This window comes from Odocoileus virginianus, chromosome 1 (genome assembly GCF_023699985.2).
Source record: "Odocoileus virginianus isolate 20LAN1187 ecotype Illinois chromosome 1, Ovbor_1.2, whole genome shotgun sequence".
Classification (NCBI taxonomy): domain Eukaryota; kingdom Metazoa; phylum Chordata; class Mammalia; order Artiodactyla; family Cervidae; genus Odocoileus; species Odocoileus virginianus.
The window spans coordinates 65,505,265-65,649,443 of NC_069674.1; the positions used below are offsets into that span (position 1 = coordinate 65,505,265).

Consider the following 144,179-nt stretch of genomic DNA (forward strand, 5'->3'; position numbering starts at 1 on the left):
TTTACATATTTTTTTTGTCTGTGATTAAGGCAGAGTATTGAGAGAAGAATCCAAAATTTAAAAATATGTGAGAGAAAGAGATTCCACTTATAGAAATGGGAATAAAAGTAAGAAATTATTCTTACTTGTTTTATTTCTCTCACGGGAATGCTGCTACTGCTGCTAAGTTGCTTCAGTCGTGTCCGACTCCGTGTGACCCCATAGGCAGCAGCCCACCAGGCTCCCCCATCCCTGGGATTCTCCAGGGAAGAACACTGGAGTGGGTTGCCATGTCCTTCTGCAATGCATGAAAGTGAAATGTGAAAGTGAAGTCACCCAGTCATGTCCGACTCTTAGCAACCCCATGGACTGCAGCATACCAGGCTCCTCCGTCCATGGGATTTTCCAGGCAAGAGTGCTGGAGTGGAGAAAATAGTGTGTCTTGATAACACGGACAGAACACATGCTTAAAAGAATAGGATGAACAGTGCAAAATAAATGGAGAGATACTGTAAGAGAACAATTAAACATGATGATTAAATTAAGTGAAAACGTTATTATGGACCCCAACAAGTGTAACTTCCGTGGAGTGCTGAGAGTGGGAGCCATAATTCAACTGACAAAATGTGATTTCTTGATAAACTTGTCTAAACTGGTCTCTTTTCCTTTATTAATCTGAACTTCTGAGAGTAAAATGTCACTCTTAAAGAATTCAGTTCAAGGGAATGTATCTTGTTTTGGGAAGGGCAGTAAAAGAACAGATAGGACAGAAGAGGTTGTACTTATAAGAAAGACAGTGGATGATTGAGGGAGTGTGTAGGCTCAAGGTCTGAGTGGTTGGTTGACATGTGATATAAGGGAGAACTTAGACCAGAGGAAAGAAGTTTAAAAATTTTTTTAAATGGACTGGTGGAAAAAATGTTTTTAGATAGGGTAGAAAGTTCAAGATGAAAACAAACACACAAAGAAGTAAGTAAACAATCCACTGAAAATGTTAAGCATAATGTCAGTAGAAGGTAACGTTGAGATGTGTGAGAATAAGCAACAGGGAAACTGAAAGTTGGATTGTGAATTTTTTTTTTTTTTTTTTTTGGATTGTGAATTTAATGGCAGGGAAGTTATAGTTTAGATTTATGAGAGTCATTGAATGGAATGGAAGGGGAAACTTCCATTAGCTAACAAGAGTGAAGATAGGAAGTACCCAGGTCTTACGAAATCATGCCTCAAAGTGTGATTTCATCAATTTGCAGAGTAGTGTGGCTCAGCCCCTGCGACGAGTAGGAGAAAAGGTCGGTTATTCCTTGTCTTTTATCCAGAGGTCAGGGAACATGCATACTGGGTATAGCAGGAGGATAGAGTGTAAGTAAACGGAGGTGCTGGTGAGAAGGTAGAGAGCAGACCAAGCCTGAGGTTTGGAGCAGGTAGTCACGTTGCTGGTATGAGGGCATATACGCTTGAGAGAGGGGAGATGAGGAACTAAGGAGGGAGGTCTGTGGGGTAGAGGCGAGGAGATCTTTGGAGAAGTGGAAGGTCAGGAGGTTGTGGTGAGGGTCTGGAATATTGGAATCTATGTTTCTGAGGCCTAAACACATTCTTGAGGCCAAAATGGAACCAGACTCATCTTTGGGCTGAAGGACTGAAGATGAAGACCCAAAGGATTACTTCTATCACATATAACTATCTCTTCATCAGTGCCCCAGATCAGCACTAGGGTAAAAAGCAGCACAGTGGTTATTAATTCACAATTTTTCTGACTCCCGCCCCTTTTATCTTATTATTTAAGGGAAATCTGGTTAAAAGCAGCTATCTCTGGGAGCCTAGGGTGAGCTGACTATGCAGAAAAATGGGAAAGCTAATCTATTAGACAGGCCCTCAATTACCATGCAAACATATGTGATGATGAGCAACCACTGGTGGAGATATTTGCAAGGTGGGAATATTGTACCACAGGAAATATCATATTATATACTTGCTTCAGTATATTTTAACAAAATGCTGTGTGATGGAATAATCTGATACTAGGTGCAGTGTTTAAAGATACGTCAAAGAGAGGATGACTTAGCTTAGAGGTTTTGAAGCCCTATGGAAAAAATGGAAATCTTGGGCTATTCTAATTAGCTACTGTGGATAACCACTGTATTTCCCAATCTGCCAAGTATGCAAATTGTGGAATATTCATGAAAAGGTCTTTGGGAAGTGGCAACAAGAAAACAGATAAATGATTTTTTTTCTAGAGCGGACTATTAGAAATTACCTTGGTTTTCCATTGTAGCCTTAAATATTATTACCTACATCTCTCCCAGAAGCTAGAGTACACTGTACCTGGTTTCTGTTTTGGTTACATGTCTGTTATCTTTGAAACCTTTGTGAACTTTTTTCAACCCTAAAAGCATGTGACGTTTGGATCCCAAAAGAGTAGGAGTTTTGGTAGTGTTCTTTTATTCTTGGATCACTTTATATCATTAGGATTTTCTAGGCTCTTCCTTCAGGATTGGTGCTCTAAACTTAGGGTAAAATAAGGTGAAAGTTTAACTGAAACAAGATCCATTGCCAGTTTAAGTGACTTTTTAACATATCTTGAACTGGGCTGGTGAAGTTCAATAATAGCATCATAAACACATCATTTTCTTTGCTGGCTTAGAGTGTTTATGTACTCTATGGGTCTAAGTAAGCTTTTAAAAAAGTCAACCCTTATACTTAAATTTTCTATCCTATTGGCAAAGTTTAGCTGATTTGGACCTAAAATATGCTTTCTGATAGAATGAGGCATCCTCCAAATTATTGACACCAAACTCTGTCACTCAAATCAATGGTGTGTACTTTTAGAGAAATGATACTATGTGACCAGTCAGATGTAAATGTTTAATAATTCAGAAACATGAGAGCACAGCTTGCTTTGATTTATTCTACAACTTTCCAGCTCTAACAAGACCTCAGGCAACTATGTAATAGAAGTTCTAGCCAAATTAAATATTTGTGTGTTTTTTTTTTAAGAATAAGGGAAAATAAAGATTGAAATTTAAAAAGTTAGGTTGAAATCCTTGTCAGCATCTTAACCATCTCAGGATCACAGAATGATGGAAAGACAACCAGTAGAATGGTAACAAGATGAACCCAAACCAACAGAGTGGTAACAGGAATTGACTGGAATGCTGGGGATGAACTTTTAGAACTCTTGTCTGCATATGTTAGTTAACTCCACACACAATAAATTACTTTATTTTAATTTTTCTGACTCCAGAATTCTAGTCTTACTCAGTTTATTTTTTCTAGTTGTCAAAGGACACCTTCGTTTTATATTCTGTACCACACCGTGAAGTCACTTAGGCTAAGTCTGAATACCTCTCTGCCCATTCAGTTCCCACAACCAAAGATAACTTGATAATACAGTTCCCATTCAAAGAAGGGAGGACATTCAATGAAAGAAGCTATAAAATGTACATTTCCCCAGTTTTGAAACTCAGGTGTCTTGCTTGTAAAATCCCATGGGCAATTCATCCATTGAGATAGAGCTGTTGGGCATAGCAAGCACTAAGGCAGAAATGTTTGTTTCTGAAGGAAAGTCCTCTCCTCAGACTAATTCAGAAAGGGAGGGAGAGCTCTAATGTTTCTCTGTGGTTTTGTTCTGCTTTACTGCACTTTGTAATAAGCACTCTGGCCAAAAGACTGAGTTCTGATGAAGTGGCACAAAACTGCGTGTCATCCCACAGCCTCAGAAAGGAGGTCTCTCTGTTTTTATTTGAAGCATACCATAACATGGGATCCCATCACAGTCTTTGAGAACTGAAATATAACAACACACAACTGATATTTGGATTGCCTCTAAACCACAAGAGAATAGCCACAATTCCAGCAACTTTCCTTCTAAGCTCTAGCCAAGTGTTCTAAAAGCTGTATCCTGGAATTATAATGGGGCGGTGGGGGCGGGGGCGCTTGGAGGGGTGGTTTTAGAAGACAGTGACTGATTAGTTCTAATGCAATATGGGGTAATAGAAAGTGACTTAGATAGGAATTTTAGCTTTTTTTTTCCTCCTCTCACCCAAGTAACTAACTCTTCAATTGAGGCCAAATCACTTGGAGCCCTTCATTTAACAGATGAGAGGATTAATGTTGAATGCAATGAGCTTCCTTATATGTAAATAAAAATACCAGAAGCTGAATCTCATGACCTGTAGGCCTTTCTATAATTCTAAACTTTTCTTTTTTGCTTTGGAATGGATTCCATCATCGATGTAAAAAATATTACTTACTTAATACCCTCTACTTTAAAGATAAATAGGCTTTCAGGAAATCATGTTTTTTAATTAATAGAGAAATTAATTGATAATGTACTAATTTAAAAAATGCTTTCCTGGCTAATTACCTCTAGGACTGATTGACAAGAAAGCATATGCAATTCTACCTCTTGGAAGATTTTAGACACTAAAATACAGGCACTTTACTGGGATAGTGTAAATCAAATCCCTAACTAGCTATGGTAACAATGCAATAGGACTCAGAAATTAGGTAATGGCTGTTATTTGTTGCCATTGATGTTCACTAGAACACCCTTCCCACTCCCATAGAGGGCCAGAGCAGGCATGGCAGGTTTAGAGGAATCAGAACCAAACCCAGGGAAGGCTGCTTACAGAATAGTGGAAGTCAGGCCATTGTGAAGCAATAAAAGATGATGCATAGTTTATTTCACCTTTGTCTGGGTTATTTGTGAACTTCTCTCTTCTCTGGTTGGTTGAGAGTTGACTGCATATCTTTAATACTATATGACCAGAACCTAATGGACAATTTTTCAGTGTCATTTCTGATGTGATCATGTCATAATCCTCAAATCCGTCTTCAACATTCTCTTCATGTTTATTCTTCACCTCAAATCTCTACTTAAAGATATAGAAAAGATTAAAAATAACATTGGTATACAGTAGAATTAAAAGGCACATTTTTTACTGAATTGGAAACTTTGGCTATCATTTGTTATTCACTTGCATGCACCGCTAGCATAATAATGACACCAGTCATTTTCTAACAAGAAAGTATTTGGAGGATCCATTCTCTTGACATGAGCTGCTGAGTATGCATCACACAGTTGGTCCACATCCAAGTGTCTGAAACCAAAATGTTCTGCTCTAATCCTACAGAGTGATCTAATCCATGCAGAGTAATTCTCTGAGTGTAGAAAGATTTCCAGGGATTTACATTGTAGCTTGCTTTTGCAACAGGGTTAGGTGTTATCATGCATGCTCAGTTGTTCAGTCGTGTCCGACTCTTTGCGACCCCATGGACTATATAACCTGTCAGGCTCATGTGTCCTTGGCATTCTCCAGGCAAGAGTACTGGAGTTATCATAAAGGAATGTTATTCTTCATTGAATAAAAATGGAGATGGCCATTGAGTCAGAAATGGAGAGGAAGTTCTTTCCCATTAGAGATTGGTTAAGGAAGATGGGAGGGAGGAGGGGTAATTCTGAGCAATTACTTGGCTGAGAATGAAAATCCTTCCAAATTCAACTACTCTGGGGATTAAGCATGGATCTAGTAAAAATGGCTTTAAGTTCAGTTCAGTTCCGTCATTCAGTCGTGTCCAACTCTTTGCAACCCCATGAACTGCAGCACACCAGGCCTCCCTGTCCATCACCAACTCCTGGAGTCCACCCAAACCCACATCCATCGAGTCAGTGATGCTGTCCAACCATCTCATCCTCTTGTCCCCTTCTCCTCCTGCCCTCAATCTTTCCCAGCATCAGGGTCTTTTCCAATGAGTCAGCTCTTCTCATCAGGTGGCCAAAGTATTGGAGTTTCAGCTTCAACATCAGTCCCTCCAATGAACACCCAGGACTGATCTCCTTTAGGATAGACTGTTTGGATCTCCTTGCAGTCCAAGAGACTCTCAAGAGTCTTCTCCAACACCACAGTTCAAAAGCATCAATTCTTCAGCACTCAGCCTTCTTTATAGTCCAACTCTCATATCCATACAAGCCTACTGGAAAAACCGTAGCCTTGACTAGACGGACCTTTGTTGGTAAAGTAATGTCTCTGTTTTTTAATATGCTGTCTAAGTTGGTCATAACTTTGCTTCCAAGGAGCAAGCGTCTTTTAATTTCATGGCAGAAATCACCATCTTTAAATGTAGGTCAAATACTCTCTTGAAAGTGAAAGCCATTCAGTCGTGTCTGACTCTTTGTGACCCCTTGGAATATAAAGTCCATGGAATTCTGCACGCCAGAATACTGGAGTCGGTAGCCTTTCCCCTCTCCAGGGGATCTTCCCAACCCAGGGATCAAACCCAGGTCTCCCACATTGCAAGCACATTCTTTTCCAGTTAGACCAGTTTTGTGAGGGGTTCACGCTTGCATAGAATTATCACAGTTGACAGTGACACTAAGGAGAGATTCCTTCTTCCTGTGGAGAAACTGCTGACAGATAAATGATGAATGGGGGCAGTGCTTGTAGGTCTCCAAGATTCTTTGCAGTGGTCACCAGTCACAGTATTGGCCTGGGGCTCAGTGTGCAGCAGCGACCCTACCTGGGTGACTGTGTTCCCTGCGTTTCAACAGCGACACCGTGTGGCAGCAACTGTGAAAAAGAAAGGCCTTCACCACTGAGGAAGCAGGTTTTCTGGTTCTCTGTGGATGGACTAGGCAGTCCTGGGAGTTTAGAGGTTCTCAGAGGAAGGAGATTCTTCAAAGAGAAGGGCGAGGATGACTACAATCTGTATTAACCAAGCCACTGTCTGAGAGGGAACCAGTACTTCCCTCCTGGTCACAGTGGAGAAGTAGGAGATGCGCTCATCTACTGTCTCCAGGCCGGAGTTATCTTCTCACTCAACAGGGTCAGCTTGAGGGCTCAGAAAGATTTGATAAGAGCTGGCAAAGCAAACCAAACTACATCTCAAGCCAATCACCGAATAATCTTTCTGCAGCAAGAGCCTTATTAGAGTAGATGGTAAAATCTTGGACTTTGCCTTCAACGCCACTAGAGTTAAATAAACCCAGTCATGCCACTTACTGTCTATGACTTCAGGAATCAACTCTGGGTCTTGCTTTTCTTATCTTTGTATAATAGGAGGGAAACAGCACACCTCATAGAATGATTTTGAGAATTTAACGCATGAATCTGCAGAAAGTGTTTAATCCACTGGTAGACCAGGTCAACTGACATTTGCTGGGCATTATTTCTTTTATAATCTTTTTATACTATCTTGCTGCTTATCTTGCTCTAAGACTCCTTTATTTCATTAATTCAAGAATTCATTCTATAATACAGAAACCAGGTCCTGATTCCTGTTGTGTTTCTTCTCTTTTAACTTTACATCTATGTTTCTAAAATACATTTCAGTGTTAAATTATATTTTTCCAACTGAAGCAAAAAATACAGCTTTATAATGTGGAATTCTGTAATCTTAAACATTAACCAGTAATAGAAAATTTTGAAAACATGATGAGCCAATCAAAACACATGTGAGCCAGAGTCAGACCCTCTGTTTCCAACCTCTCTGTCGCCATCCTGGGTAGATACAATTTAAGATGTGTGCCACCTAGTGGTACAAATTACAATTAAGTAATAATAGACTGCTTTACATGCTATTTTAGTTGATGATTGTAATACTAAAGTATAAAAGGTGATTGGTATCTTTTAATCATTTCCTATATAATTATTCATAAATACTAGTGGGATCAGTTAGTTTGAGAAAGCTAAGCAGTGATCCCATACTCTTCTCTCATTATCATAGCAAAAATGGCTACAGAAGAATTGCTCCAATAATGTAGCTATAACATCACTTCCATTCCATCCTGCAGTTTCCGGGGATTCTGTTCTCATAAACTCTGGATCATCTGCTGTCTGAATTCACTCTTCCAAACCTATGTCTTAGTTTTTACCTTGTCTAGAATGAGTATAAGGTGGAAGTGAGGAGTAAACAAAGAAGTATGGGTTAATGATGTGTAATAAAAAATCAGATTATCTGCCATCTTTGTCCAGTTCCTTCTCTGTATTTTCTGAATACCTATTCAAGCTTCTGAGATTGACTTTTCCTGCAAAATCATGATGTCCTGATTTATTGTTGTATCTTATTTATTTGCACATCTGTTAGGCCCATGATTATGACCTTTCAATAGAACAGAAATTGGCAAACTATGGCCTGTTGGTCAAATATAGCATGCCAACTGTTTCTGTGAATAAAGTTTTCTTACAGTGTATGTATGTGTATTTGTTTACATATTGTCTGTGATAGCTTTCTTGCTGCAATGACAGAATTCAGTAGCTGTGACATATGACCCCAAATATATATTTTCTGGCCCTTTACAGAAAGATTTTGCTGAAAGTGAAAGTCACTTAGTTGTGTTCAAGTCTTTATGACCCCTTGAACTATACAGTCCATGGGATTCTCCAGGCCAGAATACTGGAGTGGAGAGCCTTTCCCTTCAATACTGGAGTGGAGAGCCTTTCCCTTCAATACTGGAGTGGAGAGCCTTTCCGTTCTGCAGGGGATCTTCCTAACCCAGGGATCGAACCCAGGTCTCCTGCATTGCAGGTGGATTCTTCATCGGCTGAGCCACAAGAGAAACCCAAGAATACTGGAGCGGGTAGCCTATCCCTTTTCCAGCAAATCTTCCCAACCCAGGAATCGAACTGGAGTCTCCTGCATTGCAGGTGGATTCTTTACCAACTGAGCTCTTAGGGAAGCCCTGACCACTGCAATAAAACATTTTTCAGATTATGGCATGTGTAGGAAATATTTTACTCTCCATTGGCTTGTAATCTTTCTGTATGCTTATGTTTTAAGTATGTCTTTTTTAAACAGAGTATTGCTGCATTTTATTTAAACCAAGCTTAATTTTTAATTTACTCTCAGATTCAGTTAAACTGATGCATTCATCATCCATTTTTGCCATCCTATCTTGTGATTTTTGTTTATCCTGTTTTTTTCCCATACTCCATTTTCCCCCTCCATTCAGACTTTTAGTAGATTGAGTTTTATTTAAAAATCCTATTGCTCCAATAATATTTTGAAAGTTTTGTGTTCTCATTCTTTTCTTTAAATAGTCTTAAATTTTAAAAAACACACATTACTTTGAAAAGTCCAGTTTATGTTTATTCCTCACCTGAAATGTACAAATTCTTAAAATACTTAAATATCATATTTCCTCAGCTCTGATGTTTCCCTCTTTAGTTCTAACTTATATGCATCAAATAAGTTTTAAATAACAATTATAATATTTTATGTAATAAATTCTCATTTGTTTGTACCCTGATGTTTCATTTGTCAGTTCCTTTAGCTATCACTGTTTCTTGCTTTGTAGTTCTTCCTTTAGATTGCATTTCATTTTCTGGAAGCACACCTTTTTAAAGATGTTTCAGTGAAGGTCTACTATATAAAAAAATTGGGGTTCCCACAAGGGAAGAAGACAAAGGATGGATCAGTCTGGGGAGAAATGACAAATTTGTAAAATATTAAACTCTCCAGTCCATTAACATGGTCTTCTCTTAATTTGGGCTTCCCAGGTGGTCCTAGTGGTAAAGAACCTGCTTGCCAATTCAGGAGATGTAAAAGATGCAGGTTTAATCCCTGGGTTGGGAAGATCCCCTGGAGGAGGGCATGGCAAGGCAACCCATTCCAGTATTCTTGCCTGGAGAATCCCATGATCAGAGGAGCCTGGCAGGCTACAGTCCACAGGGTCACACAGAATCAGACATGATTGAAGCAGCTTAGCATTCATGCATTCTTAATATATTTATGTCTTATCTGTTTTCTCTAAATAATGTTTTTCTCTGTAGAGATATTGCACATCACTCATTATTTTTAGACATTTGATATTTTAAATTATGTTTTAAATTGTATGTTTTCAAAAACTTCATCTTCTATTTGTTGGTATATGGCAACAGTTTTTTAGTTTTTTGTTTTTTTAAAGGGGATGGGACATAAGCACATTTGATATTTAAAACAAAAGTTTGTTGACCATAGAGAAGAGCATTAGAAGAAGATCATGCTTGGGGAACAAGACAATTTAGTAGGCTTATGCATAGTGCATGTGCTATTGCTTAAAATTGTGGCTATGGCAAAAAAAAAAGTAGATATAAAATAGTCTTGTATGTATTCTGAGATAAAGGAAAGAACTAATGATTACTTTGACATCTGGAGGCATTATAGTATTGTTCACAAAGGTAGAGAAAGAAAGAGTGGGGCTTCTATGAAGAAAGCCAAGCCTAAAGCTGAACTCCTTCTGTCAGATACAGAACCATGGATATATCAATATTTAAGAGAGAGCCAGATAAGTCTGAGTCGAAGACTAAGGGATAGGATAAAGTAGTAAGAAGAAATCTAAAAAGAAAAATAAAAGCCAAGTGAGTAAAGATCAGAGGCAAATGTTGCAGAAATCTAGTTACAGAAGAGTTGAAAAACTTAAAAAACCTTTTGAGTTATAGCCAAGAAGTCATCATGACCTGAGAGAACAATTCTAGTGTCTTAGAAAGGAAAACCTTTCTAAAGACGGTGATTTTTAGTCTCCTCTGCAACCCACTGTGAACAATGCCTTCAAAGAACTTTTTTGTGAAAGGGCAAAGAAAGATGGAATAAAAACAGAGGGGAAGAGTCGCAAGTTATTTTGAACAAGTGAGAAGTAGTAAGCATCCAGAAAAGATAGCATATCACATTGGTTCTTAAAATTTATCATGCTATAAGTATTGTCGAAGACATTCAGATAAGGAAGCCTCCTGAGTTGTGCCTTACAGAGCTACTGATTAGGGCAGGTTTGAGTGGATCTGTGTTTACCAAGTTCTCCAGGTGAATGTAAGGTAGATATTACAAAGACCACCGTTTAGAAATACTGCAGTAAGCAAGAGAAAATAAGCAAGGATAAAACTGAGAAAACCTGATCCACAGAGGTAGGGAGGGTTTGGGGTCTAGAGAATAGGTGGTAGAATGAGTATTATAAAGGAAGAATACACTTACCCTACTCTGATAGGAGGGAAAGAGCTCTAGGTGCACATACATTTGTAGTAATTACACAAAAATGAATGAGTTTTATTCTAAGGTTTCTTTTATTCTCTTTAAAATAAGCAGCAAAATAATTTACTAAAAATAAGGGGAAATACTAAAGAGTAGAGAACTGAGGAAATAATTTTTAAATGGATGTTTTTAGGGAATGTAGAACAGGTAGATGGTCATGAGCACAACAGTGTTTCTGTGTAGCTAAGAACCAGGTAAAATGAGATACTATTAATCTGAAGTGACAATGACCTATGAAGCAGTGATTTTCCTCCCTCTCCTCCAGCAGTCTTTTTGTGCTGGTTATTGGATGTCTCTAAAGTTAGAGTTTTTGTTACAGTTGTAGGAGAAAAGGGGGATAAGTTAATTATAGTGTGTGTGTGTGTGTGTGTGTGTGTGTGCATGCTCAGTTGTATCTGACTCTTTGCGACCCTATGAACGGTAGGTAGCCTGCAAGTCTCCTCTGTTCATGGAATTTTCCAGGCCAGAATGCTAGAGTGGGTTGCCATTTCCTACTCTAGGGGATCTTCCAGACCCAGGATTTGAACCTGCATCTCTTGCGTCTCCTGCATTGGCAGGTGGATTCTTTACCATTGCACCACCTGGGAAGCCAAGTTAATTATGCCAGTTGTCAACTTATTGTCTCTCAACTCCAAATCCACCCTTCTTTCCCTGCTTTGCAGTACTGGATATGGACCTTGTAAACATTTCTCCTAGCCAGTTGACACAATATTAAGACTTGTCAGTAGAGAGTGCTGGAGGGACACTATAAGAGGAGAGGACTTCTTTTCCTTGTGGTGGTGCTTTTCTTCTTGATTCTGTGGTGCATCTGCCAGAGGCTGGCTTCCTTGTTGGGAAGCTGTGCTGGAGAATAGTGATGTGAACCTCAGCGGGTGGCTTCCTGGCAGGTCTAGTCAGTGCTGATGCAGGCATGCTTTTCCTAGTCTGTTCCTTTCTTGAGTGTTCTCCCACAACCTGCTGCCCCTTATATCCACTTATTCCTTAGCATTCTCTTTACTTCTCTTTGTGTTTTATCCCATTACTCATTAGTAGTTCTTTTACCAAGTCCAAGCTTAGTCTGCTTGCTACACAACAGGCCATTTAACCAAGAGATGAGGTGTTGAGGCAAGGAATACAACTTTATTTGGAAAGCTGGCTGACCAAGAAGATGACAGACTGATGTCTCAAAATAACCTTCTTGTCTGGATGCCAGATTCTTTTATGGGACAGAGAGGGGGAGGAGTTGAGGAAGAATTAAGAGGGTAAAGAGTTTATTATCTTGCAGATCTCTTGGAATAGCCAACCTCAGGGGATGTAGGTTCAATCCCTGGTGAGGGAACTAAGATCCCATGTGCCTCAGAGCAACTAAGCCTGCATGCCACAACTACTGAGCCCACACACCACAACTAGGAAGTCCATCTGCCACAGTGAAGATCCTGTGTGCTGCAACTAAGACCCGAGGCAGCCAAATAAATAAATACATATTTTAGAAAATAATAAAAGAAGATCATTACCTTTAAAAAAAGAATTTGATGATAGGAGTCCCACACTAGTAACAAATATGCTACTTCTCATTTCATTTTGTGAACATGCATTGGAAGAGTTAAAGGAAAAGCTCATCAATAATTATAGTGACTTTGTGGTTATTTCTAGTGGCATAACTGGACAACTATACCTCTGAACATTTTAGTCAACAATATTCTAAGTCTCATTAAAAAGTAATGTGAATCTTTATTGTTTGAAAACCTTCCATCAACTTTCTGATAAGCTTTTTAATGCCAGCACCAAAACTTAAAGAGCACATGTCAGGAACTTGGAAGAAAAGCCTGGAGATAGGAGTGGAGCACTCTTTTAAATACCTGATGTGACTGCATCTCCTGATGCCCCCAAAGTAGTATCATGGGGGAACACTTGGGCATCAACACCTCTGATTCAGAAAAATTGAACTCTGGGAAGAAATTTTAAGACCATTACGCCCCTAATATTTTACTAACTTTTTCTTTTAATAAGAGCATGATAGTTATATAGTAAAAATCTAGGCCTAAATATGTCTAAAAGAGCTCTTTGAATGACTATAAAATAAAGACATAAGGTGATTCAATTGGAAGTTTTTTCCTTCTGATGATATATAAAACAGTGATAATTTTACAATTGATAATATTATAAATGTGGTTCATAAAATTTGCCACATAAAGTGGCAACTTAAAAAAGTATGAAGTGCTTTTTCTTCCAAGTGCTATAGACTTGGAAGCTATTAACACATGTTACTAAACATCAGTTAACTTGCAATCTTTGGAAAGAATCAGGTATTATTTTCCTGAGTGCTTAGTGATAAATTCTGGAGAAGGAAATGGCAGCCCACTCCAGTATTCTTGACTGGAGAACCCCATGGACAGAGGAGCCTGGTGCACTGCTGTCCATGGGGTCATACAGAGTCAGACATGACTGAAGTGACTTAGCATGCATGCATGCATTGGAGAAGGAAATGGCATCCCACTCCAGTATTCTTGCCTGGAGAATCCCAGGGGCAGAGGAGCCTGGTGGGCTGCCATCTATGGGGTCACACAGAGTAGTTGGGCACGACTGAAGCGATGCAGCAGCAGCAGTGATAAATTCCTCTATTTTCAACCTCTCATTTCTTCAAGCATGTGAGTTCCACATACATAGTCTTATAAACAGAGCAGCTAGACTGAGACTATAGTGTTGAAAGATTAAAAAAATTCTATAATTCACATTGTTGGTTGACTATTCTGGAATTTCTGGTAAATGTGTCATCCTTCTATGCAATAACCTCTATTAAATTCTGCCATGTATCTCATTCCTTGAGTAGGGAGTTTGGACTGAGAAGAGAGAGAGAGTCTCTTGCAGACTGTGCCAGAATAGGATTAAGTCAGTTTATAGTAATGTAGCTCTCCACTTTAAAGTGGCAAGAAGAAAGATTTCAGTAATGCTTACTGGATATCTGATATAATGAATACCTGTATTTGCAGTGCTAGAGAGGTTGTGTAGAAGACCAGTTCCTTTGGACCCAGCAGTATGGCTGTCATAGAACAGATCAGGGCATAACAGTTTTGGTTTTCTATAGTTCTAAACCAATGTTTCATTCTTCTGTCCTTGCTTATTTTACCCTCATTAGGTTCACCCAGAGTTTAAATTTATTCCCCACCCAAAAACCCACAGGAATCAAGCAAATGTGTTTTGATGGATTTCTGTAGTTTCCTTTCAGACCCAGATGTTGGACAGCAGCCATCTTAGTAAAAACACTTGCTAGATGAGGCAGGTTAAAAAGGAAAGGAAATCTGAAAAAGAAATCAGTTGGGAAAAGATATCTTCAGCATATCCCTAAGTAAGAAATCTAGTTAGTTACCTCAAAGATTTGAAGTCTGTAATCCCTGGAAATAGCTTGGGCTTTCACTCACTAAGGCCAACCTGGCTACAGCCAATGCTGAGTGCCCAATTGACCAGTTTGATAAAGAACTACCAGTTAGTTTCCTTGGGTTGCCATAACATATTATCACAAACTGCTTGGCTTAAAAACAGTAGAAGTGTATCCTTTTACAGTTATTAAGGCCAGAAGTTTGAAATAAATGTGTTAGCAAGGGTCATATTCCCTCTCAAGACTCTAGGGTAGAATTCTAGCTTGCTCTTTTAGCTTCTGGAGGCTGCAGGCACTCCTTGGCTGCTAGCAGCTTCAATCTCTGCTGCTTTCTTCACATGACATTCTTCTCTCTGTGTGTCCGAGTCCTCTTCTAGTAAAGACATTCATCATTAGATTTAGAGCCCACTGTTATCAGCCTTCACTTAATTACATCTGCAAAGACTTTTTTTCCCAAATAAGGTCATATTCATGGGTTCTCGGGGTTAAGGTTTAGACACATAATTTTAGGGGCTAGCACGAAAGATGGTGAGTTATCTTTTATAACTCGTAAAAGAATACTTTCTAACTGATTTAGTGTTCACTAAAATTTCACATATTTGGAATTTTGAGAAACATAGAGTGAGGTGTAGTTTTGCAGTCAAACTGCTATGTAGCTATAGGGGAAGAAAAGAATAAAGATCATGGTTTCCACGCCATACTTTTGTTGGAAAACACTTTGGTTATATCCTACTGAGGCAAAACAAAAACAAAAAAAACTTGTGTGGTAGATTATTTGCAAAGTTGGCTATCAGTGATTACTCCCATCCCTTAAAAAGTCTCTTTTTCTTCCCCTTGAGACTCACTTTGATCAGCCAGATGTGGTTGAAATTATTTTATATGACTCACGGAAATAGGCCTTAGGTTTTTGCAGCATCCATTTTTACCCTCTTAGATATCAGCTGTCTTGTAAGAAAAAGTCAAATATACTGTAAAAGAAAGAAGCCATGTTGACAGAAAGAGGTGCTGGAAGAAGAGAGATTACAAACATAAAAAAGGGTAAGATGGTTAACCCATGCCCTTCTAACCACCCTAGTTAACCCATGCCCTTCTAACCACCCTAGTTGGAATCACATGGGTTATACTCCAGCTAAGCTACTGTTGTCAGAATTACATGGAGCCAAGAGGAGCTATCACTGCCAAGCTCTGCTCATGTTGAAGAATTATAATCAAATAAATTATTGTTTTTAACTCACAAAGCTTTTTGAGGAGGGTTCTTTGTTATGCAGCAATAGATAATTGAAATGGCTTGTTTTAAATTTAAACAATCAATACAAATATAGTTCTTAATGAAACTTGTATTTCTTAGTGAGGGTATAGAGAAAAAGAAAATTTCTGTTATTGTAAGAAAATTCATTCTGCTTTTTATTGTTAATAATTTTTCTGTAAGTATGAAAATATATACCTTCTGATTTTCTAGTCATTTCTATCAAAGTTGTTTTGCCATGAGCTGAAATGATAAGATTTGAAAGGGTTAGAAAATAACTTGATGGGAAGGAGGAAACAGGGAGGTTGTTATTATTTATTTCTACCTTTTTACTTTTGCTAGGAATGGCTAAGAGACTGTAAATGTGTTGCAGATAAAGAAGTACATGAAAATAAAAGTTGTAATGACATTGAACCTAGTTTGGAACATTGAATTTCAATCCAAGAATTTTTGACTAAGGAGTAAAGACATATTTTCACAATATGTTAGAAAAATTGAATCTTTCACCATCTTTTATCTTTCAATTAATGTCTTCCCACTACCCACCAATTAATCTATTTACATCAGACTGCTCTAAATATCTGTGTCAAGAAATGTAGGTGAGAGTACCTAGTGGGAGGCTGTCTCTGTGATTAAATGTGAAGATGGACACTAGAGATACAATGGCAGTAAAGAACCAATGGACTACACCTTCTTGCTCATTTTTTCATTAAAATGGGTTTCCCATTGCTTGCAGGCATCATGAGCAGCAAACCTTGATGGTAATGGAGAATAGCAATGGAGGCTGCAGTTGCTAGTAAGCCAGTTCAGGAACCAGCTATAAAGGCTAGTTTTGATCTTATTGAATTTAACGTGGCATCTAAATATTAGCAAATGATTATGGAAGGAAAAAGGCAAAAGATATATGTATATAGATCGAGGTTTGTTTTGTTTTTAGTGAGCTTCCCTGGTGGTTCAGATGGTAAAGAATCTTCCTGCAATGCAGAAGACGTGGGTTCGATCCCTGGGTCAGGAGGATCCCTTGGAGAAGGGAATGGCAACCCACTCCAGTATTCTTGCCTAGGAAATCCCGTGGACAGAGGAGCTGATGGGCTGTGATCCTCAGTGTCACAAAGAGTAAGGCATACCTGAGCAACTAACACCTACTTACTTACTTCTGTTTAATATAGCAGGGTGGTTTAGAAAATGAGATCTGGGAATTCCTTGGCAGTCCAGTGATTAGGACTTGGCTCTTTCACTGTCAAGGGTCCAGGTTCAGTGCCTGGTCGGGGAACTAATATTTCACAGCTGAGCAGCACAGCCAAAAGAGAGAAAGAGGAAAAATGAGATCTGAAAGGTAAACAGGTTTTAATTGGCTCTAATATTTAGTAAGTGTGAGAAATTAAAAGAGTTAGTATTTGTTATTTCAATCAGCTTTCTTCCACTTTATTTGCCATGAAGTGATGGAACCAGGGGAAGAAGGGGAAAAGGTGGAAACAGTGATAGACTTTCTCTTCCTGGGCTCCAGAATCACTGAGGATTGTGCCTGCAGCTATGAAATTAGAAGACACTTGCTTCTTGGAAGGAAAGCTATGACAAACCTAGGTAGTGTGTTAAAAAGCAGAGACATCACTTTGCCAACAAATGTCAATGTAATCAAAGCTGTGGTCTTTCCATTAGTCATGTATGGATGTGAGAGCTGGATCATAAAGAAAACTGAGCACTGAAGAATTGATGCTTTGGAATTGTGGTGCTGGAGAAGACTTTTGAGAGTCCCTTGGACAGCACAGAGATCAAATTAGTCAATCCTAAAGGAAATCAACCCTGAATACTCATTGGAAGGACTGATGCTAAAGCTGAACCTCTGATACTTTGGCCACCCGATGCAAAGAGCTGACTCACTGGAAAAGACCCGACTCATTGGAAAAGACCCTAATGCTGGGAAAGATTGAAGGCCAAAGGAGAAAAGGGTGGCAGAAGATGAAATGGTTGAATAGCGTTATTGAGTCAATGGACATGAACTTGGACAAACTCCAGGAGATAGTGAGGGACAGGGAGTCCTGGCATGCTGTAGTACATGGGCTCACAAAGAGTAGGACACAATTTAGTGGCTGAACAACAACAACACAGCTTTCTCATCTGTACAATGGAGATAATAAAGGCACTTATTCTCTAAGGTTGTCATGATTAAACAAACTCTTATTTATATACATATATATATATGGAATTTATAATAGCATCTGGCACATAATACCTGCTATATAAATGCTAACAGCTAATTATGTGCCAGTTACCTTGCTGATTTTCATTGTGCCCTTCTTTCTTAGTAACAAAAACCTTCAATTGTTAGGGATGGCACCGTTCTCAGCTGAAAGAAAAACTACATTTCCATGTCTCCCTAATTGATGTGGCTGGCAAATGATTTGTAAATGTAAGTTTTTAGATATAGTTTATGAGAGTTCTTTGAAAGGGCTGATTTGGCTAGTTGGAATGCTTTTTCTTCTCTTTTCCTCCTTCTCCTTTCATAGAATAAAGTCATCATGACTGGAGCTACAGGAACCCTCATGGATCCTGAGGGAAAGAGCAGTAGAGAAGAGCCCTTGATTCTGATATATTTGAGTTACTGAATCATGCCAGAAAACATTGCAAACCTTGTTAGATTTCTCATCACACATACACAAAAATAAATAAACATAAGCCTTTGTGTGTTTAAGCCACTGTGAACAGATCTTCATTATTGTCTAGCATAATTGTTAATTGATAATATTCTATTATTGTTGTGAATGCAATTCCCAATTAAGAAACAGTTGCTATAAGAGAAAGAAAATAAATAGATTGAAAGGCACTTTATAATGAATGCCAAAAAAGGACAATATTTCCAAAGGAGAGACTTGTCTTAAAAAACTTAGTAGTGCCCTAGGGTAACAATGAAGAAAATAACTAAAAAAATACACAAAAAGAGAAGTGAGAGATCAAAAAAATAAACTAAGAAAAAGATCTAATGTAAAATAAGGCACCATTGGAGGATTTGATCACAAAAAGATATAAGACATATAGATCATAAATAGCAAAATAACAGTCCTTCTTTGTCTATAATCACTTTGAATGCAAATAGATTAAACTCACCAATTAAAAGACAGAGATTGAAAGAATAAATTAAAAGTAATTTTTGTGGATGAAGATCCAAAATGTACTGTCTACAGAGATTCACTTTAGATCCAATGACATAAGTAAGTTGAAAATTAAAAGGTGTAAAAATATATCTCATACAAATAGTACCCAAAAGAAAGCTATGGTATGCTAATAACAGGGGAAAGGACTTCAAATAAAAATTGTTACAAGAGATAAAGGTATCATCAATTGACTAAAAGTTCATTTCATCAAAAAGACATAAAATTATATATGCCCCAAACAATAAGGTCTCAAAATACATAAAGAAAAAATGTGATTATTGAAGGGAGAAACAGTTCTACAATATTAATTGGAGACTCCTTACCTCATTTCCAATAATGGATAGAAATGTACAATTACCAAAACTGACTCAATAAGAAAGAAATAAAAATCTGGAAAGGCTAATATCAAGCAAACAGATTAAAGGAGTAATCAAAACTTCGCAACAAAGAAAAGCCCAGGATTAGCTGGTTTCACTGGTGACTTCTACCAAACATTTAAAGAATTAACACCTTCTCAGAATTAAATCCTTCTCAAACTCTTCCAAAATATAGAAGAGAAAGAATACCTCCTAACTTGTTCTATGAGGCCAAAATTATTCTAAAACTAAACTCAAAGATATTACAAAAAAGAAAGTACAAAGTACCAATGATCCTTATGAATATAGATGTCAAAATCAAACATAGATTCCAAATTACTATACTAACAGATTGAATTCAACAGCATGTTGAAAGAAACCGTAGCCAAAGGGGGACTTACTTATTCCAGGAATGCAAAGGCATACCAATATAAGGAAATCAGTGTAATATATATCTACATTAATACAACAAAGAGGAAAAACTAGATGATCATTTCACTTGATGCAGAAAAAGTATTTGACACAATTCAACACCTTTTCATGATTAAAAAAAAACACAGAGAACTAGGAGTAAAAAGGAAATTCTTCATTGCAATAAAGAGCACTTACGAAAAACCCACAGCTGACATCATATTTTATGGTGAAAGACTGAAAATTTTCTCCTAAGATCAAGAACAAGAAAAGAATGCCTACTTTCACCATTGCTATTCACGATTGTACATGGAGTTCTAGCCAGGAAAATTGGGCAAGAAAAGAAATAAAAGTCATCCAAATTGGAAAGGAAGCAGTAAAACTATATTTGCAAGTGACAAGACACGCACAAAATACTAGAGCTGATTAAAGAATTCAGTAAAATTGCAGTCTAAAGGATCAACATAAAAATCAGTTTTATTTCTATAAGCTACAAGTGAAAAATCTGAAAAGGAAATTAAGAAAACAATTCTATTTACAATGGCATTGAAGAGAATAAATTCTTAGGAATAAATTTAACCAAGGAGGTGAAAGTCTTGTACACTGAAAACTACAACATTGCCGAAGGAAATTGAAAACACAAAGGAACTATATCCTTTGTTCATTTACCGGAAGACTTAATATTGGTAAGATGGCAATAATATGCAAAGCCACCTATAAAGTCAATGCAAATATCAAAATTCCAATGGTGTTCTTTTGCAGAAATGGCAAAGCCCAAACTCAGATTCATATGTAATTTCAAGGAGCCCTCAATAACCAAGACATTATTGAAAAAGAAGGGGTTATATTTCATAATTTCAAAACTTGCTACAAAGCTTCAGTAATGAAGACAGTGTGGTACTGGCAGAGTGCGTGCTCTCTTGTGTCTGACTCTTTGTGACCCCATGGACTGTAACCTTCCAGGCTCCTCTGTCCGTGGGATTCTCCAGGCAAGAATACTGGAGTGGGTTGCCTTTTCCTCCTCCAGGGGATCTTTCTGACTCAGGGATTGAACTGACATCTCCTGTGGCTTCTGCATTGGCAGATGAATTCTTTACCACTGAGCCACCTGTGAGGGCCATGGTACTGGCATAAATATGGACACATAGACGAGTGGAATAGAATTGAGAATCCATAAAATAACCCAAACATCGTGATAAATAATCTAATATTTAAGAGATAAATGTAAGTGGTAAAACTCTTAAGAGAAAACTTAGGGGTAAATCCTCATTCCAAACCTTGCATTTGCCAATGTAGTCTTACAAATGACACCAAGAGCATAAACAACAGAATTTAAAAATAAATAAATTGGATCTTATCAAAATTAAAAGCTTTTTGCATTGAAGAACAACATTAAGGAAGTGAAAAGACAAGAATGGGAGGAAATATTAAAAATTGTATATCTGATGAGAGTCTAGTATCCAGAGTATATAAGAACTCATACCTCAAAAACAAAAAGATAAACAACCCAATTTAAGATATGCAAATCATCTGAAATGCATTTCTTCAGGAAAAAATACACAAATGGCCAACGAGCACATAAAAAGGTGTTCAGAATTATTAGTCATTAGGGAAAAACAGATCAAAATCACAATAAAATACCTCTTCAGACCCACTAGACTGGCAATAATTTTTTAAAAGGAGAATAAATGTTGACAAGGAGGTGGGAAAAATTGGAACCCTTGTACATTGTTGGTAGAAATGTAAAAGGGTACAATCACTGTAGAAAGCAGCTTTGCAGTTCTTGAAAAAGTTAAATGTAGAATTGGTATATAATTTCACAATTTCTTTCCTAGGTATATATCCCCTCAAATTGAGAATTGTGCTCAAACAAATACTTGTATGTGAATATTCATAGCAGCACTATTCACAATATTCCCCAAATAGAAACAACCCAGGTATCTAGCAATTGACGAATGGGTAAGCAAATTGTGGTGTATACATGCAATAGAATATGTGGTTCAGTTCGGTTCATTTGGTAAGTAGTGTCAGACTCTTTGCAACCCTGTGGACTATAGCCCATCGGGCTCCTCTGTCTATGGGTTTCTCCAGGCAAGACTATTGGAGTAAGTTGCCATTTTATTCTCCAAGGGATCTTCCCAACCCAGAAATTGAATTCGCTCTCCTGCATTGGCTGTCGGATTCTTTACCACTGAGCCACCAGGGAAGCCCACAATAGAATATTATTCTGTAAATACCCATGAAAAAGGAATGAAGTATAGATAGTGTGGATGAAACTCAAAAACATTAAGCTAAGTGACAGAAGCCAGACACAAAAGTTAATTACATATTGTATGTAATTACATATTATAATTATAAAAGTTAATTACATATTATAATCACATATTATATGATTTCATTTATATGAAAATATCCAGAATAGTTAATCCATAGAGACATATAGCTGACTGATAGTTGCTAGGGGCTAGAGGAGGGGATTTGGCAATAAGGAGTTAATGATCTGAGCCACAGTCAGCTCCCAGTCTTGTTTTTGCTGACTGTATAGAGCTTCTCCATCTTTGGCTGCAAAGAATATAATCACTTTGATTTCAGTGTTGACCATCTGGTGATGTCCATGTGTAAAATCTTCTCTTGTGTTGTTGGAAGAGGGTGTTTGCTATGACCAGTGCATTCTTTTGGCAAAACTCTATTAACCTTTGCCCTGCTTCATTCCATACTCCAAGGCTAAATTTGCCTGTTACTCCAGGTGTTTATTGACTTCCTACTTTTGCATTCCAGTCCCCTATAATGGAAAGGACATCTTTTTTGGGTGTTAGTTCTGAAATGTCTTGTAGGTCTTCTTAGAACCATTCAACTTCAGCTTCTTCAGCATTACTGGTTGGGGCATAGGCTTGGATTACCGTGATATTGAATGGTTTGCCTTGGAAACAAACAGAGATCATTGTGTCATTTTTGAGATTGCATCCAAGTACTGCATTTCAAACTCTTTTGTTGACCATGATGGCTACTCCATTCTTCTAAGGCATTCCTGCACACAGTAGTTAGATATAATGGTCATCTGAGTTAAATTCACCCATTCCAATCCATTTTAGTTCGCTGATTCCTAGAATGTCGACATTCACTCTTGCCATCTCCTGTTTGACCAGGTTCCTATAGGAACCTAACTTTCCAGGTTCCTATGAAATATTGCTCTTTACAGCATTGGACCTTGCTTCTATCACCGTCACATCCACAACTGGGTATTGTTTTTGCTTTGGCTCCATCCCTTCATTCTTTCTGAAGTTATTTCTCCACTGATCTCCAGTAGCATATTGGGCACCCACCGACCTGGGGAGTTCCTCTTTCAGTATCCTATCATTTTGCCTTCTCATACTGTTCATGGGGTTCTCAAGGCAAGAATACTGAAGTGGTTTGCCATTCCCTTCTCCAGTGGACCACATTCTGTCAGACCTCTCCACCATGACCTGCCCGTCTTGGGTGGCCCCACACGGCATGGCTTAGTTTCACTGAGTTAGACACGACTGTGGTCCTGTGATCAGATTGTCTGGTTTCCTGTGATTATGGTTTCAGTGTGTCTGCCCTCTGATGCCCTCTCGCAACACCTACCGTCTTACTTGGGTTTCTCTTACCTCAGACGTGGGGTATCTCTTCACGGCTGCTCCAGCAAAGCGCAGCCGCTGCTCCTTACCTTGGACGAGGGGTGTCTTCTCACGGCCGCCCCTCCTGACCTTGAACATGGAGTAGCTTGTCTCAGCGCTCCTGTGCCCAGCAACAGCCGCTCCTTGGAGGTGGGGTTGCTCCTCTCAGCCGCCACCCCTGACCTCTGGCGTGGGGTAGCTCCACTCGGCTGTTGCCCCTGACCTCGGGCGTGTGGTAGCTCCTCTTGGCCACTGCCCCTAAACTGAAGAAAGTAGGGAAAACCACTAGACCATTCAGATATGACCTAAATGAAATCCCTTATGACTATACAGTGGAAGTGAGAAATAGGTTTAAGGGACTAGATCTGATAGACAGAGAGCCTGATGAACTATGGACAGAGGTTCGTGACATTGTATAGGAGACAGGGATCAAGACCATCCCCATGGAAAAGAAATGCAAAAGGGCAAAATGGTTGTCTGAGGAGGCCTTACAAATAGCTGTGAAAAGAAGAGAAGTGAAAAGTAAAGGAGAAAAGGGAAGATATTCCCAATTGAATGCAGAGTTCCAAAGAATAGCCAGAAATAAGAAAGCCTTCCTCAGCGATCAATGCAAAGAAATAGAGGAAAACAATAGAATGGGAAAGACTAGAGATCTCTTCAAGAAAATTAGAGATAGCAAGGGAAAATTTCCTGTAAAGATAGGCTCAATAAAGAAAAGAAATGGTATGGACCTAACAGAAGCAGAAGATATTAAGAAGAGGTGGCAAGAAAACACAGAAGAACTGTACAAAAAAAGATCTTCATGGCCCAGATAATTACGATGGGGTCATCACTCACCTAGAGCCAGACATCCTGGAATGTGAGGTCAAGTGGGCCTTAGAAAACATCACTACGAACAAAGCTGGTGGAGGTGATGGATTTCCAGTTGAGCTATTTCAAATCCTGAAAGATGATGCTGTTAAAGTGCTGCACTCAATATGTCAGCAAATTTGGAAAACTCAGCAGTGGCCACAGGACTGGAAAAGGTCTGTTTTCATTCCAGTCCCTAAGAAAGGCAATCCCAAAGAATGCTCAAACTACCGCACAATTGCACTCATCTCACACACTAGTAAAGTAATGCTCAAAATTCTCCAAGCCAGGCTTCAGCAATACGTAAACCGTGAACTTCCAGATGTTCAAGCTGGTCTTAGAAAAGGCAGAGGAACCAGAGATCAAATTGCCAACATCCGCTGGATCATCAAAAAAGCAAGAGAGTTTCAGAAAAACATCTATTTCTGCTTTATTGACTACACCAAAGCCTTTGACTGTGTGGATCACAGTAAACTGTGGAAAATTCTGAAAAAGATGGGATACCAGACCACCTGACCTGCCTCTTGAGAAACCTGTATGCCCGTCAGGAAGCAACAGTTAGAACTGGACATGGACCAACAGACTGGTTCCAAATAGAAAAAGGAGTACGTCAAGGCTGTATATTGTCACCCTGCTTATTTAACTTCTATGCAGAGTACATCATGAGAAACGCTGGGCTGGAAGAAGCACAAGCTGGAATCAAGATTGCTGGGAGAAATATCAATAACCTCAGATATGCAGATGACACCACCCTTATGGCAGAAAGCGAAGAGGAACTCAAGAGCCTCTTGATGAAAGTGAAAGAGGAGAGTGAAAAAGTTGGCTTAAAGCTCAACATTCAGAAAACTAAGATCATGGTACCCGGGCCCATCAGTTCACGGCAAATAGATGTGGAAACAATGGAAACAGTGAGAGACTTTATTTTCGGGGGCTCCAAAATCACTGCAGATGGTGACTGCAGCCATGAAATTAAAAGACGCTTACTCCTTGAAAGGAAAGTTATGACCAACCTAGATAGCATATTAAAAAGCAGAGACATTACTTTGCCAACAAAGGTCCATCTGGTCAAGGCTATGGTTTTTCCAGTAGTCATGTATGAATGTGAGAGTTGGACTGTGAAGAAAACTGAGTGCCGAAAAATTGATGCTTTTGAACTGTGGTGTTGGAGAAGACTCTTGAGAGTCCCTTGGACTGCAAGGAGATCCAACCAGTCCATCCTCAAGGAGATCAGTCCTGGGTGTCCATTGGAAGGACTGATGTTGAAGCTGAAACTCCAGTACTTTGGCCACCTGATGTGAAGAGCTGACTCATTGGAAAAGACCCTGATGCTGGGAGGGATTGGGGGCAGGAGGAGAAGTGGATGACAGAGGATGAGATGGTTGGATGGCATTACTGACTTGATGGGCATGAGTTTGCGTAAACTCCGGGAGTTGGTGATAGACAGAGAAGCCTGGTGTGCTGTGATTCATGGGGTCACAAAGAGTCGGACACGACTGGGCGACTGAACTGAACTGAACTGAAGGGAGGGGAAAGGTGTGAGTGACTGTTTAACAAGTATGGAGTTTTCTTTTGGGGTGATAAAAATATATTCACATGGATAGAGGTAGTGGTTGAACAACACTAACTATACTAAATGACGCTGGGGACTTCCTAGGTGGCTCAGTGGTAAAGATTTGCCTGCCAACGCAGGTGATACAAGAGGCATAGGTTTGATCCCTGGATTGAGAGGATCCCCCAGAGTGGAAAATGGCAACCCACTGCAGTATTTTTGCCTGGGAAATCCAATGGACAGAGGAGCCTGGTGGGCTACAGTCTGTGCACGTGTGCCTGCTAAGTTACTTGAGTCATGTCTGACTCTTTGCAACTCTGTGGACTGTATGTAGCCCACCAGGCTCCTCTGTCCATGGATTCTCCAGGCAGATTCTTTGCAACTCTATGGACTGTATGTAGCCTGCCAGGCTCCTCTGTCCATGGATTCTCCAGGCATGAATACTGGAGTGGATTGCCATTTCCTCCTCCAGGGGATCTTCCTGACCCAAGGATTGAACCCACATCTCTTAAGTCTCCTGCACTGGCAAGTGGGTTCTTTACCACTAGTGCCATCTGGGAAGCCCAAGCCTATGGAGTTGGACATGACTGAGCAACTGAGCATGCACACACTCAGATGACATTGCATTGCACATTTTTAAATGGTTAATTTTAAAATCTGAATTTCACCTCAATTTTAAAACCAAATAAATAATTTTTGTGATTAGAGGTAGAGCCACCAGGGAAGCCCTAAGAATATCAATGAGGGGCCTGCAAAAATAATAAATTCAAGCAGCAGGAATGACCTCATTTAAAACTGTATAGTAATGATTTCATCTTTGTTGCCCATTCTAATATGCTATTAGATTACTATAATATGTTATTAGATACATATAAATAATGCTTGCCTTGAACTGAGGGGGAATGAGTGAAAAGGAGATAGAATCAGGAGATTCTTTTCTAAAACCAGACAAGAACCCCAAGCTTTTCCCAAGACACTTCTACAAGCACAAACCTACAATATGTACTGAAACAAGCACATTTGATCTCATATTGACAATCCACATGTATTATCTTTTTTCGACTCCAAAGTTATCACCCAAATTGTTATGATTTTCATTGCTTGTAGTTCATTCTCTAACATACTAGTTAAATAGTGTAAGTATTTAGAAGAAGTATGTGTACTTCTTCATACGTACAGAAGCATATCAAAAAACTTAATTTTTTATGTGGGAAGTTGCCTTGATGCAGTGGTAATGTCCAAGTTATACTTTACCGTCAGGCTACTCCAGAGTCTCATAGGCTAAATTAAAATGCTTGAATCATTCAGTTTACTAAACTAATTTAAAATACACAAAAAGAGAAAAAAGTAGTAAGTTACCACATTAGGTATAATTGTAAGCAGAGCAGAAGTACCACACTACCTAGATCCTCATTTAAGAAATGTTTATATGGCTTGCCTCTCCCTTTGCTTCATTAGCAGTCCTTGTCAATCTTGGAATTATGAGGATCTGAATAAAGATTAAACAAAGGGATTAAGTAGATGGAAGATGCCCCGATTAAACAGTGATAATTCACATCATTAACTAATGGCCTTACTTCTCTAATACAGGATCTGGTACCATCCAAATTCTCTGGCAAGTAATATGCAGAGTCTTCAGAGTGTCCCAGATGCACTCACAATCAGCCTACTGATTGTACTGTACTGATTGTACTGATTTGTACTGTACTCTACTTGTATTTCAGGAATAGAATATCCATACCTTCCAGGTGGCTCCAGTGGTTAAAGAACCCACCTGCCAATGCAGGAGACATAGGAGACGTGGTTTCAATCTAGTATTTTCAGTATTCTTGCCTGGAAAATCCCATGGACAGAGAAGCCTGGTAGGCTACAATCCATAGGGTCACAAAGAGTTGGACATGACTGAAGCAACTTAGCATGCTAGAAGATACATGAGACAACTAAAACTTATTTCCTATTGTCATTTAGAGTTTATTTTGAATTTTCTTCCTTCATCTCAGAGAGTATTTCTGAGATTTGAATTCAATATGGGAGCTATGTTTCAGTGATTCTAAATGATTAGAAAATTGTAGTGTTCTTGAGTCTGCCCTATGGGATCACTTTCATTATTCTTGAAGTGTCCTTTAAGAATCTTTTAAGGCACTGTGGTCCTGCTTCAATGGGTTTTTTGTGGTCCTACCCCACATAGTCATCAGGAGCAATCATATACACATGTTGGTCTCTGACTCAAGCCAAGATGCCCCAAACCCACACGTATATCACTCATTTGTTATTTCAAATCTTTTAAACAAGTTTGAATTACAGGTACCATCACAGTGGAAAAACTTGAGATTCCACAGAGGTGAAGCAGCTTACTCAAAGGTAACAGTCCCTTCCTTGGCCTGTCACACTTAGTTGCTCTTAGGCCTTGTCATAAGTGTATGTGACTGTTCATATGCTTATATTGTCTTATGACGACTAAGGATAAGAGAGGATTTGTCATTATCAACATCAAAGCTAGATGACAGTTGGGAAATAAGTTAACACTGCTTGTTAACTGTAGGTGTTGGGGCTTTTACTGAGGTGTAATTATACACTTCTTATTTCTTTATGCTGATGACACCAGGACAAGTTGTTATTAGGTTAGTGAGTGAAAACTATACAGATAATCAATCCAATATTGGTCTCATGGATTCTCCTCCATGTCTTCTATGAACCTTGGCAATAAAGGAAATGGAAATTATTTCAAGGCCTTATAAATATTTCATTTTCTGTCCTGTCATTCCAAATTACAGTCTGGTGATTGGAATGTTATACTCAAAGACCATGTCTCTGACTAACAGAAATCTTAGGGTTACAGGAGGAACCCTAAACAGCAGCCCCTTCATGAAAATTTAGCCACTTGAATCTGGTATTTTGGAAGCTGAAAGCTTATCTACTTCCTTTAAGGAAAAATTTGGAACAAGAGGCAATATTTAAGCAGATCCCTGGAACTCAAAGTCAATGGCATATTTCAAAACAATCAAATTTAATATGGTTTGAGGTTTTGCAATAAAATCTCATATGATCCTAAGCAAGAATGAAACTCCCTTTCCAGAGCCCAGGAAAAAAACTTAAACTGACGATACTAAAAAATAGGTTAAACCAAACCAAAGGAAACAGACGGTAGAATAGGAGGCTCTGCCAACACAGGGTGGACTGGAACAGATAGTCACATACATTATCATTTTCCAAAACATCCTCTCTCCTGGAAGCCAGTGTTACCACTTGGCCTGCCAAAGGCCATGTGACCAGCCATTAATAACAAACTCAGATCAACCATATCCTATGAAATGCTTAACCCTTTAATCTTATAACAGTACTGTTTTGAAGATGCATTGGTGTATTTCTGTGTTGAAGGGATTTGAAGATTTGAGATATCCCAAAAGAAGATGCCTAATGGGACATTTTTCTCTCAGAAGTTACTTAGTGTGTTCCTTTACTAAGGATTGCAAAGGATGACAGTTAAAATTGTGCCTAACATTTTAATCCAATCACAACAATTTATAGGAAATTTGTGTTTGCCCCTAGCAACCACCATTCAACTCTATGATTTTGACTATTCTAGGTATCTCATGTGGGTGAAATCAAATAGTATTTGTCTTCTTGTGACTGGTTTATTTCACTGAGCATAATGTCCTCAGGGTTCATCTATGTTGTAGTATGTGCCAGAATTTCCTTCCTTTTTAAAGTTGAATAATACTCTATTGTGGGCATATATGACATGTTGTCTTTATAGTCATCTCTGTGCAGATACTTGTTTTGCTTTCTTGTTTTAGCTGTTACGAATAATGGTGCTATATACATGGTAGTTTGGATATCTCTTCAATACCACACTTTCAGTTGTTTTGGATATATGCCCAGAAGTGAAATCGTTAGATGTAATAGTAATTCTAGGGCTTCCTCAGTGGCTCCGTGGTAGAAGAATCAGCCTACAGTGCAGGAGATGCAGCAGAAGCTGCAGGTTCGATCTGTAGTTGAGGAAGATCCCCGGAGAGGAAAATGGCACCCCACTCCAATATTCTTGCCTGGAAAATCCCATGGACAGAGGAGCCTGGTGGGCTACAGTCCACGGGGTCAGAAAGAGTCAGACATGACTTAGTGACTAAACAGCAACAATTACAATAGTAATTCTAACTTTAATTTTTTAAAGAAGCACCATATTCTTTTTCACAGCAGCTATGCAGTTTTGTGCATGGGTTCCAGTTTTTCCACATTCTTGCCAACATCAGTTGTTTTCTCTTTTTTGATAGTAACCATCTTAATGGGTGGGAGATGGTATCACACTATGGTTACAATTTACATTTCCCTAGTTATTAGTGACATTGAGCATCTTTTCATAAATACTTGAAAATAGACTTGGCCATGATGTACAGTTATTTTAATATAATGCTGAATTAAGTTTCCTAATATTTTGTTGAAGATTTTTTTTGTTTCCAATAAAATTTTATTTCAATTTTGTTGACTAGGAAGGGACATATTTGCATAGTATTCACTGTTCAGACAAGTTTCAATATGGTTGATTTTGTCTCTGTATTGAGTAGAAATAATTTAAAAAACACCTTCCTTCACTTACACATGGAATCTAAAAAGCAAAACAAATGAACAAATATAATAAAACAGAAACAGACTCAGGGAAACAGAGAAAAATCTAGTGGTTCCCAGAGAGAAGGGGAGTGGGAAGATGCATGAAATAGGTAAAGGGGATTAAGAAGTACAAAGTACCAGTTATAAAATAAATACATCACAAGGATGTAAATACAGCACAGGGAATATATTCAGTAATTTTGTCAAGTATTTTTGCATCAATAATCACATTTATTGTTATGTAGTTTTCTTATAGCATCTCTGACTGGCTTTGGTATTGGGGTAATGCTGGTCTCACATGTATAGAACAGACTTGTGGACTCTGGGAGAAGGCGAGGGTGGGATGTTTCAAGAGAACAGCATTGAAACATGTATATTATCTAGGGTGAAACAGATCACCAGCCCAGGTTGGGTGCCTGAGACAAGTGCTCGGGCCTGGTGCACTGGGAAGACCCAGAGAGATCGGGTGGAGAGGGAGGTGGGAGGGGGAACCGGGATGGGGAATACATGTAAATCCATGGCTAATTCATTTCAATGTATGACAAAAACTACTGTAATGATGTAAAGTAATTAGCCTCCAACTAATAAAAATAAATGGAAAAAAAAAAAAAAAAAAAAAAAAAAAAGAAGTGTTCCATACTCTTTAAGTTTCTTGGAAAAGTATAAGAAGGATTGGTGTTAGTTCTTTTAAATGGTATAATTCATCAGTGAAATCATCAGTTCCAATGCTTTTCTTCACTGGAAGGATTTTTGATTACTGATTCATCTCCTCACTACTTATAAGCTTATTCAGATTCTTTATTTCTTAGAGATTCAGTCTTGATAGGATTTATGTTTCTTAGAAAATGTCCAATTCATTCTAGATTATATAATTTGCTAGTGCTCAATTGCTATTTTTAATTAATTTTTTATTGGAATATTGTTGTTTTACAATATTCTGTTAGTTTCTACTGTACAGCAAAGTGAATCAGCTATACACACACACACACACACACACACATATATATATATATACACACACACATGCCCACTTTTTTGGATTTCCTTTCCATTTAGGTCTTATTGTGGTTCAGCCACTCAGTAGTGTCCAACTCTTTGTGATCCTATGGACTGCAGCATGCCAGGATTCCCTGTCCTTCACTGTCTCCTGGAGTTTGCTCAAACTCATGTCCATTGCTTCGATGATGCCTTCCAACCATCTCATCCTCTGTCACCCCTTCTCCTTGTGCATTCAATCTTTGCCAGAATCAGAGTCTTTTCCAGTGAGGTGGCCCTTTGCATCAGGTGGCCAAAGTATTGGAGCTTCAGCTTCAGCATCAGTCCTTCCAATGCACATTCAGGGTTGATTTCCTTTAGGGGTGACTGGTTGGATCTCCTTGCAGTCGAAGGGACTCTCAAGAGTCTTCTCCAACACTTCAGTTTGAAAGCATCAATTCTTTGGTGCTCAGCCTTCTTTATGGTCAAACTCTCACATCCATACCTGACTAGTGGAAAAACCATAGCTTTGACTAGATGGACCTTTATTGGCAAAATGATGTCTCTGCTTCTTAATACGCTGTCTAGTTTGTCATAGCTTTTCTTCCAAGGAGCAAACATCTTTTAATTCCATGTCTGCAATCACCATCTGCAGTGATTTTGGAGCCCTAGAAAATTCCCCATCTATTTGCCATGAAGTGATGGGGCCAGATGCCATTATCTTCGTTTTTTGAATGTTGAGTTTTAAGGCAGCTTTCTCACTCTCCTCTTTAACCTTCATCAAGAAGCTCTTTAGTTCCTCTTTGCTTTCTGCCATTAGGTTGGTGTCATCTGCATATCTGAGATTATTGATATTTCTCCCAGCAATATTGATTCCAGCTTGAGCTTCTTCCAGCCCAACATTTCTCATGATGTACTCTGCATAGAAGTTAAATAAGCAGGGTGATAATATACAGCCTTGACATACTTCTTTCCCAATTTTGAACCAGTTTGTTGTTCCATGTCCAGTTCTAACTGTTGCTTCTTGATCTCCATACAGGTTTCTCAGGAGGCAGGTAAGGGGGTCTGGTATTTCCATCTCTTTAAGAATTTTCCACAGTTTGTTGTCATCCACACAAAAGCTTTAGTATAGTCAGTGAAGCAGAAGTAGATATTCTCTGAAATTCCCTTACTTTTTCTATGGCCTGGCAGATGTTGGCAATTTGATCTCTGGTTCCTCTGCCTTTTCTAAATCCAGGTTGAACATCTGGAAGTTCTCTGTTCACATACTGTTGAAGCCTAGCTTGAAGGATTTTGAGTATCACCTTGTCCCAGTTTCATTTCTGATTTTAGTACCTTGAGTTTTCTTTTTTTTTTCTTCCATAGTCAGTCTAACTGAAGTTTGACAATTTGGTTGATCTTTCTGAAGGTCATTGATTTCCTCTATTTTGCTCCTGTTTTCTACTTTATTTATTTCTGCTCTAATCTTTATTATTCCCTTCCTTCAGCTAGACCAGGACTTGATTTATTTTTTCTATTATTAGGGCCTTAGTTTGTACATTTAGGTTGTTGATTTAGGATCTTTCTTCTTTTTTTAAATGCCAACATTTATAGCTGTAAATTTCCCATTGGCACTGCTTTCACTGAATTCTGTAAGTTTTGGTATGTTGTGCTTTCATTTTTATTAATATCTTAGTATTTTCAAAATTCCCTTGTGATTTCTTCTTTTATTCATTTTTTTTAGAATGTGTTGTTTAATTTTGACAAATTTGTGAAATTTTCAGTTTTCCTTCTGTTTTTGATCCTTGTAATTGGAGAAGATATTTTGTATGATCTCTACCTTTCAAAACTTACTGAGATTTAATTTGTGTCCTAATATATGGTCTATCCTGGGAATGTTCTGTATGGAACTGAGAAGAATGTATTGTTGATAGAGTTTGGTATATGTCTGTTAGATCTAATTGGTTTATTGTGTTCAGATTATCTTTTTTCTTACTTATCTTTGTCTGATTTTTCTATCCATTATTGATAGTGGGATATTGAAGTCTTCAGTTATTATTGTAGAAATACTTATTTCTTCTATTTATCCCTTCATTTCTATCAATTTTTATTTTATACATTTTGTTAGTTTGTATTGGGTGCATAAATGTTTAATATTGTGATACTTTCTGTATTGAAGTTATTTTTAATATATAGTGCCTTTCTTTGTCTTCTATAAACTTTTTGATTTAAAGCCTGTCTTGTCTGACACTAGTATATGACCACATACTTTATTTTTTTAATGTGCATTATAAAATATTTGAAAATGGATAAACATAAACATATAATAATTCACTTATGTAATTACAATTTGAAAATTACAAATATAGTATATCTCTATGTACAGTAGTTTTAGTAGTTATTCAGTGTTTTGTTTCTAGAAAGTTTATGGCTATTTCTACTGCCATCATCAATATTTTTTCAATTATTTATCTTTTCTTTGTTAGAGCTCATTTTTTAAAATATTGTAGCTATTATTCTTGAAATGTCATTACATGACTTTTAAAATCTTATCTTTGGTTTTATGGTCATAAAATTTTAATATTGAAAGTCAAAATATGTATTCTTAATAGTTTCTGGGTTTCCAATATTTAACTCCAATAGGGGAGTTGAGACCTTCCCTTAGATTGAACACATACTCTCAACTGTACAGTTGTACATAATTGTATTGTAAAGCAATTATTATTGTATTTATTTTTACTGCATCTAGAAGATTTCTTTTAATGGTTAAGAGTAGGATCCAATTTTATTTTCTTCTATTTTGATAGCTAGGAGGGACTTCCAGGTGCCACTAGTGGTAAAGAACCCACCTGTGAATGCCAGAGACGTAAGAGATGAAAATTCACACCCTGGGTTGGGAAGATCCCCTGGAGGAGGGCATGGCAACCCACTCCAGTATTCTTGCTTGGAGAATCCCATAGACAAAGGGGCCTGGCGGGGTATATTCCATAGGGTCGCAAAGAGTTGTGCACAACTGAAGTGACTTAGCACACACGCACACAGTAATAGCACCCTGCATTAAATTACTTGCCTTTTTACACTTGTAAAAACAAAATTTTAGCCAAGTATTAAAACTATCTTATTTACTAGAATCTATTTCTGTACTCTGTGACCTGCTCCATTGAGTAAAGTCATTCCATAGCTATGCCAATATCATATTTTTTTTTCTCAGTCTCTTTGTACTAATTCTGATAACCTGAGAAACAAGTCTCCCCTTCTTTGTTCTTTTTTGTAACTGTCATGACTATTCTTTATGAACCTTTTTTTCCACATAAACCTTAAGCTAACTTAATCTAATTCCAACAAGAAATTATTAGAATTCTAATGAAAATTTGGTACATTTCATATTTAGCGAGATTAGCATTTCTATGACGGCAGTTCTTCCAATCTGAGAATATATTCATATGCTCAAATCTTGACATATCTTTTACTAATATACTATGGTTTTCTGCATATTGATCACATGACTTTTTATTATATTTGTTTTTAACATTTTTATAGTTATTTCTGTTAAAAGTGGAATATTTCTCCCTGGTTTCATTTATAGGTGGTAATTGCTAAAATAGAGTAAATCTAATGATAAAATATACTTAGCTTTCATTTAGCTATGTTGTTAATATTCTCACAGACCTTTTTTTTTCTATTGTAACTATAAGGTCCTTGAAAGTTCTAGTTGTATAATCATATTATTTGCAAAATTAATAGTTTTATCACTTTATTTCAAATAACAGAACCAGTCATTTAAAATTTTTTTTTTTCCTGATTCTGACCTCAGCGTTTTGTTTTTTTTTTAATTTTTATTTATTTATTTATTTATTTTTTTAATTTTTATTAGTTGGAGGCTAATTACTTTACATCATTACAGTAGTTTTTGTTATACATTGATATGAATTAGCCATGGATTTACTATTGTTATTACTTTCACTACCCCTAACTCGATCCTGATTTTTAAATATTTTCCTGTTTTGCTGATGGTTTTTTTGGTAAAGTGTTCATCATATTTAGTTTTTCCATGCATTCTAATTTTGCACAGAATTTCTATGAGAAATGACTATTGAATGTTACTCTTTTCACCATCAGTTATTATATTATAATATAATATATTGGTTATTATATTCACATCAGTTATTATATTCACATGATTGTTCCCTTTTAACCTGTTAATATAATAAAATATATTGATAAAAATCTAGCAATGTTATCAAAATAATAGTAAATGTAAATTAAGTAGGATTTATTTTAGGACTACACTGGTAGTTCCATGTTAAAAAAGACTTATTTTTTAATATATAGTGCAATTTATGTATCTATCTAAATAAGTGAAATCAATCTATATCTTTTTTTGGATACTGTCTTTATCAGGTTTTAGGGTTATCCTGGGTTCATAAAATTATTTGGAAACTGTTCCAGTTTTCCATTGGCCTGGGATAATAGATATTTTTAAAATACATAGTAAAGTTTTAAAGCAGTAAATGAAAAATTTTAGGTGCCTGAACCAAAAATGGAAACACAAAGTTAGAGTGATGAGTAGGAGTTTAAGCCAGAAATGAATTTCCTACATAAAGGTGAGATTCATGCTGGCCATCTCTTTCAAGTGATGGTGATCTCTTTCAAGTGCTAAGGTTTAGAAGAATTTAACCGTATTTAACCTGAGAACCTGCAAGATTCTTAGCTTCCCAAAGCAAGATTCAAGCTTCCCAAAGCCTTGAAAACAAATAAAAGTGTCAGTCGCTCCATCGTGACCAAGTCTTTGCGACCCTTTGGACTATAGCCTGCCAGGTCCATGGAAATCTCCAGGCAAAGATACTGGAGTGGGTAGCCATTCCTTTCCCCAAAGGATCTTCCCAACCCAGGGATCGAGCCTGGGTCTCCTGCACTGCAGGCAGATTCTTTACATTTACCTTAAGCAATAAAACGCCAAATCTCTGCCATGCTAGGGTGTTGAGTACAAAAATACTTTACCTATATAAACGCAAACCAAAAAGTTAACATTGAAATACACTACAACTATTTGACCTATTGTCATTGTTCTTTAGTTGCTAAGTGTGTCTGACTCTTCTGCCCTTGACCTACAGGGGATCCCAATAAAAGCAGTGACTTTTGAGAGTACCTCCAAAACCTATGGAACAACCTCTGCTGGAGAGGTTCTCAGTCCAAAATTAGAAACTACATTTGGAAACAGATCACCATGAGGGAGATTCAATAAATGCAACAGGAGAATGAACAATTGAAAACTAAAATTGCAAAATACAGTAACTGAAATAAAAATATGCAGTGAAATAATTAAATAGATGAGACAAGCTAAAGAGAATTGATACACTGCAAGATTGATTAATAGCAAATATAAAAAATATATGAATAAATACAAGTAGTGGAATAGGAGGCATCAGCTTAGTAGCTCAGTTGTGTCCGACTCTTTGTGACCCCATGAACTGCAGCTCACCAGGCCTCCCTGTCCATCAGCAACTCCCGGAGTCTACCCAAACCCATGTCCATTGAGTCAGTGATGCCATCCAACCTTCTCATCCTCTGTCGTCCCCTTCTCTTCCTGCCCTCAATCTTTCCCAGCATCAGGGTCTTTTCAAATGAGTCAGCTCTTCTCATCAGGCCAAAGTATTTCATGAGGAAAGAATAGAAAGGATGCTATACCCTGTATACAAAAAGTTAATTAAGGAGAAATTTCCAGAATAAAGGCATGAATTTTTGGAATAAAAGATCTTGCTGATGCTCAAATGTGACAGATTAAAACAAACCACAACTGGGTAAATCATATTAAAGCAAAACTGCCATTCAGAGCTTAAAAATCATCTTAAAACATTTTTCAGTAGTATAACTTCTCTATATATTGTGTCCTTAACCTTCATACATACCTCTTCCACCAACCACTCCCTTCTTTCCTTGCCTTAACTAAATCTTTCTCTCACCTCAGAGCTCTGCTTCAGCAAACTTTTCATTCCAGATCCAAAAGATTTGGGTGAGCTAGTTTCATAAGCACACCTAAAAACTATTGTTTTTCCTTTTTTTTTTTTTTGTAAAAATCCATCCTCTGAGATTTTTGCCTCTTATTATAGCATACTTTCTCTGTCTCACCACTGTTTTCATTGATTTTCCTGGTTAATCATTAATTTATAGATTCATGGACAGGAAGTTCAATGAAATGGAAAATTCTCCTGACTCTGAAGAATAGTCTCTTAACATGTTCATCTAGATAGTCAACTGACATTAGTCTGTTTCAGTCACAATCTGGCCATCTGTCACTTACCCCATATTGCTCTGTATTTCGAAACAGCATCTAATTCAGTAGTACATATCAGACTTCATAATCTGTTATATAAATTACCTTGCTAACATTTTCAATTACCTCACTTACTAATCCTTTTTCTCCAAAATTTGTACTTTATGTCAACACAAATGTCTACAGTTGGTAATTATATACTTAGACTAATGACTCTACCTGGTTAAAAATAATCCATACAGAGTAGTGCTCAGTTCAGGGTCTCTGTGGTCATCTGGGGTCTCAATATTGTCTGACATTTCTTCCACATCTCCAATTAATTATCTCTTCTCATATTCGCAATAATTATTTTATATGCTCACCTTTGAGTTTTTTTTACTCATTAAGCTCTATGTTTATCCATTATTTCATAGAAAATAGATACTCAGATGAGTTGACTATATGAAATGTTCTTCACATGGAAGAAGAGCACATTGAAAACTAAAATGTAAATGAAACTGGAAAAAAAATTGTTATATTCTATATAGACAATTGCTTATTTGTAATATAAAGGAAACAGACATAAATAAGAAAAATATAAATATTATTGTTTAAAAACAGGCAAGGAACATGGACATCCATGGGACTGGCTGGATAAGATGTCATGTTTTTCATCCATCAATCTACCCAACACTGGGCATGGACAGGACCTGCTTAACAAGTATGCAAGAATATTGCTGTTATCTTCAGGAGGTGGGAAGCAGCAGGTTATACCAGACAGTTATACCAATTTAGATACATATTACCAGAATTTAAATTTTGATTCCACTCTTTGAAACCCATCCAAATTTTGGAACTGACTTTTTCTCATAACGTTGTAAGTGAAATTTTGTTCTTCAGTCACTAAGTTTTGTCTCTTTGTGACCCCATGGACTGCAGCACACCAGTCTTCCCTGTCCTTCACTATCTCCCAGAGTTTGCTCAAACTGATGTCCATTGAGTCAATGATGTCATCCAACCATCTCATCCTCTGCTGCCCTCTTCTGCTTTTGCCTTCAATCTTTCCCAGCATCAGGGTCTTTTCCAGTGAGTCAGCTCTTTGCATCAGGTGGCCGAAGTATTGGAGCTTCAACTTCAGCATCAGTCCTTCCAATGAATATTCAGGGTTGATTTCCTTTAGGATTTACTGGTTTGATCTCCTTGCTTTCCAAGGGATTCTCAAGTGTCTTCTCCAGGACCACAGTTTGAAAGCATCAAGACTGAAGTTTAAGTCACAATGATTTACAGGGTCTGAAATAAATGAAATGAGCCAGTCAAGAGAGAAAAGAGACTTTCAGAGAAGTAGAAGGACAACTAGAAGGTGTAATATCAAGAAAATCAGAGAAGAAATGAAATTCCAGCAAGATGTCAACTCTGTCAACTTCCACAGAGAATCAATGAACATAATTTTCAAATGGATGAAATGGGCTGACCCCTTTGAAAGCTGATATTAAAATACTGTAGAGAACTTGTTTGACAATATCATTTTTGGAAATTGTAAAATACACCTATTGCTCAGCAACTGGTTAAACCTCCAAGAAAAGTAAATATATATATACATATTCACTGTTGTTGCCTTTTAAAAATCTCTTGTATTCAAGTCAAAACCAAAAAACATAGACAGAGTTTGAATCCCAGGCTTTTCACGAGGCAGTGTTGCATTATTTTGCTCTACACCATCAAAATAAAAACTATTCAAGAAGTCAGCAGCTGCTATAAAAGTCATCTGGAAAGTCCAGGGAAGGGCCCTTAGCTGCTGCTGGGAAAGGGAAATTGTCCTTTGGCCCGTGAGCTGGCGTGTTTGTCTGCTGAGTGGCTTCAGCGGTTTCATCTGTTGCTGAAAGAGCCAAGAGAAAGGGGTAAAACAGGACTGTAATCCACACCACAATGAGTGGGACCAGCAGCCAAGTGAATGTTTTGTTTTTGTGCTGCCCCTTCTGGCACACTGCATCGTTGCACAGATTGCATGGGCTTTTAATCATCATTTAAATATAAGTGATCCAAGCTTGGCATTAGTTGGGTTTCCATGCAATTTGCTGATCACCCAAAGGTGCTAGCACATACCACTCCAAGTTATGATTTTTCAAAACATAGTGATATCATGACAAGAAGGGTAAATGCCTCCCATAGTCTTATATTCAGTGCACATTCTTTGTGAGAATGAGAGAGAGAAAAGACTATATAGAAAACCTGGAAATTGATTTTTGCATTCATTCAGACAATCCCTGATTAAACATGGCATCCATTTCAAACCACAAAAATAAATTTCAGGCAAATTTCTTTTTGGATCTCTGAGATTCAGATTGTTAGTTCAACATTGGGTGTTGAACAGTCTTCTTTTTTAAGTCCTTTTTTCCTTGATTCTGAAATGCTGAGGGAGAAAGCCAAAAAATAAATTATAACAATATTCCATTAATGTTATAAAATTTTTAAGCAAAGATGGAAAAAGAACAAAATGCAATTTTTATGGAAATCTTAGAAGGAAATATGAAGTAAATGTCTTCTATTTAATAAGAGAAAATTATCCCAAGTCTTCTGGATGAAAATAGGACCCAAATCCTTAATTCTTTATTGACTTAGCAACTGTGCTCATAGGATTTTGTCCTAAGGATCCTAATAAGAGTCTAAGTATCTACATGTAAGGATAGTTGTATTATAGCTTATTCTGCAAAATTTTAAATAGCCTAAATGTTCAGCGGTGAGTGAATTGTATTCCATTTTACAGATGTTGATTTAATCAATCCTTAAAAATATTGTGAAAGTATATTTGACACAGAAAACATGTTATGTAGTCTTTTTTCTCACTAACACTTTAATATGAAAAAGTTTCAAACATACAGAGAAGTTAAACAAATTGTACAGATAACACACACGTTACTACTACTGGATGCTATAATCTACATTTTACTATGCTTTCTTTATAACTCATCTATTCACCTATCCCTCCTTGTTTCCAACTGTCTTTCTTAAAAATTCATTTCAAAGTAAGATGCAGACACCAGTTCACTTCCCCCAAATACTTTAGCATGCACTCTATTAACTAGAGTTTGATATTTGTTGTTCTTAAGTAAGATTTATGTAAAATGAAATATATGTAATTTTAAGTGGACCATTTGATGAGTTTTGACACATGCATATACCTGTGTAACTGAAATCCCTATCAAGAAGTAGAACATTACAACCACCATCATTCTTATCCCTTCCGCACTACCTGCCTCAAGTTTTGGTAAGGCAACCACTTTTCTGATTTTTTTCCTCTTAAGTGAGCTTTGCCTGTTCTGAAACGTCATGTGAATAAGCTCATACAGTGCATACTGCTTCTTTCATTCAGTGTGATTTTTGAGATTCATCCATAGTTTTATGTGTATACATGATTCATTCCTTTTTTTATTGCTGAGTACTATTCCATTCTGTAAATGCACGATGGTTTATCTCATCTCATGTTTTATGGTCACCTGAGTTAGGAAACATGTGATATTCTCTCAAACAGACAAGCTTGCAAAACAAAGTAGTTCATATGGTTTTGTATTTGTAAAAAATGTAGACACTCAAAAAAAAATACATGTATATACACATATATGTCACAAAGATATATCACAGTATGGATCTCTGAGATTATGTTGTTGGTTATATATACATAACCACTTTTAATATATTTCTATAAAAACTTTATAGTATATATACTCTTTATACTGATATATGTACACACATACACATGAAGGCTTCCTTGGTGATTCAGACGATAAAGAATCTGCCTGCAATGCAGCAGTCTTGGGTTCAGTCCCTATGTCAGGAAGATCCTCTGGACAAGAGAATGACTACCCACTCCAGTATTCTTGCCTGGAGAATTTCACAGACAGAAGAACCTGGCTGGCTATAGTCCATGGGGTCGCAAAGAGTCGGACACATCTGAGCAACTAACACTTTTTACTTTCACACACACACACACACATATATATGTAATATATATATATATATATATATATATATATATATATATATGCACACACACTAAATATAGCCACTAACTACTAGCTACATAGAAATTTATCTAGGTGGGTAGTCACCAACAGTATAACAGTATATCCCATCTGTGGTAGAATTTGGGTGATTAACTTTTTACACATTCATAGTTTCTGGCTGCTGTATAATCAACATTCAAGAACTAAAAATTTACCCTTTTTTATTATTAGACTGCATGTGATGGGACTGTAAGAAGCTGAGACTGAAAAGAAAACACTGAGCTATAACATGAGCCTCCTTCCCTGAAATCAAAGGGAAGAACAGAAATGTGACTGTTTGGCTGGAAGAGCCAGGAGGTGATTGTCTCCCCACAGAGATTGGTTACAGAGAGGTTTGGTTACTGTAAAGTGACCAAAGTGCCGTCTGTGGAGAAACAGCCTGTGAAAAACTCCTCTCTAAACAAAGACTCAGACTGGAGTCCTGTGCCTGGATTAGAAAGCCACCTCGTAAAATCCCCCAAAGTTATTTTTTCTCTACTTTACAAAGATTCTGAATTAACCTCTTATTGTTTCCAAGGGAGAACAGGGTAAAGAAAAGTGGAATATTTTACTAAAGGCAATTGAGAATAAAGAGTGCTGAGAGAGGGAAAGCCTGAGTTTTTGTGAAAGGATAACTGACTAAATGCTGCACGTCATATCATCTTTAAAGTCACATGAAATATACTGGATAAATTTTAGTTTCACTGGAATAATTAAGTGACATGACAGCAAAAATCATGAAAAGTGGTAGTTTAGAACCCTTGTTCAGTTCAGTTCAGTTGCTCAGTCATGTCTGACTCTTTGCGACCCCATGGACTTCAGCACTCCAGGCTTCCCTGTCCATCACCAACTTCCGGAGCCTATTCACACTCATCTCCATCGGGTTGGTTATGCCATTCCAACCATCTCATCCTCTGTCGATCCCCTTCTGCCTTCAATCTTTCCCAGCATCAGGATCTTTTCCAGTGAGTCAGTTCTTCGCGTTAGGTGGCCAAGCATTGAAGTTTCAGCTTCAGCATCAGTCCTTCCAGTGAACACCCAGGACTGTCTCCTTTAGGATTGACAGGTTTGATCTCCTTGCATTACAAGGGACTTTCAAGAGTCTTCTCCAACACCACAGTTCAAAAGTATCAATTCTTCGGTGCTCAGCTTTTTTTATAGTCCAACTCTCATATCCATACATGAATACTGGAAAAACCATAGCTTTGACCACACAGACCTTTGTTGGTAAAGTAATATCTGCTTTTTAATAAGCTGTCTACGTTGGTCATAGCTTTTCTTCCAAGGAGCAAGCATCTTTTAATATCATGGGTGCAGTCACCATCTGCAGTGATTTTGGAGCCCCCCAAAATAAAGTCTCTCAGTGTTTCCACTGTTTCCCCATATATTTGCCATGAATTGATGGGACCGGGTGCCATGATCTTAGTTTTCTGAATGTTGAGCTTTAAGCCAACTTTTTCACTCTCCTCTTTCACTTTCATCAAGAGGCTGTTTAGTTCTTCACTTTCTGCCATAAGGGTGGTATCATCTGCATATCTGAGGTTATTGATATTTCTCCTAGCAATCTTGATTCCAACTTGTGCTTCATCCAGCCCAGCATTTCGCATGATGTACTCTGCATAGAAGTTAAATAAGCAGGGTGACAATATACAGGCTTGACGTACTCCTTTCCCTATTTGGAACCAGTCTGTTGTTCCATGTCCAGTTCTAACTGTTGCTTCCTGACCTGCACACAGGTTTCTCAAGAGGCAGGTCAGATGGTCTGGTATCCCAGTCTCTTTAAGAATTTTCCATAGTTTGTTGTGATCCATACAGTCAAAGGCTTTGGCATGATCAATAAAGCAAAAGTAGATGTTTTTCTGGTATTCTCTTGCTTTTTCGATGATCCAGTGGATGTTGGCATTTTGATCTCTGGTTACTCTGCCTTTTCTAAATCCAACTTGAATATCTGGAAGTTCACAGTTAACATACTGTTGAAGCCTGGCTTGGAGAATTTTGTGCATCACTTTGCTAGCATGTGAGATGAGTGCAGTTGTACGGTAGTTTGAACTTCATGGGGTTCTCAAGGCAGGAATGCTGAAGTGGTTTGCCATTCCCTTCTCCAGAATATTTGTACTCCTATTCATAAACCAAACCTCTCTCTATTGTGTCTGTGAAGACCCTTACTAGTTACTGTATTTAAAACATTTTTGAATAGTTATATCTTAATTCTAGGCATGGTGGGATTTGTTATTAAGACCAAAAGGTGAAGTGAAAAGTGAAAGTGAAGTTGCTCAGTCATGTCCGACTCTTTGAGACCCCATGGACTGTAGCCCACCAGGATCCTCCATCTGTGGGATTTTCTATGCAAGAATACTAGAGTGGGTTGCCATTTCCTTCACTGGGGGATCTTCCTGACCCAGGGCTCGAACCCGGGTCTCCCGCATTGCGGGCAGACCCTTTACCGTCTGAGCCACCAGGGAATCCCCCAAAAGGTGAAGAAGTATTATAAATAGACAACTACCTGTTTTGTCTTCAGGAGGATCCCAAGAGGAGAAAGAACACCTCACCGTCTGTGCTCAGGCCTTCCTGAGGAACCCATGTAGTTCAGTTCCTGGTTCTTGGAAAACAGGATTAGAGACTAAGAGCCAGCCCTGATTTTCTCTCCCTTTTTGTACCCAGAAGGGAAGTGATTCAGTAGCACAGGATTCTTGGTGACATAGGAACAGAACCTAGGCTTGACAATTTTTGATTTGTGAGTCAAGCTGTTGAATAAAGCTAGGCAAGATCATCTGAGGGCCAGCAAACACCTCGGTTCCATGGGTATCACACATCTCCCTCCACATTTATTCTTGGCTGTGCAGAAAAAATCCAGTGAGGTCCCTTGCTGATCCACTGGTATGAGAGCCTCAGAGAACTTTTGCAGCTACAAGAGGACCAAGTGATCCAAATGTGCAGTTCCAAGGGTGAATAGAAAGATCACTTGGAGTTGCTTGTATGTTTTGAGATTAATCCTTTGTCTGTTGCTTCGTTTGTTATTATTTTCTCCCAATCTGAGGGCTGTCTTTTCACCTTGCTTATAGTTTCCTTTGCTGTGCAAAAGCTTTTAAGTTTCATTAGGTCCCGTTTGTTTATTTTTGCTTTTATTTCCAATATTCTGGGAGGTGGGTCATTCCAGAAAAATAAATGACCCAATCAAAAAATGGGCCAAAGAACTAAACAGACATTTCTCCAAAGAAGACATACAGATGGCTTACAAACACATGAAAAGATGCTCAACATCACTCATTATCAGAGAAATGCAAATCAAAACCACAATGAGGTACCATTACATGCCAGTCAGGATAGCTACTATCCAAAAGCAATAAATGCTGGAGAGGGTGTGGAGAAAAGGGAACCCTCTTACACTGTTGGTGGGAATGCAAACTAGTACAGCTGCTATGGAGAACAGTGTGGAGATTTCTTAAAAAACTGGAAATAAAACTGCCATATGACCCAGCAATCCCACTTCTGGGCATACACACCAAGGAAACCAGATCTGAAAGAGACACGTGCACCCCAATGTTCATCGCAGCACTGTTTATAATAGCCAGGACATGGAAGCAACCCAGATGCCCATCAGCAGACGAATGGATGAGGAAGCTGTGGTACATATACACCATGGAATATTACTCAGCCATTAAAAAGAATTCATTTGAATCAGTTCTAATGAGATGGATGAAACTGGAGCCCATTATACAGAGTGAGGTAAGCCAGAAAGATAAAGACCATTACAGTATACTAACACATATATATGGAATTTAGAAAGATGGTAACAATAACCCTATATGCAAAACAGAAAAAGAGACACAGATGTACAGAACAGACTTGTGGACTCTGTGGGAGAAGGCGAGGGTAGGATGTTTCGAGAGAACAGCATCGAAACATGTATATTATCTAGGGTGAAACAGATCACCAGCCCAGGTTGGGTGCATGAGACAAGTGCTCGGGCCTGGTGCACTGGGAAGACCCAGAGGGATCGGGTGGAGAGGGAGGTGGGAGGGGGGATCGGGATGGGGAATACATGTAAATCCGTGGCTGATTCATGTCAATGTATGATAGAAACCACTGCAATGTTGTAAAGTAATTAGCCTCCAACTAATAAAAATAAATGAAAAAAGAAAGAAAGATCACTTGGCAAGGTAGGCAGAGACCTAAATATGGAGTCAGATAATTTTGAATCCTGGCCCCAACCAAAAAGTCAGGGTTCTTAAACTCTCTTAGTTTCCTAATGTGGGTGGAAAATGTATTAAATATAAAATACTTAAAGTATTAAAGCAGTTTATTTAACATCCCCGATTAGAATAATGAACTTGGATTTTTAAAATTAATCATTTGTTTATTTAATACTGTTTTAAGCACTGATGACTGTGTAAAGACAATTTCATGATTTAATGATTGGAAGCCTAGACTTCAGAGTTACATTAACTCAGTTTGAATTTCTGCTCCACAACTGACTGCTGGCAAGATATTGGGAGGTTATTTAACCTCTCTGCTCAGTTTTCTCCTCTCTAAAAGGAGAATGATAAAAGTATCTTCCTCATAGGGTTACTGTGAGCATTAAATAACTTAATATAACCAGCTAAGAATATTACTTCCCAAAGAAATATAAGGAAGCTATTAATCTGTTTATGCTTTCTGGTCTTAGCTGATGCAGTGTCCTATGGTGAAATATGATTGACTAGGGCCATGGAGTTCCTAAATTGATCTCTTCAATTCTGTTAGTCAATGCTAGTAGCAGTTTGAGGGGAGTGGGCTGGGGAGGGGCAACAGGGAAAGGGCTGTTGGCTCTTCATGGGTAACTCTGGGGCCAACTTATTGAGCCCAGTCCAGCTGTCTGTATAATCCTCCCTCTTCTCAGAAGCATAGCTGTCTGTGCTGACCTTTTCCATTGCACCTCCCTATCCTTTTCCCCAGAATTTATTTCTCCCAAGGGAGAGATTAGGAGGAATAAAAGAATTGCACAACATTTCCCCTTTCTGCCTTTGCTAAAATTATACTGATGTTCTGGCCACAAAACACCAGCAGCTCTAAAATAGGAGTCTGACAGGAGTTGTTGCTGAGATAGAGAACACACACTAGGACCAGTTCGAAAGGCAGGTCAAGAATAAGAAGGCAAGTCAGAGTCAGAGACCAGCTGTCAGTACAGAAATTGCTGGGAGCTGCCAAATGAATATGTGAAATCAGAGACAAGAAACAACAGAAGGAAGGGAAGTAAAAACAGGAATGAGCAGAGGCAAAAGGTGATAGTGGAAGAATTACTGAATTATTTCTATGTAATATTTTAAGAAATAGAATCATTTTTTTGAAAAATAGAGTCAGGCTACATTCACAGTTATCCTGTAGGACTTCTTAAAGACACCAATTACCTGAGTTTCACAGGATGTTTTTTTCCACTACTTACTTTTGGGAGGAAAGTTATATAGACTCCCAAGAAAGAATTAAAAAGTAGGCTGTTATTCTCAAATGCTCAGATTTATTTGTTTGTTTGACCTAAATGCAGTTAACTACCTATACAGCAAAGTATAGTCCATGTAGAGAAACCCAAGGAACCATGAGTTGAATCAAGAAGCTTGGTGAGGTGATGGATGTCTGGAGGCAGGAAGAAAGATCTTCTGTAGATGGACCATGGAGTTTCATGCTATCTCTTGGCTCAGATGTACACCTGGAGCTCATTCTTTTTAGCACCACACATGTACACTCACAGAGGTGTTCCTCTTGCAACATCCTCTGTTCTTGATGTCAAGGATTCAGCCTCTTCTTAAAGAAGTCTTATGACTATCTTGAGCCATCTAAAAGAGGGAAGTCCTACTGAGGACCGTTCAGATAGGACTGTGTAAACTCAGGGCACAGACACTTCTTCCATCTGAAGGATCAACAGGTGATAGGCAGGCATCTCCAAATGGGAGGTTTCCATTTATGATAACCAGGAGAGCAACCAATGTACTCATTTAGAATGGTGTGCACAGCTGTCTCAAATGTAGTGGGCTCTGCAGTTGTTGGCTCAGCCCAAGATAAATGATGATTTCTTTGGCACAGGCCAGGCCAGCTCTTAACTCATGTGCATCTTCTGTTCCCCTTCAGGTGCCTCCTCTGAGCAGGGCTCCACTGTCCTCCTTCTGGGTCATGTTTTCTCCTATTCTTGGCCATATTTCCTCATGGGAAGGTCTGGTTTTTCATATATTCCCCTTCTAAGCTCTGTCACAATCTTTATCCTTGATCCCTTCAGAACTTAGTTCTTTTTACTCTTAAAGTTCATGTTGACAGTGTTCTTTAAAAAAAAACAAACCTTAATTTTTTTTTATTTTTTTGCTACTTGTCAAGCTGACTGACTGATACTTTCACTTGATCTTCATTTCTGTTCTTCAATTCAATGCCCACATCCCCGCTCCCCCCGCCCCCGGCCCCGAACTCCAGATGTATCAGAACTTGTGCTGCTTTTGGTTTTTTCCATACATCTCACCTTGCACACATACACTGAGGTCTGATAAAAATGACCTATCAGAAGCTCAGGTATAGCCTTCCTAGAAAATAGCTTCTGGGGACAGACAACCATATAAAGTTCAATCAAGTTCCACATGTTTAGAATTCAAACTTTTGGATTTACAATGATTTAAGAAAAATATATAGCATACCCAAATATTTTAAGTCTCTGTCTCAATATCACCAAAGTCATATCTTTGCCTTTTCTTATTTGTAGCCCCAATTCAAAAGAAGTAAGGCAGACTCTCCTACCACAGACCTCCAAACTGTCATGGCACTCCAAACTTCTGATAGAATCAACCTTTGAGGATTTAAAGAAGTTAGGAAGTAGAGAATAAGATGAAAAAGTAAACCAGGAGACCTCAGAAGGACTTGTTGCTACTTAGAGGATGAACAAACAGGATTATCAATAGAAGTCCACACATCAGCCATCTTAGATCCATGCTGGAGTGAGTGTGAACATGGGTAGCAGAGTAAAAGGCATCCTTCTGGCTTTCAGGCCATCGCCTCTCTCTTACTGCTCATTCTCCCTTTCATCAGCCTAAGTATCCTCCATGACCTCCTTCATGTAGGCGAATAAGAATCTTAAAGTTCCTTCTTCATGTTTGGAGGTCCTGACACTGGCCTATCCACTAAGAAACTTAACAGGGTGGAAAGTTCTTTAATTCCTCACATCTAGGTCCTATGCAGATATTTCAAGTCCCAGCTTTATGATGTAAACTTTCAAAGAATATTTTTAAAGGATTCAACTGCTATAGATGATTATGGCTTGGTGCATGTCCTTGCTCTAACTGCTTTGGGATACGGCCAGAGGCCTCAGTCAGGAATAGCCCAAAAGCCCATGTTTTTTTAGGGTCATTCTAGGGACCACTTAGAAACATAGTAGTTGTGATTTGTCAGATCATTTTAGGAACATGTTTTTTTTTTTCTTTTTTAAAAAATTTTAGCTAAGCATTAAATGCATTACATAGGAGAACCCCTGATCTGTGAACTCAATGGATACATGCTTTTCCCAAAGCAGTGAGAAAAATTCTTTAGCACATACCTCCTTTTGATGTTGACCCAATGTGGCCATGATATAACATATCCTATATTTAGACCAGTGATGTTTATATAAGCTACTGACTATTTACCAAGTTTATTTACTCAGTTAAGAGAAGAGTCCAGATTCAAGTGAGGGTACTTGTTTCAGCGCTTTAAACACTTAGGGTAACAATGTGTTTACATTCCCATTATAAACTATTGCTCAAGCAAACATTTGAAGTTTCATATTTGTAAATTAAGGTGTACCTAGAAAAGGAATAAAAGCATTCCCAAATTTTGGAATGGAAGGGAAACTTCTAAATAAAGAAACTGAACCCTAAAACGAGGTTAAACTAAAAGATTCACCATCATATGTATCAAATAACAGAACACATTCTGATTTCTATTTTTCCCTCTCTAAGTTATGAAATCTTTTAAATACATAACAATGTAGAACATGGTTCATAATTCTTGATATAAAGCTTTGCCATATTTTAGTCAACAACTGTTTAATCTGAATTTTAAAACTCTGTACAATCTTCACTGATCCTACTTCTGTCTCCTTCCTCAGAGTTAACCATTCTTCTCACTTGCTATTCACTGTTTCCATGTTTTAATGTTTTAAAATCATATTTAATTATCCCAAGTATATATATAATATACTTTGTACACTTAAGCTTTTTTGTTGTGACTTTTATCTTTGTATTTTCTGCAATGTTGGAATCCTGTATAATGAAGAACATAAAAAATAATGCTGAAGACCAGCCACAGACTAAGAAAAAATATTTGCCAAAGACACATCTGATGAAGCACTATTATTCAAAATATACAAAGAACCATTAAAACTCAACAACAAAGCAAACAACTTGGTTTGAAAATGGGCCAAGGTCATCGACAGACATCTCTCCAAAGAACATGTACAGATGGCAAGTAAGCACATGAAAAGATGCTCTACATCATATGCCATCAGGGAAATGCAATGTAAAACAATGAGATACTGCCGCATAAGCACAGCTGCATACCATGGCCAACGTCCAGAACACTGACAACATGCTGGTGATGATGTAGAGCAACAGAAACTCTTATTCATTGCTGGAGGGATTGCAAAATGGTATGGCATCTTTGAAAGAAAGGTTGGTGGTTTCTTATAAAACTTAAAACATACTCTTACCATAGGATCCAGTAATCACACTTACTTACATTTACCTAAAGGAGTTGAAGACTTAATGTCCACACAAAAACGTGCACACAGATGTTTATAGAAGCTTTATTTATAATTGTCAAAACTTGGAAACAAGATGTCCTTCTGTACCTCAATGCATAAATAAATGTGGTATAGTCAGACATTGGAAATTATTCAATACTTAAAAAGAAATGCACTATCAAGCCATGAAAAGATATAGAGAAACTTTAAATGCATATTATTAACTGAAAGAAGCCAATTTGAAAAGGCACATACTTTGTGATTTCAACTGTATGACATGATTGAAAAGGTAAAACGAGACAGTAAAAAGATCAGTGGTCGGCAGGGTTTGGGGGGTAGGAGAGTGCGTCAGCAGAGCACAGGAGATTTTTAGACCAATGAAAATATTGTGTATGATACTATAATGATGGATACTTGTCATTATACATTTGTCCAAATCCATAGACTGTAAAACACCAAAAGTGAAACATAAGGTAGATGATGTACTTTGGGTGATTATAATGTGTCAGTGTAGCTCATCAGTTGTAACAAGTGGGCCTATCTGGTGAGGAATGTTGATAATGGGGGAGGCTATACATGTGGAGGGGCAAAATGTAAATGGAAGTTTTCTTACCTTCCTCTTGGATGTTGCTTTGAATCTAAAATGACTCTAAAAATTTAAAGTCTTAATTTTTTAAGTCTTTTGAAAAGTTAAGCTTGATTAGTGAAAAGAAAATACTAATAATCAAACTGATATTGTATACTTATACAATACTTATTTATACATATTTATATATTTATATAAATATATGAGTTTATATAAATATATATATTTACTTATACAATACTTCAATAATATTTATTGAAGTATTAATGATGTATAAGTCACTTATCACTTTTATTTTCTAGCATGAGCCACTAGGTAGATAAGATGAAAGATATGATCCCAAGATATGAGATTTCCAAAAAGTGAATATGAATATCAACATTTAAGAGATGGGTGGAACAGATTACAAAAAGAACAGAAAGACAGAAGGAAAATGGAAGAATATGATGTTATCATAGAGCATCATCAAAGTATTCGAGTAGTTAGCAGTGTTAAAAGTGACAGACACTGTTTTAGGGACTGTTACGAGAACACTGAGTTTTTACAAAGGAAGGAATGAAGGGAAGAGAAGAATTTATTTTACCACAAGTCATGCAAGCGTTCAACCCTTTGCTCAGCCTGCAGACCTGAAGACACACAGTTAAGTTTTCTTCATTTAGGGAAACTTATGTGAGAGTATCTAGAATAAGATAATTTCAGATTTTATAATTTTTCACATGAGGAATAATCTTTGTAAAATGGTTCAGAGTATAGTTTTTCTTGATTTTATTTCATCTATGAGTATCACTTGAAAACGTTGTTTATCAAAACTGACACTGTAAAATTCTTACCCAATTTGTTACATTGCCTTCTCCAAAAGAAACTTGAAATTTTGAGTTTGGAGCCATTTGGAATGCCGTCATCAGCACTTATCAGCCGTGTATCATTGGCCAAATCATTTAACCAAAATGAGTTTCAGTTTTCTCTTTCTTAAGTAGAAGTGATTGGGTTTTTTTTTCAGGATATGTTAGATATTGCATGTGGTAAGTGCTTATCAAGCCACGTTAATGCTAAAACTTTCATTGTATGTGTGCTCAGTCATTCAGTCATGTGTGATTCTGTGACTCCCTGGACTGTAGCCCACCAGACTCCTCTGTCCACGGGATCTTCCAGGCAAGAATACTGGAGTGGGTTGCTGTTTCCTACTTCAACAGATCTTGCTGAACCTGTGTCTCCTACATTGATAAGGGGATTATTTAGCACTGTGCCACCCAGGAATCCCATGGCTCTCATAACATATTATAAAACGCCTTCACTTTGCTTTGTTAACTCTTCCTCTCAGGTCTTTTGTCTTTGAAAAGTACCTTGTAACTTATGCTCTGACTTACCTGCACTCGTTTATAAGTGCTATTAGTATAAGCAATGTAATGTTCGTTGACAAAATTGAGCTCCTGGCCTTCACAGAATGTTTTAATTTTTAATCCTCAACACTCAGTGGTATTTGGCTGCCATTAATATGTTACATTAACTAACTGAAGGACAAAATCATGATAATTTCAACAGATGCAGTAAAAACATACATAATGATGAAAACATACATCATTCATTTATGATAAAAAAATACTCATCAAACGAGGTTAGAACAGGCAATTCATTAATCTAATGAATACAACAAACAAAACAACAAAATGTCAGCAAGTACACTTAGCGATGAAATAATGAAATTATTTTCTTTTCATCCCTCTTATTCAACAATTACTCAAGTTCATAGTAATACAGCAGGTAACAAAAAAGACACAAAAGGTCTAAAGTATAGAAATAAAAAATAAACATAAACTTCTACTATTTCCACTTACTATGAAATGTATAAACATTTAAAAAATAATTCATAGTTAGATCATAAGACTTAAAGAAGTTTTTGCAAGATCTCTGTACATGAAACCAATATTTAAAAATCAGTTCATTTCTATATATCAAAAAGGTTAGGAAACAGAATTTAGTGTGTGCTTTTATAATAGCATCATAATGTTATGTACCTAGAAATGAATCTAAATAAAATTCTGCCATACTTCTATACAAAAAAAACCTGGCAAACATTAAGAGAAATTAAAGAAAGCCTAAATCTAAATTGTGTTATGAAATTTGAATGGATTGGAAAACTCAATCTTATTGTCTATGAAATGCTGCAATCTAAACTCTTATGGATTTTTTAAAATTTGACAAGCTGATAGTAAAGTTTATAAGGAAATGCAAAGGACTTAAGATTGCCAAGACTTTCTTAAAGACGAAATGTGAGATGAGAAGACTTATTCTCAGATGCCAGAACTTATAAAGCTACAGTAGTTGAGACAGTGTAGTGTTGGTCATGAATAGGCAAATAGACGAATGTAGATCTGAAAGAAACCAAGGGAATCAAGAAATCATTTGCTGCATATGGGAACAGTTGCCACTGCAAAATGTAGCTCTAAGATCTGCCTAGACTCCACTTTGCATGGGCAGATTCTTGATTAGGGGCTCTGGGGTCCAGGGGAAGCTGAGCTGTGATAACACCACACTTCTGGGTAATGTGGCCACCTAGTTTCCATTAAGTTTTAGTGCCTTTCTCTAGAAACTTAGTTTATTGTAGCTCGTCTGACACTTGTTACAGACGTTTTGGGGGTGAAAACCAAAGTAGAACTGGGGACAAATGCCAAGATTCTCAGGGAGAGAAGGGGGACCAAAGTATGTTGTGTTTAGACACAACAGCCCAACAACAAAAAGCTGTTAGGTCTTTAGAGGTGCTTTCTATGGGCAAATCATGTTAAGTTGAATTTGTCTACTAAACCCCTAATTTCAAATGGTATGGCTTTAGGAGTAAAGAGAGATAATGTGATACATGCAGTAGATAGAGTCCCAGTAGCTCCTAATCCTTGTAGCAGAGTGCTGGGAGTGTAAACCAGCCAGTTTGTAAGAATGATTAGTCATCACAGGCAAATAGCAAAGGGAGGACAGAACTGTGGTCCAGGTATCACAAGTGGAGGCTCCTCCTCTGGGAGCCTAGCGTGATAACATGGGGAAGAAGCAAGGTCTGAACCTCTCTCAAGTGCCTATCAGACAAGCAGTGGTGACTTTTCAATTAGAAATTAAATCAATGCCAGAAGTGTGGATGCAGAAAGATTAGAGAATGGTGCTTCCTTGACCCAATTCTGTGTTCAGTTCAGTTCAGTCGCTTAGTCGTGTCCGACTCTTTGCAACCCCATGAATCGCAGCATGCCAGGCCTCCCTGTCCGTTAACAACTCCAGGAGTTTACTCAAACTCATAGAAGGGGCTAAAAATACAGAGGTTGAATACAAGTTAAGCAGAATTTATAGTGCCTATGTTATTGCTCTTAATTTAGAAAAATTCTGCTTTTAAATGCAGGTTAATCACTTCTATTCTTACAAATAGCTCTTCTGCCTTCTGAAAAGAGCTAGACCAGACTCTTACTGAACTACTATATTCTGAGCTCTTTGAGTTTTTTCTCAAAATTATATTAAGATGATAAGATCTCAAATAATTTTATGCTTGGAAAGATACTTTTAAAGTAGAGCATTAAGGATATGTAATAGAGACATAGGTCATTTATTAGTTAATTATAAAAAAATTACTTGAGACCCATTTTTGTAAGGAAAATATTACTTTGTTGACTGAGAACTGAGGAAAAACAATGGAGGGAGATATGCTGAGGGAAAATGGACTTAAAAAATTTTCCACTAAACGGGAAGTACAGATAGCAGCTTCAGGTATAGCTGGATTGTGATGACCAGAAAACTGTCTGTATTGATCTTTTATTTCTGAGTTTCTTTGCATTATCTTCATTCTCTGAAAGACTCTTCCCACCTCATTCTTATCACCTTCGTAACTCTACCAAAGGAAATGCATACCTTTCTGATGGCATTTTTCAAAATCTTTGGATCAATGTAGTACAGAGTTGGGAACTAGAATTGGGGTTGAAGCCAGTCTAACCTAAATCAGACAGACAAAAATGTGGAAGGGAGTTTCCCCAAAGTTGTACTGTGTTGATAAAAATTTTTTTCACTGCCAGATCTATTGCTTAGTAAGTATTTGCCATGCTTCTAACATCACTGGTCTTGCCAATATGCCTGCCTTGCTTTTAGAAGACAGTCAGGTTGTCTTTACTAGTGAAGTCTGCTTCCTTTTTAGCTGTTCACACTTCCAGATGGGCAGAGACCACTGGAACCTGTGGTATACCATGCTTTTTCCCCATAGGAATTTTAATGATTTGAAATCAGTGGTATTTTTCAAGTCATTGTTTTTCCATTTAATAAAGTACTTAATATATGTAAATTTAAAAGATGTGGTCTATAATTATTTGGCTCATATTTTGAGACACTTCTATCCCCACCAGTATTCTTAATGAGATAACAAAATTCCAAAAGTAAACTTCCTCCCATGAAGCCGTTCAACAGCCATTTATTACGTGCCTGCCAGTTGTACTCTATTTAGGCATGTGTGTAATGTGCATGTGTGCTTAGTTGTGTCTGACTCTTTTGCAACCCTATGGACTGTAGCCCACCAGGCTCCTCTGTCCACGGGATTTTCCAGGCAAGAACACTGGAGTGGGTTGCCATTTCCTGCTTCAGGGGATCTTCCCGATTCAGGGATTGAACCCATGTCTCCTGTGTCTCCTATATTGGTAGGCAGATTCTTTACCACTGAGCCACTTGGGAAGTCCCATTTAGGCACAAGGAATATCAGTTAACAAGTAAATGAGGGTCTCTGACCACAAGATCCAGCGTAATGAATCTAATTTACCCACATTTAAATCTCTTCTGATTTAATCTGAGCTTAGATTTGCCCTATGTAAGAAACTACATTTTTTCAACGAAAGCTTGATATTTCATGTAAACCAAAGCTGTATTTGAAGGGATATTCCAATAAGTGTTGTTTGGCAAAAATGATGCCACTCATAGCAAACAGTAACAAGCCAACTGCAGTTTGAGTCATGTTTCAGTAAATAAAATATACGTATGAACTCTGACCCTCAGGCAAGGTTTCTGCAACAAATAAAATAGTGAATGTGATAAACTCCTGAAAACTAGCTTAGATGTCAGAAGCTCTAGCCAAAGTGGTGTTGCCAGACACTGTTCTTGAAGCAACATATAAAAAAGAAGAACATTTTTTTCTCTTACCCCTCTTTTTTAGGAAAAAACAAAAGGCGATTTAGTGAACTGAAGACACAACTGGAGATAGTTTAAAAGGATGGAGTGCAAAGGTAAGTAGAATTTGTAGGAAATAGCTTTGTTCTCTCCCTTGGTCCCTGGTGTCACTGGCTTAGGCTTTTGGTGGCAGCCATTGTAGTTTAGTTATCTGAAGGGCAAGAAGGCTGGAAGACACACTGAAAGAATCCAAGTCACATCATCTGAAATATAGAGTTGTGATCATAAATACCAACACAGTCAATACCTCCTCCAAAGGCTAGCAATTCTGAAAGCAGTTGCAGCCATGTGCCAAGCCTGGCAGGGGGCATGTGGGTGACAGCCCAGACTGACCTCTGTGCGGGTGGTCTGTTCTGTCAGGCTGCACTGATGCACATCTTGCTTCAAGGATGAGATTTCCTTTGAGGACTCTGGGTGACCTCTTGGTGCTGTCTAACAGGCTGACCTGGGAAACCCACACCAAGTACCAAAGGCACCAGAGAGATCAGGTTTAGACTTTTGGCCATATGCATGCAATCTCTGCCTCATTCTGGGAAGTAGGCAAAAAGCTCATCCCTTTGCAAAGCTGAGAGATTTTACAAGGAAACACAAAAGCCAAGGTCAGTTTAGATTCAGAGAGTCACTGCACCAAAGATTCCGTGAACCTCTCCCTGCAAAATGAGAGGCAGTTCTGGGTCAAGCTAGATCTTAACACATGTGCAAAATGGACCACCAAGAGGTTGCTCTTCCTGAGCACAATGGCTTGCCTGCCTTCTGCCTTCCTGTGTTTGCAACAGTGAGCCCAGGAGCAAGCTGATGATACCAGTCCAGGGACATAGAGGACCATTCCTAGCCACTGTGGGCATCAAAGACAGCAGTAGAAAAAACTATTCAATTCAAAGCCTTTACCAGTGGCTATTACATGCAAAACACTTCCAGTGGTAAAGTGTAGGAAAGAGTTTGACAAATGAAAACAGCCAACTCTTTAATGGATTTTTTACCCATCTTCCCTTCACACTTGCACCATATGACAAATTCAGGCAGAGGTGGCCTGGAGATATCTTAGAATAATTCATAACCAACTGGTTTTGCTATTGTATCACTACTCCTGATGGCCCACAGTCTAAGCCTCCCTTTTCATATTATATCCTTTGTATTGTTTATTCTTTCTGTTATGTGATTTTCCTTTTCAGCTCTCTTTTCCAAATAAGACAGTTTAGCTTAGGCTTTGACTTCTACTAAAACACAAGATCTTCTTCAGGTAGTAGTATACTTATTAGTGTTTTCACTTAGGATGTGAAGTTTTGTATCCTATCCTATCAGCTGGTTATATGAAAGAACCTTTAAAGGCTGGGCCCAAAATAACCTCAGCCAAGTTCACCAATTTGCAGACTCTAGACTAAATCTGCCCTGCAGATATTTTGTTTGGCTGGGCCAGTGATTTTTGTTTTGTTTTGTCTTGGTTTTGTTTGGTCTTGTTTTGTAATTGAATTTGAATGACTTCTGGCAGAAGCTTCTTTTCAAATTCCATAGATCCTTCCTTTCTCTGTCGTCATAACCTTTATAGTCATTTGGGTTTATGGTGTCTGCCCTATACAGTAAGTGGTGATAGTAAGTATCTATGTCTCATTCCCAATCCTATGATAAAAGCTTGAAATTTTACCTCTAAATTTGAAATGATTTTTTTGTATTTGTACTATCTGTAGTCTTTTGAGATGCTTATCATTAGATAAATATCTTTCTATTTCTATAGTATTTTAAGTTATTATCATGAACAAGTATTGAATTTTACCAAATGCTTTTCCTGCCTCTACTGTAAGCCATATTTTTTTCCTTTTTTCTGTTAATTACTAAATTACATTGCCCGATTACCACATGTTAATCCAACATCAAATTCTCAGAATAAATCCTTCTTGGTTGTGATATATGATCCTTTTTACATAGAGCTTGAATTATGTTTGCAATTATTTTCTTTAGAATTTTCACCTAGTTTGAAAAGAGAGTTTAGTTTTTAGCTTTCCTTTTTGGAAAAGGAAATGCCCTTGCTGGGTTGTGGAGGTCAAGGAAGTGCTCAGCTCATTATAGAAGTCAGCAGGGGTTTCCTCTTCTCTAATCTTTGGAAGACCTTGGGTAAAATGTATGTTATTTAAAGTTGTGGGAAGGTTGGAATTTCAATTTCAATTTCTTTAATAGATGTAGAACTATTCATATCTTCTTTTTCCTCAAGTAGCACTTTGGTAAGTTGAGATTTTCTAGAAATTTAACCTTTTATACAAATAAGTTTTCAAGGTAATTATTGTAATGTTCTAAATCAGGGGTCCCCAGCCTTCAGGCTGTGGACCGGTACCTCCTGTCAGATCAGTGGTGGCATTAGATTAGGGCTTCCCAAGTGGTGCAGTGGTAAAGAATCCACCTGCCAATACAGGAGAAACAGGAGACATGGGTTTGACACCTGGGTTGGGAAGATCCCCTGGAGTAGGAAACTCACTCCAGTACTCTTGCCTGGGGAATCCCATGGACAGAGGAGCCTGGTGGGCTACAGTCCATGGGCTTGCAAAGAGTCAGACATGACTGAGCGACTGAGCATACAGGACCTTCTCAATGCCTGCATGATTTCCAGTGATGTCTCCTTTTTTCATTTCTGATATTGGTAGTTTGAGCCTTTTCTCTTTTTCATTAATCTTGCTAGCTGTTTATTTTATTAATATTTTTTCATAGCTAACTTTTGGCTTTATTTATTTTCTTTATAGCAACTGAACAATAACAATAATTATATGTTTCTTTTAGTTTAATTTTAATTCTCAATAACTCAGATATGACTGTATCATCAGACAATCAAGCATCTCAGTGTTGGCAACTAGGTGTAGAATCTATGTGAATGTGATAGCTACAGACTCTAACAGTCCAGGTGTGTTAGATAGGTGGCCCAAATATCATTAGCAACATTATCCTCAGGGATGTGGTTTTTTGAGATGGTGAATGCCTCATGGAATCATTCTAATCAAGTCAAATACCTCCTCAATTTGCAGTCTTTATTACAAGATTCAATGTATATTAGAACAGTGCAGATATTTTTTGTGTTCTCTATAAAAGGAATTAGGCTCTAGATAGATTTTTTTTCTTCTATATAAATATCCAGTGAGACAATTTGGAGGTTGTTCAGGTATAAGACAAATATTTGATTGCAGGACGGTATGTATCCTTGAACCTTCTTACTGAATGTCCATAAGGTTTCCCAATGTGACAAAAAGTAGAGAAGTCTCCTAAAATTTCCAAAATGCCTGGCTAGGTGGCTCTACCATTCCCTTTGAGATATGACCACTGTAATAGGGGAGAAGTCATATAACAGATGACCCCCTTACTTTTTTGTTGTCAAAAGTGCTTCTTTCTTTCCATCTCCATCATCATTCAGGATTGACTACCAGACTCAGATCCCACTTTTCCTTTCCTGTTCAGAGAGGTTGTGGCTTCCTGGGACTTGCCCTAACAGAAACTTCCTCTAGGCTGAATTGAGTCTATTCCTATTATTAATATGTAATAGTGTTCACTCACCACCACTGCACTGATGCTAGTGCAAGATCTGTCCCCAACCTGTGTGGCAGCAGTTTTGGTCTTTCTTAAGTCCTGTGTATATACTTCAGCTTCTTTACTTGGGCTGTTCTGGACTGACTTCTAGTACTGACCACTCACTTCCAGTGAGTGGTCACCTCAGCATAAGGATCCCTCCCAGTCCCTTGGACTGCAAGGAGATCCAACAAGTCCAGCTTAAAGGACATCAATCCTGAATATTCATTGGAAGGGCTGATGCTGAAGCTGAAACTCCAATACTTTGGCCACCTGATGCAAAGAACTAACTCATTAGAAAAGATCCTGATGCTGGGAAAGATTGAAGGTGGGAGGAGAAGGGGATAACAGAGGATGAGGTGGTTGGATGGCATCACTGACTTGATGGACATGAGTTTGCATAAGCTCCAGGAGTTGGTGATGGACAGTGAAGCCTGGCATGCTGTAGTCCATGGGGTCTCAAAGAGTTGGACACAACTGAGTGACTGAACTGAACTAGAGGTCCCAGGGCATTTTCCAGATGCAAAATTGGCATCAAGGCTAATTGAAGGTCCTGATTGGGTTTGGGACTCCAGTTCACTACATATTTTAGGAGCACTGCCTGGACTATCTGTCAGTTTCAAATTCCTCATCCATGCTTTAATCTAGTTGTCACTTTTGCCCCTTTCCTACCTCCTTTCTTGGACCAACATGGTGTTGTGTACCAATTACAAAACTGGCAGTCTCTAGTCTGGTAGAGAATTTTGTGATGACTTTAACCCAACAGATTATGGGGGCTTCAGCCTCCAGTCCCATAGCTAGCTGGGATTTCCCTGACTAATGAATTCACTGTATGCTTGATACTGGGGCCCTCACCTTGGGGACTTGTGACACTGTATGCATCAAGATAGCTTCCCTGCTCCTAGTACTGCACTTACCCATGTTATACACCAAATCTCTTCCTACCTTTTCTTTGGTATGAGTTGCTGCTTACCTGCTAAGCTAGAGGTAAGGCTGTGGGTCATGGGCAGTGTGACCAGTGGCTCTCTGTTGCAAAGGCTGCTCAGGTAACTGACTTTACTTGATGAAAATCCTTGTTGTGTTGAAACTCCTTCTCTTGGTGAAACTCCTACTAACTGTATCCCTTAGACCTGGAGGCTTCCACTGCCAAGCAAACCATGTCCCCAGCTGCTCACCAGTATACTGCCAAATCAGGGTAGAAAAGGAGCCTGATTTTTTGTTCTGTTTTGTTTATTGTTTTAGTTATGCTTTCCTGTTTCTTACTATGATCCGGCAGTAATTGGCAGAGTGACATAGGCAACTAATTTTAACACAACTAACAAATGGGACATACTTAAACCAATTTGAACACAATTTGCACATGGTCAGTAAGTGGTTGGTCAAACTTTCCCCAAGCATAGGTGTGGTATTAATATAACAAGTCAGGACAGACCTAGGGAAAGCACTTTTTTTTCCTTTTAATAAAGGGTGCCATTTATCTAAGTAGTTGTACTGATCCCAGTTCTTGATTGCACTTCCATGTACATCAACCTTATTCATGTGTGTTTCTTCATTTCTGGTTTTGTTGTTACTTTCTTGTGTCCTAACATTTTGCTCTTCTCTGGACTCAAGTCTTAAGCATCCTTTTCACTTGCCAGGATTAGCAGTATTCATCTTCTATCAAATGTAGACAAACCCAAACCGTGAGCAGAGATGCATAGATGAGTGATCTGTTTGGAAGGTTGGCTTCATTCTAATTTTGGCCACAGGCTGACTCCTCTTGTGTGCAGAATGCTCCTAAATTAGGTGCTTGAGGTAGGTAGTGCTAACAGTGTATTATAAAATGAGAACATTCACAGAATGGACCCTGAGGGGATATCAGTGTGTATAAGCACATAGACACTGACTAAAACTTCTCTTTGTAAATATTTTCTTTATAGTTAGTCACTAAAAATTACAGAGCTTCAGTCACCAAAATGTATTTCTTATGCATAATCATTGAAACCAGAAATGTAACCCAATTCTGCATTTGAAACAGGACATTTTATTCTGGTTTTGTTCATGGGAAATGGCTGACTTTAAAAGAGTAGAAAATTGAAATTTAGAAGCTTATGAAGAAGAACCATAATGCACAAAGCACCCATCACAATGTTTGATAAGTCAAATTTTATCTATAAAATTAAAAGTAGCCAAGAATATTGTAGTGTTGACTTTGTAAGGAACTAAGCTATATCTAAGTTAAACTTTTAACTGTTCAAAAACTTTCTAAAATACCTGTTTAAATGGATTTATTCTCAAACTCAGGGATGGTTCCAGCTGCACCTGTGGGGCCACAGTTCCAGGTCGCATACATCTCCTCTGAATGCCTTTGTACTTTCCTTGGTCAGATCAGATATCTGAGAAGCTTTTTTCTCATTTGACAGCAAGCCTGTTGTAGAGGGATTGTGAACAAAAATAAATAAATAAGTAAATAAACCTATTGCTGTCCACCTTCTGTGGCCTTTTTCCATTAACATGCGGTGTTGCTAACGGAAAAGGATGCCATGGAAAGTGAATAAGCTACTTTCTTTTTTTTTTTTTTTTGCTACTTTCTTTAAGAAGCACAAACTGGGAGATTTAGGAAGAAGAACTCAAAACATACTAAAATCCCACTTCTGGGAATTTTCACACATTATATTTCCTTAGTATAAATATCTATATCCAAGACATATGTGTGTGTGTGTGTGTGTGTGTATGTGTATATAAGAAAAAGAAAAAAAAACATGCTACAGAAAATTGGTTAAATATATGTCCTCCATATCACAAAATGCTGTATTATTATAGTTCTTAATGTTGATCTGTATTAAATATCATTGAAAATATTTGCAAAAGAATATCAAAAGTTTTGTGGAAAAATAAGTTATGAAACATACCTAGTTGGCCAAATATTTATAAAAATAAATTTTTCTTATGTTCATACAAAATCTGGATAGAGATGCATAAGTCTATAATAATGGTAATTACTTCTAAATGGGAGATACTAGGTTTTTTTTACCTTTACTACTAATCTTTCTGTGATGGATTTGGATTGATTGTATAATAAATATGCTGAGTACAATAAAAAGTATCGTATTTCCCAGAGTCTCAGTCTCCAGTCAATGATGTAACCAGTAGGAATGAAAGTAGGCCCATGCACTACAGAGTGGCTTCATGACCTTTCTAGCTGTTGCTTAAACTACCAGCTCTCTTGCTTTGTAAACTTCTGTCCTACATTAAATGACACATAAGTTGATAGAAAATACTTGCTAGTCTTACCTTTTGCTGTAAGTGAAGAGGACTTATTTTATCATGTAGTTTGAATGAAATTTACAATATAGATGTGGCTGATTATAAGCATATCATGAAGTTATGTGCATTAAAATTGCATCAAAATAGTTTATACATCTTAATTATTCACTGTTGTTTTTAAAAAGAAAAGACAAGAGATCAGGAAGAGAGGCCATGTCGCACCTCAAACTATGAATGGCTGAAGTATAACATATTTAGCCTTCAATTTCCATTTTGACTCAGGCAGAGCTGTGTTTTCTCCAATTGTGTAATCCACTACATGCTTTTGCATCTTTCTTAGTATTAGTTATCAGAGTATTAGGAGATTAAAACTAGTATTGTACTTGAGTCTTTATGAACATTGTTATCCAAAAGTCTTTAACTTTTAAGAAACATTGTTTTACCATAAGAGAAAAATGAATCTGTGAGCATTGACTCATTTCAAGTTTTTCTTCAGAAGAGATTGATCTGATAGCATGGGACAGCACCGAGTAGTGGTGTTTATAAAAGGAGAAAGATGTCATACTGAAAGATGCCTTTACTCAAAGGCAAATGACAGGATTCATTGATTATAAGAAAGCAGCTCTGAAAATGACAATTCTTCCACGTATTGAAGCTATGAGTGAGGTGCTTTATGCATTTTCTCACAACCTTACTACAAAACATCCTGTTTTACAGATGAGGGAACCAAAATAGACTTTCCAACCCAACAAGCTGAGAAATGGAAGAGTCAATATTTTAGATAATTTTGTTTTATTTCAGTCTTCTATTCTGTGAAATTGCAATAACCCTGTAACTACCATGCTTTTCACAGTGCCACATATAATACATACTGTAGATCATAAACTGATATGACAGTCAAAAGAAGTGTTTATCATATTCACATTTATGGCTAATGAAAATTTTTGTAATATAGAAAAAAGTCTAAGAGACATTCAATTTTTGTTATTATACTATAAATCCTGTCTTTTCTTTCCTGAAAGGTATACAAAACATTTAAAATTGCTTATGGAGAATAAAAACGTCTTTTACTCGGTTTTGATCCAATTCCAAACCAAAGGAACTCTTGTGCTGGGGTTTGAAACAAAGTGCTGAAATGATGAATGTCCTATGCTAGACTGTAAACCACAGTCCCTTCATTCAGATGACCTCAAGGCTAGACCAGAGAGTACTCAGCTGCTGCTTCCGGTTACCTTTTCATGCTGGCTTGTCCTTAACATAGCTAATGCTCCCCAGATGTATCAGCTGCTTGTTCTCTTTAACCCTCGCTGGTCTCCATGCAGCACTGGCTGCTTTTTTCAGACACAGCGGAAAAGAAATAACTGCTTAATGAAGAAAATTGAAAATATTTCAAGTGCCTTCAGGGCATGACAGTGTCATGCAGGTTATTGTTTTAAATGTTTTATTTTTGAACATTTATCCCCCAAATATATGGAACAATGTAGTAAACTCCTCATGTGCCATTATCCAGCTTTAACAAGATACCCTTACCCTATATTCATCTTGCCAAATTATTTTGTGGCAAATTCCAGATAACATTTTATTTTGTGAACAAATATTTCAGTATGTAACTCTAAAAGAAAAGGACTTTTTTTATATAACACAATATCATGATCATATTTTTTAAATTAATAATTCCTGAATATCATCAAATATTCAGTGTTCAGATTTCCAATTATCACTTAATGTCACAAATTTTTATAGTTTGAATCAGGATCCAAAAAAGGCTCTCATGTAGTGATTGGTTAATAGATTCATTTTAAGTTGCTTTTCATCTATTGGTTTCTGACTCTGTCTTTTTTTTTTTCTCTTTGTAATGTATTTGCTGAAGAAACTTGGTTGTATGTCCTATAGGATTTTGCTGATTACATCCCCAAAGTATAGTTTAATATGTTCCTCATCCCTCTGAACTTTTTATAAATTAGTCTTTGAATTTGGAGGATTGACCAGATTCAGACCTGATTTTCTGAAAATACTTTTTTTTAGGAGGCACTTTTTTCCTCAATCAGGAGACACCTATCTGGTTATCTTGCTCTTTCTGATATTAGCAGTAATTCTATGCCTAGATCCACTAATTCAGGAGTTCCCAACCTCCCAGCCAGCCACAGGTACCTCCTGTCAGATCAGCAGCAGCATTAGATTAGAAATACAGTGCATAATATATGTAATGCACGTGAATCATCCCCAAACCTTCCCACCCCATCCCTGGTCTATGGAAAATTGTCTACATGAAATCGGCCCCTGGTGCCAAAAAGCCTGAGGACCCCTGCTTTCATTTTGGGTTACTAGACAGTGCTATTCTAATTCTGTCAGTTATTTTTTATTTATTTGCTAAAATACCAAAATGAAAATCTTACTCTTCTGTTTCATTATCCCGTAGTTCTTTGTTTATAAGTTTTCAAGATAATGAGTTGGTTCCCTAGTGTCTTTCAATTGCTGATAAATTTTTAATTATCATTATAAGCTCCTGGATTTAAACTTATTTGATGTATTTCAGTCTTTTCAAGTTTTTTTTCCTCTCATTGATCTTCATGTTGTCTCATTTTTGACAGTCTCTGCAAGTTGGTTCCCAAATCTTTGACATAAACTTGGTAATCTTTGATAGCGTCCTTATTATTTGATGTGACAAGAACATTCAACATGATCTGTACGTTTCCTGTCCTGGTCCTGGAATTAGCTGTTTCTCCAAGGAGCTCTGGCTCCTTTCAGAAAGAAAGTAGATTTCAGCACTAAATTCTAGGTGCTGGAGGTACTCATTGTTAATGGGTGCATCAGTATTTATGGGAATTTTCAGTTGAAAAATTTAGAAAATAGTTTCTTTCAAGTAAAAAATATCATTGATTTATATTGATACTTCAGATTCAGGACTAAAAGGTCTTTACTTAATCTCTTCTTTCTGACATCTGTTTTTCCTTTCTCCCTTGCCAAGAATCTTGCTTGTGAAGGACACTGAATTATAGAATTGGAAGATCACAGAATTATACTTTATACACATAACATTTTTGAATTGCAGTACAATCACTACTACCTACAATATGACTGAAAAACATATATACATGCGTGCTCAGTTGTGTCCAACTCTTTGTGACACCAAGGACTGCAGCCCTCCAGGCTCCTCTGTCCATGGAAGTTTCCAGGCAAGAATTCTGGAGTGGGTTGCCGTTTCCTCCTCCAGGGGATCTTCCCCACCAAGGGATTGAACCAGCGTCTCCTGTGTCTCGTACATCTCCTACATTGGCAGGCGATTTCTTTACCTCTGACTCACCTAGAAAAACTGTTTAAATTTTTCCAGCAATTTTTGCCCTAATTTAGAGCATATACCGTTAGGGATGTACAGCACAAAACTTTTTTTAAAGTTATTTTTATTAGTTTCTATGTTATTATGCTAGCAACTAGTTACCCATTTAGATTCATTTATATCGTTTTAACTTCAATGTTTAGAGATTTAACTTTTTTTGTCCAACTCTTTGTGACCCCATGGACTGTAGTCCGCCAGACTCCTCTGTCCACGAGGGTTCTCCAGGCAAAAATACTGGAGTGGATTGCCATGCCCTCCTCCAGGGGATCTTCCCAACCCAGGGATCAAACCAAGGTCTCCCTCATTGCAGGTGGATTCTTTACCATCTGAGCCACCAGGGAAGCCCATGAAATGCTTGCATGGTTTCAAAGTCAAGTCTATAAAACAAAATATGTTTAAAGCAGTCTATGTTCTATCCCTGTTCCTTCTTACCATTTACTCTATACCCCTGGGGAAGATGTCAGCATTAGAATTGGTACATTGTGTAGTAGAGCTTCCCTTGTAGCTCAGTTGGTAAAGAATCTTCCTGCAATGCAGGAGACCTGGATTCAATTCATGGATCGGGAAGATCCCCTGTAGAAGGAAATTGCAAACCACTCCAGTATTCTTGCCTAGAGAATCCCATGGACAGAGGAGCCTGGGAGGCTACAGTCCATGGGGTCACAAGAGTCGGACATGACTTAGCAACTAAACCACCACCACCTTTAAGATCATTAATTACTGAGACCTGTTCAAGAGCAAGCATTATGTACTTTCTTTTTTATAATTGTTTATTCATAATGCTACAATTAACTATATGCTAATGCTCACCACCAGTTCTTATATGTATATATTGCCAGTCATTTTAGTTGTCTGAAGATTATTCTCTAGTAGATACCTCAGGACTAACTTATGGGATATTGAAAAGAGTTTGACTTTACACTTGGAAAACAATTTATCTGAATATAAAATACTTGGCTCAGATTTTCATTTTTGGTTTACCCCAGAAGGCATAAAATTTTGCTATTGGATTCTTAACAATTTGCTTTTCTTTCATTTTCACATGATTTAGACTTTTAATCCAGATGTCAAAAGAATTTACTCACTTTCTTGAAAGACCTATAATTTTGTTAGATTTTCTCAGTGTTCTCAGTCTATTTTCCCAGGCACATAATGTGTCCTTTCAACGTGTACATTCAGAGCATATTTATATATATAGGTATATCCTAAATTTTAGGGAAGTTTGTCAGTTTTTAAATATCTAATTTTATTGTTTTGGTTTTCTTCTTTGGGAATTTTTTAAAATACGTATTTTGTTTCTTTACCTACCTTCCATAAGGCTAGATGTAGCAGAAATTTTCAGAGGGCTGATATCTTAACTACACCTATAAAAGCCCAACTTTGAAAGAGAAGTATAATTTTAGGGCCCATAGTCCAAGAATAAACAGAGAAGGCAATGGCACCCCACTCCAGTACTCTTGCCTGGAAAATACCATGGACGGAGGAACCTGGTGGGCTGCAGTCCATGGGGTCGCTAAGAGTCAGACACGACTGGTGACTTCACTTTCACTTTCCACGCATTGGAGAAGGAAATGGCAACCCACTCCAGTGTTCTTGCCTGGAGAATCCCAGGGACGGGGGAGACTGGTGGGCTGCTGTCTATGGGGTCGCATAGAGTCTGACACGACTGAAGCGACTTAGCAGCAGCAGCAGTCCAAGAATAAAAGTGATTAACAACTGGGTGAGTTGAATGCCTGTTCTCTATGATTCAGACGATCAATAGGCTTCCTGGTTCCTACTAATATTATGCTCTCTTATTTTATTAAAAGGCCAAAATAAGAAATTTTATGAAATTTACTACTGAATTTAAGATTATGCAGCTTCCAAAGTAAAGTTTACAAAACAATCCCAGAGGGAACTGTTTATGCTTTATTACTAGGCATAGCTTCATTTTCCCTAAGAGCTATGTTTCATTTTTTTTTTTTATAAGAATCATCATAGCTAGGGTTTCTATTTTCTCCTGGCTCCTAAGAATCTGGGCCAAATTGTGCTCAGTCTTGCAATGATAAACATAATCACTCAGAGATCCTTATTGCATGCATATATTCTTTAACTTGATCCCAACTTTTACTTTAAAAATTTTAAACTTTCATGTCAAAGTACAAGCTTGCAGAGAAATTGTATACAAAATTTAGCTTGAATACTCATTTTTTCTTGGAAAGTCAGAACACTTCATCAGATGCTGATTCTAAAAGAGTATATGTGATATTAAAACTATTGTTCTTGAATTAATTATTTTATTTTATTTATAAAACCAAAGCTTCGATTCCAATTTAGTTTTAAAATCTCAGTGACTATCAAAATGAATGGTTTACTTTGGGGATCATTCTAAGCTTTTTAAAATCTTGACAAAATATAATTAATAATGAACTGATGAATTTACAGTGCAGATGCCAATCACTGAAATCAACTCATGCCATTTACAAGTCTAGATCATATAATACAGGGGAAGGAAAAAAGCTAAACCTTTTCCTAAAAATTCCTCCACTGGATTCACTAACTTTTACAAGAAGGTTGGCATAATATATGATCATTCTAAATAGCTTCCTCTTTAAAGTAGGTCAAGACACACACCACTTCAGTAAAGTCACTTATTATTTCTACAAGCTACTTTCACTTTACGTTTCTCTTCCTCCTATCTTTACATTCTGTTTTCTTAAATTTACATGGGTAAATGTCTTGCAGTCTTTTGGTGTATGTTTATCAAAGTTGGTCATAGTCATATTACCAAACATCAGATGCCTCTGAAGAAATGGTTCCATCTACTTAGTCAAGAATTAAGGTCTACAAATAGTTCCCTTACTTGAAAAGTAAAGACAAAAGATATTGTAAGATAAAGTATGGTATAGAATTAAAACAAATACTAAAATTTCATTAATATGATATTTATCTATTCCAGTAGAGTAAAAAGTTAGAACCAGGCAGGCATGCACTACTTGTTAAGTCAAAGTTGACCAAACTTGGGAAGAAAAAATTAAACTTATGTTTGGAAATCTAACATGTTTCAATTAAATGTACAATTGAATGGAATCATTTATCTAGAATGCATACATTTTGTATGTTGTTAATACCAATGATTTGTTTTTAAATATTTGTATCAATTCTTTAAGTCTTTTCTAGAATACAGTAAGTTTGTAATTCTATGAATAGATTGACATTTAAACAAAATAATTTGGTTCACTTGAAAAATAAAATTAACTTCTGATTTTGAACCTGTTGGAAATTGTTGAAATTTACATTTTCCTTTCAACAGTCTAAGAATTAAGCTCTGAATAATTTCATCCTATTTTTCTTTTCTTAGTGTAATTAAACACTTTAAAATTTAGAGAGTTTAGATTTGACTTGACATTTCAAACTGTTTAGAAAGTGGCTGATGACTAAATATTGAATAATGGTAATATACATAATTTTCCATGATATGAATAAAAACATCTAGGTGAAATTTTGCAAATCATTTGCACTTTAAGGTAATGATTACATATTTTTGGTCTGTTGAGTTTTTCAACCAACCAGAATTAGTACTTAACTTGCAATTTGATGGACTGAGGTGAGGAAAAAAATATTTGAGGTTGGAATTTGTTTATATGAATGGTTTTATAAGTTGTGGAATCAGCTTAAATGCCTAAAGTGGATTCTGACATTGACACTTTTCTCCCTTCTGATTCAATTCACAGAGCCAGTGACACTTAAGTGGCCAAGTAGTTTACAAGCAGTCATTAAGGTAAGCAAACCCTCATCCAGAGCTTATGGTCAGACATGTGATTTTAATTATGGGAGAGGTATAAACATTGTTGTTCTGGTTACATAGAGGCTAGGATGCCTTTTCTAAGCTCTCTAGAGCTTATAGCTTACTAGTTTACACATACATACTCACAAGGGGTCTGGAATAAAGACTAGTTTCTGTATTCTTGTTTCTGTGTTTTTGTATTCTACTGATAACCTTCTGTAGGAATAAATGTAACCCTAGATTTAAAAAGCAAAAAATATAGAAAAAAAATGATAGCTTTCAGATCATGTTCTCTCAAGTCCACCCTCAAACCCCTATCCCTTGGTCTCACTGGGGTCATATTGCTGAGTTATTTATCCATAAACCGCACAATATCATTTCTCTACATTTCTTACTTCCTTAATGGTACTGTAATCCCTGCTGAAAACAAAAGACCAAAACAACATTAAAGACCATATCACAAAGATTTTAACTTCCCTTCCCTACCACCTTCCATCAAGTGAATTCCTTAGAAGTCATATTATGACTAATAATGCTAGTTTTCAGTAGAATCATTCCACTAATTTTACAAAAATCTGAATCATAAAAGTAGAAGATTGAATATTATCTACATGTTCTTATTTCTTCTGAATTTTATGCTGTGGTCCTAAAAACCAAATATTAATTTTTAGTAATGTCACACTACACATGAAGCACATCAGAGAAAATTTACATAAATAAACAACTCATTTTACAGTAGCCTCACCCAGCTTATTATTGGTGTTATCTTTCAATAAATTTTCCCTCAACTGCCATAACTGCAACTTAAATTTATGTGCTTACTAAATAGAGTTTGAGTGACTTTTTTCTCTATTTTCTACTCTTCCATATTTTCTTTGTATAGTCCCACTATGCAAAGATAAGTCAGTAAAAGGTTTTGAAAGTTTTTGTGATATTGATCACATCCTTGAACCGAGGAAATAGCCAGGAAATATGCTCCACGATCCACTGCTTCTGAGTAACCACATGCACAACCCACTGTCACTTAAGGAAGACTCAGGATCTTGGCAACAATAGGTTACATGTGGCTACAAGCACTGTTTTAAAGATCAGACCAGCTATGAGTTACCATGGGCAAGCTATTTAAAGTTTGTTCTACAAATTATACCTGTGGTATAGGATTGTGTAAAAGATATCAGTGGGAAACAACTAAATTCCTGTTACAATAGCTAAAGTCAATCAAACAAGCAAGCAAGCACTTGCGAATATAATACATGTTTATTCTCATCTTGGTATCTGTTCCTTGGAGGACTTTTATGGTTATAGTACACTTGAAAGGGGAAATTTTACTGAATGTAAATTATAGCTCCAAAAAAAAAGTGTAATGTATGGCATATAGAAGCAGCTCCATAAATGCTAATTTTTGGTAGTTCTCATTAGTCAGCACTCAAAAATCAGAAGTATTACTCCTATGCAAAAATGACAATTTGTTGTTTAGTCAGTGTCCGACTCTTGCAACCCCGTGGTCTGTAGCCTGCTAGGCTCCTCTGTCCATGGGATTTCTCAGGCAAAAAGACTGGAGTGGGTTGTCATTTCCTTCTCCAGAGGATTTTCCTGATCCAAGAAGTGAACCCGTGTCTCCTGCTTTGCAGGTGGATTCTTCACTGCCGAGCCACCAGGGAAGCCCAGAGTGACAATAAACATGATCAAATGGAAATGAACATGATTTAACTTTAATGGCTTTAATCAAGTAGTTGCTTAAGAATTTTAGTACTATAAATGAATTAATTTTAAGCACTCTTTGGCCAAAATAGGGAACTAAGTTAAGGATTTCCAGTTAGGACTCAGTACATTGGTGAATCTAGTGAAATTAATGGTTTAAGATAAATTATTTAAATAAATAAGCTTGTTTAGGAAACCATTCAGATATCCAGTCTCAGATTTGCCCATTTTCAAATTTAAGAAGTAGTGCATTTGTGTTGTAATATGTAAGTCAACACAATGCAATCCAGAAATTGGCAGATCTAATAATTACACACTCCAGCACCTCACATCCTATTAATCTAGCCCAACCCAAGATCAGACCCTAGAGGTCTTATTGTATATCATTTTTTTTGCTCATACGAGCATACATGGCCATAGATATATCCACATAGAAGTGTGGTTTATTCCCTTTATCCTGAAATAGGATCGTAAGATACTCATTGCAAGATACTTTTTCTACTTAGTGTACCATGAACAATAAATCATTGATAGAAAATCACCTTATTATTCCACTTTCTGTAAACATGCATATGCACATATAATTTCATACAAAATGAAATTTCATATTACAGTCTCTTCCCAGCTTTTATTTTCTGCTTACCTCACTTTCCCATCCCACTCATCTCTCTCATTTAATGCCCCATGTTATGTATTGTTTTTTAATTTCACGTACACACACAGACACACACACACACATACACTACACACTGCTTTATAAAAATGGAATATTAAATGCTCTTCCTCACAGACCATTTTCCTCATATAACACTTTTTAGAATACCCTCATGTTCCAAGTCACTTTTACATAGCTTAATTGTTCTTTAATAATAGTTTCTAATGTTGCATCATTTCACAAATGGACTGTTTTCCTTTTGATCAGCATTAATCTTGCTTACACTTTATTTTTTGACACTTTAAACAATTTTGCAATAATTTTACTCCCTGCCTATACTTTAAGAGCACCTTTCTTTAAAGGTTTATTGCAAGGGAAATGCAAGAAAAAAATTTGGCAACACCAAGATTATTTGTTTTTCAGTCAGTAAAGATGACAAAATCCTCCATTAAGTCATTGCAGTGGAGGGGTTGGGCTATAGCAGGGTATGGAGTTTTAGTGCTAAGGCTTTACTTGCTGCAAAAGTGTTAGAAAGTTGGACTCACCAAATTCTTACAGCCTATATTTGAAAGGGTGGTGCATCCCCACTAATCTCACATAGCTTGATCACCACTAATTTCACCACTGAAAACATTTCTAATCAATAAATACAATGGTGGGGATTTAGACCTTGCAGTTTAAAATACTTTAAAAATTTGCTTCTGGAGCATGGAAACCAGACATTGTCCTAACTGAAATATTTTAAAGTAAACGAAGTTATGTAGCAGGTGTAAGGCAGCAGCTTGGCTCTGTTGCTTTTCCAAATAGCAAATGACAACAAAAGGGAAAACACATTTCTGTGTTTTACCAAATGTGCTTGAGTGATTTAAAGGCATCACTGATGGGACCTCCATTAGCCAAAGCTGCAAGAGGAGATGAGAAAGTCATAATGTTTGATGTTATTATTCCAAGTCTTCCTAATGGTCAAAGCAGTTGTTCATTTAGCAATCTAAGTACCCAAGGCTGCAGAATAAGTGATAACAAATAGATTGAGACAAACTATTTTTCCACAGCCCATGTCACATTCTTATTTCTTCAAGGGAGGTTCTGAAAACATAGTAACAAAGTTGGAAATAGTTACTATTTTTCAAAGTATGGAAAAGTGTTCAAAATGCACATGGATATAATCATGAATTATAATTTAAATCATAAGCCTAATATGATCAGCATTTTCGGGTATGCAGGGATGCTTTCCGAAAGATAATGGAATCACTTTGAGTAACAGCTATTTGATTGCCTTGTTTCGACACAAGGATGGGAGTGTGTTATGGTCTGTGCAGTTTGATAAATGACCTTCCCATCATTCTCATTTTGTGGGTTTAGGCCAGACACCCATATTGTGACTTGGTTGGTGTGGAGGCTGGTATTCTACTGTATTTTTAGAATATTTAGTCTATTTAGAAAGTTTACATAATTTTGGTTACAGTGACTAAAGTGACTAGGACTAAAAATAAGATTGGCTTTTATGAAAACAAACTTTTCTAGCATTAAAAGATGGCATGTGTACCAGTGTTCAAAGTCCTTATGATTCTGGGTTTGGTGCTTCAGATTTCAAATAAGGGTGCTCATCGATGAAGGAAAATATATTGTCTATATTATTTGTATGAACAAATGTTCCTGAAGGCTAAAATTAAGCATGTCTATTTTATTATGCCTCTTGGTCTAAAGTAGAGATGGCAAATAAGTGTTATTTATTTTGCCAACTCAGAAGAATTGATAGTGGCTGTCTGAAACACTATGTGGAGGAGAGTTGGAATAGAAAATTATTGTTTTGCTGGAAAAGATGCTAAATGTTGGTGATAACACCAAGGATTCAGTGTGAGGGGAAAGGCAGGATATGGTAACATATTTAATATTTCCAGACTAATGCAAAGTGAGAGGGATATGGTTAAATCTTCCATTTCTAGTTGATATTTCCTAGGCAGTTTCTACCATAATTCCTACTGGTTGAGAAAGTCCCCATCGGCTAGTTTTAAAAATAAATTCTACCATTTATAATGTTTAAACATATAAAATGCATGTACACAGCTATTACATGTATATACATATGTGTATATGTATGTGTGTTTATAGTACTTCTTACGCATGATAAAGAATTTTAATATCTTTCAAGAACTGAGCTTGAAGATTTAGTTGAGGTGAAACCAATTTTTGCTTGCTAGTTACAATATTTAATATGCTAAGAATATTTTTAAGATGATATTTTCATGAGAACTGAAGTCACTGGAAAGATTAAAGAAATGTACATAGATGAGCAAGAGGCATGAGTGCTCTACATCTCCTGGCTAAACATACGTATATCTAGGTGGTACACATTTTTAGACAACTTTTATTTTATTATAAAATGTTCTTTAAAAATTTCTATTTATGTTATAAAAGATACTTGCTTATGTCTTTTGTTTCAAAAAAAGAAGTTTTAGTGTTTCATACTGATCTATAGGGTTTCTACATATTCTGGATACTACTCTATTGTAGCTATGCTTTTTTTATGTCTTGTTTAGAAAATTCTTCTCTATCTTGATGTCAGAAAGATATTCTCCTATGTTGACAACTAAAGGTTTTACAGTTTTGTCTTTTATATATGTCACCAATCCAGTTGGATTTTATTTCTACCTATAGTATGAAATAGCAAATTCTAGCAACACAATTACTAGACATTTCATCTTTCCTTCGATGATCTGTTAGACTCATTCTCATGATTCAAGTTTTCATGTATGTTTCAGTCTATGTCCAGTTTTCTATTCTTCTTTATTATTTATCTGCTTCTATAGCAAAATTATACTGTCTCATTTCCTACATCTTTATAATAAGTCTTGACATCTGATAGTGCAGAGATCACCACCAACAACACCCATTTACCAACTTTGTTCTTCTTTAGCAATTTCTTGACTATGCTTGAATTTTTCTCTTTCATGTAAGTTTTAAGATCAGGTTCTCAAATGCCATAGTAAAACTTTGTCTTGGCTTAAGTTCCCTGAGATACAGACTCAGATGGGGATTCATATGCAGCAGTTTATGCCCTTTATGCAGTCAGTTTATGCAGTCAGCAACTAAGAAAGGAGTGAGACAAGCAAGATGGAACAGAAGGAGACATTTAGCTATGATGCAATTTTATTAGAGGCCTCAATAGATATCATGAGGCACTATGAAGCTACATGGACTCTTCAGAGATGTCCTAAATTGAGTTAAAGGAGCCAGACCTTTTAACCCCCACATCAGTCGAATGTTCCATGTAGACTGCTTCTCCAAGGGGAAAAGAATGTTGGAGTACGGCAACTCCTTTCAGCTCTCTTTGCTACAGAGAGTTGACTATAAATTGTCAGCAGTCAACAGTCCAGGCAGCTTGAGAAAGGAGTGCCATGGTAGATTCACGTGGTATACTATAGCATCCACTACAGTTGAGATCCTTCAGGATTCAATTTATTCTCTTTTAGGGGTAAATTTATAAGAGGAAGGCTAACTGAATTAACTGTCCATCGTACCTACTTATGCAATTAACTAATTAGTCAAGTTACTCAAGGGTACAACTTAAAGTCCACTTCTCCAACACCCTTTGTAGACTCTCCTCCCCATTCACCAGTACCTCTACTGGTCCAGGTGACTTACGCAAAGCAAGACCCAGACCCTCAGCCCTAAATATTTGAGACTACCTGCCCTTCTCAGGACATGGCTCCTGCACTTGTCTGTTTACTGTCACCACTGAGCAAGGGAGTGGCAAGAAATAACACAGAGGATCACCTGTGTGCCAAAGATGGTAGACACATGTCCAATGGAACCCATGGATCCTATCACAAAACACACTGTCCAGAATATGCTGGCCTAATACAGCAATTGAATAGCCTTTCAAAGGTACAGATGAGGCATCAACTTGAAGATGATGCCCTGAAAAGATGGGATGCCATTTTCCAGGATCTCTCTCTGCAACCTGTAGGGATAGAGCTCCTGGTTCCCAGAGAGTGAGTGTTTTCACTAAGAAAATAGCTGGAGTTTTATTGAATGTAAAACTATGGACTATTACCCAGTCCCTGAAGACCTCTGTTTTGGGGCCCTTTGTCCAAGGCAGTGTTAGGTAATGCTGTGTTCTGTGTTGCTGAATCCCTGTAAGCTTTCAGTTGTGCTGACCAAGGTCCTGCAGGCAGGAAATGCAGACCATACCCATAATACGTATCGGTTTTAGATGAAATAAATCCCTTGCCAAGGGTGAAATGTCTTGTGTTAGTTTTTAGGGCTATAGTAACAAATGGCCTCAAATTGAACGGCTTAAAACAGAAAATATTTTTAAAAATTTTAAAAAAAATTATTTTCTCACAATTTCATAAGTTAGAAGTCTAGAATCAAGGTGATGGCAGGACCATGCTCTTTCCCCTGGCTTCTTGTGGTTGTCAGCAGTGCTTCCTGTTCCTTAATTTATCGCTACATAGTTCCCCTCTCTGCCTCTGTGGTCACATGGTTGTCTTACCTCCAGTTCTGTGTTTTCACATGTCATTCTCTGTGTGTCTGTCTCTGTGTCTCTTCTCCTCTTCTAAGGATACAAGTCAGATTAAGGGCCAACCCACTGTATGCCACCTCATCTTAACTTATATCTTAAATACATCTTCAAAGACCTATTTCCAAACAAGTTCACATTCAAAGATACCAGGTGTTAGGACTTGAGCATATCTTTTGGGGGGACACAATTCAGTCATGAAGAGGTCCAATGTAGTCAACCTGCCACCAAGTGGCTGCTTGCTCTTCTTGAGAGTTACGTTAAACTGGGTTGTCTAGAATTGGTTTCCAGAGGACTGAATATCTAGTATCAGCAGTAGATAGATTAGCTTTGGTGAGTTGGAACACTTGTCAGGTGCATCCACAGCTACTTCATATTTAAGCCCATTGTGTTATTACTGAGGAAAGCTATTTCATATTTAAGCCCATTGTGTTAGTACTGAGGAGACCATGGCAGGGGCTGGCTGAGGTCAGCTGTTTACACTATATTCTCTATCGACTACTTAACATTTCTTGTATGGTGAATGCTTACTGATGGGTGTTACCATGTGAATTCAAAATACCATGTACCTAAAGCTGTGATAATTTGCTCTAGAAAGATACCTCAACCAGCATAGCAACAGTATTCTTTGGTTTAATTTGCAGTAGACTGTTATCCACCAGGATCTATCCAGTTTCTGAAGGAGCCACACAAGTGAAGTAAATGGGTATATGCTAGAGACTACCACCCCTGACTTTAAGACCTTAATGGTAGCACTCATCTTTGGCAATCCACCCTCCTCACTCCAAGGTACAATATTGTTTGTAACTTAGATCTATCCAGTTTCTGAAGGAGCCACACAAGTGAAGTAAATGGGTATATGCTAGAGACTACCACCCCTGACTTTAAGACCTTAATGGTAGCACTCATCTTTGGCAATCCACCCTCCTCACTCCAAGGTGCAATATTGTTTGTAACTTATTATTTTAGCTGCGTGAAGGAGAGAAGTTTCAGAGTCTTCAACCTGGCTTTCCCCATAGGGATAGATGTTATTTTACAGATCAAGAGATGAATGTGAAGGTTATGCCATCTACCAAGTATACTGTTTACATTTTAAATTCAGGGTTGAGAGAAATGACCACTGACTGGATTCACAGACTCAGTGGACACTCTGTGAGCTAGACCTGGGTCAAAATTCGTTTTATTTATTACTTTACTTCTACATGTCCTCATCCTAAGTAAGGGGTACCATTTGCTACTTCAGCCCCAGTGGCCAGCAATTCTCAGTTTATTTGGATTTTCCCTTTCCCTTCTGGTAATGGCTTTTATGTCCTTTGAGGAAAGACTAGGAAAATTACCAGAGTGCTCTGATGTTGTGATGTTCTAAGATCCTACCTCCTAATCATCCAGTTTCTGCTTATACCCAGTGGGTCTGGATCATAAAAGTGTCCATCTCTTGGGCCACTTGGAAGACTGCATTCTGTTAAATATCTCCATGGCTGCTCCAATTTGTTATTGTTTGTGATAACTGTGCCCACTTCTACTCTAATGGTTCAGCCACACATCTTAGCCTCTAGTATGTTGGGATGACCCCCAATTGCTGTCTGCGAGCCCAGCAGTGTAATGACAGTCCCAAATTAAAGGGCTTCTCAGTGATGTTGGTGCCTGTCTCACCAGAACATTATTTATTGTTCTAATAAATGGAAGCTCTTTCAGGCCTTCCTGTAGAATATAGTCAGATGACAGCTTTTTGCTTTATGTACTATATCCACTTTGGAATGTCCACTTCTGTGAACTGTTGATCCTCTCCTGCTGGTTGCAGTTCTAGCACTTTACTTCACTTAGTGAGTGCTATTGGTTTTCCCAGGCATCTAAGAGCTATCCTTGAGACTTCCCTGGTAGCTCAGTGGTAAAGAATCTGCCTGCCAATGCAGGAAGTGCAGCGTTGACTCCTTGCAGGAAATGCAGAGTTGATCCCTTGCAGGAAATGCAAGGATTGAGAAGATCCCTTGGAGAAGGAAATGGCAGCTCACTCCAGTATTCTTGCCTGGGAAATCCCATGGACAGAGAAGCCTGGCAGGCTACAATACATGGGGTCACAAAGAGTTGGACACAACTTAGTGACTAAACAACAACAACAAAGAGCTATCCTAGCAGTGTGGTAATATTGTCTTCTGGCATCTTTGCTAAGGGATTAAATCATTTAGTGTAGAAATGTGCTTCCAAATCAAAAAACTCTCTCTTATCCAATTTGATGACCTGACCCACTGATCCAGCACCTTCAGAATCTAGTTCCCTGTATTCTCTACCACCTGCTGCTGATACATGTTACCAGGCCCTGAACCTCTGCAATGCTCTCTACAACCATTTGGAAATTTTTATTGTAAGTCATTTAATCTATGGCTTAATAGGGGCAAAATTGAGTCTTTGCAAGAACAGGTTATTTCTCTTGTTTAATCATCTTTGATGATTTTTGTCAAAATTTCTTAATTTGCTCCATTAAGGGTTTGCCTGACTTTTGATAGAATTATTCCTAAGTATTTTTATATTTTTAGTTGCCATTGAAAATGTCCTTATTTAAAACTGCTTTGTAATGGCTATCCCTGATATATAAATACAACTGATTTTTATGTCAAAACTTGCCAAACTTTCTTATTAAATGTCTTAATTTTTCTAAAATTTCTTTTAGATTTTTTTTTACGTTAAGATGAAAATTATATCATCTGTAAAATATGAGTCTTTTGGTTCTTCTTTTCCTTTCTTATTTCCTTTGTTTCTTTTCTTCCTACTAGGTTTCATCAGCTAGATCCAGTAGTCAGTGGTTGACTAGAAGTGATGGTAATAGCCATCTTGATCTCTTTCCTGACCTTAATGGAAATGCCTTCAACATTACATCATTAGGTTTATATTTAATATACATTTTTGTTTGACTGTTTATGTTTGCCTTTTATAAAATTAGTGAAGTTTCATGCTTACCTAATTTGCTAAGATTTATTTTAAATCATATATGAATATTGAATTTAAAAATTCTTTTTCTGCATCTATTAAGATAATCATCTGCTTTTCTTCCTTTAATAATATGAAAAGTTATATTAGATGATTTTCTGTTATTATCAACATTGCAATCCTGGGATAAACTTATCTCACAGATGATGTATTAACTTATATATTACTTTATGCCAACTGCTAATATTTCATTTAATTACTTATGTTTGGAGGAAGGCATTGCCACCCACTCCATTATTCTTGCCTGGAGAATCCCATGGACAAAGAAGCCTGGTAGGCTACAGTTCATAGGGTCACAAAGAGTCGGACACAACTGGAGTGACTAAGCATGCACGCATTTATATTGTATATATTTGTTCAGTAGTATGATTATTGCATAATTTTTATTTATTTGTTCTGGTCAGGTTTAAACATCAAAATGCTGGACTTATAAAATGAGATTGGGCATATTCTCTCTCTATCCTCTTTTTGTAGAAACCTGAAATTATTTTTTTCCTTGAATGTGTGGTAGAACTACTCTATAAAGTTGTTTGGGTCTGATGTTTTCTTTGTGGGAAAATTTTTATTGACTTTGAATCATCTAATATGCATTTCATGGTATTTTCTGAGGTACTAATTCACTGGCAGGTGAATCATAGTACTTTTACTTTACCAAATTATATAGCATTATTATCTATGAGAAGGAATGTACTTACTGAGAAAGAATGTACTTACTGAATTTCTACCAACGGTGGCTGGAGTTTGCCAAATATTTCTGTTTATGTGGTAGAATTCTTGGTATTTCATTAAAAATCACTTCACAATGTATATCTAAGTAACAAAAAAGCAATTGTTGATATTGTCTGTATGTTTTACAAATCTTGATCTTGAAAGTAGTGGTTAGGATAGTTTAGCAATCATGGATAAATTTCCTGAATGGCAGTGTGGTACTAATTCTCAGTCAGACCAGTTTTCAGATTTTTAAATAATCCTTATTTGCCGATGATTTTATTTTCCTTTCACTATTATTTGGATATGATTTTTCAAGTGAGTTAACTACAACTGAAATTCATTTCTTGAATGTAGTTAGTCTGTATCAGGACTAGTATTCTCTCTCTAAACTAGATATATTAATAAATCTGTCTTTCTGACGTCCAGTTTCTGGCCTGATATATAAAGAGGTTGGAACAAGTCATCACTGTTGTTCTCAAAACAAGAAAAATGCTGAACAAACTGAAAAATCAACAAGTCTTTCTAAATCCATCTGAGAATTGAGGTCACGTGACAAACTGCTGCTGCAAAATCTAGAGAGAGGTAGAAACTGAGAATCACAGAATATGGGAGCAGAAGCCCAGGGACAGAAGGTTATAGACAGGAATACTTAAAACCATCATTGATAGATTGCTGGAGGTTCAGTGTGGATAAACTTCACATTTTATAAGTTTTACCTCAAGGACCTAATCAAGTTCTTAGGGTGAATATCAGAGGAAACCCCATCCCACCTTGCCTCCAGTGCTTCTGGCAGGGTGAAGGGAAAGTAATCATTTTGAAATACACTCAGAACTCTTGGCCCTCCTTAACAAAGGCCTGCCCTCAAGGTAAACCATTACCAGAGCCTAACTGACTGAGGAGAAAGGAAATATCTTCCTCCAGCCCCCTCTAGCCTTACTGTCACACCAATGGACAGGACTGGAGCAGGGACCTAAGAAGTACTTGTGAAAGTCAGTTTAGGGCATAGGCTCCATGAAAAACTAAGACTTAATCACAGCACTAGAGCATTTCCATTCCTCCACATCTTACCACCACAGGGATAGGGCTCCAACATAACAACAGTGAATTATAGCTAAAAGAACTGCAAAGCTCAGACCCTACTTAAGAGAGAATCTCTATGGAAACTTAAAGTCAACAGGGGTCACTAAAGTAAACAAACAGTAAAGGAATTTTAGCCTCTGACAGCTATGGCTACAACAAAGAGTAAGCAGCCTCTAAGATAAATCTATCATTTTAATGCTCAAAACTCTCCAAGCCAGGCTTCAACAGTACATGAACTCTGAACTTCAGATGTTCAAGCTGGATTTAGAAAAGCCAGAATAGCCAGAGATCAAATTGCCAACATCCGTTGGATCATCGAAAAAGCAACAGAATACCAGAAAAACATCTACTTCTGCTCTATTGACTACACCAAAGCCATTGACAGTGTGGATTACAACAAACTGTGGAAAATTCTTAAAGAGATGGGAATACCAGACCACCTGTCCTGCCTCCTGAGAAATCTGTATGCAGGTCAAGAAGCAACAGTTAGAACTGGACATGGAACAACAGACTGGTTAGAACTGGACATGGAACAACAGACTGGTTCCAGATAGGGAAAGGAGTATGTCAAGCCTGTATATTGTCACCCTGCTTATTTAACTTCTATGCAGAGTACATCTTGAGATGCCAGGCTAGATGAAGCACAAGCTGGAATCAAGATTGCTGGGAGAAATATCAGTAAACTCAGATATGCAGATGACACCAACCTTATGGCAGAAAGCAAAGAATAACTAAAGAGCCTCTTGATGAAAGTGAAAGAGGAGAGTGAAAAAGTTAGCTTAAAACTCAACATTCAGAAAACTGAGATCATGGCATCTGGTCCCATCACCATGGCAAATAAATGGGGAATCCATGGAAACAGTGACCTACTTTATTTTGGGGGGCTCCAAAATCACAGCAGATGGTGACTAAAGCCATGAAATTAAAAGACACTTGTTTCTTGGAAGAAAAGCTATGACCAACCTAGACAGCATATTAAAAAGCAGAGATATTACATTGCCAACAAAGGTCTGTCTAGTCAAAGCTATGGTTTTTTCCAGTAGTCATGTATGGATGTGAGAGTTGGACTATAAAGACAGCTGAAAGAATTGATGCTTTTGAACTGTGGTGTTGGAGAAGACTCTTGAGAGTCCTCGGACTGCAAGGAAATCCAACCAGTCCATCCTAAAGGAAATCAGTCCTGAATATTCATTGGAAGGACTGATGCTGAAGCTGAAACTCCAGTACTTTGTACACCTGATGTGAAGAACTGACTCATTGGAAAAAACCCTGATGCTGGGAAAGATTGAAGGCAGGAGGAGAAGGGGATGACAAGATGAGATGGTTGGATGGCATCACCAACTTCATGAACATGAGTTTGCATAAGCTCTGAGAGTTGGTGATGGACAGGGAAGCCTGGAGTGCTGCAGTCCATGGAGTTGCAAAGAGTCAGACATGACTGACCGACTGAACTGAACTGAACTGATCATTTTAATATTTTGTTGAATTTGTGTTGTCACTCTAATGTTGACTTAATAGAGCTGTTATGGACATTATGCTGTTGTTTAATTTTTTATGTGTGGTACTGTAAGCCACATCCTACTTCTTTACAGTTGTTTGTCAAACCAGGTGTAGGATCTTGCATTTTGCTGTGCCTAATGAACACTTAAGTTTGTTAGCGACCAGTCACATTTAAGGACCTTGGCATTGTCCATCTCAAGGACATCTGTCACTGTCTACTGTTCTAGTTTTGCAACATCCTATTGGATTAACATATCCTTACAAACTTTATTCAGATTTTGATGTTTGTTAAGCAGCTCTGGAAACTCCTCTTCAAGCTGAATCAAGCTCAGTAATGATCTTCTCACCTACTCATCTGTAATTACCCTTGATTAATGATAGGAATTTTCTGTCAGAAAGACTTTCTCTTATAAAAAGGCTTGTTGAAATTCAGATATATTGGGACAGGGTCAGTAGAGTATATAATTATTAAATTACAACAGAAAAGATGGCATAAATTTAGTGTAGCAAAACTGAATTTATTTCAGCATTTGGCAACTTCAGTTTTTGAAAAACAACTTTTGAAAACATCATGCTAATATGATGATACTCAAAAGCCTGTAAATACATTAAGACCTTCTTTAAGATCCTCTGGAGCCTTAGGTGCAATATTATATTTTGAAGCATATTAATATGATTATTCCCCCTTGCTTTTCCTTATTCACAAACTTCTCCTATTCCATCTATTACCTGTGAGAACATTAGGATGTTTGGAACCTATGGAACATTCACAGAAAACCGTGCTCAGCACTGACTTCCAGTATAGGATTCTAAAGCTGCCTGAAAGCATATGTTTGATCAGAAACAGTTGGTAGAATATATAGGTTTGGAGATAGAGAAGAATGTAGACAGGTAGGACAGAGGATTGGGAGAGACCTTCTGTGCTTGGAGGTGAGGAGCAGGCTCAATATCCAAAGTCTGCTCTTATTTTTTCTTATTTATGTTAGCACCATGCAGCACCCCAAAGCCTTTTGGGACCTGAGCCAGTGATGCTCAGAGGCCATCCCTTGTCCTCCAGGTGAGCACCCATTGCAGGTGCCTGTATGCCCTCTGATTGTTCAACAGGAGAGTGCTCTTCTATGTCTGAAGAATGTTGGCTTGTCTGAGTTACCATATGTAGGCATCCAACCTGTAGGCTTGGGGTGTTCCTAAGCCTCTCAAAATGTAGGATGGAGCTCAGGACACCCAAGGAGACAGTGGAAAGCTTTGGATGTTTTTTCATTCCACATTAAGAACTGTATTTCCTGTTTCACCTGCCCCATTCCCCTAGTCCCCGGGGTGTGGGGAGGGTTTTCACCTGCCCCATCCTCTAAAGAAGCAGTGGTGATGCCTTCAGCCATAACACAGGAATCATAACACCACTATCAACGGGCACAGACTTTATCTCTATGGTGTCTGTTTTACTACTATTCTGTTGTAAAATAAATTTTCAAAAATATCCAATGCGATTCAAATGGAAAACAGTGGCAGAATATCTAATACCAGAGAGGAAATATAATTTGGTAGGAGCAGCATTATTTAATATTTACGAGTACACATCTTGAAGCCAGAATGAAAAACTTCAGTTTTCTGACTTGCAGCAAACTACTCATCTGAACCAGCTGCTATTTTCTCATTTGTGAAGTGAAGATAACTTTCTCAGTTATTATGAAACCTAAATGGGATAATACAGACACACACCCACACACATATCCACACAAGAAAACCTGGTCACATTATTCTTACCTGTTGGCACTGCTTTCCTCTGAATTTACTGAGCACATATTACCATTGGCTGCTATAAATTGACTCCAATAAAGGCAAATCTAAGAGACCAGTATTCTTGCCTGGAGAATCCCATGGACAGAGGAGCATGGTGGGCTACAGTCCATAGGATCGCAAATAGTCAAACTTGACTGAAGTGACTTAGCACAAGAGACCAGAAAGCAGGAGAATACCATAATGATCCTGGATCCTTATATTCACATACCCAAAAGTAGGACAGTAAAGGGATGGAGATTATCAACTGCTGGTCTCACATCTAGATATCAATATTAAAAAGATATACAAAGGATCTGCAGACCCAGAATATCAGTATGGAATCCCAAGCAATAATATTGTCATCTTGGTCTCAAGTTTTGGATGAGTAAGAACAAGAGATTTTGTACAAAATATTTTGTGAAAATTGTTTGATTATGTATTTTCCTCTTATTCATTTATGTGATAAAGAAGGTCTATTTTTTCACATGTAACTTAATGTGCATTGTACTTGGTACTTTGTATACCAAGAGACAGAAGCCACAAACAAACATGCCCTTTGTTCTTTGGAATCCTACAGTACAGTGAGAGACACTTACCCAGTACTTTCCAAACACAGAGCCAGCACTGGAGAAACATGAGGCAAGGAGATTTAAATTATTATTCAGTGCTTAATTCTTCCTGACAAATATCTTAAATCCAAATTGCCATTTTCAAAAAGACACAATCTGAAAATGTCCTTTCCTCACTATATTTTCAAGGAGGTTGCAAAAAAGGTAGAAAGAAAAATGTATAAAGAAGAGTAACTAGGGCAGAGGAAACAGAGCTCAGGCATCTATAACTTATTCACCACGTGGTTAGTCAAAACCACAACTTTGAGGGAAGAGGCAAAGAGGAAGAAAGCTCTAATTTTACCAGAGCTAAAATCATGAAAGGGTCTCCTTTTGAAGGAAAAAAAAAAAAAGAAAGGAAGGAAGGAAGGAAGGACGGGGGAAAGGGTGGCATTATATTTTACTTGCTAATTTGTAAGTGCAATTAAGGTTAAAGTTATACTTCCCTTCACAAGAAAACATGACCGAAAGCATTATGAGCAAGAGAGCTTTGTTTGTAAAGAACTTTTCAAGATGCTGTTTTTCTCCTGGAAAATGTGGTTTATCTAATTGATGGCTGAGGAAAACCATCTTTTTAAACTTCCCACTCAGTGAGTCAGCCTGGGGTGTGTCTGCCTTGTAGCATCCTGTGAGATCCAGTAATCTAAAGTGGCATGACGGACGCAGCTCCAACCTCATGCGTCAAGCAGAGCTACCGGCGCTGGGAAACCAGAGGGAGCCCAGTTTTCTAAACAGAGTGGTTAACAAAATTGCATGTTATAAAGTGGGGTTTCATCCTCTAAAGGATCATTACCTATTTTTAAAAAGAACCTGCCGAATGTGTCCTATCAACACCCAAAAGTCTGCAGTTGGTAAAGACCAGGTAGTTATTTCAACTGAAGAGCAAGTATTACCACCTTAGAGTTTCTTCATGTTTACCTTGAAGAGAATTTCCATGCCATCACCAGTTACATTAAGTGGAGGTGAAATGGAGAATTTGGACAAGTTCTTTTTCAAACACAGCTTGATACATTGACAAAGTCAGAAATATAGAGTCAGACAGCCAATGAAACACTAAACACCAAGGAGAGAATTTCAGTGGTCCTCTGAGTCTTAATATCAGTACAAACTTGCCCTGTACCATAACTCTTTTTCCAAAAGAAGAGATGTGTGTGAATAGATTACTTATAGGTGTTTGGGAAGAAAACAGATAAGATAAATGGAAATAACATAGTCATCTTTGTTGAAAACAATTGTCTACCTTCTTTATTATAGATAGGCCAGAGTAGGCATTTAGCTAGATATGATTAAAGAATGTGACAGGATACTATTTGGGATTCTTTAAGTATATCTCTTGAAATTTCCAGAGTTAGTTCTTTGGACCAATATGTAGAGGCTGCAAAATGAGGCAACAAAATGTAAGTTCTACCTCAGTCTGAAGATAGTCTACTCAAATCTTCAGGGATTAATGTTATTAATATTGAAGTGAAAGTTGTTCAGTCATGTCCAACTCTTTGTGACCCCATGGATATACAGTCCATGGAATTCTTCAAGCCAGAATATTGGAGTGGGTTGCCATGCCCTCCTGCAGGGGAACTTCCCAACCCAGGGATCAAACCCAGGTCATTATTAATAATACATGAGGTAATTAAGGTTTTTGGAAGAATGGATGTGGCACCAGATAGGTTGTTTCACTGAAAGTATGTAGGATTGTATAGGATTTTTATTTTGGAGAAGCATTGATGTGTAGAGATTACATAATTTTTTTCTGCTTTTTTTTTAAATTGGGTTATGGTTGCTTTACAATGTTGTGTTAGTTTCTGCTATATAGTGAAGTGAATCAGTTATATGTATTCACATATCCCCTCTTTTTTGGATTTCCTTCCCATTTAGGTCACCACAGAGCATTAAGTAGAGTTCCCTGTGCTATACAGAAGGTTTTCATTAGTTATCTATTTTATACATACTAGTGTATATATGGAGAAGGCAGTAGCAACCCACTCAAGTACCCTTGCCTGGAAAATCCCATGGACAGAGGAGCCTGGTAGGCTGCAGTCCATGGGGTCGCGAAGAGTTGGACACGACTAAGTGACTTCACTTTCACTTTTCACTTCCATGCATTGGAGAAGGAAATGGCTATACAGAAGGTTCTCATTAGTTATCTATTTTATACATACTACTGTATATATGGAGAAGGGAATGGCAACCCACTCCAGTGTTCTTGCCTAGAGAACCCCAGGGACGGTGGAGCCAGGTGGGCTGCCATCTATGGATCGCACAGAGTCAGACACAACTGAAGCAACTTAGCAGCAGCAGCAATGTATGTCTATCGGTCCCAATCTCTCAATTCACCTCAACCCCCCTGCCCCCCTTAATGTTCATTAGAGATTTACTAACTTCTTTAACTTTTCTTACATGATTAACATAAAAGTGAATTTGACTCTGGATGACACAAAGTTAGAGAAGAAGTGAGCTGAAAATACATTTTAGATAAAAGAAGTATGACTGGAAAAGATCATAACATTGGAAGGGATTAATAACATTACAACTTTAGATTTCTAGAAACTTAATCAAGATATGCAAGCCATGTGCCTCTAGCCACTTTTGGCAGAAGTTTCAACCTATGAGAGTGTTTAGAATGATCACCACATTTCCATCCAGGAGGAATCTACAGAGGTTTGAGCCTGAGAAAACATACGTTTCTTGGTTCTCTGGTCTTTTCCTGACTGCTTATTAGCAACAGTGTAATTTTCACTGTTCTGCAGTCTGAGAAACATCACAATTATATCCCCAGATCACAATGATCAACTCCAGGCAGCTCTAGATGGAGAAAGTCATGGCCACCCTTGAAAGACTGTAAGTCTCTCTTCACTCATAGTTGGCTGCTGCAATTGAAGACAAAAGCCCAACACATCACCCTGTTCTGACTACTAATAGAATTCCTTTGCAGCTGTGAATATCTAATGAATTCTTTACACTTGTTGTTTTACCTCTTCCTTAATATTTCCAAAAAGCACTACCATTGCAGATTCTCTGATTTTCTTTTTTATCTTTTTCTTTTAAAAATATTTCTGCTTCATTGAGGTGTAATTCATACATAAAACCATAAAATATTTAATATGTGCCTTGTGGTCATAGAAGTATCCCCCACCCAGTTAATTAACACATCTATCACCTCATATATTTATCTTTTTTGCATATGAGAGAACATTCAAGTTTTATTCTCTTAGCAATTTTCATTTGTACAGTACAGTGTTATCAACTACAGTCATCTTGTTTTATATTAGGTACTCAGAATTTATTCATCTCAGAGCTGAAGGTTTGTATACTCTTATCAGCCTCTTTCTGTTTCCCCCACTGCCCAGTCCCTGTCAACCACTTTTCTGCACTCTGTTTCTATGAGCTTGACATTTTATTTAGATTCAACAGATAAATGAAACCATGTAGTTTTTGTCTTTTTCTCTCTGAGTTATTTCATATGGCATAATATCTCATAGGCCATTCATGTTGTTGCAAATGGCAGAATTTCCTTCTTTCTCATGACTTCAAAATTCCATTGTGTATGTAAACAACATCTTCATCCATTCATCTGCTGACAGACACTTAAAAGTTGTTTCTGTATTTGACTATTGTGAATGGTACTGCAATAAATAATGTGGCTGCAGATATCCTTTAACTATCTTTTCACTTCCTTTGAATATAGATCCAGAAGTGGGATTTCTAGAACACATGGTAGTTCTATTTTTAATTTTTTGAGAAACCTCCATACTGTTATCCATAAGTGACAACTAATTTACCTTCCCATCAATAGTGCACAAGGACTCCCTTTTCCCCACATCTTCACCAGCATTTGTTATCACTTGTCTTCTTGGTAATAACCATTCTAACAAGTGTGAGGTGATATCTCATTATAGTTTTGATTTGCATTTCCAGGATGATTAGTGATGTTGAGCACCTTTTTTATGGGTCTGTTGGCCATTTGGATATCTTCTTGGGAAAAATGTCTACTCAGTTTCCCTGCCATCTTATTTAAAAAAAAATTATTTGTTTTAATTGGAGGCAATTACTTTTCAATATTGTAGTGGTTTTGCCATACATCAACATGAATCAGCCATGAGTGTACACGTATCCCACCCTCCCAACTCCCTTCCCACCCCATCCCTCTGATTGTCCCAGAGCACCGACTTTGAGTGCCCTGCTTCATACATTGAACTTGCATTGGTCATCTCTTTTACATATGGTAATATACATGTTTCAGTGCTATTCTCTCATATCATCCCACCCTCACCTTCTCCCACATAGTCCAAAAGTCTGTTCTTTACATCTGTGTCTTTTTTGCTGTCATGCATATAGGTCCATCATTACCGTCTTTCTAAATTTCATACATATACATTAATATACTGTATTGGTGTTTTTCTTTCTGACTTACTTCACTCTGTATAATGGCTCAGTTTCATCCACCTCATTAGAACTGACTCAAATGTGTTCTTTTTTTAATAGCTGAGTAATATTCTATTGGGTATGTACCACAACTTCCTTATCCATTCATATGCTGATGGACATCTAGGTTGCTTCCATGTCCTAGCCATTGTAAATAGTGCTGCAATGAACATTGGGGTACATGTGTTTCTTTCACTTCTAGTTTCCTCAGTGTATATGCCTAGCCATGGGATTGCTGGGTTGTAAAGCAGTTCTATTTTCAGTTTTTTAAGAAATCTCCACTCTGTTCTCCATAGTGGCTGTACTAGTTTGCATTCCCACCAACAGTGTAAGAGGGTTCCCTTTTCTCCACACCCTCTCCAGCATTTATTGTTTGTAGACTTTTTGATGGCAGCCATTCTGACCAGCATAAGATGGTACCTCATTGTGGTTTTGATTTGCATTTCTCTGATAATGAGTGATATTGAGCATATTTTCATGTGTTTGTTAGCCATCTTGATGTCTTTGGAGAAATGTCTGTTTAGTTCTTTGGCCCATTTTATAATTGGGTCATTTATTTTTCTGGTATTGAGCTGCATGAGTTGCTTGTATATTTTGGAGATTAATTCTTTGTCAGTTGCTTCATTTGCTATTATTTTCTCCCATTCTGAAGGCTATCTTTTCATCTTGCTTATAGTTTCCTTCATTGTGCAAAGTCTTTTAAGTTTAGTTAGGTCCCATTTGCTTATTTTTGCTCTTATTTTCATTACTCTGGTAGGTGAACCATAGAGGATCTTGCTGTGATTTACGTCAGAGAGTGTTCTGCCTGTGTTTTCCTCTATGAGTTTTATAGTTTCTAATCTTACATTTTGATCTTTAATCCATTTTGAGTTTATTTTTATGTATGGTGTTAGAAAGTGTTCTAGTTTCATTCTTTTACATGTCGACCAGTTTTCCCAGCACCACTTGTTAAAAAGATTGTTTTATCTCCATTGTATGTTTTTGCCTCCTTTGTCAAAGGTAAGATGTCCATAGGTGTGTGGATTTATCTCTAGGCTTTCTCTTTTGTTCCATTGATCTATATTTCTGTCTTTGTGCCAGTACCATGCCATCTTGATGACTGTAGCTGTGTAATATGGTCTGAAGTCGGGCAGGTTGATTCCTCCAGTTCCATTCTTCTTTCTCAACATTTCTTTGGCCATTTGAGGCCTTTTGTGTTTCTATATGAATCTTGAAATCATTTGTTCTATTTCTGTGAAAAATTCAGTTGGTAGCTTGATAGGGATTGTGTTGAATCTATAGATTGCTTTGTGTAGTATACTTATTTTCACTATATTGATTATTCCAATCCATGAACATGGATATTTCTCCATCTGTTTGTGTCATCTTTGATTTCTTTCTTCAGTGTTTTATATTTTATAGTTTTCTATGTATAGGTATTTTGTCTCTTGGGTAAATTTATTCCTAGGTGTTTTATTCTTTTTGTTGCAATGGTGAATGGGATTATTTCCTTAATCTCTCTTTCTGTTTTATTATTAGTGCATAGGAATGCAAGGGATTTCTGTGTACTAATTCTATATCCTGCTACTTTACTTTATTCATTGATTAGCTCAAGTAATTTTCTGGTGGTGTCTTTAGAGTTTTCTATATAGAGGATCATGTCATCTACAAACAGTGAGTTTTACTTCTTTTTTTCCAATCTGGATTCCTTTTATTTCTTTTTCTTCTCTGATTGCTATGGCTTGGACTTCCAAAACTATATTGAATAGTAGTGGTGAGAGTGGGCACCCTTGTCTTGTTCCTGATTTTAGAGGAAATGCTTTCAATTTTTCACCATAGAGGATAATGTTTGCTATGGGTTTGTTGTATATAGCTTTTGTTATGTTGAGGTATATCCCTTCTATGCCTACTTTCTGGAGAGTTTTTATCATAAATGGATGCTGAATTTTTTCAAAGGCTTTCTCTGCATCTATTAAAATAATCATATGGCTTTTATCTTTCAATTTATTAATATGGTGTGTCACATTGATTGATTTGCAAATATTGAAGCATCCTTCCATCCCTGGGATAAAGTCCACTTGGTCATGGTGTATGATCTTTTTAATATGTTGTTGGATTCTGTTTGCTAGAATTTTGTTGAGGATTTTTGGAAGATCCCCTAGAGAAGGAAATGGCAATCCACTCCAGTACTCTTGCCTGGAAAATACCATGGATGGAGGAGCCTGGTGGGCTACAGTCCATGGGGTCGCAAAGAGTCAGACATGACTAAGCGACTTCACTTTCTTTCTTTCACTTTCGTCAGTGATATTGGCCTGTAGTTTTCTTTTTTTGTGGCATCTTTGTCTGGTTTTGGTATTGGGGTAATGATGGCCTCATAGAATAAGTTTGGGAGTTTGCCTTCCTCTGCAATTTTCTGGAAGTTTGAATAGAATTGGTGTTAGCTCTTCTCTAAATTTTTGGTAGAATTCACCTGTGAAGCCATCTGGTCCTGGGCTTTTGTTTGTTGGAAGATTTTTTATTACAGCTTCAATTTCCATGCTTATTATGGATCTGTTAAGATTTTCTATTTCTTCCTGGTTTTGCAAGGGTGTACTTTTCTAAGAATTTCTTCCAAGTTGTCCATTTTATTGGCATATAATTGCTCAGATTAGTCTCTTATGATCTTTTGTATTTCTGTGTTGTCTGTTGTGATTTCTCCATTTTCATTTCTAATCTTATTGATTTAATTCTTCTCCCTTTTTTTCTTGATGAGTCTGGCTAATGGTTTGTCTGTTTTATTTATCTTCTCAAAGAACCAGGTTTTAGTTTTGTCTATTTTTGCTATAGTCTCCATTTCTTTCTCATTGCTTTTTTCCCTGATTTTTATGATCTGTTTCCTTCAACTAACTTTGGGCTCTTCTTTGCTTCCTTTTCTAGTTGCTTTAGATGTAAAGTTAGGTTGTTTATTTGCTAATTCTCTTGTTTCTTGTTTTCTTGTTTCTTCTCTTGTAGGCTAGTATTGCTATGAATCTCCCTCTTAGCACTGCCTTTACTGAATCCCATAGGTTTTCGGTTGTCATGTTTTCACTTTCATTTGTTTCTATGCATATTTTTATTTCCTTTTTGATTCCTTCTGTGATCTGTTGGTTAGTCAGAAGTGTGTTGTTTAGCCTCCATATGTTTGTATTTTTAATAGTTTTTTTTTTCCCTGTAGTTGACATCTAATCTTACTGCATTACAATCAGAAAAGATGCTTGAAATGTTTTCAATTTTTTTTGAATTTACCAAGGCTAGATTTATGGCCCTCCCTGCCCTCTTCTTAGTTGAATCATTTGTTTATTTGTTTTGCTCTTGTGTTGTTTGAATTCTTATATATTTAGGATATTAACCCCTTATCAGATATGTGGTTTTCAAATATTTTCTCCCATTTTGTAGGTTAGTTGCCTTTTCATTTTGTCGATGGTTTTCTTTGCCCTGCAGAAATTTTTGTTGTTGTTGTTGTTGTTTTAAAGTTTGATGTAGTCCCCCTTGCTTATTTTTGCTTTTGGTGCCAAATCCAAGAAAGTCATGGCTAAGATCAATTTCAAAGAGTTTACGAATTTTATGGTTTCAGGTCTTATGTTCAAGTCTTTAGTCTATTTTGAGTTAATTTTTGTGTTCTGTTTAAGATAGTGGTCCAGTTTCATTCTTTTTTAATATTAGTTAAGCACTTACTATTTTTAGTAAATATTTATTCACTTATTTAATTTGGCTGTTCCAGGTCGCAGTTGTGGCACACAGGATCTTCAATCTTTATTGCAGTATGTAGGACCTTTAGTTGCGGCATGCAGGATCTTTTAGTTGCAGCATGTGGGACCTAATTCCCTTACCACATATTGAACCCAGGCCTTCTGCACTGGGAGCATGGAGTCTTAGCCACTGGACCAGCAGGGAAGTCCCCAGTTTCATTCTTTGGCATGTGGTTGTTCAGCTTTCCCAACACCATTTATTGAAGAAATTATCCTTTCCCCAGTTTATACTCTTGGCTCCTTTCTCATAAATTAATTGACTATGTACATATGGGTTTATTTCTGGGCTTTCTATTCTATTCTGGGCTTTCTATTCTATTCTGGGCTTTCTATTCTATTTCTGGGCTTTCTAATAGAAAAGAGCTATGTATCTGTTTTCAAGCCAATACTATACTGCTTTGATTACTGTAACTTTGTAATGTCATTTAAAAATCTGTCTCCAGTTTCATTCTTCTGTCTCAAGATAGCTTTGGCTATTCAGAGTCTTTTGCAGTTTCATACAAATTTTAGAATTTTTTTCCTATTGCTGTGAAAAATGCCTTTGGAAATTTGACAGGAATTGTGTTGCATTTATAGATTGCCTTGGGTAGTATAGACATGTAACAATATTAATTCTTCCAATCCATGAATGTTGAATATCTTTACATTTAATTTTGAATTCTTCAGTTTCTTTCATCAATATCTTATAGTTTATAGTGTACAGATCTTTTGCCTCCTGATCAAATTTATCCCTAGATATTGTATTCTTTTTGATGAAATTATAAATGAGATTGTTTGCAGGATACAATTGATACAGTTGGTTCTTGTTTTTTTTAATCCATCCTGTCTTTCTTTTTAATTGAAGAATTTAGTTCATTTACATTTAAAATTATTGACAGTTATGGACTTACTATTCCCGTTTTGTTGTTTGTTTTCTGCCTTTTTTGTAACTCCTTTATTCTTCTCTCTCTTTCTTTGTGAGTTCATAATTTTCTGTAGTACATGAATATATTCTTTTCTCTATCTTTTCTGTATTTACTATATTTCTGTTTTTCTGTTTTTGCTTTGTGGTTATCATGAAGTGTACATAAGATATTGCATATTTATAGCAGTCTGTTTTAAGCTAATAATAACTTTGAACACATACTAAAGCTCTATCTTTTACCCTTTATCCCTTTAAACCTTTTATGTTTTTGATGTCACAATTTATATCTTTTTACTTGTATATCCATTAACAAATTATTGAAGTAATAGTTAAATTTAAAGATAATATGTTTTTTATAAAAAATAAATAAATATAAATCCTTTTATAGTAGATTTATAAGTGATTTACATACTACTGCAACATTATAGTATTCTGAATTTCAGTTTTTATTTACTTTTATCAGTGAGAGTTATACTTTCATTTTTTCCTGTGTCTAATTAATGTACGTTCTTTTTAGTTGAGAGAACTTTCTTTAACATTTTCCTTCCTGCAAGGTTGGTCTAGTGGTGATGAACTCCTTTAGCTTTAGTCTATTTGGAAAATTCCTTCTCTCCTTCAATTCTGATGGACAACTTTTCTGGGTAGAGTATTTGTTGGAAATTTTTACTTCTCTCAGCACTTTGAGTATATTATGCCTCTCCCTCTGGCCTGAAAATGTTCTGCTGAAAAATCTGCTGACAGTCTTATAGAGGTTTCTTTGTGTGTAGCAAATTGTTTTTTTCTCTTGATGCTTTTAAGATTCTTTCCTTGTATTTAACTTTTAACAGCTTAAATATAATGTTTCACAGTATGGGTCACTTTGGATTCTTCTTATTTGAAACTCTGAGCTTTCTAGATCTAGATATATGTTTCTTTCCATGGGTTAAGGAAATTTTCATTTATTATTTCTTTGAATAAGCTTTCTGCCCTTTATTCTCTATCTCCTCCTCCTGAGACCCCTACAATGGGCTGCTTGATCTTTTCCATAATTTCCTTAATCTGTCTTCACTCTTTTCATTCCTTTTTTCTTTTTCCTCTTCTGATTGGATGGATTCTACCACCTTATCTTCAGGTTCAATAATTCTTTCTTTTGCTTGATCTTGTATACTGATGAGCTCCTCAATTTAAATTTTTCAGTTCAGTTATTGTATTCTTCATATTTGTAGGTTTTTTTTTAGTACTTTCTGACATTTTTATCTATTGATATTCTTACTTTGTTGATGTATTGTTCTTCTGACAGTAGTGAGAATATTTATGACCATTATTTTGAATTCTTTATCAGCTAAATTACTTACCTGTTTCATTAACATCTGCTTCTGGAATTTTATTTTGTTCTTTAGATTGGAATATATTCTTATGTTTCTTAATTTTGCTTGACTCTCTGTGTCCATCTTGCCTATTTCCCAAACATGTGAAATGTTTTCATCAATTTCAAGTGTGATGGAATGAGATCATATGGGCAGAAAAGATGACAATGGTGCAGTCATTTATTGTACCAATATATGCTATGAGATAAGGAATACAATTTCTAGCAAGTAGGTAGGGAGATACCAAGTGACCCACTGACTTAGACACAAGCACTTACCTCACCAGAACAGCGCTGTCTCTATCTTCATTCCAGTCAAGTCAGTTAATTAGAGGCTATCTCTAAAAAGGTAACAATATTAATGGAAATTTGGTGTCCTGGTGCTAGTTCACTGATCTGAGAAAGATTATACATACAAATCTGTCTTAACTGGAGTAGAAATATACAGAAAAATGCTTCTGAGTAGCAGAAGCATTAAAAGGTAAAACATAACTTGCCCCGTCTCAGTTACCAGAGCTGATAATCATGTTCTGGGGATGTCATTGTGATGTTTTTTGATCTATAAAGCTGTGAAAATTACATTGTTGTTAATGAACAGTCATGAAAACACTGAAAAACCAAAGGACATAAGTTTTCTCAGACTCAAACCTTTGGAGTGTCCTCCTAAGTCATCATTGTGATCATCATTATTTTAGGTCATATCTTAAAAGATAGAATAGCAACAGTAACAAGCCCACAGAGAGTGTTAGAGCAAGGAAATGGGAATAGGATGGCACATCAACCCTTAGCTGGATAGTACGGACTGGACTGGGCTTCCCCAGTGGCTCAGTGGTAGAGAATCCACATGCAATGCAGGATTTGCAGGAGATGGAGGTTCAATCACTGGGCCAGGAAGATCCCCTAGAGGTGGTCATGGCAACCCATTACAGTATTCTTGCCTGGAGAATCCCTAACAGAGGAGCCTGGTGGGCTACAGTCCACAGTGTTATGAAGAGTCAGACATGACCTAAGTGACTTAGCCTACATGAATGCAGAGACTGGACAAGAAGTTTTGAACTCTTGTTGCTCGATTGTAGACATGAAGAAGAGATTCAGGTCTACCTTCAGTTTCAGCTTTGACATGTAAAGAGCATGGAAGTCACCACTTCCTTTTTTAGAACAAGAAAAAAACTCAAATAAACTAAGATTCAGTGACTTTCATTAGACTCATCAGAGAAAGAAGGTCACAGGGCATACTGCCACTCTTAAATCTGGAGAGACAGGTGTATATAAAGAATCCCAAATACCAATTCACTAGGAACAGAACCTGCTGAAGCTGTGTACTCATTGGAAGATTAAATTTTTAATTTTAATGAATTGCTAGAGGCTGAGTGTGGACCAATTTGAGAGTTGAAAAATCTTGGTAGTCCAGTCTTAGTGGCTGCCCTCACAGTTTCATGAGGTTTTACTCTAAGATCCCTCCCCCCAGTTTCATATGATGAAGATTGTATAAACAGAAAAATTATATAATTGTATTAATAAAAAAAGCACTTGACAAAATCAAGATTGAGTAATTCATTTTTTAAATACTCAGCTAACTAGTAATAGACAGGAATTTTATCAACTTGGTAATGAGCATCTACCAAAAAACCTAAAGCTAACATCATATTTAATGGTAAGAAGTTAGATGCTTTGTCAGGAAGTCAGGAACAAGGTAAAAATATCATCTCTTACCACCTCTATTCATTATTATACTAAAAGTCCTAGATGGTTCAATAAGACAAAGAAAGAAAAGTATACATATTAAGAAGGAAGAAATGAAACAATCTTTTGTTCACAGGTGACATGATCTTCTCTATAGAAAAATTTTCAAAAGTCCTGGAACTATAGCTGATTAGAGCAAGTTTGCAAGATGCTAGTTACTTTGCAACAGTCAGTTGTTTTCTTCTATGCCAGCAATGAAAAAATGGATTTTGAAATTGAAAACACAATACAATTAATGATAGAACCCCCAAAATAAAACTTAAATATAAATATAAGAAAATATGTATAGGATCTCTATGTGGAAAAGTATAAAATTCTAATGAAAGAAATCAAAGAAGATCTTAATAAGTATAAAGATAGTTAAGGATTGAAAAACTCAATATTGTTGATACATTGATTTTTCTCAACTCAATCTATATGTTTGTTGTAAGCACATCAAAATTCTGTCACACTGTTTTGTGGATATCAGTGAAATCATTCTAAAGTCTATGTGGATAAGCAAAAGATTCAGAATAGCTAACACAATACAAAAGTCAGAGGACTGACACTACCCAACTTCAAGACTTATTACAAAGCTTAAATAGTTAAGTCAGATGAAAGAACAGATACATAAATTAGACTGACACAGAGGCAGTCAACTGAACTTTGGCAAAAGAGTAAAGGCAATTCAATGGAGAAAGGATAATCTTTTCAAGAAAATGTGCTGAAACAATTCAACATCCATAAGCAAAAACAAATAAATCTAAACACAAATCTTAAACCTTTGACAAAAAAACTTACTAAAAATGTATTTAGATCTAAATATAAATCACAATATTATAGAACTTGTAGAAGAAAACATAGAGGGAAATCTCAGACTTTGGGTTCGATGATGAGATTTTAGATACAATATAAAAACCACAATATGAAATAAAATGTCTTTATTGAAATTTAAAACTTCTGCTCTGTGAAAGACACTTTTAAGAGAATCAAAAGACAAACCACAAAAAAGGAGAAAATATTTGTAAAACACATATCTGATAAAGGACTTGTTTCCAAAATATACAAAGAACTCTTAAAACTCAACAATAAGAACACAAACAACCCACTTAAGAAATGGGCAAAGGATCTGAAAAAACAACACACCAAAGAAGACATACAAATGGCAAGTATTTATAAAAAGATATTCAACATCATGTGTGATTAGGCAAATTCAAATTAAAATGACAATGAAATACCACTACATACATATTAGAAGTTAAAATTTAAACAGATAATACCAAATACTGACAATGTTGGTTAGAGTGCAGAGCAAAAGGAACTCTCATCTCTTTCTGTTGGGAATGGAAAATGGTACAGTTGCTTTGAAAGACAGTTTGGCAGTTTCATGCAATGCTATAAGCAGTCTTATAACCCAGTTCAGCAGTCACACTCCTAGGTATTTACCTATGTTACACCCAGTTGAGTTGAAAACTTACAAGCCTGCATACTTATGTTAATAGCAGCCTATTCATAATCACCAAAAACTGGAAGAAATCCTTCAATAGGTGAATGGCTAAACTGGAGTACATTTGTACAATGGAATATTATTCAGAAATATTATTCAGCAATAAAACAAAGTGAACTACCAAGTAGCAAAAATACAGACTGTATGATCCAACTATATAACATTCTATAAAAGGCAAAACTGTGGAGGAAATTAAAGAGCAGTAATTGTCAAGGATCCTGGGATAAGATCAGGTTCAAGGGATTTTTAGGCAGCAAAACTTTTCTGTATGTAATCGTGACACATGAACATGCACTTGTCAAAGTCTGTGGAACTTTATAGCACAGAGAGTGAACATCAATGTATACAATATTTTTAAAAAATCATTTAGGAGGTTTGGGGATACCAGGAAGGAATTCAGACTGTGACAAGAACATCTGAAATACATAAAACAACCTCTCTGCAGGGGTTGAGGGGAAAGGGGCTGATCTAAGTAACTATGGTAATAAGTGGAGACTGTAAGAGTAAAGGCAAAAGGAACCCCACATTAGAACTGTATTCTAGTTAATGGTAAAGAACCCACCTGCCAGTGAAGGAGATTTAAGAGATGTGGGTTCATTCCCTTGGTCAGGAAGATCCCCTGAAGGAGGACATGGCAACCCACTCCAGTACTCTTGCCTGGAGAATCCCATGGACAGCAGAGCCTGGCAGGCTACAGTCCATAGGGTAGCATAGGGTCAGACTGGACTAAAGTGACTTAGCACAGCACAGCACCAGTTGATAAAGCTGTTACCTCCTGGGTTATAAATCAGTAATTCTGCTGCTATCCAAGTATACTGGAACTGAACAATTGAGTAGATGGATAGCAGACTGTTGGGAGACAGCTTTGATCTACAGAGACAAAAATTGCACTTCATTTTACTATAATCCCTTTTAAAAATCAGTGTACATATAAATTTAGTAATATGATATCAATTATTTGCAAATATTGTTGTATATAGTTCTGATGAAGTTAAATTACTCCATCTTTTTTTCAGCATTAACATCCTCCAAAAGATATTTAACTTCAAAATGCTTCACTTAGGTGTGTTTATATGTGTGTATGTGTATACGTGCCTGTGTATGTATGTGCATGTGTGTGGTTTAATTTATAATTCTTTCATTCTGGATATATTAGGTAATAGAAATATTTGAAATATGAGATAATAGAAGATGAGGTGTTGTCCTATTTTGAAAGACTGAGAAAGTATATTCAGTTCAGTTCATTCACTCAGTCATGTCTGACTCTTTGCAACCCCATGGAATGTAGGACAACAGGCTTCTCTGTCCATCACCAACTCCTGGAGCTTGCTCACACTTGTGTCCATTGAGTCAGTGATTCCATCCAACCATCTTATCCTCTGTCATCCCCTTCTCCTCCTGCCTTCCATCTTTCCCAGCATCAGGGTCTTTTCCAATGAGTCAGTTCTTCACATCAGGTGGCCAAAGTATTGGAGCTTCAGCTTCAGCATCAGTCTTCCAATGAATAATTAGGACCAATTTCGTTTAGGAATTGACTGGTTGGATCTCCTTGCAGTCCAAGGGACTTTCAAGAGTCTTCTACAAAACCAGAGTTCAAAAGCATCAATCCTTCGGCACTCAGCTTTCTTTATGGTCCAACTCTCACATCCATGCATGACCACTGGAAAAACCATATCTTTGATTAGATGGACCTTTGTTGGCAAAGTAATGTCTCTTCTTCTTTTTAATATGCAGTCTAGGTTGGTCATAGCTTAAGAAAGGATCTTAAGATTCGTTTTGAGACCATTAGAATTATTTTAAATCTAATGATAGATTTTAAATTGTTAAATTCAAGTGTGAAATGAGTATTTCTCAAAAGAAACCATTGGAATATGCATATCTGTAGGAGTAAAATACCCATAAGTTAAAATATTTTTCCTTAACTTTGCTCAGATTTTTTAATGAAAAAAAAAAAGTCTTTATTCATAAAAAAAATGTGTCATGCTTTCTACAATTCTACAATAAGTATATTTTAGTGTAAGTTCTGGGTACATTCTATTCTTTAACCAATTTTAAATAAGACTTGATCACAAATTGTCCACGTTAACTCAATTTACAGTGAGTTCAAATGTTTTCTAATGTTTTACAAATTGTTCATTCCAGTTATAGACTCCTTGTGGCATTGAGGTTTTCTGCATTATAATTTGTAGCAAATAGATCATTCAACACCAACAATAGAATGAGACATCCTCTCCTGGTAATTAAAAAAAATCTCAGCATTGAGAGTCATTACATTACATTTTGTTTGCTTTTATATTATATTTTTAATACTATCATTTTCAGTAGTCTCAGACTACGTGTAAAATCAAAACTTAACACTGCATCTGTATCATTACCAAATGTGTTATGACTAATGAAATTCTTTCACAAGGGTCAACACCAACCAAGGTCTGACTTGCCACATGAAAAACATGTTTTGTTTAGTTTTTTTTTTTAATACCAGAATTAAACTTGAGAAATCTGTATGCAGGTCAGGAAGCAACAGTTAGAACTGGACATGGAACAACAGACTGGTTCCAAATAGGGAAAGGAGTACATCAAGGCTGCATATTGTCACCCTGCTTATTTGACTTCTATGCAGAGTACATCATGAAAAACGCTGGGCTGGAAGAAGCACAAACTAGAATCAATATTGCCAGGAGAAATATCAATAACCGCAGATATGCAGATGACACCATCCTGGGCTCCAAAATCACTGCAGATGGTGACTGTAGCCATGAAATTAAAAGACGCTTACTCCTTGGAAGGAAAGTTATGACCAACCTAGACAGCATATTAAAAAGCAGAGACGTTACTTTGCCAACAAAGATCCATCTGGTCAAGGCTATGGTTTTTCCGGTGGTCATGTATGGATGTGAGAGTTGGACTGTGAAGAAAGCTGAGAGCTGAAAAATTGATGCTTTTGAACTATGGTGTTGGAGAAGACTCTTAAGAGCCCCTTGGACTGCAAGGAGATCCAACCAGTTCCTCCGAAAGGAGATCAGTCCTGGGTGTTCACTGGATGGACTGATGCTGAAGCTGAAATTCCAATACTTTGGCCACCTCATGTGAAGAGTTGACTCATTGGAAAAAGCCCAGATGCTGGGAGGGATTGGGGGCAGGAGGAGAAGGGGATGACAGAGGATGAGATGGCTGGATGGTATCACCAACTCGATGGACATGGGTTTGAGTAAACTCCAGGAGTTTGTGATGGACAGGGAGGCCTGGCGTGCTGTGATTCATGCGGTCACAAAGAGTCGGACATGACTGAGCGACTGAACTGAACTAACTGAAACATTTTTAGTTTGTTAATATTAACTGTTGGCATTTAATATTGAAGAATTTGCTATGATTTAGTAGTGAAGAATACTTCACACCCCCTTTAGTCCTCTTCTTGGATTGTCAGGGCTGGAAGGCCTAGAAGGGAGCTTCCTATACTCCCTTCGTAGATGCTCTTGCCTAGGCTTTGAATTTGTTCAGTGTGCCACCAATGACATATACTCTTACAAGGCAGGAGAAACAAAAAACATATTCTTTCCCCTATGACAGTAGGTGGGAGTGTAGATTTCCTAGACATGAGTTTTTGCAGAAGATTCTGCTTTCTAATGCCATCCACCTTCCTGGATGCTAGGAAGGAGTTCTGAAAGCTTCAGCAGATTTCTGCAGATTGCTGACTCTGGATGCCTGCAACTGTGTCTCTCTGTAGTGCTAAATCTAAAATGAGGGACTTTTGCTACTGCAGGCTTGCAAAAGTTTTGTAAGCACCTGATTCTGACCAGGGGTAGTTTTTTTCTTATTAAACTCTAGCATAAATGAAATGAAAAAGTACTAAGTATTGAGTAACATTTAGCATCAGAGAAGTAGATCATCTAGAATGGCAGGATGAGCTAAGATAGAGAGAAGTTAGTGGAAAGGTAGAGTTTAAAGTTGAGAAAACTCAGGAAAAGTTAGGATAATGAGCAAGGTCAGTCAACACTGGTCTTTGTAGAGGTGGTTAGCTCTCCATCCATTTTATACCACTTGCAGTATATGAGTAGCTCATGACTATAGAAAATAAATGCCAACTTTACTCCATGAATGAAAAAAATGCTTAATTATCCTCCTACTTCCATTAGTTCCCAGTGTATTTCCACTCAATAGGCCAATCACAGCCCCCTATCCATCTAGTTAACATTTGTCACTTAGTAGACAAGTCACTTAACCTGAAAATAATTCCCACTCTCTAACCAAGGAGTTGTGGTTATTAAGTCATTTCTGATAAATAAATGTATCCAGCAGAAAGCAGAAGCAAGGATATTTTCTCAGGAAAGCTAAGCAAATAAGCTAAGTTACTTAACCTGAGTAATGAATGCTGACTTCTGTTGAGTATTCTATTGGTGTATGGAAACTAGGGAATCCATATCTGCCTCTTGTCACCAGTTACCATGCAGGAAGCAAAATATTTGAATAGTTTTAGCACCCAGTACTAAAATATCAACTTTTTACTTGCAATTAAATTTGACATGCAGTCTTGTTCACTTTATTCTTTATTCTTGCTTTTATGCTGTCATGTTATTTATTTTAAAAATATTGGACTAAGGCAAAATCAGTATGTTTCAACCTATCACTCTAGCTGAATGGACCCATAAAACCTTTACATAATGCCTGGAGCAGCTATTTGAAGATTCTGGAAATAAAAAACAGCAGACAGATTGAAGAAGACCATCATTTGAAATACTACAGATCCAGTAACGGATTTAACATTTTTTGACTCCAGGATCCTCCAGCCTGGAATCAAGACAGCCTGAAGCCCAGAAGTGGATATTGACACTTCAGTATCAATATTGAATTTATATTGACACTTCTGTCAAAGAGAGAGCTACTGGAGAATTCCTCTAGTTCTGACCTGACATGAGAAAGGGATCTCTGAGTTCTTAGAGAGAGTGAAGGAAATCTCTTACTTTTTTCTTTCTTTTTGTCTTATTTTTTGGTTTTCTTGCATCCCAGCTCCATGGCTGTGGCTATAGGACAGCAGCACCAAAGTCATGCAGGTGACAAATTCTGCAAGACGGAACTATTTCTCTCCAATCAGAGGACCTGTAATTTCAAAAGACTGGGGTGAACTCTGGTTGCTCTTTTATTCTCTTGTCCTCTTTCCTCTTAGTTGAAACATAGATATAGCTGTGGACTGTGTGCAGCAGAGTAGGGTAGATAAAACACTGGATTTCTGTCCAGAGGACTGAAAGGAGAGCCATAGGAGCCAAAAAGTAACAGATGATGAAGAAGTAAGCACTTGGTTAAGTGACTACTGTAAATTTGCTTGTGAGCTCCTGGGCTCACTCCCAAGTTGCACATACATAATCTGATCTTAAATAACAAGTGAACAGTTGTTCAGTTAAGAACTAAATGAAGAGATAGACCACTGCCCAGGACCCAGACTGGCCACTGGGTGGCATACATTCTGGACAGATCTAAATGGCTTTACAAAGACTTTAAAAATGGAACTGACATCAAAATCAGCACCCATAGAAATCTACTTGGACCTTGCAACATGAATCCAATTGATCAAATGCCTAGTAAAGCAAAATATTAACATTATCCATAGAACTTAATTAAGACTCAGAGTTTTATGATATAATTTTCAAAATGTTCAGGATATACTCCAAAATTATTCAGCATATGAAGAAACAAGAAAACTCAGATGGGAAAACAATAAATGCCAGTGCTGGGGTGACATAGATATTGGAACTAACTGATAGACACTTTAAGACAGATATTATTTTTTTAAAATCCTCCAGAAAGTAAGAACAAATTAGAATTAATGAACAAATTAGAATCAATGGCAAGATAGAAACTCTCAGAAAATAAGTAGAAGATATAAAAGAAAACCAAAGGGAAATTTTAGAATTAAAAGTATAATAATTAAAACTCACTGGATGAACTCAAGTCAAGTGGAGATGACAGAGGATCAAGACAATGAACTTGAAGGTAGAAACCTGGAATTATCCAGGTTGAACAAGGGGAAAAAATTGAAAAAATTTGCAGACCCTGCCTGAGTGACAATAGAGAATAGTCTAACATTTATGTTACAGAAGAACCAGAAGAAGGGGAGAAAAATGCAGTACAAAGAAAAAGTTTCTGAAGAAAATATATTTGAGGAAAACTTTGCATATTTGGTGAAAGACATAAATGTACAAATTCAAAAAGCTAAGCAAATTACAAACAGGATAAACCCCAAAATCATAATCAACATAATCAGATTTCTATAAATTAAAGACCAAAAAAAAAAATCTTTAAAATAGCCAGAGACAAATAGTTTGTCATAAAAAAAGAAACAACAATTTTAATAACTATATTTCTCATCAGAAACCACAAAGAAAATGGCACAACAAATTTCAAGTACTGAAAGGAAAAAAAAGAACAACCTCAAATCCAGAATTCTATATGCAACAAAAATATCTTTCAGAAACAGACATGAAGGAAGACATGTCACTCTTTCCGTGGAGAGAAAACTAAGAAAATTTCTTCCCAGCAGACCTACACTAAAAGAATTACTAAACACAGCTCTTAAGAAAGAAGGAAAATAACTACAAGTTTCCTAACTACAAGGAAACTTGAAAGTTTGGGAATGAGCAACAGAAATGGTAAATATCTGGATGCTTCCGATAGGCAATTTCCCTCCCTTTGAATTTATTAAAGTATGATTGAGAGCAAAAATTATAACATTGTCTGATGGAGCCTTCAATGTATGTGGACGTAATACATAAGACAACTCCAACATAAAGGGAGGAGGGAGAAGTCTATAACACTGTTTCTATTTTCCACTTCATGTGGTAAAATACTGATTTAAGTAGATTGTAGAAAGTTAAATATGTAGACTGTAATTCCTGGATTAGCTTATAAAATGTTCTATGTAGAGATATAGTAGAAAACACAAGTAAAATTTAATACCAAAAGAATATTCACATAATCCAAAAGAAAGTAGACAAGAGGAAACAATAATTTGAGGGGGAAAAAAAAGAGGTAACAAACAAATAATAAAATGACAGATCTAAATCCAAAACCTCCATCATCATATTAAATGTAAATGGTCTGAACACACAAAAGAGATTGTCAAAGTGGATAAAAATATATGACTCAACAATATACTGTCTATAAGAAACTCAATTCAAATATAATTATATAGATAAGTTAAAGTAAAAATATGAAAATTATATAACATGCAAACAACCCTCTCCTTGATGAGAAGATACTGTGTCTAGGAAACAATAGTCTTTTAAATGCCTAGGGATAAGAAGATGGAAATGGCAGGAACTCCAGATATTAAATGGTTGGTGTGGGCCACACTGGAAGCTGGGATCCCATAAAATTATGAATCATACCCTTTTGCTCCCAATATATGATCATGTGAGGCTAGAAGCTGACTGATATAGATGGTTTAGCCGTGGTCTCCCAAAAGGGTAAACCAATATGGACTTTTCCCCACCACATGATATTTCCAAAAAACGTCCTCCTTGAAAATTAAACATCCCTTTTTTCAACATTTAAAAACTAGTACATATATCCATGGAAAAAAATGCTGCTACACCCAGATCACTTTATCCTAGCCAGCCGAGAGTCTATTATGTTTGCTTGCCAAAAGCATTTCATTTTTAATATAGTCTCCCTCTGCAGAGGCGACCTCTTTCCTGAAGTTGGTTGTTGCCATGCTTTGACTTCATTCCCTTTAGTATTTTTTTACCCTCATACTTACACCTCTTGTCTTCCAAGGAGAAAGGCTACTTTCACTTAATGAGAGAGGATGGTATCCTCTTCTGTCCTTTTCCCCCTCATTCTTACCTGGTTCAAGATACTAGGAATGATAAACTGTTTTGCCAAAAGTTTTACTTTCATTTTAGGTTCAAACGATTTGTTAAGAGAAGAAACCACTTGTCACACACAATTAACAATTTCAATATTTAATAGAGGATTAATTGACTTAGTTTCAATATACAGTCATTAAAAGAAAAGAAATAAAACAAAAGAAAAAAGTAACAGTATACCTACATCACCAAATTGAGCTGACCAACACCCAGACTAAATAGTGCTGAGAAGGCCCTCCTTAACAGCAATCTGGAGTCCCTACTGGGAAAATGCACCCAGGTGGTGCATTCACCCCACGGGTGAGACCTCAAATTGCAGTTTTGGGGGCTCCCACTTATAATCCCAGGCCACAAACTGATATCATCATCAGTTTGTGTACAAAAATGTAGCTGTTTTGTTTTTTAATTTTATAATGCTGTTTGTTTCACCTTGTGAGTCATAGGCTTTCTTTAGACCCCTGAGGCTTGGTCAGACCCTTAGGGCCTTAGAATTCCAAGACCCACTCCCTTTCTTATCTGAAGTGCCACCTGACTTGCTGTGCTTGCGGGAAGGTCAGAGGCCTACTCTCCTGTTTCTGAAACCTGAACAAACTTCCTCCATTTTAATTTCCTAACAGCCTCAGGATTGTTTAGGTTGAAGAGCACAGGAATAAGGCAAAATTAAATAAGCAGCTTTCTTAATTCTATACAACAATTCCAGATAGTCAAAAGAAACAGAATAATCAAAGAGACAAGTAAAGGATTAAACAAAGCAGAAAACAATTTTTGAGCAGTAGGGTATTTAGTAAAGAAAAAGCCCCACCATGAACTAAAAGTATGTTTTTATACATCAACTCCTGCAATAGTAGTAACAACAGAGTGTTCTATCAAGGTAGCATTGCATTTATCTATGAAATTTTGTAACTCTTTGCTCTCTTGCAAAACCTTACATAAGGATTCTAAGAGGAAGCTAATATGGGATCAGAAAGAGTAAGGAGTAACATTTGTGTCCACAATAGCTGAGTTCTCCTGGAGGGTGCAGAAGTAATAGGTGGTCACTTCCAATATAAATGATCAACATGTGTTAGGCATAGGAGAAAAGGGGCTTCCATACATAGAATAGTTTCTAGGTCATTGGTTACAATACATACAAATTGAGGGGGGCTATTTTAAAAAAACATAGGATTTAGGAAAGATAGTCCATTCATAATAGTTAATGGAGTTCTCCAATAAATAGGATTCCCAAATGCAAAAAGTTGGTCCACATAGCAGTCCCTTGATAGCCTTAACTCAATCTATCAGTTAGTAGGTGTGGTTATCAAAGTCCAAATAATTACCAATGAAATGAGGGAACAATATTCTTCTCTAAATACAATAGGTAACACATGAAATTGGCACATGATACTTGTGTTAACTACACTATAATGATAACGTTCCTCAGCACAAGATGTCAGGGCACTTTGTAAGCCATTAGGGATGATTGTTAGCAATCTATTCTCTCAATTTTTTCCATGTGTACACATTAGTAGACATTAAAAATGCCTTGGGCCTTATCTTTTTGAGCAAGGTAATATAATACCTGCATAGAGTCCAACCAAATATGTCAGTTAAGGATTTAGTTTGGTGTAGCTGAAATATTACTGAGGCAGGCATTAAACAATTGCAGGAAGTTTTTGTCATATATTAAGCTAAGTTCATGTGCTTTAAGTGTTGTAGGCATCCACTTGCATTAATGGTCAAGGCTTGAACTATATCTCTACCAGTGTGTAAATCTATCAAACAGATAAATTCTGTCCAGACAATGTCAAAGTTATGAAAGGACAGGCCTTGTTTGCCGGGCAGGTTAAGTTATCCTGAGTTCAGGTCTGACTCATATTTCTCCAGCTGAAGATTACCCAGTAGCTTTCTTCATATTTTCCTCTTACTGTAACATATCCTTGAAGGTTGAGGCAAGAATGACAATCGGCATTACAGTCAGGCTTCCAAGAATAGTCTATGAGAATGTTGTTGTTGTTCAGTTGCTAAGTCATGTCCAACTCTTTGCGACCCCAAGGACTGCCACATACCAGGCTTCCCTGTCCTTCACTATCTCCCCGAGCGTGCTCAAACTCCTGTCCATTGAGTCAGTAATATCATCCAACCATCTCATCCTCTGACACCCTCTTCTCCTCCTGCCTTCAATCTTTCCCAGCATCAGGGTCTTTTCCAGCAAGTCGGTTCTTCACATCAGGTGACCTAACTATTGGAGCTTCAGCTTCAACATCAGTCCTTCCAATGGTTATTCAGGGTTTATTTCCTTTAGGATTGACTGGTTTGATCTCCTTACTGTCCAAGGGACTCTCAGGAGTCTTCTCCAGCACCACAATTCAAAAGCATCAATTCTTCAGCACTCAGCCTTCTTTATGGTCAAACTCTCACATCCATATATGACTACTGGAAAAACCATAGCTTTGACTATGTGGACCTTTGTTGACAAAGTGATGTGTCTGCTTTTTAGTATATTGTCTAGGTTTGTCATAGCTTTCCTTCCAAGGAGCAAGCATCTTTTAATTTAATTTATGATAAAAACAATATGTTAATGGCACATATTTCCATCTTTCTTTTCTAGGAATCATCACTAATAGGGTATTATTCTTCCCATGGGCAATCACATGAGCAAGTACAGGAGGACCTTGAGGCTGCTTCATTCACCCAGACTCCAATTGCGTGTATATCATTTGTGGATCCAAATCCTCCATTACCTCTAACTGTTAATAAGGTAAGAGGTTCTCTTTTTGTACTTTGCCAATTACTCATGGAGCAATCAGCAATTGGGTGATTTGATCAAGTTTATTATAAACAGATCACACTTTCCCTCATTTTGTAATGTTACTTGGAGTTCTCCATGGTAGTCTGGGTCTATAACTCTCCTACAAACACAAATTAAAATGGAGAAGTCTTGTTAGGATTCAGAAGCAGGAGAGCAGGCCTCTAATCTGCTTCTGACCTGCCTGGACACCGCTTGGATTCCATGCCTGCCTGCAAGCACAGCAAATCAGGTGGCACTTTAGATAAGAAAGAGAGTGTGTCTTGGAATTCTTGAGCCCCTGAGGGTCTGGCCAAGCCCCTGGAGTCTAAGGAAATCCTATGACTTATCAAATGAAACAATCGGCATTGTAGTAGTTAAAAAAAAAAAAAAAAAAACAGAGCTGCATTTTTGCACACAGTTTGTGGCCTGAGATTGTAAGTGGGTGTTCCCAAAACTACAGTTTGAAGTGTCACCCATGAGGTGGATGCACTGCTGGGGACCTTTTCCTAATTGGGACTCCAGTTTGCTATTAACAAGGGACTTCTCAGCACTGTTTAGGTCTGGATATTGGTCAGCCCAATTTGGTGATGTATATATATGCTGTTACTTTTCTCTATTGTTTCTTTCTTTTCATTTAATGACTGTATACTGAAATTAAGTCAATTAATCCTCTGTTAAATATTGAAATTGTTTATTGTGTGTGACAAGTGGTTTCTTTTGTTAATGAATCTTTCAAACCTAAAACAAAAATTAAACTTTCAGCAAAACATAGGCATTTTAGGTAGTTTAGGATAGAAGATGTAGGTAAACAGCTATGTTTACCTTCTCCTACTCTCACAGCACAACCATCCCTGAAAGCATTGGAAATAAAACACAAAACAAGCCTCCTGAGGAGGAGAGATACCTCAGCAAGAATATTTTAGTTCTGACACTCTTCATAAGGTCCAGAAGCCTAGAGACACGAAGTTTAGGTTTGATGAGGATAAAAGAATGGGCAACTACTAAGAAACTATGGTACTTACTGCTTTTGCTAGATATTTGGCCACCTGTTAGGAGTTCTTAAGAGCTGAGCTTGAATGAAATTTTGTCAGAGATGCTGGTAGAAATTGTAGTGATGAAAAACTAACATCAAAACTAACAACAGCAGCAAAGAACAGCATTAGTATGGGCCATTCAACAGTAGTTGTGCTAAAAGTGTCAGTCATTTAGATGTGGAAAGTGAACCACCTGCCACGTATAGCTATTTATACCAGAACTATCCTGATTAGGGGCCTCCCTGGTGGCTTAGATGGTAAAGGATCTGCCTGCAATGCAGGAGACCTGAGTTTGATCCCCAGGTCAGGAGATTCCCCTGCAGAAAGGTATGGCCACCCACTCCAATCAGTATTCTTGCCTGGAGAATCACATGGACAGAGAAGTCTGGTGGGCTACTGTCCATGGAGTTGTAAAGAGTTGGACATGACAGAGCAACTAACACTTTCACTTTTCACTTTCACCCTCCAGGTTCTGTCAGGTATTAAGATCCTGGTTTGAATTTTTGCAGTTGTAGGGCTGCGTATTTGGAAGGGAATGAGGAAGAAAGCCATGAGCTGTACACATGGTCTCAAAGTTAGATTTCTTAAGAATCGTTAATTCCTTGCTCAGTCTGCCACTGACTTCCCGTTGAACTCAAGAGAAAGCCTATATACTTTAAACTGGATTTCTCCCAAAGGAAACTGGTTTCACAGTCCTTTGACGAGGTCCTTTTCATTTGGAACCTTGTTCTTTGTTTCTCCTGCTGTTCCCCTCAGTTAAAAAAATCTGATTTTCTTTTGCCACTCTCCAAATCTTTGAACAGTTCATCTCTTCGACACTGGGTTATAATAATTTTTTTTTCTCATTTTTTAAAGCACTGATATATACCTGCCAAAATAAGAGGCACAGACTGTTCAAAGTTTATTACCTATTGTCTGTGTATATCTTGGGTCTACAAATGGATTTAAATCCTTAGAAGCCATGGATTATTACAACTCTGGCTTACATTTGTTTCCCTATTACTAAAGCAAAACAGTTGAAATTTATCTTGACAAAGTTCAAAAGTAAATTTCAGCTTAGTTGTGAATATTTTCCAGGTCCATTAATCAGAGTTTTTTTTTTTTTTTTTGCATATGTACATTTATGCCACTGGCATTCTTATACCTTGATCAAAACATATGTTCCCTGTACAAAGTAAAAGCAGTGATTTTCTTGTTATACCATGGAGAGTTGAAATATGGCAGTACCATGGCTAATATTTGTTTTATATAGAAATTACAAGTATAGATAAAGAGCCTTGATGAATATGTTTATTATTAACATATATTAATCCTCTTTTGGTAATTGGTAATAAACTTTTCTGTATTCTTATAGGCATTTTGGTGGTGGTGGTTTGGTCGCTAAATCATGTCCAACTCTTGCGACCCCATAGACTACAGTCAGGCTCCTCTGTCCATGGGATTCTCCAGGTAAGAATACTGGAGTGGGTTCTTGCCTGGAGAATCCTGTGGGTGTGGCATTTTAGGTGACAGTTAAAATGCAGAATATTCATGCCTGACTTGCATCAGATTTCTGTTGTTACTTTGAGGTGTCCATTGATTGCACTCAGATCCAGTTTTTTGTTTCAGGTGAACATTTGATTTTTTAATAAAAGTAGATGCTTTAAATAAAATGCTAATTGTAAAATATTAGACATTATAAACATCTTATATTTACATGTAAAGAGTAAAAATCCTCTTTCCCCTCAATGCTATCCTCAGGGGTAACTACTATGAACAGTTTTTAGTACAGGGGTTGGCAAACTACAACCTGTCACCTGGTTTTGTAAATAAATTTTACTGGAGGATAGCTACACCCATTCATTTATGTATTGTCTAGACATGAGTTTGAGTAGGCTCCAGAGGTTGGTGATGGACAGGGAAGCCTGGCTTACTGCAGTCTATGGGGTTGCAAGGAGTCAAGACACGACTAAGCAACTGAACTGACTGACTGACTGAGGGATGCTTTTGCATTGCAACAATGGAATTGAGTAGCTGTGGTAGAGATTGTGTAACCAACAAAACCTAAAATATTTACTCTCTGGCCCTTTGTAGCCAGAGTTTACTGACTCTTAATTTAATGTAGCATATATACTTCCAGATTCTCTACATATGTACAAATGTACATGTGCTTTTTAAAAATCTTACTGATGTCACATGTATACAAAAATTACCCAAATGTAATTGTATAACTTGATGAATTTTCTCAAAGTGAATATCCTCAAGTAATCAGAACTCAGTTCAGGAAATAGAATGTTACCAGCATCTCAAAAGCCTCTCTCATGCTCCTTTCCTACTATCTCTTAAAGGTCACTTTTTCCTGCTTTCTCACCCTATAGGGTTATACTTTTCTCTGTTTTTTTAAGTTATATAAAGTGGAGTATACATTGTTTTGGGGTCTGGCTTCTTTTGTTCAACATTATGTTTTAAGAACCAGTCATATTGTTGCATATGGCGACAGTGTTCATTCCCATTATGTAAAGAATTTCACTAGGTAAATATGCCATCTTTTACTTATTCATTCTAAGTGAGTGGACATTTGTGGCATTTTCAGTTTGGGGCTATTTTAAATTTTCAGAAATGAACATTTTAACATCTTTTGATGAGTACATGCAGGCATTTCTCACATGTGGTTTTTTTGAAACTGTTGAATATAGATCATATTCTGTAACAACTTTCCAAGTAGGGCTGACTTATTTTGTTATGACTGCATAATATTTAACTGTATGATGTTCTATACCCTATTCTGTTGTTGATCAGCAAGTTATGTGGCAGAGACTGGTGTCTGTTTTCTGAGATCCATTCTCCCTTTCTTCTATATAATAGTGCTTCCACATTTTTAGCTAGATACATAGCTGCCCAGAATGCAGTCTGTATTTTCCAATCTCCCTTTCAGCTAGTCATCACCATATGACTAAGTTCTGGACAATAGACTGTAGGTAGAGTATCTAATAGCAGATTCCAAGATTCTCCCCAAGAAACAGAATGACTACCCCCTCTGCCTTTTTTGCTTCCTTTCCTCATTCTTCTGCCTATAAGCACATGCTTGTATCTTGAGGTTAAGGCCCACAGAGTGGAACCACAAGACATAGGAAATCTGGGCCCTGATTGATCAAGTTTTATACCTAGCCTAGACTGCCTCCTTGGAATTTTTCATGAATAAGAAATTAATATCCATCTTATTTGAGCTGAAATATTCCCCCTGCCACTCATAAATGAAATGAATTATGACTAATACAAGTTAGCTTCCAAATTTTATCACACAATGTGGCAGAGAGCATCTTTCTATACATCTTTGTATTGTTTAAATTTCTACTTTGCAGAAAAAAATTACTACAGGTAGAATTGTTGGGTCAAAAATTAAGAACATTTTAAACTGTAGATACTGTAAAATATTCTTCTAAATGTTGTATCAATTACATTGCCACTTATGAGTGACGTTTTCTCTTTAAGTACATTGAATGTCAATTTGTCAAACCTCTTTTATTAAAAAATGAATCAAAACAAAAGACCAAACCCTAATTTTCTTTTTCACGTCTTTGTTGAGGGAAGTTGAGCAAATTTTCATTTCATAATTTTTAAATGAGATATAATTGACATATAACAGTATTAGGTGTAGAATTCATGAATATACTATGCATTTATATATGATAAAGTGGGTGTAGAATTGCTATAAAATTTAAAGGCTCAAGAGACAGTTTTGTATGACAGGTTAACCTGGGGTATCCTCTAATGCACATTAATGAAGTCTCCTTTATGTATGGTCGGGAAGGTCCCCTGGAGGAAGAAATGGCAACCCACTCCAGTATTCTTGCCTAGAGAATCCCATGGACTGAGAAACCTGGCAGGCTACAGTCTAAGGGTCGCAAAAACGTAAAACACAATAAATAACATTCATCACCACACAGTTACAAAATTTTTCTCCTTATGATGAGAACTGAGTCTTATGTTATCTTTTATCTGTCCCCTTAACTTATTATTTTTTCATTTTCTGAAAAACATATCAATTAGCAAATAATTTATGTTCAATTCTAATATACAATATACCTTAGTTTTTCTTATTTCTTTGGGAATAAAACCAGAACAATATTGAATAATAGTTAAAGTAGTCATAATCTTTTTTTTTAACCAATGAGAATTCCTTTAATAGTTCACCACTAAGTATGACATTTAAAGTAGACTTTTAATCAATTTTTTAAGTCTAATTAAGATCAAGTTTTTAATGTTTCAGTTCAGTTCAGCTCAGTCACTCAGTCGTGTCCGACTCTTTGCGACCCCATTAATGTTTAGTCTCATTTTAATACATTATTTTTAAAATATGAACAAAAAATGATTTTTCTTTAATAGTAACAGGAGAATTTCTTGCACTTAAGGTTGCTAAGCAAGAGAAGAGACCCTTAAAAAACCTGAAGGTGAGAGAACACTTTCATTGGCTCTGAGTTTTAGAATGCTTGGTAAGTGACTTAATTCAGAATGCTTTAGTTTTGAGATCAAATAGGAAATAATTCTGGACTGTACACCTGTACACTCACTGTAAAATTTACCATGTCTGTTTTGGGAGAGAGTGCTTACATTACAATATTGTTTGACAACAGTTTTACTATATGAAAGATAGTTTAAAAATAAACCTAAGACCTGGCTGGAGCATGGTAGCAATACATTATTTCTTAGCATGAGACCATCCAAAGCTAAATCATCCACATTACATCATGCATCTTATTATTAGTCCAGTTACCCAGAAGACTTAGTCAACTTTGTTTCCTTTCCCCCTACAACCCACATTCAGAATGTCATCAAGGTATCTTATTTTCTTTACTCCACTCCTACCACCTTAATTAAAACTTTTATGTCTTGACCATGCTGGCCACAGAGACCAATTAAAATAATGTAGAAAATAGACATAAGCTCTCATGTCTGGCCTCTGGGACCAGAATCTAATTCCAAAGGCCTTTTATAGTGCTATCAATTGGTAGAGTGTTTAGACCATCTTGAAAGAGCCTAACCAAAATCTTGAGACAGAAATTAGATGTGATTATACTGGGATTATACTACATAATTCAATAATCTAGAAAGATCTACAACAGAAAAAACGTGACTTGGAAATTGTTTCACAGTCATAAAGAGAAAATTTGGCCATTCCAAGGGATGTTCCATACACTAGTTTGAGTATTATCCTAGATACATAACCCTTTCAGGTCAGCAGAAAGGTCAAAAAACTGGCCAGAGTTCCAAATGAACTTCTTTTGAAATTTGTGAGAAGGAGAATTCAGATCTAAAGTCTGCAAGAGCAGTCTTTAGACATTCTGGCCATAATTCATTTGTTATTGATACCATATGATTGCAATGACATTCAATGGTGTAAGAGCAATATTTGCTGCCAAGAAAGAAAATCCTGTATGATATCAAGCTTTATAGTTTTGGCCACGCATGTAACGAAGATGTATTTTTGTGTGTTATTTTCATTTTTTTATCCCCCCAAAGGCCTTGTTGTTCCTCTCTTTAATCTCCAACTATTCTATTCCAAAATGGCCCGGATAGAATTTTTTTAGATTTTCATAGACTAACCCCTTTAAGATTAGAAGAAGATTAGAAGAAACAAATTGGCCTCTAATTTATATCTCATATGAAACAGTACTTCTTTCTCTTTTCTATGGAGTACCACCAGAATGCAATCTTAAAGTTCTAGTGTGGTTGAGAGATTTGTGTATTGAAATTGCTTTCTGCTTATATTGTGGAACCCCCATCCTAAACCAGCTCAATCAATTCCAGACATGGTAAATGACTTTTCCCCCAGAAATTGGAAGACTCACTTACTTAGGGAAAATAAAGTATTTAGAGTTGTCTAGTTGTGATGATTTATTGAATTCAATTAGGTGAAACAAGTGACTCCTGGAACTTGCACTTATGTCAGCAATTGGCTGGCTTATTCCTTGATGCTAATGTCTTGGCTTTGTTTGGTGAACTGGTGGTCAAAATGATCCTTCTTCTTATTCAGACTGTTTCTTATCCTTCTGAGGGCCACAACTATCTGGCTGGCTCATTTCATTTTTGTCAGAAAGATCATAAATCTTGAGGTGTATCAGTTGAAGCACAAAACTAGGAAAATGAAATGGGGGAAAATGAAAGGTGGTCCACAGTCGGACCATCAAGTGGGCTGTATGGAATTTAGTTGGGTATCTCCCAGAATTAACCATTTAGCTACAAGGAATAAGGAGATTTCTACATGTAGGCAGTATTTGGTAAGTATGGGGGATTATTATATCACATTTTATTATAGTTTGGGGGCTACTTTAAAGAGGTTGCTTAGGACAATCCTTTAATAAGAAGTAGCATGCTACCAGTGTTCTTTATATGGATGAAATAAGGAGAACAATTAATGCATAACAGTCTCTCCTTACTCATTTCCAAGGACATGAAATTTGGCAGCACCCCAGACCCTTCCTTCTCCTATCCATACCTAATCAACCAACTTGTCCTTGCTGACTACACAAGTTACTGTATGCATTGTGTAAGTGTTAGAAAGTATACACAAGAAAAGATAAATTCACTTATCTTACCACTCAGTTTTAAGAATCAAATATTTCTATTCCAGTTAGTATTGCTGCATACAATTTTATAAAAATAACAGTTGTATTCACAGGTTCTGTGGGTCAGGAATTTAGTCTAGACTCAGGGCAGACTTCTTATGTGTTTTAACAAGCTTAGGGTATTAGCTGGAAAGATTGAAAGACTGAGATGAGGATAGGGATCATCTGAATGCATCTTCCCTCACATACCAGCAGTTGACACCAATTATTGGCTGGGCTACTGGTTAAATTACCTATTCATGGCTTTTTTATGTGGGCTAATTTGGGTATCCTTACAGCCTACATAGCAGCTGAGTTCTACAAATAAGTGTCCTAAGAAGTGCAAAAGGCAAAAGTGCAAGTTCTAATCATCTAACCCCAGAAGGCTTGTGGCATTACTTCTGTTACACTGTGATGGTCAAGATGGTCACAGGGTCTGCCCAGCTTGATTCTATGGGTTTTCCTTTGGGGGCTCAGAATAAGAAGAAAGGAAATTATATTCACCTTTTATTCTTTAGAGGATGCTTTATGGTAAATAAAAAGAAAAACTCAGAGATATTGTCCTATTTCCTAGAAACTAAAAGAGAGACTGTGAAGGAGGCGTTAACATCTCACTGTAGCAGTCCCAAGGGGAGGGGTACTCCTGGGTAAATAACCAAGGCAAGATGACTGTTCCCAGACTCTGATTTGAGAGATAACAGATAAAATATCAGGCATAAGTGTTTGTATCGCTCTTACCTACAAAGCAACAAGTTTGAGATACCTAACCATGTGTTTCCCACTTCAGAGTTCAACAGTTACTCTCACAGGCCTGCATGTATTTGGAGAGCAATTCTTGTGGAGCAGCTTAGGGGAACAAAAGGGACAGTTCATCAAATCTGCCCCACTGGGGGTATCACCCAGATATGACACCCAGAAAGTCCAGTTTTAGCAAAATACCTAAGTCTTCCTATAGAACTAACTTCCTACAGAAGTTAAGAGTAACAGCAGAGGCAACAAGAACGAAGCAGCTTAATTTCCTAATCCTGCAGCAGGATTCAGAAAAACCTATTACTCTCCTAGGCTTAATAGAGATGAAACTGCAAACTGTAAGTACAGGTGCTCAGGCCAACTAGGAGGGTGGTAATAACTACATTACAACTGTGTTGATGAAACTTTGGGTGAGATTCTGAGGTCCTCAAGTGGTTAAATGGAGAAGGCAATGGCAACCCACTCCAGTACTCTTGCCTGGAAAACCCCATGGACGGAGGAGCCTTGGTAGGCTGCAGTCCATGGGGTCGCTAGGAGTCGGACACGACCGAGTGACTTCACTTTCAGTTTTCACTTTCATGTGTTGGAGAAGGAAATGGCAACCCACTCCAATGTTCTTGCCTGGAGAATCCCAGGGATGAGGAAGCCTGGTGGGCTGCGTCCATGGGGTCGCACAGAGTCGGACACGACTGAAGCGACTTAGCAGCAGCAGCAGCAAGTGGTTAAATGATGAATAAGGCGATATCAATCCTAGAGGGAAATTTGGAGCAGGGAATGTCAGATGGATTAGAGACACTACAGATAAAAAGAAAAGCCAGAAAGTTATCCTAGTTACCATCAGGTCATCCTTGCTTTATATGGTTATAATAATACACAGATTGCAGTTACCACAGTTTAGTTAAATGACACCAATTCCTTACAAAACCATCAAATCCAGTTTTGATTGCAATTACCATTAGCTTCCCTGGTGGCTCAGATGATAAAGCATCTGCCTGCAATGCGGGAGATCCGGGTTTGATCCCTGGGCCAGGAAGATCTCCTAGAGAAGGAAATGGCTTAGCTGTGAATAATTGCATGAAGTAAAAACCTCACTACTAGATTTTCAGTTCACAAATCACTACATAAATAACATATATGCATCATAACCAATCACCTCACTTATGTCAGTATCTATTGGTGATTGGCCACCACACATCAGTTATTTGGTTCACACGCAGACAGCAAAGCCTATAGTTGTGTTTCCACCTTCTCTTCCAGTGACAAACGTGCGTAACATTTGAAAAACGGATGACCAAAAAGAAAACTGGATAAATGTTGAATTCAACAAAGTAACAAATTTATAAAGCTACAAGTGAACCTACACAGTATTTTAGAAGAAATAGCTATCTATGGAAATGTTGATTCTGTCACTGAGAGACTATAGTGTGCAGCTGGAGGAACTCAGTGAAAGCAAAATAAGTGACACAAATGAAGAAAGTGGTTGTGGTATAAAGGATGAAGATGTCCCAGAAGAAGGCACACTGGCAAAAAAAAAAAAAAAAAAATCCTCACATTAAAGAAGCTGTCAGAGGTATTCCATGACATTGAAAGCACAAAGGATGGTCAGTAGCCAATGCAGATTTGAAAAGGAATATAACAATTCACCAAAACATAATAAAGATGCTCACTCTATATTGTATGTAATGCAATAAGAGGACAGCAAGCACTGTTCAAACTGCACTTGGTAAGATTTCTACAAAGAAAAAAGCTCTTTACTGTTCAGTGCTTCAAATGTTTCAAACTTAATTACCATTAAATAACTGAGTTTTATAATTTTCAGTTTCCCTGTATTTTTATAACCCATAGGAAAAAGTGTTTACTGTTGATTAAAAAAATTTCAAGGTCCCAGAACAATTGTCTTTTTCCCCATTTGAGTGATAAGATTGCTTTTCATGGTCTCTATTTGAAAGGTCATTTTTATGGGTCTCTCACTACCATGCCCAGCAAAGATTGCCTGTATATCAGAGGTAGGTGGACAGCAGTGGGGAGGAAAACAAAATGGTAGATATGAAATGTAGCAAAACTGGAGGACCATGATTGAGTGGTTGTGAAGAATGATGTTGGAGATGATGGTAGGTGTGTTTAGCAGCTATAAAAATAAGCACAAAAATGTTATTAGAAGAAAAAAATAGGGAAGAACATCTCTGTGTGGAGACAGATTCCAAGAGAAGCTTGGTTTAGAAAAAAAGCTGTGATCTTTGGAAGCAGCATAATTATTTAGGAAAGGTTCAGTTATGTGAAATATCAGATATGACATGAAAATTTGACTATTTGTAATACAATTGGGAGGATAGGCATATGAACTATTGTTGGTACCAGTAAAAGGAATACTTTCCATTCCCTTACCATTTCATGTACCAGTTACCATTTATTTAGTGGGACAAATGTATCTTTTAAAGTCTATATTTAAAAGCAAAGTAGAAGAGCTTCTGAATTTTCTAAATCTGGCTGGTTTGGGCATGATTTTTTAAAAAGAAATCCTTATTGAGAATTTGCCTCTTAGATGATGATTTTCACCTTTCTATATCTAAAAGAGGTATCATTTCAGAATTAAGACCAGCAAAGTCAGTTAGAAGAACACTTGTCAGGGTGTCCTAGGGATCAGAGAAAAGAAAAACTCATTGTAGTGGAGGAGTTATAAGGAAGAAGAATTAGACAGCTGAAATAGAAGACTCTGCCCAGCAGGAGGAAATTGGAACTGATAGGTTTCTGTCCTTCCAGAGCTTCAACTAGGAAGGCTATTGTTCTGTTGGGTAAAGAACAGTCATCATTCACCACTGTTGGTTGACATGATTTATTAAGTTGAATCAAGTACAGAAAAAAAAGGTTATTTATGATAGGCCAGATTCCATGAGTGGGAATTTCTTGGAGTCAAATAGGAGAGAATACGCCCTTGTGTTAAAGACTTTCCAGAGGCCTCTTCCACTCCACTTTCCGCCCCTCCCAAGGTCACTTGCCAAAGAAATACTTTGCTGGACACAGAAGTGGCCACAGCTGTGGTCATAAGGAAACATCAGGGTATGAAATGAATCATTCTCTCTTTTAGTTAACTTTTTTTGGAGTATGTAGACAGGGTAAAGGACAGGTGCTGGTTAAGACAATAAACATCACTAAAGTGTTTAGAAATGCTGCCAGTTTCCACGAACAAAATCTTGCCAAAGAGCTGTAATTATTTGTTAGGTCAATGAACTAAAATTTTCCCAGTATCAGTGTTAAGCAAAAACGTCATTAATGCTTTGTGCGTATGTGTGTGCTAAGTCGCTTCAGTCATGTCCGACTCTTTGCGACCCCGTGGACTGTAGCTCACCAGGCTCCTCTGGCCATGGGGATTCTCTAGGCAAGAATACTGGAGTGAGTTGTCATGTCCTCTTCTAGGTAATCTCCCCGACCCAGGAATAGAACCCACTTTCTTATGTCTCCTGCATTGGCAGGTGGGTTCTTTATCACTAGCGCCACCTGGGAAGCTCCATTAATGCTTCAGGGGACTATAATGAGTTTGAAAGAGGGTTGACTTGATCCTCCCCTTCCACAGTCCTCTATCAGATTACCCAGTGATCTTCTTCCACCACCAGACTCCTGGATGGCTGAAGCAGGACCAGCAACTGACTCCCTGACCACCCATGCAGGGTTTGCTGTTACCCTCCACCCAAACTGGCAGGGTCTTCTGTGACTTACGTAGATTCATCCCCAGGTGAGGATCACTACCTCCCTACGCTTCCTTCAAAAAGCAGCCTGAGATCAGCTCTCTACCCTGGCTATGAAAACAGAGAAATTAACTACAGTCTTTTATTCTATCAGAGTTGGACAAAATCTGCAACTCCATGCAAGTGTCCCAAACATCTAGGATTGCAAGTATGGAGACAGGTCCTTCAGTCATAACAGAATCCCAGTTTTGCTCATGAAGAAGGGGGACAGACCCACAGATAATACAGGTGCTTGAACTCACGTATTGTCCCCAAAGTTGGAGTTGTTTTCTAATTCTAAAGGGCTAGCTTTGGTGACCCTTTTTCCATAGATGCCATCTCTAAGAGGCTTGACAATAGACTACAATGTTCTAAACTTGTAATATAACCAGGATATGTGTGTGGGGGTGTATTTTTTAAATCCCACTGCCTACAATGTAGATATTATTTTTGTTGCACAAATATGATAAATGAGGCTTACTGATTTTCTCAAAAATATCTACTTAGGTTTGCCTGACTGCCAAGAGTTCCAGGTAATAAGAATTCATTTCCTTGCCTTTTACTCATCATCCTCCAAAGCAAATCATCGCCTAGTGACATATTGATCATGCTACTCTTTGAGCCCCTCCTCATGAGATTCTAAAAATCTGCTTTTCCCCATATCCTGAACTTTTCCCCACAGTAATTGCAGTGATCACCTCCCCATTTCAGTCCATCTTACATGTTACACACAATCTCTCATGAAAATAAATGCCTAGTTGCAAATAATCCCCTTCAGTTGATTTGTAGATTAATATTTAACACCACCCAAAACTCAGCTGTTTTTTTGAGATCAGACCTAGTGCTCATACAGTAGTCTTCATCCATTGTAATTTTTATTTTCAATACCAATATATATAACCTGATATTAAAAATAATTGTGCTGTCCTTTTAAGAATTTAAGTTCAAGTATAAAGAACGTATAAACTTGTAAAGGAAGTTTATTATGTAAGAAATTCATTATGAGAGTTTACTGATTACAGTTATCAATGAGTTTCTGCATTTTATGAAGGAATGGTGACATAATCCAAATACATATTGTTAAGTTAAATATCATTTCCACCACAAGAAAAATATCCACGCACCCCTACTTTTCTCCTAATATAAAACTCTTGATGTGGCTTCCGCAACTGCTGTTGGCTCTTAAATCTTCAGCTGACCACACTCAGGGTTCCAAACACACACTCTACCTCACACCCCATGCAGAGTTACCGCCTCTGCATCCACACAGCTGATCTCCAAGGGGTGTATTAACAGTCACAGGATCTAATTCCCACATCTTGTCCTGAGGGCTGATTTATGATCCCAATAAAGATTTCAACAAAAATATGAGGGTAAATTACTCAGAGGAATTTGATTTAAAATGTTGCCCTGAAATTCCCCATTCACCACCCCATCTATCATGGGTCAAATTAAAAGCACACATGAGCTAACATTACAGGGTCTAACAGGGTGAAAACGTTTTGGAATTAGTAACAATCCCTTCCTCACAGTGTATTATCTCTGAAATTCCTTTCTGGAACAATGATCTTGATTTGCACTTTAAAAAAAAATAAACAGGCAAAACTGTTAATAAAAAATAGTGAGTGGCTAAGGACACTCTGAAAATAGACATCAAGGACTTCAACTTCTGAGAAGAGAGATTTACTTTGAATCATTTTAGCAAACAAAAAAGCTTTACAATATTAATAAATTTCAGTTTCTGGTGTAAAAGGTGACTGGCTTATCCCTGACAGATCCTCACCCAACTTTCCCTTGGAACATCCATGAAGATGCAGACAAGGTTGAAAGTGTACATCACTGCTCAAATACCAGGAATGGAAGCCAGCTTGGTGTCAGAGCTGGGAAAGATTTCCACCCACAGGCCTTTCAAGCTCAACTGAGAAGCACGATCAGTGGCTCAAGCATAGACACAAAGTAAATCTAAAGGCCTGAAAAATGGTCAAAGATGTTTTGTCTTGTTCCTCATTTCGTTAAGAATATTGGACTGCTTTTTATCTAGTTCATGGCATTGCTTCAGAAGCAACCAAGTGACATCTCTCTTCTTTTTTTTATTTTTTTATTAGTTGGAGGCTAATTACTTTACAATATTGTAGTGGTTTTTGCCATACATTGACATGAATCAGCCATGGATTTACATATGTTCCCCATCCCGATCCCCCCTCCCACCTCCCTCTCCATCCCATCCCTCTGGGTCTTCCCAGTGCACCAGCCCTGAGCACTTGTCTCATGCATCCAACCTGGGCTGGTGATCTGTTTCACCCTTGATAGTATACTTGTTTCAATGCTATTCTCTCTGAACATCCCACCCTCGCCTTCTCCCAGAGAGTCTAAAAGTCTGTTCTGTACATCTGTGTCTCTTTTTCTGTTTGCATATAGGGTTATCATTACCATCTTTTTAAATTCCATATATATGAGTTAGTATACTGTATTGGTCTTTATCTTTCTGGCTTACTTCACTCTGTATAATGGGCTCCAGTTTCATCCATCTCATTAGAACTGATTCAAATGAATTCTTTTTAATGGCTGAGTAATATTCCATAGTGTATATGTACCACAGCTTCCTTATCTATTTGTCTGCTGATGGGCATCTAGGTTGCTTCTGTGTCCTGGCTATTATAAACAGTGCTGTGATGAACATTGGGGTGCACGTGTCTCTTTCAGATCTGGTTTCCTTGGTGTGTATGCCCAGGATCTCTGTTCTTTTTGATTCCCCACTCAAGTCCTGAAAATCATAAGACCTGCCTCATGCATTAATGTCCTGCTCTTTACCTTTCCATAACAGTTTTAAAAGGCTAATTATGAAAGTACTATCTGCCTATTAGGGAAAATTTGGAGAGTCAGGAAAGTTGCAAAACAATCACCAGAGATAGCTGGCATGGATATTTTAGCCAACTGTGTGTACTTTTATGTAGCTAAGCCCTTTAACAGCCCTTGGTGCTGCCTGTCAAATCTGGTTCCAGTCACTCACCTATCCTGTTAGAGGTTTAGCATTCTCTTCTCTTTCCTTAATATACTTCCCTGGTAGCTGAGACGGCAAAGTGTCTGCCTACAGCATGGGAGACGATCAATCCCTGGGTCAGGAAGATCTCCTAGAGAAGGAAATGGCACCCACTCCAGTACTCTTGCCTGGAAAATCCCATGGATAGAGGAGCCTGGTAGGCTACAGTCCGTGGGGTCGCAAAGAGTCAGACATGACTGAGTGACTTCTCTTCACTTCTTCTCTTTCCTTAAACCTCAACATTCCCTCTTTGCTTCCAACCTCACCTGAAGACTCTGCTTCTTATACAGAAGCAATCAGAACAGAGATTTCTACAAAATGCACCAGGCGCAGGCATTGTCCATCCCTTTGCCTTTTTAAAAACCTTCTATTTTGCACTGGATCCCATTTCTCTCTTCTTAAAAACTTTGCTTCTGTAATTATTTCCATCCCTGTCTCACCATTCCCCTACCTTCCTTAATGAGTCATTACCAAAGGGAAATATATGCCATAATATCTCCATTTTAGAAAAGCTTTGTCTTGACCCCATATCTCTCTCAGCTCCTTCTCAGTTTTAAGCTTTCCCCTGGACAGAAAAGTGCTTGCAAGGGTTGTCCATGATCAGTGTTTGTTCTTATTCTCTTATGTTCTCTCTACAGCCCAGTTCAACCTGGGCAAAATCACAACCAAGTTACTAAATCCAATAATCAGAGTTCAGGCCAAAGATAACTTGACCTTGCATCAGCTTTTGAGATTGTTGATCACTCTGTTCATCTTCATATACTTTCTTTACTGTTTTTTTTTTTAAAGAAAACATTTTTAATCTTATAGTACAGTACCTTGAATATTACAGTAACACAGTACAACAGCTGATTCTTAGCAGTGCCAGCCACATCACTGTTGTTTTTATAGGTTTTTTTCTTTTTTAATTACTTTATTTTAATTGGAAGATAATTACAATATTGTAGTGGTTTTTGCCATACATCAGTGTGAATCAGCCATGGGTGCACGTGTTTCCTCCCATCCTGAACCCCCCTTCCACCTCCCTCCCCACCCCATCCCTCTGGGTTGTCCCAGAGCACCGACTTTGAGTGCCCTGCTTCATGCATTGAACTTGCACTGGTCATCTATTTTACATATGATAATATACATGTTTCAATGCTATTCTCTCAAATCATCCCAACCTCACCTTCTCCTACATAGTCCAAAAGTCTGTTCTTGACATCTGTGTCTCTTTTGCATACAGGGTCATCGTTCCTATCTTTTAAACTTTCATATAGTTAATATACTGTACTGGTGTTTCTCTTTCTGACTTACTTCACTCTATATAATAGGCTCCAGTTTCATTCACCTCATTAGAACAGAGTCAAATGCATCCTTTTTAATAGCTGAGTAATATTCCATGGTGTATATGTATCATAGCAACCTTATCCATTCATCTGCCGATGGACGTCTAGGTTGCTTCCATGTCCTAGCTATTGTAAACTGTGCTGCAATGAACATCAGGGTACATGTGTCTCTTTCAATTCTGGTTTCTTCAGTGTGCATGCCCAGCAGTGGATTACTGGGTCATATGGCAGTTCTGTTTCCAGTTTTTTAAGGAACCTCTACACTGTTCTCCATAGTAGCTGTATCAATTTGCATTCCCACCAACAGTGTAAGAGGATTCCCTTTTCTCTACACCCACTCCAGCATTTATTGTTTGTAGACTTTCTGCTGGTGGCCATTCTGACTGGCATGAGATGATACCTAATTGCAGTTTTGATTTGCATTTTTCTGATAATGAGTGATGTTGAGCATTTTTTCATGTATTTATTAGCCATCTGTATGTCTTATTTTTGTTGGAGAAGACTCTTGAGAGTTTCTTGGACTGCAAGGAGATCCAACCAGTCCATCCTAAAGCAGATCAGTCCTGGGTGTTCATTGGAAGGACTGATGCTGAAGCTGAAACTCCAGTACTTTGGCCACCTCATGCGAAGAGTTGACTCATTGGAAAAGACCCTGGTGCTGGGAGGGATTGGGGGCAGGAGGAGAAGGGGATGACAGAGGATGAGATGGCTGGATGGCATCACTGACTTGATGGACATGTGTTTGAGTAAACTCCAGGAGTTTGTGATGGACAGGGAGGCCTGGTGTGCTGCGATTCATGGGGTCACAAAGAGTCAGACACGACTGAGCAACTGAACTGACCTGAACTGATGTCTTCTTTGGAGAAATGTCTGTTTAGTTATTTGGTCCAATTTTTGATTGGGTTGTTTGTTTTTCTGGTATTGAGCTGCATGAGTTGCTTGTATATTTTGGAGATTAATTCTTTGTCGGTTGTTTCACTGGCTATTTTCTCCCATTCTGAAGGCTGCCTTTTAATCTTGCTTATAGTTTTCTTTGTTGTGCAAAATCTTTTAAGTTTGATTAGGTCCCATTTTTTATTTTTGTTTTTATTTCCATTACTCTGAAAGGTGGGTCATAGATGATCTTGCTGTGATTTATGTCAGAGAGTATTCTGCCTGCATTTTCTTTTTTTTTTTTTTTTTTTAATATGCCTGCATTTTCCTCTATGAATTTTATAGTTTCTGATCTTACATTTCCATCTTTAAAATCCATTTTGAGTTTATTTTTGTGTATGGTGTTAGAAAGTGTTCTAGTTTCATTCTTTTACAGGTGGTTGGCCAGTTTTCCCAGCACCACTTGTTAAAGAGATTGTCTTTTCTCCACTGTATATTTTTGCCTCCTTTGTCAGAGATAAGGTGTCCATGGGTGTGTGGATTTAACTCTGGGTTTTCTATTTTGTTCCATTGATCTGTATTTCTGCTCTTAGAACAGTGACTGGCACATACTGTCTTGATGACTGTGGTTTTGTAGTATAGTCTGAAGTCAGGAAGGTTGATTTCTCCAGTTCCATTCTTCTTTCTCAAGGTTGCTTTGGCTATTTGAGGTTTTTTGTGTTTCTATAAAAGTTATGAAATTATTGGTTCTAGTTCTGTGAAAAATACTGTTGGTAGCTTGATAGGGATTGTGTTGAATTTATAGATTGCTTTGGATAGTATACTCATTTTCACTATATTGATTCTTCCAATCCATGAACATGGTATGTATCTCCATCTATTTGTGTCATCTTTGATTTTTTCATCAATGTTTTGTAGTTTTTTGTTTCTTTAGGTAAACTTATTCCCGAATATTTTATTCTGTTCACTGCAATGGTGAATGGGATTGTTTCCTTAATTTCTCCTTCTGTTTTTTCATTGTTAGTATATAGGAATGCACAGGATTTCTGTGTACTTAGTTTTTATGACAACACTAACACACTCACTTGCTTTTCAGTTTACTTCATTGCCCCTTGACTATGCTTAATCCTTATATTCCCAACCAGAGCCTGCCACATTATTTGCAGTATACAGTGAAAAATGAAAATGCAGAGTCCTTATTCAAAAATTGTTAGGAATTTCAGGACAGTGAGAACAGATCATTAAACCAGGCATGGGCCTTTTAAACACAAGGTTCTATGTGACCACATAAGTTGTATACACATGAAGCTGACCCTATTTCCATCCTTACAGTGGTTCAGTGCCCATGGCTCAGTGCTCCTCTGTTCACACTCGCTCCCTAAATGATCTTATCCAATCCAGTTGGCTTTAGATGCCACATATAGCAATAAGTCCCATTTTATGTTTGACCTTAATCTCTCCATTTATCTCCAAATTCCAGCAGGAAGATATAGGATAGATCTAGAAAGATACATGAAGAATAATCAGTATACTCTTTGTCCTCTTACTCTGTTCTTTTTAATGCAGACTGGTGTTTTATTATAGATATATATATATATATGCATAGATATATACTCCTTCATGGCAAGAATGCCATCTTTTATATTTATTGCCATATCACCAGCTCTTAGAACAGTGACTGGCACATAGTAGGCACTCAAAAAATATTTTTGTGAAAGAATGAATGAAGATTTGATGCTGTATTCACAATTCTTTTGTCTTTTACTTTTCATTCTACACAATAGTTTTTGGTTCACTTTTTATGTGACTGAAGTACTTTTTCTAAAGGAAACAAGGTTTATTTGAGGAATCTAATATAATAAATATACAGGAAAGTAAAGATACTACTGAACTCTATTGGTTAAGCAAGATATTTAGAGAGTACTAGTGATTTGTGGTAACTAATTATTCATATGGTTTAATTGGTAAAAAAAAAAAAAAAAGATAAAGGTGATAGTGACAACTAGAGCTATTAGAAAAGACATTTGGTACCTAGATAGCAAAGAAGCTTCAGAAAATTCAGATAAATTGCATATTCAAAAATACAAAGCAGAAATGAGTTGTGGTAGAAGAAGGGAAATTTCAAAAGGGAAGAAGGGTCCTACTGAACCACTTTAGCTGGGAAATAAGTATGTGTACAGAGTGAGTAGGTAAAAGACTTAGTGTTTTAAGAGAAAAGTAAATCTTCATTATGTCAATATATTTAAAACATAGTAGTTTGAGACACTAAATGGTTTTTAGTTCTTTTTCTTTGTCAAATACTAATTGTTCATTCCTGAAGATGAAACTCAACGCATTGAGCAAATAGCTTCCAAAACAAGCTGATGTAAATGTGTAGACCATTAAGTGAATAATATTAATACTTAACATATTTTATACAAACTAAGCAAATGCGAAGGTATGTGTTTATAATGACTATATTTTACTTATTATATGCAGTTATATTTATTATAGAAAGCTTAGAAAGTGGCTATTAAAAATGTAAATCAAAACAAAAACACCCACTGTAACATTTTGTTATGTTTTATTTCTAGAAGTTCTGTCATAAGCATTTAGGGAAGAAAAGCAAACAAAAGACATCCAAATCAAAACGGCAAAAATAAAATTGTCTCTGATTGCAGATAACATAATCTTACACATAGAAAATCTTAAAGACTCCACCAAAAATGTTAGAAATAATAAATTAAGTAACACTGCAGGATTCAAAAATCAGTATATAAAAATAAGTTTCATTTCTATATGCTAACAATGAACTATCTGAAAAAGAAATAATGAAAACAACCTCATTCACAATAGTATCAGAAACAATAAAGTATGTAAGAAATAATTTAACCAAGAAGGTAAAAGATCTGTACACTGAAAACTGTAAGACTTTGATGAAAACAATTAAAGAAGACACAAACCAGTGGAAATACATCCCATGTTCATGGGTCAGAAGAATTAATATTGTTAAAATATCCATACTCATACCACCAAATCATCTGGAGATTCAGTGCAATCTTTATCAAAATTGCAATGACATTTTTCACAGAAACAGAAAAAAAAATTGCCAAATTCATTGAAAACCACAAAAGACCCAAATATCCAAAGAAATCTTGATAAAGTAGAACAAAACTGGAGCCATCACACTTCCTGATTTCAAATGGTGTTAACACAGCTAAAATAATCAAATAAATATGATGCTGACATGAACCCAGATATATAAACCAATGGAACACAACAAATAGCACAGAATAAACCTATGCACACATAGCCAATTACTCTTTGATGAGGAACCCAAGAATAATCAATGGGAAAAGAATAGTCTCTTTAATAAATGATATTCGGAAAATCAGATATTCAGATACAAAAATAAAATAAAATCAGATCCCTATCTTGTATCACTCATGAAAATTAACTCAAAATGGATTAAAGACTTAAATGTAAAACCTGAAACTGTAAAACTCCGAGAAGAAAACATATGAAAAAAAAGTCCTTGACCTTGGTCTTGGCAATGATTTTCTTGGATAACCAAAAGCACAAGCAACAAAAGCAAAGATAAGCAAATATGATGACATCAAACTAAAGAACTCCTACACAGCAAAAGAAATGATCAACAAAATGAAAAGGGAATCTACAGAATGGGAGAAAATGTTTGCAAGCTGTGTATCTGTTAAGAGGTTAATATCTGAAGTGTATAAGGAAGTCATATAACTTAATAGTAAAAAATAACCTGATTAAAAAAATGCTCAAAGAATCTGAACAGTTTTCCAAAGAAGACATACAAATGGCCAACAAGTATATGAGAAGATGTTCAACATTACTAATCATCATGGAAATGCAAATCACACCACAATGAGATACCACCTCATACCTGCCAGAATGGCTGTCATCAAAAAGACAAGAGATAACAAATGCTGGTGAAGATGTAAGGGAAAAGGAGTCCTTGTGAACTATTGATGAGAATGCAAAGCCACTGTGGAAAGCAATATAGAGGTTCCTCAAACTACCACACATTTGTACTCATTTCACATGCTAACAAAGTAATACTCAAAATTCTCCAAGTTAAGCTTCAACAGTACATGAACCAAGAATTTCCAGATGTTCAAGCTGGATTTTAGAAAGGCAAAGGAACTGGAGATCAAATTGCCAACATCCATTGGATCATAAAAAAGCAAGAGAATTCCAGAAAAACACCTACTTCTGCTTCATTGACTACACTAAAGCCTTTGACTATGTGGATCACCACAAACTGGAAAATTCTTAGAGAGGGGATTACCAGACCACCTGACCTGCCTCCTGAGAAATCTGTATGCAGGTCAAGAAGCAACAGTTAGAACCAGACATGGAACAACAGACTGGTTCAAAATTGGTGGAGGAGTATATAAAGACTGTATAATGTCGCCCTGTTTATTTAACTTAAATGTAGAGTATATCATGCCAAATGCCAGGCTGGATGAAGCTCAAACTGGAATCAAGATTGCCAAGAAAGATATCAATAACCTCAGATGCAGATGACACCACCCTTATGGCAAAAAGCAAAGAGGATCTAAAGAGCTTTTTGATGAAATTGAAAGAGGAGAATGAAAAAGCTAGCTTGAAACTCAACATTCAAAAAACTAAGATCATAGCAACTGGTCCTATCATTTCATGGCAAATAGATGGGGAAACAATGGAAACAGTGACAGACTTTAGTTTCTTGGGCTCCAAAATCACAGCAGATGGTGACTGCAGCCATGAAATTAAAAAACTCTTGCTCCTTGGAAGAAAAGCTATGACCAACCTAGACAGCATGTTAAAAAGCAGAGACATTAATTTTCCAACAAAGGTCCATGTAGTCAAAAGCTATGACTTCTCCAGTGGTCCATGTATGGATGTGAGAGTTGGACCATAAAGAAGGCTGAGAGCTGCAGAATTGATGCTTTTGAACTGTGGTGTTAGAGAAGACTCTTGAGAGTCCCTTGGACTGCAAGGAGATCCAACCAGTCAATCCTAGGGAAAATCAGTCCTGAATATTCATTGGAAGGACTGATACTGAGACTGCAGCTCCAGTACCTTGGCCACCTGATGTGAAGAACTGACTCACTAGAAAAGACCCTGATGCTGGGGAAGATTGAAGGCAGGAGGAGAAGGGGACGAGGACAAATGGTTGGATGGTATCACTGACTTATTGGATATGAGTTTGAGCAAGCTCCAGGAGATGGTGAAGGACAGGGAAGCCTGGCGTGCTGCATTCCATGGCATTGCAGAGTCAGACATGACTGAGCGACTGAACAACAACAACAGCAACAACAAAAGTAGAGCTCCCATATGATCCAGCAGTCCCATTTCTGAGTATATATACAAAGGAAAGGAAATTGACATCTGAAAGAGATAGCTACACCCCCTTTTATTGCAGCATTATTCATCATAGTCAAGACATGGGAGCAACCTCAGTGTTAACAGATGAATGGACTAAGACAATGTGAGTCATGCATAAACAATATATTTATTATATATAGTATTATTCATCCATAAAAAGGAAATCCTACCATTTGTGACAACATGGATGAATCTTGAGTGCATTATGCTAAATGATATATCAGACAGAGAAAGACAAATACTGTATGGTCTCACTTAAATATGGAATAAAAAAGCTGAAACTTATAGGAACAGAGAGTTAATTGGTGGTTACCAGGAGCTTGGGGGGGGGGTGGGGGTAGATGAAGTAGGGAGATTGGTTAAAGGTATAAACTCCCAATTATAGACAAATAGCTTCTGGGGATCTAACAAGCAGCATGGTGACTGTAGTTAAAACTATGTTGTATACTAAGTTGCTAAGAGAGTAGATTTTACATGTTCTCGCCACACACACAGGCACACACACACTTACACAGTAACTGTACCACACACACTCACACAGTAACTATGCAAGGTGATGAATGTGTAAACCATCCTTATTGTGGTAATTGTTTCACAATATATACATGTGTCAAATCATCATATTGTACACCTTAAACTTACACAATGTCATATGTCAGTTATGTCTCAAAGGTATGGAGGGGAAAGAAGAAAAAGGGAATCAAAACAAAAACAACCACCCTGAACATTTTGGATTTATAATGTTCCATATGCTTTTCTATTCATTCATATAAATAAGTGATTATATAATTATGAAAATTAGCACTCACTGATGTTTAATAACCTGCCTTGGGTTTTTTTGAGGGATGGAACATACCTGACTTTTTATTCAAGCTTGTTTTTATCAAGTTTGCTGTGTAATTTCACCCTTAGGGAGCACAGGCTAAAAAGAATGACAAAAAGAGTGACCTGATAAAATGAAGTACTGTGTACCACATGTGCCATAATGTAGAAAGTACATTGAAAAAATTTGGAAAGCTCAATAATGGCAAATGTTGCCAGGGATATGAGGATACAAAGCTATCATACATTGCAAGTTATAGAGTAGATGGCTATAAACATTCTAGAGAACATTCTAGCTATTCCTAGTCAAATTCAGTGTTTAAATAGTATTGTTATGAAAGTCTTCTCTGGGCATATATTCAAAAGGAATTTTCATATTTATATATAAAAGGATATGTAGTTGTTCATTGAAGAGTCAGGTGGAAGGAGTATAAAAGCCCCTCCCTGGAGCATTAGGCAGGTCAAATGTGACAGCTACACATCATGAGTACCAGAAGGTCTTGCAACACCACATTGTAGATGTATGATAGCAAAATGAGTGAATTAGATTACACAGTCTATTATAAAAAGATGTAACTCAGGAACAGCCAGAGGGAAGAGACGCATAGGGCAAGGGGTGAAGAAGAGACTCAGAGCTCCCATACTCTCTCCAGGTGTGCCACTCCTCAAATTTCCGTGTGTTCACCAACCTGGAAGCTCTAATAACCTGCTTTGTTGATGAAATAATTTTTATGTATATTTCTCAAGATAATTCTATTATTATGTTTAAAATATGATCAAAATTCTTCAAGCTAGACTTCAGCAATACATGAACTGAGAATTTCCAGATGTACAGGCTGGATTTAGAAAGGGCAGAGGAACCAGAGATCAGATTGCCAACATCCATTGGACCATAAAGAAAGCAAGGGACTTCCAGAAAAGCATCTACTTCTGCTTTATGACTATGCTAAAGTTTTTGACTGTAGATCACAACACACTGGAAAATTTTTTAAAGAGTTGGGAGTACCAGATTACCTTTCCTGTCTCCTGAGAAACCTGTATGCAGGTCAAAAAGCAAGTTAGAACTGGACATGTAACAACAGACTGGTTCAAAATTGGGAAAGGAGTATGACAAGGCTGTATATTGTCACCCTGCTTATTTAACTTCTATGCAAAGTACATCATGCAAAATGCTGGACTGGATGAATCACAGCCAGAATCAAGGGTGCCAGGAGAAATATCAATAACCTCAGATATGCAGATGATACCATTCTAATGGCAGAAAGTGAAGAGGAACTAAAGAGTCTCTTGATGAGGATGAAAGAGAAGAGGAAAAAGCTGGCTTAAAATTCCACATTAGAAAAACTAAGATCATGGCATCTGGTCCCATCATCTTATGGCAAATAGAAGAGGGAAAAGTGGAAGTAGTTAACAGATTTTGTTTTCTTGAGCTCCAGGATCACTCTAGATGGTGCCTGCAGCCACGAAATTAAAAGATGCTTGCTCCTTGGGAGGAAAGCTATGACAAATTTAGACAGCATGTTAAAAAGCAGAAGCATTACTTTGCCAACAAAGGTCCATATAGTCAAAGCTATGGTTTTTCCAGTAGTCATGTATGGATATGATAACTGGACCATAAAGAAGACTGAGGACAAAAAAGTTGATTCTTTCAAATTGTGGTGCTGGAGGACTCTTGAGAGTCCCTTGGACAGCTAATCCTAAAGTAAATCAACCCTGAATATTCATCAGAAGGACTGATGCTGAAGCTGAAGTTACAAAACTTTGGCCACCTGATGCAAAGAGCTGACTCATTGGAAAAAACTCTGAAGCTGTGAAAGATTGAAGGCAAAAGGAGAAGCAGGTGACAGAGGATGAGATGGTTAGATAGCATCACCTACTCAATGGGCATGAATTTGCCCAAACTCCAGGAGATAGTGAAGGACAGGGGAGCCTGACATGCTGCAATCCATGGGGGTCACAAAGAGTCAGAAATGACTTAGTGACTGAACAACAACAAAAAGAAGTAACACCATCATACATATTAATAGATTTTCTAATTTTTTTTAAGTTAAAGGGGAAAAATAAAAATTACTTAAGGCATATTATTTTAATTTGAAACTAGATTGATTTTTCTAATATTTTATGTATAACTGGAACTAATTTGTAGACTTCTTTTTGTGGGATATTTGTGAGATTTTAGTACCAGGGGTTTATAGAATAATTTAGGATAGTTTACATATTTTTCTATGCTCTAGAACAGTGATTTTCAAATGATCTGTGGTTAGAGATCTTTTTTCTTAGTTTCCAACTGACCATTTATTGCTACTTTGTTAGAACAAAATAAGAAATTAGGAGAAAGATGAAATAAAAAACAATCAAAATATGAGTTAAATTTGTTTATTATTAGATTTAATAGCCATAAAATAACTGTCAAATTACTATAGAAGTTTTAAAATACTCTCAATGCTGAAGAAGAGGTCTAATATTTTTGATGATGCATACCTATCAACCCAAAATAATGTAAGAATATAACTACAGTATATTTATTTTTTAATTTTAAGAACTTACTTTTATTGCAGTATAGTTGATGTCAGTCAGTTCAGTCACTCAGTTGTCTCTGACTCTTTGCGACCCCATGGATTGCAGCACTCCAGGCTTGCCTGTCCATCACCAACTCCTGGAGCTTATTCAAACTCATGTCCATTGAGTTAGTGATGCCATCCAACCATCTCATCCTCTGTCATCCCCTTCTCCTCCTGCCTTCAATCTTTCTGAGCATCAGGGTCTTTTCTAGTGAGTCAGTTCTTCACATCAGGTGGCCAAAGTATTGGAGTTTAAGCTTCAGCATCAGTCCTTCCAATGAATATTCAGGACTGATTTCCTTTAGGATGGAGTGGTTGGATCTCCTTGTAGTCCAAGGAACTCTTTAAGAGTTGTCTCCAACACCACAGTTCAAAAGCATCCATTCTTCACTGCTCAGCCTTCATTATAGTCCAACTCTCACATCCATACATGACTACTGGAAAAACCATAGCTTTGACTAGATGGACCTTTGCTGGCAAAGTAATGTCTCTGCTTTTCAATATACTGTCTAGGTTGATCATAGCTTTCCTTCCAAGGAACAAGTGTCTTTTTTTTAATTACTGTTATTTATTTTAATTGGAGGCTAATTACTTTACAATATTGTAGTGGTTTTTGCCATACATTCACATGAATCAGCCATGGGTGTACATGTGTCCCCCATCCTGAACCCCCCTCCCACCTCTCTCCCCATCCCATCCCTCAGGGTTGTTTCAGTACACCAGCCCTGAGTGCCCTGTATCATGCATGGAACCTGAAATGGTTATCTGTTTCACATATGGTAATATATATGTTTCAATTCTATTCTCTCACATCATCCCACCCTCACTTTCTCCCACAGAGTCCAAAAGTCTGTTCTTTACATCTGTGTCTCTCTTGCTGTCTTGCATATAGGGTCATCGTTACCATCTTTCTAAATTCCATATATATGCATTAATATACTGTATTGGTATTTTTCTTTCTGACTTACTTCACTCTATATAATATGCTCCATCTTTTCTTTTCATGGCTGCTGTCACCATCTGCAGTGATTTTGGAGCCCCCCCCAAAAATAAAGCCTGTCACTCTTTCCATTGTTTCGCCATCTATTTGCCATGCAGTGATTGGACTGGATACCATGATCTTAGTTTTCTGAATGTTGATAGTTGATGTACAATGTTATTGTAAGTAACAGGAATATGGTATAGTGATTCACTGTTTTTAAAGTTTATACTCCATTAATACACATTATAAAATACTAGCTATATTACCCAAATGGACAATGTATCCTTGTAGCTTGTTTTATTTATAATAGTTTGTACCTCTTAGTCCCCTATCCTTATATGGCCCTTTCCCCTTCCTCTCCCCACTGGTAATCACTAGCTTCTAGATCCGCCAGTCTGCCTCTTTCTTATTATATTTACAAGTTTGTTGTGTTTTTCAGATTTCACGTGTAAGTGATATCATACAGTATTTGTCCTTGTCTAACTTATTTCACTTCACATAATAACTTCCAAATCCATCCATGTTGCTGAAAATGGCAAGACTTTATTCTCTTTATGGCTGAATAGTACCCCAGTGTGTGCCTATATATTTGTGCATATTTAGTTCAGTTCAGTCACTCAGTTGTCTCCAACTCTTTGCAACCCCATGGACGGAAACACACCAGGCTTCCCTGTCCATTACCAATTCCCTGAGCCTTGTCAAACTCATATCCATCGAGTCAGTAATGCCATTCAGCCATCACGTTCTCTGTCATCCCCTTCTCCTCCTATCTTCAGTCTTTCCCAGCCTCAGGGCCTTTTCTAGTGAGTCAGTTCTTCACATCAGGTGGCCAAAGTATTGGAGTTTAAGCTTCAGTATCAGTCTTTCCAATGAATATTCAGGATTGATTTCCTTTAGAATGGAATGGCTGGATCTCCTTGCAGTCCAAGGGACTCTCAAGAGTCTTCTCCAACACCACAGTTCAAAAGCATCAATTCTGCAGCTCTCAGCCTTCTTTATGGTCCAACTCTCACATCCATACATGGACCACTGGAGAAGTCATAGCTTTTGACTACATGGACCTTTGTTGGAAAATTAATGTCTCTGCTTTTTAACATGCTGTCTAGGTTGGTCATAGCTTTTCTTCCAAGGAGCAAGAGTTTTTTAATTTCATGGCTGCAGTCACCATCTGCTGTGATTTTGGAGCCCAAGAAACTAAAGTCTGTCACTGTTTCCATTGTTTCCCTGTCTGTTTGCCATGAAGTGATGGGACCAGTTGCCATGATCTTAGTTTTTTGAATGTTGAATTTCAAGCCAGCTTTTTCATTTTCCTCTTTCACTTTCATCAAGAGGCTCTTTAGTTCCTCTTTGTTTTCTGCCATAAGGGTGGTGTCATCTGCATATCTGAGGTTATTGATATCTTTCTTGGCAATCTTGATTCCAGCTTGTGCTTCATCCAGCCTGGCATTTCGCATGATGTACTCTGCATATAAGTTAAATAGACAGGTGACAATATACAGCCTAGATGTACTCCTTTCCCAATTTTGAACCAGTCTGTTTTTCCATGTCCGGTTCTAACTGTTGCTTCTTGACCTGCATACTGATTTCTCAGAAGGCATGTAAGGTGGTCGGGTATTCTCATCTCTTTAACAATTTTCCACTGTTTGTGGTGATCCACATAGCCAAAAGTTTGGCATAGTCAATAAAGCAGAAGTAGATGTTTTTCTGGAACACTCTTGCTTTTTCTATGATCCAACAGATGTTGGCAATTTGCATATATATATGTGTGTGTGTGTGTGTGTATTACACCATATCTTATTTATCCATTCATATGTTAATGGGCACTTAGATTGCTTCTATATATTGTCTATTATAAATAATGCTGCTGTGAACATTGGGGTGTGGATGTCTTTTAGAATTAGTGTTTTTGTTTTATTCAGATATATTCCCAGGAGTGGACATGCTGGATCATATGGTAGTTCTATTTTTAGTTGTTTGAGAAAATTCCATACTTTCTTCCAGTGTTTATAATCTCTTATATGTATTTTATTTATAATTAAAATTATTAATAATATGCCAAATGCTTAGCTTTTAAATTCCGTAGATCCTGATAATCTCATCCTTTTCACATACAGTGCACAGTGAACACTTAGAATGTTTGCTGTTGTTGATACTGTGTGTATGTTCATAGTCTCCCATAACATTTTTGATCACTCAGCATTATTTGATGCTGATAAAAACCAAAGCTGATGGTTTTCATATCTGACTAGATCATCTTTGTTTTTACCTCATAATGTGGTTGATGTGGTTTTAATTCTTTAAGTATGAATAGGAAAAGTATTAACTTATTAGGAGTGCTTTCTCAAATCTATCGCTTCAAGAATATAATTATGCCACTTGTCCATTTTGTAGAGACTTATTTGATGACAAACTATAAGATTTAACCCAGGAAAATATCAGTGCAGTGTGTAAGGGCAAACGTGACCATGAAAGGGTCAGATGGGTTCATACTTTTCTCCCAGAACCTTTCTCTGCTGGGTTATGAGTTCAGTTTGGCCACCTGACATACAGACTCAAGGGACCAGATCAATCAGTTTTTAAAAAAACTTCAAAGCAACTTCTTTTATCAGGAAAATAAAACATAAATGAAAGTTCTATTTTTCACTTCACTCTGTTGGATTTTTCATCCAAATTTCTTGTTAAAGGCTGGTTTTATACAGATTTCTCAAAGAATAGCATGATTCCCCAAACATGTTCATTGTTCCCCAAATATATTTCTGTTTGCTTAAAATTCAGATTTCTGGGTCCCATTCCATAATTACTGCATCCAAGTGTTAAGAGAAGGGTGGTTACTAACCCCTCAAGTGATTCTAGTGCCTAGATATTTTGGAAACCAATGCCTGGGGCATTTTTTTTTAAATAATAGGAATTTTATATGATCATTCTTCTTGTGAGCTATTTTAGTACTTTGAAATCTTTTGCAATTTGTTTTCTGTCGTTATTAGCCTATGGTATTTCCTGTTTCTTCTTGAGCCAACTTTTGGAACCTTTTTTCCCAGGATATCATATATTTTAGCTAGATTTAAAAACAATTATTTTAGTAAAATTACATTTTGGAAAAAACCAATTAGTATGTTTTTTTCCCCACACTTGCCTGATCACGTATGTTCCTATATAGGGATGCAGACTTTAGAGATACCCTTTAGTTTATGGGGAATGAGAAAAAGGGAGGTTAAGGTTGATTTAGCATGAACACAAAGAAAATAAGACCATTTTTTGAAGTCCATATAAAAGATGAGTGCTCTTATTTTATAAGAACTAAGTTTTTGAGATAATTTTTGAAAACCAAAAGGCAAAGATTTGAAAGATAAGCATATAAAATCAGTCTACAAATAATAAATTAAGACTGCAACTTTCCAGGGAATCAATAGGAAGATAGAGAACCTGACAAGAATAGAGGTCAGGGTGACCTTCTGGACCACCTGGAGGAATCACTTGGAGGAGATAAGAGATAATTTTTAGAAAGAACCTAGTCTGTGCCCACAGAAAGATCATTATGGCCAATCCAGGGACAGCTAATGGAGCCAAGCCTATGCTGAGAGCTGTCCATTTCCATTCAACAGAACCCTAAATGTCACCCTGCCCAGGAGCATTGCTAGTATCTCTCTTATTGCCTTCCAGTGCAGATCTTCCTGTGGGAGTTGTTTGCACCTTAACACCTGACCCAAGTATACCCCTATAGGAATATTGCATGTATAACCCAAGATTCCACTCAGCCCATTTAAAATCTACTGATTTTTAAAAATTTTTTGCCATGCTACACAGCATGCAGGATCTTAGTTCATCAACCAGAGATTGAACCCATGCCCCCTACAGTGGAAGTGTGGAGTCTTAACGACTGGACCGCCAGAGAAGTCCCTGTTTTTCTTTTCATTAAGTAATACTTTTTTTTAAGACTCCTTAAAGGAAGGCAGAGGCTTGGACATTTGAGGGAGTGTAGTGGTATAGAAGGAATCAGCACTTGAACTTGTATGAGGAAAAAAAAGAAAACAACTCAAAATTTCACTCTGAGCCGAAATGGTAGAGACTTATTCCTGTTATGTCAGCATGAATATTAGTAGAATGTGCTTAGACCAGTCTTCAGCTGTCTTTTACTTGGAAAATTACAACCACCACTTAACTGATCTGTTTGGAACTATTCTCTATACCCACCAGTCTTTATGTGAAAAAGTGAAAGTTGCTCAGTCGTGTCTGACTCTTTGCAACCCCATGGACTATATTGCTTACAACAATCACCTTCTCCCCAAAATCAAATGTTGTCATGGGTCTACTCTAGAAATGTTCATCACCCTGTTATTACATACAAGAGAAAGGTCAAACTTTATAGCGTTGACTGCCCTGCCCTTCAAAACCCATCCCGAACCAAGTTTTTCAGCTTCATCATATGCCTCTGCCCGTGATTAAACCTATATTTCTGCCATGCCAAATAGACCTGAGCTTTTTGATACTGATGAATTTTTACTTACTGGTCCCATCTAAAACATCATGAACTCCTTTTTCTACAAGCTTCATCTTCCTATCACAACTTAAAGTGTCTCCTCTATCTTTCTCCCTGGACCCTGTAAAAAGGTCTTCTGTATATCAAACATGGTTCATTCATTTAAAACATCTAGCAAATTCTAATAATATACTTGCATCTCTGCTCTCTTCCAGCCTGAGGGGACTTTGAGAGCATTGACATGGTCATCGCTCTGACTCCAAGCACAGTGCCTGATGCAGAGGGGCCACTCTGTAAACATTCTCTGAATGATGTGTCCATAATAAGTGACTGATTAGCTGACTAATAAAGCTTAAATACTCTTTGCTCACTAACAATCTACTTTCATTCTTTGTTTTCTGATCCAGCTATCTTTTGGACTTAAGAGAAGTTCATTTTGTTTATTCATTATACACCATTTCTTTATATTTGGCCAATCATTCTCCTCTGATAAGATGATTTTCTTTGATCTCCTTCTTAAAAGTTTGAGTCTATTTTCCAAGGAATATAGTATCTATTCCAGCTGTATCATCAGCAACATTTTTATCTTGCCATCAATTTCTTCATCCAAGTTATAAATAACAATTCGGGACAGGACCTTTTACATGACATTTATCCTTCTCCTCTTTAGGATTACAGTTACTCCTTTTCTTGTTTTGGTAACTGGATTGAAACCACCTCATGGCTCACTCATTTTTATATTCCCTTAACTTTCCTGAGATTAATAAATACCATGAGATGTCTGAACATCCCTTGATGACAATAGTAGAAAGCTGGTTCTGTAATCAGATGACCTAGGATCAGATCACAGCTCTTGGAGATAAACTGGCATAAGTTTCTCAAACCCTGTTATATACAAAATGTGGGTCATACTAGTACCTGTATCATAGAAGTATCCTGAGAGAATAAGAGAGATAATGTATGTAGAATGCTTAATTCTGCACTTAATACATAGTGAATGCTTCATGTTTGTTAGGGATTACTATTATTAGGGTATTAACTGAATAAAGTAAAAAGTAGAAATATCAGTATCATAAACTCTGCTAATTTGTTCATTGATGCATTAGTTTGCTAGGGACGCTATAACAAAGCATCACAGTATGGGTGACTTAAAAACAGAAATTTATTTTACCACAATTCTGGAGGCTAGATATCCAAGATCAAAGTGTTGGAAAGGTTGGCTTCATTCTGAAGCCTCCCTCATTGGCTTGTAGATGGTGGTCTTATCCATGTCTTCACATGGTCTTCCTTCTGTGTGTGTCTGTCTCCTAATCTATCCTTATGGGAGCATCAGTCATATTGGATTCAAGCCCACCTCAATGAACCCCTTTAACCTTAACTATCTCTTTGAAGATCCTCTCTTAAAATATGTCACATTGTTATAGTTATTGGGAGCTAGGACTTCAAGATACCAACTTTGAGGGGACATAATCCAGTGCCTAACGCTTAGCAATAGACATCACACAAATTATAGATAATATCTAAGTAACTTTGGCAACTGTGTAAACACTGACAGCTATTCTTCTAGAAGGATTGTGCGCCCCCGCCCTCTGCAGCTCGCCTGGCAGTGCCTCTGGGGGTGGGGGTGCTCCACAGCCATGGGCTCAGCCACATGGCTTGGTTTGGTCAGCGGCCAGTGCTGGTGGCACACCCTACTCCCAAGCAGAGGTTTCCAGGACCACCAACTGTTTTCCCTTTCTCTTGCTCCTTTTCCACGGGCACAGTGATGTTAAGGGATGCTCTTTCAGCCTAATGACCAGAATGAGGGGATGATGGAGTAGAACTGCCTAGATGATGAGCAGCTATTAATTTGTAAATGCAAGTGGCCAGTGCATGGTTTTTTGTTTAAGTCACTGGGATTTGAGGGATTGTTTATTATTGCACAGAAGTTGTCCAGTGTGATAACTTAAAACAAGTTAAAAAACAAATGCATATAAATGCTTATTTTTTCCTTGAAAAGGCACAGAAATTCAATATACCATCATTGAGGTCATTCTAATAAATCTTAACTACAAAACAAGGAGTTGAGTATAAATAATTTCATGGGAGATCAAAGACCTATTGGAAATATTGCTATTCCCATCTATTTGGAAAACATGTCAACCTCCCTTGTGGTTAAATTTTCCCTTGAATATAAAGGAATTGCACCACTGCAACTTTTCTAGCCCTGCCTCTCCCTGTTCTAGAGAGAAATCCTCTTCTGTTCATGGAGAATCACAGTGAATATAGAAAATCAGAAATGTCTGCTGTCACTTGGCAAATACTAGGACTCCCTAAACCAGTACCACTTCACTCCAACCAGTATCAGTTTCACAAAAACACACACATTTCAATAGCCATATTTCAATCTCATGCCATTTCCCAGTTCCTGAGTGAAAGTGACTATTGAGCTAGACTCTGCTAGAAAAGGAGGATAAGGACATTTAAGGCAAAGTGCAGTTTAAACAAAGGCACAGAATATATTTTGGGAATAGGAACAGTAGAGGGTGATTGTACTAAAGGGTGGGGAATGGCTCCAAATAGGACTGAAAAAGAGCTGGAGGGCCATCCATGGCAACTGGTATTGGTGATTCTAAGCCAGGACACGATTCAAAAACAATGGGAAAAAAGTTAAAATGTTATGGATAAAAAAATCTATATGTTATACCTGATTTTCAAAGTATTTATGTTCCAAAAATATATACTATTATATAGCGGTTTAAAGTGAAGGTTTTTAGAACAGACAGCATGACTTCATACCACAACTCTGTCATGGCCATGCCCTATTGAACTAGTGCACATTAATTTACCTATGTAAGCTTCAGGTCCATCTTCTGTACAGCAGAATGTGATAATTATAATGCTTTCCAACCTATGTCCATCAACAGATGAATGGATAAGAAGATGTGGTATATTTACAATGGAATACTACTCAGTCATTAAAAAAGCAATTTGAACTATTGCCATCTGCAATAACATAGATGGACCTGGAAGGTATTATGCTAAGTGAAATCAGTCAGACTGAGA

The 144,179-nt window shown here is 37.2% G+C and overlaps 1 long non-coding RNA gene across 1 annotated transcript; it reads left to right on the top strand.

Annotated features, from left to right (window-relative positions):
• Positions 1-55,856: 55,856 nt before the first annotated feature.
• LOC139036770 (uncharacterized) lies at positions 55,857-109,662 on the top strand. The gene is made up of 4 exons (XR_011489629.1): positions 55,857-55,933; positions 69,717-69,763; positions 79,422-79,530; positions 109,403-109,662. It is a non-coding gene; the product is annotated as an uncharacterized lncRNA (long non-coding RNA).
• The last annotated feature ends 34,517 nt before the right edge of the window (positions 109,663-144,179 follow it).